General features: G+C 57.4%; 4 protein-coding genes and 2 long non-coding RNA genes across 16 annotated transcripts in view; 2 read left to right on the top strand and 4 right to left on the bottom strand.

The window, feature by feature from the left end:
• The window catches only part of LOC139585711 (proto-oncogene vav-like), a 44,503-nt gene extending 21,023 nt beyond the window's left edge, over positions 1–23,480 (bottom strand). Inside the window, exons 1-11 of the mRNA XM_071418564.1 lie at positions 23,248–23,480; positions 20,529–20,645; positions 20,381–20,439; positions 18,940–19,005; positions 17,271–17,379; positions 15,779–15,868; positions 14,723–14,791; positions 11,410–11,516; positions 7,769–7,865; positions 6,325–6,420; positions 4,161–4,229 (exon numbers count right to left, since the gene is read on the bottom strand). Coding sequence (XP_071274665.1) covers positions 4,161–4,229; positions 6,325–6,420; positions 7,769–7,865; positions 11,410–11,516; positions 14,723–14,791; positions 15,779–15,868; positions 17,271–17,379; positions 18,940–19,005; positions 20,381–20,439; positions 20,529–20,645; positions 23,248–23,451 — 1,083 coding nt within the window. The 5' untranslated portion in view covers positions 23,452–23,480. The remainder of the gene's footprint in view (positions 1–4,160; positions 4,230–6,324; positions 6,421–7,768; positions 7,866–11,409; positions 11,517–14,722; positions 14,792–15,778; positions 15,869–17,270; positions 17,380–18,939; positions 19,006–20,380; positions 20,440–20,528; positions 20,646–23,247) is intronic.
• Positions 23,481–28,417: 4,937 nt separating this feature from the next.
• Positions 28,418–69,353, top strand: LOC139585701 (A.superbus venom factor 1-like). Its single transcript, XM_071418546.1, has 40 exons — positions 28,418–28,658; positions 30,382–30,574; positions 33,419–33,578; positions 34,498–34,568; positions 35,131–35,225; positions 35,320–35,402; positions 35,501–35,591; positions 36,342–36,444; positions 37,171–37,291; positions 38,288–38,403; positions 39,530–39,676; positions 41,826–42,038; positions 42,787–42,981; positions 43,901–44,059; positions 44,673–44,802; positions 45,354–45,425; positions 46,655–46,855; positions 48,410–48,524; positions 48,956–49,041; positions 49,660–49,799; positions 49,881–50,093; positions 50,801–50,867; positions 51,367–51,453; positions 51,547–51,750; positions 54,635–54,710; positions 54,793–54,952; positions 57,108–57,203; positions 57,292–57,442; positions 59,770–59,933; positions 60,584–60,742; positions 61,299–61,449; positions 61,565–61,616; positions 62,290–62,377; positions 62,825–62,911; positions 63,513–63,618; positions 64,832–64,921; positions 65,712–65,798; positions 66,430–66,513; positions 67,366–67,501; positions 68,918–69,353. Exons 1-40 carry the CDS (start codon positions 28,552–28,554, stop codon positions 69,057–69,059), a joined length of 4,998 nt encoding a protein of 1,665 aa, XP_071274647.1. The 5' UTR covers positions 28,418–28,551; the 3' UTR covers positions 69,060–69,353.
• A 1,995-nt stretch (positions 69,354–71,348) lies between these two features.
• Positions 71,349–85,376, bottom strand: GIPC1 (GIPC PDZ domain containing family member 1). Of its 6 annotated transcripts, XM_071418628.1 has the most exons (8): positions 85,220–85,376; positions 83,860–84,944; positions 81,951–82,136; positions 78,634–78,814; positions 77,073–77,188; positions 76,169–76,250; positions 73,344–73,593; positions 71,349–73,228 (listed from the first exon to the last, which is right to left on the bottom strand). In XM_071418628.1, exons 2-7 carry the CDS (start codon positions 84,127–84,129, stop codon positions 73,442–73,444), a joined length of 987 nt encoding a protein of 328 aa, XP_071274729.1. In that variant the 5' UTR covers positions 84,130–84,944; positions 85,220–85,376; the 3' UTR covers positions 71,349–73,228; positions 73,344–73,441. The 6 variants fall into 6 exon arrangements, with proteins under 6 accessions (XP_071274729.1, XP_071274731.1, XP_071274730.1 ...); XM_071418630.1 differs by lacking the exons at positions 83,860–84,944; positions 85,220–85,376 and adding an exon at positions 83,549–83,632; XM_071418629.1 differs by lacking the exons at positions 83,860–84,944; positions 85,220–85,376 and adding an exon at positions 83,336–83,419.
• Positions 85,377–86,692: 1,316 nt separating this feature from the next.
• On the bottom strand, positions 86,693–87,400 carry LOC139585720 (uncharacterized). The gene is made up of 2 exons (XR_011677221.1): positions 87,262–87,400; positions 86,693–86,993 (listed from the first exon to the last, which is right to left on the bottom strand). It is a non-coding gene; the product is annotated as an uncharacterized lncRNA (long non-coding RNA).
• Positions 86,992–89,423, top strand: LOC139585719 (uncharacterized). The gene is made up of 4 exons (XR_011677220.1): positions 86,992–88,218; positions 88,355–88,831; positions 88,972–89,205; positions 89,309–89,423. It is a non-coding gene; the product is annotated as an uncharacterized lncRNA (long non-coding RNA).
• A 523-nt stretch (positions 89,424–89,946) lies between these two features.
• EVI5L (ecotropic viral integration site 5 like) lies at positions 89,947–137,199 on the bottom strand. 6 transcript variants are annotated; one of them, XM_071418570.1, is made up of 22 exons: positions 136,852–137,199; positions 131,303–131,444; positions 126,074–126,263; positions 121,679–121,903; positions 120,187–120,261; positions 118,275–118,400; positions 116,591–116,734; positions 111,397–111,486; positions 109,396–109,493; positions 108,185–108,245; positions 107,630–107,683; positions 105,340–105,372; positions 101,428–101,559; positions 101,173–101,259; positions 100,795–100,977; positions 97,332–97,460; positions 96,232–96,351; positions 94,992–95,120; positions 93,822–93,968; positions 92,179–92,274; positions 90,917–91,012; positions 89,947–90,144 (listed from the first exon to the last, which is right to left on the bottom strand). In XM_071418570.1, exons 2-22 carry the CDS (start codon positions 131,434–131,436, stop codon positions 89,947–89,949), a joined length of 2,547 nt encoding a protein of 848 aa, XP_071274671.1. In that variant the 5' UTR covers positions 131,437–131,444; positions 136,852–137,199. The 6 variants fall into 6 exon arrangements, with proteins under 6 accessions (XP_071274671.1, XP_071274672.1, XP_071274673.1 ...); XM_071418571.1 differs by having other exon boundaries at positions 101,242–101,259; XM_071418572.1 differs by lacking the exon at positions 101,173–101,259.
• Between the last annotated feature and the right edge of the window lie 3,970 nt (positions 137,200–141,169).

Genomic DNA, 141,169 nt, shown 5'->3' with positions numbered 1-141,169 from the left:
TGGACCCCAAAATCCCCCCCAGAAATCTCAAAATCCCACCCTGGAACCCCAAAATCCCCCCAGAAACCCCAAAATTCCCCCCCCAGAAATCTCAAAATCCCACCCTGGAACCCCAAAATCCCCCCAGAAACCCCAAAATTCCCCCCTGGAACCCCAAAATCCCTCCCTGGAAACCCCAAACCTCCCCTTGATCCCCAAAATCCCCCCCAGACACCCCAAATCCCCCCCAGACACCCCAAATCCCACTCAGAAACCCCAAAATCCCATCCTGGATTCCCATAATCCCCCCCAGAAACCCCAAAACCCCCCCTGGATCCCAAAATCCCCCCTGGAACCCCCAAAATCACCCCCAGAAACCCCAAAATCCCCCCCAGAAACCCCAAAATCCCACTCAGAAATCCCAAAATCCCCCCAGAAACCCCAAAATCCCCCCCAGAAAGCTCAAAATCCCCCCTGGAACCCCAAACCTGCCTCGAACCCCAAAATCCCCCCCAGAAACCCCAAAATTCCCCCCTGGAACACCAAAATCCCCCCCGGGACCCCAAAATTCCCCCCTGGACCCCAAAATCCCCCCCAGAAACCCCAAAATCCCCCCCAGAAACCCCAAAATTCCCCCCTGGACCCCAAAATCACCCCCAGAAACCCCAAAATCCCCCCCAGAAACCCCAAAATCCTCCCCTGGAAACCCAAATCCCACCCAGAAACCCCAAACCTGCCTCAAACCACAAAATCCCCCCAGAAACCCCAAAATTCCCCCCTGGACCCTAAAATCACCCCCAGAAACCCCAAAATCCCTCAAAAAGGCCCCAAAATCCCACCCTGGAACCCCAAACCTGCCTCGAACACCAAAATCCCCCCAGAAACCCCAAAATCCTCCCCGGAAACCCCAAAATCCTCCCCTGGAAACCCCAAAATCCCCGCCTAGAAACCCCAAATCCCACCCTGAACCCCAAAATCCCCCCAGAAACCCCAAAATCCCACTCAGAAACCCCAAAATCCCATCCTGGACCCCAAAATCCCCCCCAGAAACCCCAAAATCCCCCCAGAAACCCCAAAATCCCCCCCAGAAACCCCAAAATCCCATCCTGGACCCCAAAATCCCCCCCAGAAACCCCAAAATCCCACTCAGAAACCCCAAAATCCCCCCTGGAAACCCCAAAATCCCTCCTGGACCCCAAAATCCCCCCCAGAAACCCCAAAATCTCACCCAGAAACCCCAAAATCCCCCCTGGAAACCCCAAAATCCCTCCTGGACCCCAAAATCCCCCCCAGAAACCCCAAAATCCCCCCCTGAAACCCCAAAATCCCCCCCGAGACCCCAAAATCCCACTCTGGAAACCCAAGCCTCCCCTCGAACCCCCAAATCCCACCCAGAAAACCCAAAATTACCCTTGGAACCCCAAAATCCGCCCTGGAACCCCCAAACCTCCCCCCGATCCTTAAAATCCCCCCCAGACACCCCAAAATCCCACCCTGGAACCCCAAAATTCCCCCTGGACCCCCAAAATCCCCCCCAGAAACCCCAAAATCCCCCCAGAAATCCCAAAATCCCCCCAGAAACCCCAAAATCCCCCCCAGAAAGCTCAAAATCCCCCCTGGAACCCCAAACCTGCCTCGAACCCCAAAATCCCCCCCAGAAACCCCAAAATTCCCCCCTGGAACACCAAAATCCCCCCCGGGACCCCAAAATTCCCCCCTGGACCCCAAAATCCCCCCCAGAAACCCCAAAATCCCCCCCAGAAACCCCAAAATTCCCCCCTGGAACACCAAAATCCCCCCCGGGACCCCAAAATTCCCCCCTGGACCCCAAAATCCCCCCCAGAAACCCCAAAATCACCCCCAGAAACCCCAAAATCCCCCCCAGAAACCCCAAAATCCTCCCCTGGAAACCCAAATCCCACCCAGAAACCCCAAACCTGCCTCAAACCACAAAATCCCCCCAGAAACCCCAAAATTCCCCCCTGGACCCTAAAATCACCCCCAGAAACCCCAAAATCCCTCAAAAAGGCCCCAAAATCCCACCCTGGAACCCCAAACCTGCCTCGAACACCAAAATCCCCCCAGAAACCCCAAAATCCTCCCCGGAAACCCCAAAATCCTCCCCTGGAAACCCCAAAATCCCCGCCTAGAAACCCCAAATCCCACCCTGAACCCCAAAATCCCCCCAGAAACCCCAAAATCCCCCCCTGGATCCCAAAATCCCCCCTGGAACCCCCAAAATCCCCCCAGAAACCCCAAAATCCCACTCAGAAACCCCAAAATCCCATCCTGGACCCCAAAATCCCCCCCAGAAACCCCAAAATCCCCCCAGAAACCCCAAAATCCCCCCAGAAACCCCAAAATCCCCCCCAGAAACCCCAAAATCCCACCCTGGATCCCAAAATCCCCCCTGGAACCCCAAACCTGCCTCGAACCCGAAAATCCACCCCAGAAACCCCAAAATCACCCCCAGAAACCCCAAAATCCCCCCCAGAAACCCCAAAATTCCCCCAGAAACCCCAAAATCCCCCCTGGAACCCCAAAATTCCCCCAGAAACCCCAAAATCCCCCCCTGGAACCCCCAAAATTCCCCCCTGGATCCCAAAATCCCCCCTGGAACCCCCAAAATCCCACTCAGAAATCCCAAAATCCCCCCAGAAACCCCAAAATCCCCCCCTGGAACCCCAAAATCCCCCCAGAAACCCCAAAATTCCCCCCTGGATCCCAAAATCCCCCCCAGAAACCCCAAAATCCCCCCAGAAACCCCAAAATCCCCCCCAGAAACCCCAAAATCCCACTCAGAAATCCCAAAATCCTCCCCTGGAACCCCCAAAATCCCCCCCAAAACCCCAAATCCCACCCTGGAACCCCCAAATTCCCCCCAAGACCCCCCCAAATCTCCCCCAAATTCCCCCAAGGAACCCCCAAATCTCCCTCAAGAGGCCCCAAAACTCCCAAACCTCCCCCCAAAATCCCCCTCAAACCCCTCAGGACCCCCCAGAACCCCCAAATTGGCCCCAAATTGGCCCCAAAATTCCCCCAAATCCCCCCACATCCCCCTCAGGACCCCCAAACTGCCCCCGGATTTCCCCCAAACCTCCCCGGGCCCCCCAAATTCCTTCAGGACCCCCAAAACGCCCCAAAATCCCCCCCAAATCCCCCCTAAATCCCCTCCAGGACCCCAAAATCACCCCCTGACCCCCCAGATTCCTTCAGGCCCCCCAAAAGGCCCCAAAATCCCCCCCCCAAAACGCCCCAAAATCAGCCCCCAAATCCCCCCTAAATCCCCTCCAGGACCCCAAAATCACCCCCAGGCCCCCCAAATTCCTACAGGACCCCCAAAACGCCCCAAAATCCCCCCTAAATCCTCCCCAGGACCCCCAAATCTCCCCAAAATCCCCCCAAAACGCCCCAAAGTCCCCCCCAAATCCCCCCTAAATCCCCTCCAGGACCCCAAAATCACCCCCAGGACCCCCAGATTCCTTCAGGACCCCCAAAACGCCCCCAAAATCTCCCCAAATCCCCCCAAAATGCCCCAAAATCCCCCCTAAATCCCCTCCAGGACCCCCAAAACACCCCCAGGACCCCCAGATTCCTTCAGGACCCCCAAAAGGCCCCAAAATTCCCCCAAAATCCCCCCAAAGTCCCCCCCAAATCCCCCCAAAAATCCCCTCCAGGACCCCAAAATCACCCCCAGGACCCCCAAATTCCTACAGGACCCCCAAAACGCCCCAAAATCCCCCCCAAAATCCCCCCTAAATCCTCCCCAGGACCCCCAAATCCTCCCCAAATCCCCCCAAAATGCCCCCCAAATGCCCCAAATCTCCCCAAATCCCCCCAAATCCTCCCAAAACATCCCCAGGCCCCCCAGATTCCTACAGGACCCCCAAAACACCCCAAAATCAGCCCCAAAATCCCCCCAAAATCCTCCCCAGGACCCCCAAATCCCCCCCAAATCCTCCCAAAATCCCCCCCAAAATGCCCCAAATCCCCCCAAAATCTCCCCAAAATGCCCCAAATCGCCCCAAAATGCCCCCAAATCCCCCCTAAATCCTCCCCAGGACCACCAAATCCTCCCCAAAATGCCCCAAATCCCCCCCAAAATCCCCCCAAAATGCCCCAAATCCCCCCCAAATCTCCCCAAAATGCCCCAAATCCCCCCAAAACGCCCCCAGCCCCACCCTCATGGCGTCCAGGGCCCCCCTCAGCCGCTCCCGCTCGGCCGCGTCCGGGGTCAGCTTCACCAGCTCCTGGGGTCAAAGGTCAGCGTGGGCCCAGCTGTGTGCCCAGGTGTGTCCCCAAATGTCCCCAGGTGTGTCCCCAGGTGTCCCCAGGTGTGTCCCAGGTACCCCCCCCAGGTGTCCCCACGTGTCCCCAGGTGTGTCTCAGGTGTGCCCAGGTGTCCCCATGTCTCTCCAGGTACCCCCCAGGTGTCCCCAGGTGTGTCCCTAGGTACCCCCCATGTGTGCTCAGGTGTGTCTCAGGTGTGCCCCAGGTGTCCCTATGTCCCCCCAGGTGTCCCCAGGTGTATCCCTCCCCCTCCAGGTGTCCCCAGGTGTGTCCAGGTGTGTCCCCAAATGTCCCCAGGTGTGCCCCAGGTCCCCCCACGTGTGTCCCAGGTGTCCCCAGGTGTGTCCCCAGGTGTGTGCCAGGTGTGCCAGGTGTGTAATGGGTGTGTCCCAGATGTCCCCATGTCCCCCCAGGTGTCCCCAGGTGTGTCCCAGGTGTGTCCCAGGTGTGTCCCTGAATGTCCCCAGGTGTGTAATGGGTGTGTAATGGGTGTGCCCCAGGTGTGTCCCCAAATGTCCCCAGGTGTGTCCCAGGTGTCCCCAGGTGTGCCCAGGTGTGTAATGGGTGTGTCCCCAGGTGTCCCCATGTCCCCCCAGGTGTCCCCAGGTCTGTCCCAGGTGTGTCCCCAAATGTCCCCAAATGTCCCCAGGTGTTTCCCAGGTGTGTCTAAGGTGTGCCCAGGTGTGCCCAGGTGTGTAATGGGTGTGTCCCAGGTGTCCCCAAATGTCCCCAGGTGTGTCCCAGGTGTCCTCATGTCCCCCTGGCTGTCCCCAGGTGTGTCCCAGGTGTCCCCAGGTGTCCCCATGTCCCCCCAGGTGTGTCCCCATGTCCCCCAGGTGTCACCTGGAGCAGCAGGTGATATTTCAGCACCCTCTGCATGGGCACCATCAGCAGCTGCTGCTACCAGGTGTGCCCAGGTGTGCCCCAGGTGTGTCCTGGTGTCCCCAGGTGTGCCCAGGTGTGCCCCAGGTGTGTCCTGGTGTCCCCAGGTGTGTCCCCAGGTGTCCCCAGGTGTGTCCCAGGTGTGTCCCAGGTGTGTCCCAGGTGTGTCCCTTCCCCTCCAGGTGTGCCCAGGTGTGTAATGGGTGTGTAATGGGTGTGTCCCAGGTGTGTCCCAGGTGTGTCCCCAGGTGTCCCCAGGTCTGTCCCAGGTGTGTCTAAGGTGTCCCCATGTCCCCCCAGGTGTGCCCAGGTGTGCCCAGGTGTGCCCCAGGTGTGTCCTGGTGTCCCCAGGTCTGTCCCCAGGTGTGCCCAGGTGTGCCCCAGGTGTGTCCCAGGTGTGTCCCTTCCCCTCCAGGTGTGCCCAGGTGTGTAATGGGTGTGTAATGGGTGTGTCCCAGGTGTGTCCCAGGTGTGTCCCAGGTGTGTCCCCAGGTCTGTCCCAGGTGTGTCTAAGGTGTCCCCATGTCCCCCCAGGTGTGCCCAGGTGTGCCCAGGTGTGTCTCAGCTGTCCCCAGGTGTGTCCCAGGTGTCCCCATGTCCCCCCGGCTGTCCCCAGGTGTGTCCCCATGTCCCCCCAGGTGTGTCCCAGGTGTGTCCCACGTGTGTCCCCGAATGTCCCCAGGTGTGTAATGGGTGTGTAATGGGTGTGCCCCAGGTGTCCCCAGGTGTCCCCAGGTGTGTCCCAGGTGTGTCCCAGGTGTCCCCATGTCCCCCCAGGTGTCCCCATGTCCCCCCAGGTGTGTCCCCAAATGTCCCCAGGTGTGTCCCTCCCCCTCCAGGTGTCCCCATGTCCCCCCCAGGTGTCCCCAGGTGTGTCCCAGGTGTGTCCCAGGTGTGTCCCCCTGGCTGTCCCCAGGTGTGTCCCATGTCCCCCCAGGTGTGTCCCAGGTGTCCCCAGGTGTGTCCCAGGTGTCCCCAGGTGTGCCAGGTGTGTAATGCGTGTGTCCCAGGTGTCCCAGGTGTCCCCAGGTGTCCCCAGGTCCCCCCAGGTGTGTCCAGGTGTGTGCCAGGTGTGTAATGGGTGTGTCCCAGGTGTCCCCAGGTGTGTCCCAGGTGTGTCCCATGTCCCCCCAGGTGTCCCCATGTCCCCCCAGGTGTGTCCCCAGGTGTCACCTGGAGCAGCAGGTGATATTTCAGCACCCTCTGCATGGGCACCATCAGCAGGTCCCGTAGGGTGAATCGCCCGTTGGTGGCGCGCTGGGAGCACTCCTGGGGACATCGGGGACATTGGGGGACATCGGGGTCACTTTGGGGACATTTGGGGACATTGGGGACATTTGGGGGCATTTAGGGACAGGTGGGGTCACTTTGGGGGCATTTGGGGACACTGGGGACATTTGGGGACATTTAGAGTCAGTTTGGGGCCATTTAGGGGACATTTGGGGTCACTTTGGGGTCACTTTGGGGCCATTTGGGGCCATTTGGGGGCATTTAAGGGTAATTTGGGGTCACTTTGGGGACATTTGGGGACACTTTGGGGACATTTAGAGTCAGTTTGGAGTCATTTTAGGGTCAATTTGGGGTAATTTGGAGTCACTTTGGGGACATTTGGGGATATTTGGGGACATTTGGGGACACTTTGGGGACATTTGGGGTCATTTAGGGTCAGTTTGGGGCCATTTGGGGACAGGTGGAGTCACTTTGGGGACATTTGGGGCTGTTTTGGGGCTGTTTGGGGTCACTTTGGGGTCATTTGGGGTCACTTTGGGGACATTTAGAGTCAGTTTGGAGTCATTTTAGGGTCAATTTGGGGCCATTTGGGGTCTCTTTGGGGGCATTTAAGGGTAACTTGGGGTCACTTTGGGGACATTTAGGGTCAGTTTGGGGCCATTTGGGGACAGGTGGGGTCACTTTGGGGCTGTTTTGGGTCACTTTGGGGTCACTTTGGGGTAATTTTGGGGACATTTAGGGTCAGTTCAGGGTCATTTTAGGGCAAATTTGGGGTCACTTTGGGGACATTTGAGGACGTTTGGGGCACCTTGGGGCTGTTTTGGGTCACTTTGGGGCCATTTGGGGACAGGTGGGGTCATTTTGGGGACATTTGGGGCTGTTTGGGGCTGTTTTGGGGCTGTTTGGGGTCACTTTGGGGAAATTTTGGGGACATTTAGGGTCAGTTTTGGGTCATTTTAGGGTCAATTTGGCGTCACTTTGGGGACATTTGAGGACGTTTGGGGCACCTTGGGGCTGTTTTGGGTCACTTTGAGGACATTTGGGGACATTTGGGGTCACTTCGGGGTCACTTTGGGGTAATTTTGGGGACATTTAGGGTCAGTTTGGGGTCATTTTAGGTCAATTTGGGGTCACTTTCGGGTCATTTAGGGTCGGTTTGGGGTCATTTGGGGACATTTGGGGTCACTTTGGGGTCACTTGGGGGACATTTGGGGCAGTTTAGGGTCATTTTGGGGCTGTTTGGAGTCACTTTGGGGACATCTGGGGTAATTGGGGTTCATTTAGGATCAGTTTAGGGTTCTTTGGGGTGACTTTGGGGCGGTTTGGGGTCATTTTGGGGTCATTTTGGAGCCACTTTGGGGTCGTTTCGGGGCCTTTCGGGGCTCACCTGGAGCTTCATGCGCAGGTCGGTGCAGGTGGAGAGCTGGTCCAGGCGCCGCGCGGCCGCCTCCACCTGGCTGCAGTAGCGGCCGTAGAGCAGGAACCTGGGTGGGGACACAAAACACAACAAAATTCACCCAAATTCACCCAAAATCCACTTAAAATTTAAAAAAAAACCATCCAAAATCCACCCAAATCCACCCAAAATCCACCCGGCTGCAGTAGCGGCCGTAGAGCAGGAACCTGGGTGGGGACACAAAATACAACAAAATCCAACAAAATTAACCCAAAATCCAAAAAAATCCACCCAAAATCCAAAAAAATTCACTCAAAATCCACCCAAAATCCAAGAAAATTCACTCAAATCCACCCAAAATCCAACAAAATCCATGCAAAAAACAACAAAATCCACCCAAAATCCACCCCAAATCCACCTGGCTGCAGTAGCGGCCGTAGAGCAGGAACCTGGGTGGAAACCCAAAATACAACAAAATACACCCAAAATCCAAAAAAATCCATGCAAAAAACAACAAAATGCACCCAAATTAACCCAAAATCCAACAAAATTGACCCAAAATCCAACAAAATCCACCAAAATCCACCCGGCTGCAGTAGCGGCCGTAGAGCAGGAACCTGGGTGGGGACACAAAATACACCCAAAATACACCCAAAATCCAAAAAAATCCAAAAAAATTCACTCAAAATCCACCCAAAATCCAAAAAAATCCAACAAAATCCACCCCAAATCCACCCGGCTGCAGTAGCGGCCGTAGAGCAGGAACCTGGGTGGGGACACAAAACACAACAAAATACACACAAATTAACCCAAAATCCACTTAAAATTAAAAAAAAAACCATCCAAAATCCAGCAAAATCCACCCAAAATCCAACAAAATCCACCCAAAAAACCAAAATTCACCCCAAAATCCAAAAAAATCCAACAAAATCCAACAAAATTCACCCAAAATCCAACAAAATCCACCCAAAATCCCCCCAAAATCCACCCGGCTGCAGTAGCGGCCGTAGAGGAGGAACCTGGGGTGGAAACCCAAAATACAACAAAATACACCCAAATTAACCCAAAATCCAAGAAAATCCACCTAAAATCCAACAAAATACACCCAAAATCAGCCCAAAATCCACCCCAAATCCACCCAAAATCAACCTGGCTGCAATAGCGGCCGTAGAGCAGGAACCTGGGGTAGAAACACAAAATCCAACAAAATCCACCCAAAATCCAAGAAAATCCACCCCAAATCAACCAAAATCCAACAAAATTCACTCAAAATCCAATAAAATTCACCCAAAATCCAACAAAATCCAAAAAAATCCACCCAAAATCCACCCCAAATCCACCCGGCTGCAGTAGCAGCCGTAGAGCAGGAACCTGGGGTGGAAACACAAAATACAACAAAATCCACCCAAAATCCACCCAAAATCCAAAAAAATTCACTCAAAATCCACCCAAAATCCAAAAAAATCCATGCAAAAAACAACAAAATGCACCAAAATTAACCCAAAATCCAACAAAATTGACCCAAAATCCACCCAAAATCCACCAAAATCCACCCAGCTGCAGTAGCGGCCGTAGAGCAGGAAATTGGGGGGAAACCCAAAATCCAACAAAATACACCCAAAATAAACCAAAATCCAACAAAATCCACCCAAAATCCAACAAAATTGACCCAAAATCCACCCAAAATCCACCAAAATCCACCCGGCTGCAGTAGCGGCCGTAGAGCAGGAACCTGGGGTGGAAACCCAAAATCCAACAAAATCCACCCAAATTAACCCAAAATTCAACAAAATCCATCCAAAAACCAACAAAATCCACCCAAAATCCAACAAAATTCCAAAAAAATCCACTCAAAATCCACCCAAAATCCAATAAAATTCACCCATAAAAAAAAACTGACAAAATTCACGCAAAATCCAACAAAATTCACTCAAAAATTAAACAAAAACCATCCAAAATTCACCCAAATTCACCCAAAATCCAACAAAATTGACCCAAAATCAACCAAAATCCAACAAAATCCACCCAAATTCACCCAAAATCCACCCGGCTGCAGTAGCGGCCGTAGAGCAGGAACCTGGGGTGGAAACCCAAAATCCAACAAAATCCACCCAAATTAACCCAAAATCCAACAAAATCCACTCAAAAATTAAAAAAAAAATCCAAAATCCAACAAAATTCACCCCAAAATCCAACAAAATTTCAGCGAAATCCAACTAAATCCACCCAAAATTAAGAAAAAAATCATGGTAATCTGCTTAAAATCCCCCAATTCCCCTCAGGACGCCCCCAAATCCCCTCAGGACCCCCCAAATCCCCTCAGGACCCCCCCTAAATCCCCTCAAATCCCCCCTAAATCCCCTCAGGACCCCTTTAAATCCCCTCAGGACCCCCCCAAATCCCCTCAGGAGCCCCTAAATCCCCTCAGGACCCCCAAATCCCCTCAGGACCCCCAAATCCCCTCAGGACCCCCCAAATTGTCCCCAAAATCCTTCCAAACCCCCTCAAATCCCCCCAAACCCCCTCAGCACCACCTCAAATCCCCCTAGGACCCCCCAAATCCCGTCAGGAGCCCCTAAATCCACTCAGGCCTCTCCTAAATCCACTCAGGACCCCCCAAATCCCCCCCAAATCCCCTCAGGCCCCCCCAAAATCCACTCAGGACCCCCCAAACTCCCTCAGGCCCCCCAAATTCACCCAAACCCCCTCAGGACCCCCCCCAAATCTCCCTAAATCCCCTCAGCCCCACCCCAAATCCCCTCAGGACGCCCCTAAATCCACTCAGGCCCCCCCAAATTGCCCCCAAAATCCTCCCAAACCCCCTCAAATCCCCCCAAATCCCCTCAGGATGCACCCAAATCCCCCCAAATCCCCTCAGCACCTCCCCTAAATCCCCTCAGGAGCCCCTAAATCCCTTCAGGACCCCCCAGATCCCCTCAGGATGCCCCCTAAATCCCCTCAGGACCCCCCAAACCCCCTCAGGCCCCCCCAAATTGCCCCCAAACTCCTCCCAAACCCCCTCAAATCCCCCCCAAATCCCCCCAGGACCCCCTAAATCCCCTCGGGGCCCCCCCAAATCCCCTCAGGATCCCCTTAAATCCCCTCAGGACCCCCAAGTCCCCGCTAAATCCCCTCAGGTGACCCCAAATCCCCCTCAGGACCCCCCAAACCCCCTCAGGACCCCCCAATCCCCTCAGGACCCCCCTAAACCCCCTCAGGAACCCCCAAATCCCCTCAGGACCCCCCCAAATCCCCCCCAAATCCCCTCAGCTCCCCCCAAATCCCCCCAGGACCCCCCTAAACCCCCTCAGGCCCCCCCAAATCCCCTCAGGACGCCCCCAAACCCCCTCAGCCCCCCCAAATTGCCCCCAAATTCCCCCAAATCCCCCCAGGACCCCCCAAACCCCCCCCAGGACCCCCCTAAACCCCCTCAGGACCCCCCAAATTCCCCCAGGACGCCCCCAAATCCCCTCAGGACCCCCTAAATCCCCCCAAATCCCCTCAGGACCCCCCTAAACCCCCTCAAATCCCCCCCAAATCCCCTCAGGACCCCCCAAATTCCCCCAAATTCCCCCAGGACGCCCCCAAACCCCCTCAGGACCCCCCAAACCCCCTCGCCCCCCCCCCCGTACCTCTCCTTGTACTGCAGGAACAGGGGGGGCAGCGCCCGCCCCCCCCCGGGCCCCCCCAGCGCCCCCCGCAGCTCCCCCAGGAACCGGCGGTGGAGGCAGAGCAGCTCCTGAGACACGGGAGATGATACTGGGAACACTGGGAATACTGGGATGTACTGGGAGTGCTGGGAGTGCTCCAGCAGCTCCTGAGACACGGGAGATGATACTGGGGTGTACTGGGAGATACTGGGAGATACTGGGAGACACGGGAGATGATACTGGGAACACTGGGAATACTGGGAGATACTGGGAGATACTGGGAATGGGGACTGGGAGTGCTCCAGCAGCTCCTGAGACACGGGAGATGATACTGGGGTGTACTGGGAGATACTGGGAGATACTGGGAATGGGGACTGGGAGTGTCCCAGCAGCTCCTGAGACACGGGAGATGATACTGGGGTGTACTGGGAATACTGGGATGTACTGGGAATGGGGACTGGGAGTGCCCCAGCAGCTCCTGAGACAGGGGAGATAATACTGGGATGTACTGGGAGATACTGGGAGTGCTGGGAATGGGGACTGGGAGATACTGGGAATACTGGGAATACTGGGAGTGCTGGGAATACTGGGAATACTGGGAGTGTCCCAGCAGCTCCTGAGACATGGGAGATAATACTGGGATGTACTGGGAGATACTGGGAGATACTGGGAGATACTGGGAATACTGGGAATGCTGGGAGCGCTGGGAATGGGGACTGGGAGATACTGGGAATACTGGGAATGCTGGGAATACTGGGAATGCTGGGAATGGGGACTGGGAGTGCTCCAGCAGCTCCTGAGGAACGGGAGATACTGGGAATACTGGGAACACTGGGAGATACTGGGAGTGCTGGGAATACTGGGAATACTGGGAGTGCTGGGAATACTGGGAATACTGGGAATACTGGGAGCGCTGGGAGTGCTCCAGCAGCTCCTGAGAAACGGGAGCGCTGGGAGTGCTGGGAGTGCTGGGAATACTGGGAATACTGGGACCGGGAGCACTGGGAATACTGGGAACACTGGGAATACTGGGAATACTGGGAATACTGGGAATACTGGGAGTGCTCCAGCAGCTCCTGAGAAACGGGAGCACTGGGAACGCTGGGAATACTGGGAGCGCTGGGAGTGCTGGGAGTGCTGGGAATACTGGGAACACTGGGAGCACTGGGAATACTGGGAATACTGGGAGCACTGGGAATACTGGGAATACTGGGAATTCTGGGAATGCTGGGAGTGCTGGGAATACTGGGAGTGCTGGGAATGGGGACTGGGAGCACTGGGAGCACTGGGAGCCGGGACTGGGAATGGGGACTGGGAGTGCTCCAGCAGCTCCTGCGAACCGGGAGCACTGGGAATACTGGGAATACTGGGAGTGCTGGGAGGGCTGGGAATACTGGGAATGGGGACTGGGAGCACTGGGAACGGGGACTGGGAGCACTGGGAGTGCTGGGAATGGGGACCGGGAGCACTGGGAACACTGGGAGTGCTGGGAATACTGGGAATACTGGGAGTGCTGGGAATACTGGGAATACTGGGAATACTGGGACCGCTGGGAATACTGGGAATACTGGGAATACTGGGAATACTGGAAACGCTGGGTGCGCTGGGAATACTGGGAATGGGGGAACTGGGAGCACTGGGACAGGACTGGGAGCACTGGGAGTGCTGGGAGCACTGGGAATACTGGGACGGGACTGGGAATGGGGACTGGGAGCACTGGGAGTGCTGGGAACACTGGGAATACTGGGAATACTGGGAGAGCTGGGAATGGGGACTGGGAGTGCTCCAGCAGCTCCTGCGAACCGGGGTCACTGGGAGCACTGGGACGGGACTGGGAGCACTGGGAACAGGGACTGGGAGTGCTGGGAATGAGGACTGGGATCACTGGGAGGGCTGGGAATGGGGACTGGGAGCGCTGGGAGCACTGGGAGAGCTGGGAATGGGGACTGGGAACACTGGGAACACTGGGAATGGGGACTGGGAGCACTGGGAGCACTGGGAGTGCTGGGAATGGGGACTGGGAGTGCTCCAGCAGCTCCTGCGAACCGGGGTCACTGGGACGGGACTGGGAATACTGGGAATACTGGGACTGGGAGAGGTAGGAGGGGTTACTGGGAGAACTGGGAGAGCTGGGAGAGCTCAGGGGGTGGTATTGGGAGCACTGGGAGGGGCTGGGAGGGGTCACTGGTGTCCCCCTGTCCCCATTGTCACTGTCACCTCCCAGTCACTGGTGTCACTGGTGTCACTGGTGTCACTGGTGTTACTGGTGTCACTGGTGTCCCCCTGTCCCATGTCCCCCTGTCCCCATTGTCACTGTCACCTCCCGGTCACTGGTGTCACTGGTCAGTGTCCCCTGTCCCCCTGTCCCCATTGTCACTGTCACCTCCACGTCACTGGTGTCACTGGTGTCACTGGTGTCACTGGTGTCACTGGTATCACTGGTGTCACTGGTCAGTGTCCCCCTGTCCCCATGGTCCCCAGTGTCACTGTCACCTCCCGGTCACTGGTGTCACCGGTCAGTGTCCCCATGTCCCCATGTCCCCCTGTCCCCCTGTCCCCATGTCCCCCTGTCCCCATGTCCCCATTGTCACTGTCACCTCCCGGTCACTGGTGTCACTGGTCAGTGTCCCCTGTCCCCCTGTCCCCATTGTCACTGTCACTGGTGTCACTGGTGTCACTGGTGTCACTGGTCAGTGTCCCCATGTCCTCATGTCCCCATTGTCACTGTCACCTCCCTGTCACTGGTGTCACCGGTCAGTGTCACTGGTCAGTGTCCCCTGTCCCCCTGTCCCCATTGTCACTGTCACTGGTGTCACTGGTGTCACTGGTGTCACTGGTGTCACTGGTCAGTGTCCCCATGTCCCCATGTCCCCCTGTCCTCCTGTCCCCATGTCCCCTGTCCCCATGTCCCCATTGTCACCTCCACATTGATGAAGATGCTCTCCATGTCCCCATGTCCCTCTGTCCCCCTGATTGTCACTGTCACCTCCACGTCACTGGTGTCACCGGTCAGTGTCCCCCTGTCCCCATTGTCACCTCCACGTTGATGAAGACGCTCTCCATGTCCCCATGTCCCCCTGTCCCCATGTCCCCATGTCCCCATTGTCACTGGTCAGTGTCACCGGTCAGTGTCCCCATGTCCCCATTGTCACTGTCACTGGTCAGTGTCACCGGTCAGTGTCCCCATGTCCCCATTGTCACTGTCACTGGTGTCACCGGTCAGTGTCCCCCTATCCCCATTGTCACTGTCACTGGTCAGTGTCACCGGTCAGTGTCCCCATGTCCCCATTGTCACCTCCACGTTGATGAAGACGCTCTCCATGTCCCGGGGGCTCAGGAAGTGCCGCAGTGGCCGCAGGAAGTGCTGGGGACATCAGGGGACAGCAGGTGACACCGAGTGACACCGGGGGACATCGGGTGACACCAGGGGACACCGAGCCTTGCTGGGAGCACTGGGAGGCCCCGTGAGGCCACCTCTGTCCCCAGTGTCCCCAAGGTGTCCCCGATGTCCCCAAGGTGTCCCCAACGTCCCCAATGTCCCCAATGTCCCCAAGGTGTCCCCACCTGGCAGATGGACTCCAGGGTCTCCGTGTCCCCATTGTCCCCATTGTCCCCAGTGTCCCCAATGTCCCCATTGTCCCCAAGGTGTCCCCAAGGTGTCCCCAATGTCCCCATCTGGCAGATGGACTCCAGGGTCTCTGTGTACGCAATGTCCCCATTTTCCCTATTGTCCCCAATGTCCCCAAGGTGTCCCCAAGGTGTCCCCACCTGGCAGATGGACTCCAGGGTCTCCGTGTCCCCAGTGTCCCCATTGTCCTCATTGTCCCCATTGTCCCCAAGGTGTCCCCAAGGTGTCCCCACCTGGCAGATGGACTCCAGGGTCTCCATGTCCCCAGTGTCCCCATTGTCCCCAATGTCCCCAAGGTGTCCCCAGGGTGTCCCCACCTGGCAGATGGACTGCAGGGATTTCCATGTCTCCACTGTCCCCATTGTCCCCAAGGTGTCCCCAAGGTGTCCCCACCTGGCAGATGGACTCCAGGGTCTCCGTGTACCCAATGTCCCCAATGTCCCCAAGGTGTCCCCACCTGGCAGATGGACTCCAGGGTCTCCGTGTACCCAATGTCCCCATTGTCCCCAAGGTGTCCCCATTGTCCCCAAGGTGTCCCCACCTGGCAGATGGACTCCAGGGTCTCTGTGTACCCAATGTCCCCATTGTCCCCAATGTCCCCAATGTCCCCAAGGTGTCCCCACCTGGCAGATGGACTCCAGGGTCTCCGTGTCCCCATTGTCCCCATTGTCCCCAGTGTCCCCAATGTCCCCATTGTCCCCAAGGTGTCCCCAATGTCCCCACCTGGCAGATGGACTCCAGGGTCTCCGTGTATCTCTCCTCCGTCTGCCGCAGCTCCTGGAGGCAGCAGAGCCGCCGGTCCACGGCTCCCTTCTGTGGGGACATTGGGGACATCAGGGACATTGGGGACAATGGGGACAATGGGGACAATCAATCAATCAATCAGTCAACCTCCGAAAAACACCTGGGACAACCCCCAAAATCACCTGGAACCACCCCAAAAAACACCTGGGACTCCACCAAAGATCTGGGAGTCTCCAAAACACCTGGGACCACCCCAAAACCACCAGGAACCACCCCAAAAGCACCTGCAACACCACCAAAGATCTGGGGGTCTCCAAAACCCTTGGAACCACCCCAAAAAACACCTGGGAGTCCCCAAAAAACACCTGGGACCACCCCAAAAATCACCTGGGACCACCCCAAAAACACCTGGGACCCCCTAAAAAACACCTGGGACACCACCAAACATCTGGGAGTCTCCAAAAACACCTGGGAGTCCCCAGAAACACCTGGGACCCCCCAAAAACACCTGGGACACCACCAAACATCTGGGAGTCTCCAAAACCCCTGGGACCACCCCAAAAAACACCTGGGACCACCTAAAAAACACCTGGGACCCCCTAAAAAACACCTGGGGCCACCCCAAAACCACCTGCAACACCACCAAAGATCTGGGAGTCTCCAAAACCCTTGGAACCACCCCAAAAACACCTGGGACCACCCCAAAAACACCTGGGACACCACCCAGGTGTTTTTGGGGGTTCCTTGCTCTCTTTGGGGACTCCCAGCTGTTTTTGGGGGGTCCCAGGTGATTTGGGGGTGGGGGTTCCCAGACATTTTTGGAAGTTCCCAGCTGTTTTTGGGGCGTGTCCCAGCTGTTTTTGGGGTGGGCGTGTCCCAGCTGTTTTTTGGGGCGTGTCCCAGCTGTTTTTGGGGGTTTCCCAGCTGTTTTTGGGGCGTGTCCCAGTTGTTTTTGGGGGCGTGTCCCAGCTGTTTTTGGGGGGTTCCCAGCTGTTTTTGGGGCGTGTCCCAGCTGTTTTTTGGGGTTTCCCATCTGTTTTTGGGGTGGGCGTGTCCCAGCCGTTTTTGGGGGCGTGTCCCAGCCGTTTTTGGGGTTTCCCACTGTTTTTGGGGTGGGGGTTCCCAGCTGTTTTTGGGGCGTGTCCCAGCTGTTTTTTGGGGGGTGTCCCAGCTGTTTTTTTGGGTGGTTTTCCACTGTTTTTGGGTGGTTTTCCACTGTTTTTGGGGGCGTGTCCCAGCCGTTTTTGGGGCGTGTCCCCAGCCGTTTTTGGGGTTTCCCACTGTTTTTGGGGTGGGGGTTCCCAGCTGATTTTGGGGCGTGTCCCAGCTGTTTTTTGGGGTTTCCCATCTGTTTTTTGGGGGCGTGTCCCAGCCGTTTTTGGGGGCGTGTCCCAGCTGATTTTGGGGGCGTGTCCCAGCTGATTTGGGGGCGTGTCCCAGCCGTTTTTTGGGGCTGGGGGGTCCCACCCACCGCGGCCGGGGCGGGCTCGACCCTCATCAGGTCCTCGTAGACGTCGTCGCCGTCGTCGCCCTCGGCCTCCACGCAGTCGTAGAGGTCATCGTCCTCCTCGGCCGTGTCACTGCGGGCGGGGGACACTTGGGGACACCTGGGGACACCTGGGGACACCTGGGGACACCCACCCGGAGCCACCCCCCCAAAATCCCTCGGGGGCCCCTGGTTGTCCCCAAATCCCTCAGGGTCCACAAATGTCCCCCAGTACCCGCCACAGACCCATTAATGTCCCCCAAAATCCCTCGGGGTCCCCAAATGTCCCTGATTGTCCCCAAAAACCCTCAGGGTCCCCAAATGTCCCCCAAATGTCCCCAATGCCCCCCAATGTCCCCAAAATCCCTCGGGGTCACCAAATGTCCCTGATTGTCCCCAAAATCCCCCAATGTCCCCAAATGTCCCTGATTTTCCCCAAAATCCCTCAGGGTCCCCAAATGTCCCTGATTGTGCTCAAAATCCCTCCGGGGTCCACAAATGTCCCCAAATGTCCCCCAGTGCCCCCCACAGACCCATTAATGTCCCCCAAAATCCCACGGGGGTCCCCAAATGTCCCTGATTGTCCCCAAAATCCCTCAGGGTCCCCAAATGTGCCTGATTATCCCCAAAATCCCACAGGGTCCCCGAATGTCCCCCAGTGCCCCCCACAGACCCATTAATGTCCCCCAATGTCCCTCGGGGGCCCCCAAATGTGCCTTTTTGTCCCCAAAATCCCACCAATGTCCCCAAATGTCCCCAATGCCACCCCCAAACCCCCCAGTAGCCCCCAGTATCCCCCAGTAGCCCCTGGCACCCCAATGTCCCCCAATGTCCCCAAATGTCTCTCTTTTTGTTCCCAATGCCACCCCCAATGACCCCGGTGGCCCCCAATGACCCCAGACCTCCCCAGTATCCCCAGTATATCCCAGTATCTCCCAGTATCCCCAGTACATCCCCAGTACATCCCAGTATATCCCAGTATCCCCAGTACATCCCAGTATCCCCAGTATCTCCCAGTACATCCCAGTACATTCCAGTATCCCCCAGTATCTCCCAGTATCCCCAGTATCCCCAGTACCCCCAGTACACCCCAGTACATCCCAGTATATCCCAGTATCCCCAGTACATCCCAGTATCCCCAGTGTATCCCAGTATCTCCCAGTACATCCCAGTATCCCCAGTACATCCCCAGTACATCCCATTATATCCCAGTATCCCCAGTACATCCCAGTATCCCCAGTACATCTCAGTACCCCCAGTACATCCCAGTATCTCCCAGTATCCCCAGTACATCCCAGTATCCCCAGTACATCCCAGTATCTCCCAGTATCTCCCAGTACATCCCAGTATATCCCAGTATCCCCAGTACATCCCAGTATCTCCCAGTATCTCCCAGTATCTCCCAGTATCCCCCAGTACATCCCAGTATCCCCAGTATATCCCAGTATCCCCAGTATCCCCAGTATATCCCAGTCTCCCCAGTATCCCCAGTATCTCCCAGTACATCCCAGTATATACCAGTATCCCCAGTATCTCCCAGTATCTCCCAGTACATCCCAGTATCCCCAGTATCCCCCAGTATCTCCCAGTATCTCCCAGTACATCCCAGTATCCCCCAGTACATCCCAGTATCCCCAGTATCCCCAGTGCTCACTCGATGAGGTCGGAGAGGCCGCTGTAAACGTCATCGTCCCCAACGCTGTCCTCGGACGGGAACGGCCTGGGGGGACACGGCCGGACACTGCTGGACACTGCTGGACACTGGGACTGGACACTGGGAACACTGGGACTGGACACTGCTGGACATTGGGACTGGACACTGGGACTGGACACTGCTGGACACTGGGACTGGACACTGGGGACACTGGGACTGGACACTGGGACTGGACACTGGGGACACTGGGACTGGACACCGCTGGACACTGCTGGACACTGCTGGACACTGGGACTGGACACTGGGAACACTGGGAACACTGGGACTGGACACTGGGAACACTGGGACTGGACACTGGGATGGACACTGGGACTGGACACTGCTGGACACTGCTGGACACTGGGACTGGACATCACTGACCACTGGGATGGACACTGGGAACACTGGGACTGGACACTGCTGGACACTGCTGGACACTGCTGGACACTGGGACTGGACACTGCTGGACACTGCTGGACACTGCTGGACACTGGGACTGGACACTGCTGGACACTGGGATTGGACATTGCTGGACACTGGGATGGACACTGGGACTGGACACTGCTGGACACTGCTGGACACTGCTGGACACTGCTGGACACTGGGACTGGACACTGGGGACATGGGGACTGGACACTGGGACTGGACACTGGGACTGGACACTGGGACTGGACATTGGGACTGGACACTGGGACTGGACACTGCTGGACATTGGGACTGGACACTGCTGGACACTGCTGGACACTGGGACTGGACATTGGGAATGGACACTGGGACTGGACACTGGGACTGGACATTGGGACTGGACAGTGCTGGACACTGGGACTGGACACTGGGAACACTGGGAACACTGGGACTGGACACCGGGACTGGACACTGGGACTGGACACTGGGACTGGACAGGAGTGACCCCTGGGGACTGGACACTGGGACTGGACACAGGGCCTGGACACTGCTGGACACTGGGACTGGACACTGGGACTGGACACTGGGAACACTGGGAACACTGGGAACACTGGGACTGGACACTGGGACTGGACACTGCTGGACACTGGGACTGGACACTGAGGTCCCTCAGAGAGGGGACTGAACACTGGGACTGGACAGGAGTGACCCCTGGGGACTGGACACCAGGGACTGGACACTGGAGTCCCTCAGGGACTGGACACCAGGGACTGGACACTGGGACTGGACATTGGGACTGGACACTGCTGGACACTGCTGGACACTGGGACTGGACACTGGGGTCCCTCAGGGACTGGACACCAGGGACTGGACATTTGGGACCCTTAGGGACTGGACACCAGGGACCGGACACCAGGGACTGGACCCTGGGGTCCCTCGGACCGGGCCCTGGACACCTGGACCCTCCGGGATGGCCGCCCGTGTCCCGCCCACTCACGTGAATCCTTTGCTCTGCGCGATGGGCGTCCAGGAGAGCGTGGAGAGCGTCTCGATCACCTGGGGACACCGAGGTGACACCGGGGCCCTGAGGGGTGACCCGGACCCCCAGGTCCCACCCCCCAGCACAGCCGGACCCCTGCGCCCACCTTGCCGAAGTCCTGGACGTCGAAGAGGTCGAAGGCGCCGAAGAGCCGGTGCTTGGGGAGCCCGAATTTGTCGGCGCAGGCGGTCAGGAAGGTGCGGATGTTCCTCAGGCACAGGAACTGCGGTGGCACCGGTGGCACCAGTGTCACCAGTGTCACCGGTGTCACCTCTGTCATCACCGGCACCCCCCCCCCGTGATCGCCATCAAAATCAGGGTCTCTGTCTCGCCACGGTTGTGACCACCGTTGTCACCGATGGTGGCATCATCTCCGCCATTGATGTCGTCATGGTCGCTGTCAACCCCGTGAGCATTGCCACCACCACCATCATCATCATCATCATCATCATCATCATCATTGTCATCGTCGTCATCGTCATCGTCATCGTCATTGTCATCGTCATCGTCATTGTCATTGTCATCATCACCCCAGGTCTCTCAATCATGCCAGTCCTGTCATTGTCACCATCAATGTCACCATCACCAACAACCCCAATGTCCTCATCGTCGTCATCATCATCATCGTCATCGTCATTGTCATTGTCATCATCACCCCAGGTCTCTCAATCACGCCAGTCCTGTCATTGTCACCATCAATGTCACCATCACCAACAACCCCAATGTCCTCATCGTCGTCATCATCATCATCGTCATCGTCATCATCATCATCGTCATCATCATCATCATCATCATCCCCACTGTCCCCATCACGGTCTCCACTCTCATCCACACCCATCTTTGACACCATCAATGTCACCATCACCAACAACCCCAATGTCCTCATCATCATCATCATCATCATCGTCATGATCATCGTCATCATCGTCATTGTCATCATCATCATCACCCCAGGTCTCTCAATCACGCCAGTCCTGTCATTGTCACCATCAATGTCACCATCACCAACAACCCCAATGTCCTCATTGTCATCGTCATCGTCATCATCACCCCAGGTCTCTCAATCACGCCAGTCCTGTCATTGACACCATCAATGTCCCCATCCCCATTGTCCCCACCACCCACCATTGTCACTGCCATTGTCACCCCCAGTGTCCCCATCGGGGCTCTCACCTGTGACATCTGTGGCTGGGGACAGATGTCCCGTGGTGGCACAGCGTGGGGCAGGAGGACATTGTCCCCACCATTGTCACCATCAATGTCCCCATCCCCATTGTCCCCACCACCCACCATTGTCACCCCTCTGTCCCTTCTGGGGCTCTCACCTGTGACATCTGTGGCCGGGGACAGATGTCCCATGGTGGCATGGTGTGGAGCAGGAGGACATTGTCCCCATCATTGTCACCATCATTGTCCCCATCCCCATTGTCCCCACCACCCACCATTGTCCCCATGGGGCTCTCACCTGTGACATCTGTGACCGGGGACAGATGTCCCGCATTGGCACGGCGTGGAGCAGGAGGACATTGTCACCATCATTGTCCCCATCCCCATTGTCCCCACCACCCATCATTGTCCCCATCAATGTCACCAACCCATTGTCCCCTCTGGGGCTCTCACCTGTGACATCTGTGGCTGGGGACAGATGTCCCTTGATGTCACGGCGCAGAGCAGGACATTGTCACCACCATTGTCCCCATCAATGTCCCCATCATTGTCCCCATCAATGTCCCCACCCATTGGGGCTCTCACCTGTGACATCTGTGGCCGGGGACAGATGTCCCGTGGTGGCACGGCATGGAGAAGGACATTGTCACCACCATTGTCCCCATCAATGTCCCCATTGGGGCTCTCACCTGTGACATCTGTGGCCGGGGACAGATGTCCCGTGGTGGCACGGCATGGAGAAGGACATTGTCCCCATCATTGTCCCCATCCCCATTGTCCCCATTGGGGCTCTCACCTGTGACATCTGTGGCTGGGGGCAGATGTCCCTTGGTGGCACGGCATGGAGCAGGACATTGTCCCCACCATTGTCCCCATCATTGTCCCCATCCCCATTGTCCCCACCATTGTCCCCACCATTGTCCCCATGGGGCTCTCACCTGTGACATCTGTGGCCGGGGGCAGATGTCCCTTGGTGGCACGGTGTGGAGCAGGACATTGTCCCCACCATTGTCCCCATGGGGCTCTCACCTGTGACATCTGTGACTGGGGACAGATGTCCCGCATTGGCACGGCGTGGAGCAGGAGGACATTGTCCCCATCAATCCCCCATTGTCCCCATCCCCATTGTCCCCACCACCCACCATTGTCCCCATCAATGTCACCAACCCATTGTCCCCTCTGGGGCTCTCACCTGTGACATCTGTGGCCGGGGACAGATGTCCCTTGGTGTCACGGCGCGGAGCAGGACATTGTCACCACCATTGTCCCCATCAATGTCCCCATCATTGTCCCCATCAATGTCCCCACCCATTGGGGCTCTCACCTGCGACATCTGTGGCCGGGGACAGATGTCCCTCGGTGGCACAGCATGGAGCAGGACATTGTCCCCATCATTGTCCCCATCCCCATTGTCCCCATTGGGGCTCTCACCTGTGACATCTGTGGCTGGGGGCAGATGTCCCGTGGTGGCACGGCATGAGGCAGGAGGACATTGTCCCCACCATTGTCCCCACCATTGTCCCCACCATTGTCCCCATGGGGCTCTCACCTGTGACATCTGTGGCCGGGGGCAGATGTCCCGTGGTGGCACGGCATGGAGCAGGAGGACATTGTCACCATCATTGTCCCCATCCCCATTGTCCCCACGGGGCTCTCACCTGTGACATCTGTGGCCGGGGGCAGATGTCCCTCGGTGGCACGGCGCGGGGCAGGAGCGCGTTGAGCAGGTGGCACAGCAGGACCCCATCGCGCAGCGCCTGCGCCAGGTCCCACACCTGTCCCCCGGGGCTGCTGGCCCGGTGTCCCGCGGGCAGGACGCGCGCGGCCACCAGCCAGTGGGCGCACTGCCGCCACACCTCCATGGGGACACCACGGGGACACCGCGGGCAGGCGGCTCCTGGCGGGGTGAACTGCTGGGGAGGGGCGTCCTGGTGGGGTGAACTTCAGTGGAGAACTTCAATGGTGGCAGGTTCAGGTGGGGTGAACTTCAATGGAGGTGGGTCCTGGTGGGACGAACTTCAATGGAGAACTTCAATGGAGGCAGGTTCTGGTGGGATGAATTTCAGTGGAAGAACTTCAGTGAAGGTGGGTCCTGGTGGGTGAACTTCAATGGAGAACTTCAGTGGAGGTGGGTCCTGGTGGGATGAACTTCAGTGGAGAACTTCAATGGAGGTGGGTCCTGGTGGGTGAACTTCAATGGAGAACTTCAGTGGAGGTGGGCCCTGGCGGGTGAACTTCAGTGGAGAACTTCAATGGTGGCAGGTTCAGGTGGGGTGAACTTCAATGGAGGTGGGTCCTGGTGGGACGAACTTCAATGGAGAACTTCAATGGAGGTGGGTCCTGGTGGGACGAACTTCAATGGAGAACTTCAGTGGAGGTGGGTCCTGGTGGGATGAATTTCAGTGGAGGTGGGTCCTGGCAGGATGAACTTCCATGGAAGTGGGTTCTGGTGGGATGAACTTCAATAGAAGAACTTCAATGGAGGTCGGTCCTGGTGGGATGAACTTCAATGGAGGTGGGTCTTGGTGGGATGAACTTCTATGGAGGTGGGTCTTGGTGGGATGAGCTCCAGTGGAGGAACTGGTGGAGGTGGGTCCTGGCAGGATGAACTTCAGTGAAGGAGTCGAAGGAAGAGGGTCCAACCATCAACTTCTGGCCAGGAGCTGATGGAGATGGGATCCTGGTGGAGATGAAATCCCAATGGAGACGAGATCCTGATGGAGACGAGATCCTGATGGAGATGGGATCCTGGTGGAGGTGAGATCCTGCTGGAGATGAGATCCCGGTGGAGGTGAGATCCTGATGTGGGTGAGATCCTGATGGAGATGAGATCCTGATGGAGGTGAGACCCTGGTGGAGATGGGATCCTGGTGGAGATGAGATCCTGATGTGGGTGAGATCCTGCTGGAGATGAGATCCTGATGGAGATGAGATCCTGATGGAGATGGGATCCTGGTGGAGGTGAGACCCTGATGTGGGTGAGATCCTGGTGGAGATGAGATCCTGGTGGAGGTAAGATCCTGGAGGAGGTGAGGTCCTGATGGAAATAAGATCCTGATGGAGATGGGATCCTGGTGGAGATGAGATCCTGATGTGGGTGAGATCCTGATGGAGATGACACCCTGGTGGAGATGAGACCCTGGTGGAGGTGAGATCCTGGTGTCACCACTCCTGTCCAGACCAGCACCAGCTGAGGCCTTGCCTTGTGTGGCCAGGTCCTGGATGACCCCTGGATGACCCCTGGATGACCCCTGGATGACCCCTGCACCAACCTCAGCCCCTCCAAGCGCTCCTGGGCCACCTCCCCCGGCTCAGGAGGTCCCTTCCCCCCAGGAAAGGGAGGAACCGGAGGCGCTGGGGCCCCGTGGGGCCACCACCGGTGACAAGTGACAAACGCCGCTCCCGCTGCCACGGCCACCTCCGGATGGCCCCGATGGGCTCCTCCTCCTCCTCCTCCTCCTCCTCCTGCTGCTGGAGAAGCTCCGGTGGCCTGGAGGAGCTGCTGGGCTGGCCCGGTGGCCTGGTGGCCCGAGGCAGAAGTGTCACACCCCGGAGGTGACACGGAGGACAACGGCGGTGGCGCCTGCGCCCCGGAGGTGACACAGGGTGACTTCCTGTCCCAGCGGTGGCACCGGGGAGGAGCTGCCACCAAGGGGGTGGTGGCCACGAGGGGACAACGGGGGGGACGTGGGACACGGTGGGGGGGGGGATCTGGGCTCCGGGGGCTTGGAGAGGGGACAAGGTCACAGGAGGGGCCCAGGTGGGCTGGGCATGGTGGCCCAGAGGGTCCAAGAAGGGTCCAGGTGGTCTGGATGTGGTGGCCCAAGGGGACCAGATGGTCTGGATGTGGTGGTCTCAGAGGGGTCCAGGTGACCTGGACATGGTGGAGGTGGGTCCAGGTGGGCTGGACATGGTAGAGGTGGGTCCAGGTGGGGTGGACATGGTGGACCAGAGGGTCCAGATGGCCTGGATGTGGTGGCCCAGAGGGTCCAAGAAGGGTCCAGGTGGTCTGGATGTGGAGGTCTCAGAGGGGTCCAGGTGACCTGGACATGGTGGCCCAGGAGATCCAGGAGGGTCCAGGTGGGGTGGACATGGTGGCCCAGGAGGGTCCAGGTGGGGTGGATGTGGTGGCCCAGGAAAGGTCCAGGAAAGATCTGGGTGGTCTGGACATGGTGGACCAAGGGCTCCAGGTGGTCTGGACATGGTGGAGGTGGGTCCCGGTGGGGTGGACATGGTGGACCAGAGGGTCCAGGTGGCCCGGACATGGTGGAGGTGGGTCCAGGTGGTCTGGACATGGTGGACCAAAGGATCCAGGTGGCCTGGATGTGGTGGCCCAGAGGGTCCAAGAAGGGTCCAGGTGGTCTGGATGTGGTGGCCCAAGGGGACCCGGTGTTCTGGACTTGGTGGCCCAGGAGGGTCCAGGTGGGCTGGACATGGTGGAGGTGGGTCCAGGTGACCTGGACATGGTGGTCTCAGAGGGGTCCAGGCGACCTGGACATGGTGGAGGTGGGTCCAGGTGGTCTGGACATGGTGGCCCAGGTGGGTCCAGGTGGGTTGGACATGGTGGCCCAAGGGGTCCAGGTGGGGTGGACGTGGTGGAGGTGGGCCCAGGTGGGGTGGACATGGTGGCCCACGAGGGTCCAGGTGGGCTGGACATGGTGGCTCAGGAAAGGTCCAGGAAAGATCCAGGTGGGCTGGACATGGTGGAGGTGGGCCCAGGTGGGGTGGACATGGTGGAGGTGAGTCCAGATGGTTTGGACATGGTGGTCCTGGAGAGGTCCAGGTGGGGTGGACATGGTGGCCCAGGAAAGGTCCAGGAAGGATCCGGGTGGTCTGGACATGGTGGACCAGGAGATCCAGGAAGGGTCCAGGTGGTCTGGACATGGTGGCCTAAGGGCTCCAGGTGACCTGGACATGGTGGAGGTGGGTCCAGGTGGGGTGGACATGGTGGCCCAGAGGGTCCAAGAAGGGTCCAGGTGGTCTGGATGTGGTGGCCCAAGGGGACCAGGTGACCTGGACATGGTGGCCCAGGAGATCCAGGAGGGGTCCAGGTGTTCTGGACATGGTGGCCCAGGAGGGTCCAGGTGTTCTGGACATGGTGGAGGTGGGTCCAGGTGTTCTGGACGTGGTGGCCCAGGTGGGTCCAGATGTTCTGGACATGGTGGCCCAGGGTGTCCAGGAGGGACCCAGGACCTGTCAAGGTCTCAGGATGGACCCAGGTGTCCATGCCCAGGAGGTGACGCCGTTCTCCAGGTGCCACCAAAGCTCCAGGAGGTCACCCAGGACCTTCCAGGGGTCACCAGGGTCACCCAGCTGTCCATGACCCCTTGAGGGGGGGGTCAAGGAGGACCCTCCTCACCCCCCACTGTCCCCAATGTCCCCAATGTCCCCAATGTCCCCCACTGTCCCCTCTGTCCCTTGCTGTCCCCCACTGTCCCCTGATGTCCCTGCTGTCCCCAATGTCCCCCACTGTCCCCTGATGTCCCTGCTGTCCCCAATGTCCCCACTGTCCCCTCATGTCCCCTGATGTCCCCTACTGTCCCCAATGTCCCTGCTGTCCCCCACTGTCCCCTGATGTCCCTGCTGTCCCCTAATGTCCCCACTGTCCTCCACTGTCCCCGCTGTCCTCTCTGTCCCCCACTGTCCCCACTGTCCCCACTGTCCCCACTGTCCCTGCTGTCCCCTGTTGTCCACCCCTGTGCCCGCTGTCCCCTCCTGTCCCTTGTGTCTCCTCCTGTCCCTCACTGTCCCCCACTGTCCCTGCTGTCCCTCGCTGTCCCCTTGTGTCCCCTGTTGTCCCCCGCTGTCCCCACTGGTCCCTCCTGTCCCTCACTGTCCCCTCCTGTCCCCACTGTCCCCGCTGTCCCCACATCCCCTTCTGTCCCTCACTGTCCCTCACTGTCCCCTGATGTCCCTGCTGTCCCCACATCCCCCGCTGTCCCCTCCTGTCCCCTCCTGTCCCTGTGTCCCCCACATCCCCCACTGTCCCCACCGTCCCCGCGCTGTCCCTCCTGTCCCCTTCTGTCCCCCACTGTCCCCTCTGTCCCCTTGTGTCCCCTCTGTCCCCCCGCTGTCCCCGCGCTGTCCCCGCGGTGTCGCAAGCCCCGCGCTGGCCCCGCGCCCGCTCCTTCCCCGAAATGAGGAGCGGCCGCCCCGCCCCTCCCCCACCGCGCCCCGCCCCTCCCCCACCCCAACCGCTGCCACCTCCCCCACCCCCCCCAACCCCCCCCTTTGTCACCGGGGTCCCCAAGGTGTCACCCCCAGACCCACACAGGCGGCCGCAGGTGACAGAAAGTGACCAAAGGTGGCCGGGAGTGACCAAAGGTGGCCGCAGGTGGCCGGGGGTGGCCGGAGGTGACCAAAGTGGCCGAAAGTGACCAAAAGTGACCAAAGGTGACCAAAGGTGGCCGGAGGTGGCCGAAGCCACCCCCACTCCCCCTTTGTCACCGGGGTCCCCAAGGTGTCACCCCCAGACCCACACAGGTGACCAAAGGTGACCAAAGGTGACCGGGGGTGACCGAAAGTGACCAAAGGTGGCCGCAGGTGACCAAAGGTGGCCGGGAGTGGCCGCAGTGGCCGAAGGTGGCCGGAACCCCCCCCACTCCCCCTTTGTCACCGGGGTCCCCAAGTGTCACCCCCAGACCTACACAGGTGACCAAAGGTGACCAAAGGTGGCCGCAGGTGACCGGGGGTGACCGGGGGTGGCCGGAGCGCCCCGCCCCCACCCATGGGGGAGGGGTCAGGGTGGGGGCGGGGCTCGGGTTACCCAATAACCCCCCCGGGGCCGCCCCCATAAAGGGACAAGGGACCCCCCCCCCCACACCCCCCCCCGTCCCCGTCCCTGTCGCTGTCCCTGTCGCCGTCGCTGTCGCCGTCCCTGTCGCTGTCGCCGTCCCTGTCGCTGTCGCCGTCCCTGTCCCTGTCGCTGTCGCCGCCGCTGTCGCCGCCCCCTCCCTGCGGCCATGGGGGCTCCGGCGCTGCCCCCTCCTCACCCTCCTCATCCTCGTCCTCTCCTCTTCCTCCTCCTCGGATTCCTGGCGCTGCTCGGGACCCCCGCCCGCGCTCAGCTGTGAGACACTGGGGACCCCCACCCATGGGACCCCCACCCATGGGACCCTCACCCAAACCCACCCATGGGACCCCACCCAACCCAAACCCACCCATGGGACCCCCACCCAAACCCACCCATGGGACCCCCACTCATGGGACCCCCACTCCAACCAAACCCCACCCATGAGACCCCCACCCCAACCCAACCCATGGGACCCTCATTGGGAACCCCACCCATGGGACCCCCACCCAAACCCACCCATGGGACCCCCACCCATGGGACCCCCACCCATGGGACCCCCACCCAAACCCACCCATGGGACCCTCATTGGGACCTCCACCCATGGGACCCCCACCCAAACCCACCCATGGGACCCCCACCCAACCCAACCCCACCCATGGGACCCAAACCCAAACCCACCCATGGGACCCCCACCCCAACCCCACCCATGGGACCCCCACCCCAACCCCACCCATGGGACCCTCATTGGGACCCCCACCCATGGGACCCTCATTGGGACCCCCACCCATGGGACCCCCACCCCACCCCAAACCCACCCATGGGACCCCACCCCAACCCCATCCCCACCCATGGGACCCCCACCCCAACCAAACCCCACCCATGGGACCCCCACCCCCGTTCAAGGGACCCCCATGGAATCCCCTTTTTTGGGACCCCCCCCCCCCCACCCATGGGTGCTGTGGGAACAGATTTTGGGGTTTCTGGGTGCTCTGAGGCCCCCAAAGCTTTGTGAGGTCCCCAAGGTGGTTTTGGGACAGATTTTGGGGTTTCTGGGTGCTCTGAGGTCACCAAAGGTTTATGGGGTCCCCAAGCTAATTTTGGGACAGATTTTGGGATTTCTGAGGTCCCCAAGGTGTTTTGGAGCAGATTTTGGGGTTTTTGGGGCAGATTTTGGTGTTTCTGAGGTGCCCGAGGTGTTTTGGGACAGATTTTGGGGTTTTGGGGGCAGATTTTGGGGTTTTGTGGGAACAGATTTTGGTGTTTCTGAGGTGCCCAAGGTGTTTCTGGGGCAGATTTTGGGGGTTTCGGGGCAGATTTTGATGTTTCTGAGGTCCCCAAGGTGTTTTGGGACAGATTTTGGTGTTTCTGAGGTGCCCGAGGTGTTTTGGGACAGATTTTGGTGTTTCTGAGGTTCCCAAGGTTTTTTGGGACAGATTTTGGTGTTTCTGAGGTCCCCAAGGTGTTTTGGGGCAGATTTTGGGGTTTTTGGGGCAGATTTTGGTGTTTCTGAGGTCCCCTAGGTGTTTCGGGGCAGATTTTGGGGTTTTCGGGGCAGATTTTGGTTTCTGAGGTGCCCAAGGTGTTTTGGGACAGATTTTGGTGTTTCTGAGGTCCCCTAGGTGTTTTGGGGCAGATTTTGGGGTTTTCGGGGCAGATTTTGGGGTTTTTGGGGCAGATTTTGGGGTTTTCGGGGCAGATTTTGGGGGTTTTCGGGGCGGATTTTGGGTGTTTTGGGGCAGATTTTGGGGTTTTAGGGGCAGATTTTGGGGTTTCGGGGCAGATTTTGGGTGTTTCGGGGCAGATTTTGGGTGTTTTTGGGGCAGATTTTGGGGTTTTGGGGCAGATTTTGGGGGTTTTGGGGCAGATTTTGGGGGTTTCGGGGCAGATTTTGGGTGTTTTTGGGGCGGATTTTGGGGATTTCGGGGCGGATTTTGGGGTTTCGGGGCAGGTCCCTGTGCCCCGTGCCCCCCCAGCCCCGGCCAGCCCCGGCTGTCCCCAGGGTGACCATGGTGACCCCGGCCGTGCTGCGGCTGGAGACGGACGAGCGGCTGCTCCTGGAGGCCCCCGGGGTGACCGCGGCCACCCAGGCCCTGCTGCTGGTCCAGGACTTCCCCCAGAAGCGCCAGGTCCTGTTCCGGAGCCACGTGGAGCTGAGCCCGGAGCAGGGCATGATGGCCACGGCCACCATCAAGGTACGGTCACTGTCACCGTGTCCTGGTCACTGTCACCATCATGGTACGGTCACTGTCACCATGCCCTGGTCACTGTCACCATGTCCTGGTCAGTGCCACCATCCCCTGGTCACTGTCACCGTGTCCTGGTCAGTGTCACCATGTCCTGGTCAGTGCCACCATGTCCTGGTCAGTGTCACCACCCCCTGGTCAGTGTCACCATCCCCCCCTGGTCAGTGCCACCATGTCCTGGTCACTGTCACCATGTCCTGGTCAGTGTCACCATCCCCTGGTCAGTGCCACCATCAAGGTACGGTCACTGCCACCATGTCCTGGTCAGTGTCACCATGCCCTGGTCACTGTCACCATGTCCTGGTCAGTGTCACCACCCCCTGGTCAGTGTCACCATCCCCCCCTGGTCAGTGCCACCATGTCCTGGTCACTGTCACCATGTCCTGGTCACTGTCACCATCCCCTGGCCATGGCCACCATCAAGGTACGGTCACTGTCACCGTGTCCTGGTCACTGTCACCATCATGGTACGGTCACTGTCACTGTGTCCTGGTCAGTGCCACCATCAAGGTACGGGGTCACCTCCCTCTGGCCACTGTCACCATGCCCTGGTCACTGTCACCATCCCCTGGCCACGGCCACCATCAAGGTACGGGGTCACCCCCCCACCCTGGTCACTGTCACCATGTCCTGGTCAGTGTCACCATGTCCTGGTCAGTGCCACCATGTCCTGGTCAGTGCCACCATCAAGGTACGGGGTCACCTCCCTCTGGTCAGTGCCACCATCCCCTGGTCAGTGTCACCACCCCCTGGCCACGGCCACCATCAAGGTACGGTCACTGTCACCATGTCCTGGTCACTGTCACCGTGTCCTGGTCAGTGCCACCATGTCCTGGTCAGTGCCACCATGTCCTGGTCACTGTCACCATCATGGTACGGTCACTGTCACCATGTCCTGGTCAGTGCCACCGTGTCCTGGTCACTGTCACCATCATGGTACGGTCACTGTCACCGTGTCCTGGTCACTGTCACCATGCCCTGGTCAGTGTCACCATGCCCTGGTCAGTGCCACCATCAAGGTACGGTCACTGTCACCATCAGGGTACGGTCACTGTCACCGTGTCCTGGTCACTGTCACCATCCCCCCCGGTCACTGTCACCATCCCCTGGCCACGGCCACCATCAAGGTACGGTCACTGTCACCATCATGGTACAGTCACTGTCACCGTGTCCTGGTCAGTGCCACCATGTCCTGGTCAGTGCCACCATCCCCTGGTCATTGTCACCTCCCTCTGGTCAGTGCCACCATCAAGGTACGGGGTCACCTCCCCCTGGTCACTGTCACCATCCCCTGGTCACTGTCACCATGCCCTGGTCACTGTCACCATGCCCTGGTCAGTGCCACCATCAAGGTACAGTGTCACCTCCCCCGGTCAGTGTCACCATCCCCTTCTGGTAACTGCCACCACCCCCTCCGGTCAGTGCCACCTCCCCTGGTCACTGTCACCACGCCCCTCTGGTCACCGTCACCTCCCCCTGGTCACTGTCACCGCTTCCTTCTGGTAACTGCCACCACCCCCTTCCGGTCAGTGTCACCTCCCCGGTCAGTGCCACCACCCTGTGGTCACTGCCACCACCCCCTTCTGGTAACTGTCACCTCCCCCTGGTCACTGCCACCCCCTCTGGTCAGTGTCACCATCCCCCAGTCACTGCCACCTCCTGGTCACTGTCACCCCCCTGGTCACTGTCACCCCCCTGGTCAATGTCACCACCCCCGTCTGGTCAGTGTCACCCCCTGGTGACCAGCACGGGTCACTGTCCCCTCTCTGGTCAGTGTCACCCCCTGGTGGCCAGCACGGGTCACTGTCCCCTCTCTGGTCAGTGTCACCCCCTGGTGGCCAGCACGGGTCACTGTCCCCTCTCTGGTCAGTGTCACCCCCTGGTGACCAGCACCGGTCACTGTCCCTGCGGTCACTGCCCAGGACGGGAAACGGGAACTGACCCTGAGCGGGGGTGGGGAATGGCCGGGGGAGGGGACAGTGGTCACTGCTGGGGACAGAGGGCACTGCTGGGGACAGTGGTCACTGCTGGGGACAGAGGGCACTGCTGGGGACAGTGGTCACTGCTGGGGACAGCAGGGTGGTCACTCCTGGTTTCCATGGGGATGGCCACCTCCAAGTGTCCCCACAGATGTCCCCAATGTCCCTGTGGATATCCCCAATGTCCCCAGTGCTCCTGTCCCCGTGGATGTCCCCTGTCCCCACAGATGTCCCCAATGTCCCTGCCCCTCTGGATGTCCCCAGTATCCCCACTGTCCCCAATGTTGCCAATGTCCCCTGTCCCCAATGCCCCCTGTCCCCAATGTCCCCAATACCTCCTGTCCCACACATGTCCCCAGTGTCCCCAGTGTCCCCCTGTCCCCCTGTCCCCAGTGTCCCGAATCCCCCCACTGTCCCCACTGTCCCCAGTGTCCCCCGTGTCCCCATGTCCCCCCTGTCCCCAGTGTCCCCACTGTGTCCCCTGTCCCCCATGTCCCCACTGTCCCCATGTCCCTACTGTCCCCAATGTCCCCAGTGTCCCCATGTCCCCAATGTCCCCACTGTCCCCCCTGTCCCCAGTGTCCCCATGTTCCCCATGTCCCCCCGTCCCCACTGTCCCCAGTGTCCCCAGTGTCCCCATGTCCCCAATGTCCCCAGTGTCCCCCTGTCCCCATATCCCCAGTGTCCCCAGTGTCCCCATGTCCCCTGTCCCCCATATCCCCATATCCCCATGTCCCCTGTCCCCCCTGTCCCCAGTGTCCCCATGTCCCCACTGTCCCCATGTCCCCACATCCCCAATGTCCCCTGTCCCCAGGTGCCAGCCAAGGCGCTGCCGCAGGCGCCAGGGAAGCCGTTTGTGGCGGTGACAGCGCGGGTGGGCGCGGTGACACTGGAGAAGGTGCTGCTGGTGTCCCTGCAGAGCGGCCACATCTTCGTGCAGACCGACAAACCCATCTACACCCCGGGCAGCACCGGTGAGGGGACACCTGGGGACACCTGGGGACACTGCGGGGACACTGCGGGGACAGCTGGGGACACCCTGGGGGCAGCTGGGACACCTGGGGACACTGTGGGGACACTGCAGGGACACCTGGGGACACCTGGGGACAGCTGGGGACAGCTGGGGACACTGCGGGGACACCCTGGGGACACTGCGGGGACAGCCTGGGGACACTGCGGGGACACTGCGGGGACAGCCTGGGGACAGCTGGGGACACTGCGGGGACACTGCAGGGACAGCTGGGGACACCTGGGGACACTGCGGGGACACTGCGGGGACACCCTGGGGACAGCTGGGGACACTGTGGGGACAGCCTGGGGACACTGCGGGGACACTGCGGGGACAGCTGGGGACAGCTGGGGACACTGCGGGGACACTGCAGGGACAGCTGGGGACACCCTGGGGACAGCTGGGGACACTGCGGGGACACTTCGGGGACAGCTGGGGACACTGCGGGGACAGCTGGGGACAGCCTGGGGACATTGGAGGGGATGGGGACACCGAAGGGATTGGGACACTCTGGGGACACCTCATGTTGTCACCTCACCTTATCCCCTGTGTCCCCTCATGTTGTCCCCCTTGTCCCCTCTCCCCTTGTCCCTTGTCCCTTGTGTCCCCTCCCTTGTCCCTCAGGTCCTCCTCTGCTCCCCTTAGTCCCCTGTGTCCCCCCCAGTGCTGGCTGTCCCCACGTGTCCCCTGTGTCCCCCCTCACCTTGTCCCCTGTGTCCCTTCACGTTGTCCCCTCACCTTGTCCCCCTTGTCCCTTTTCTGCCCACCCTGTCCTTGTCCCCTCACCTTGTCCCCTTCCAGTCCCCTGTGTCCCCTCCAGTGCTGGCTGTCCCCTCTCAGTCCCCTGTGTCCCCCCTGACCTTGTCCCCTGTGTCCCCTCCCAGTGCTCTGCCGCCTCTTCACCGTGAACCACCTCATGCAGCCGGTGGCCAAGACGGTCACCGTGGAGATCAAGGTGGGTGACACAGAGGTGACACGGGTGGGTGACACGGGTGGGTGACACGGGTGTGACACGGGTGTGACACGGGTGGGTGACACAGAGGTGACACGGGTGTGACACAGGTATGACATGGGTGTGACACGGGTGGGTGACACAGAGGTGACACGAGTGTGACACGGGTGTGACACGGGTGGGTGACACAGGTGTGACACGGGTGTGACACGGGTGGGTGACACAGGTGGATGACACGGGTGTGACACGGGTGTGACACAGGTGGGTGACACAGAGGTGACACGGGTGTGACACAGAGGTGACATGGGTGTGACACAGGTGTGACACGGGTGGGTGACACAGGGGTGACACGGGTGTGACACGGATGGGTGACACAGGTGGGTGACACAGAGGTGACACAGAGGTGACACGGGTGGGTGACACAGGTGTGACACGGGTGGGTGACACGGGTGTGACACGGGTGGGTGACACAGGTGTGACACGGGTGGGTGACACGGGTGTGACACGGGTGGGTGACACGGGTGTGACACGGGTGTGACACGGTGCCACCCACGTGTCCCCTCAGACGCCCGACAACGTCATCATCAAACAAATCCCGGTGTCGTCCCCGACCAAAAACGGGATCCTGTCCCTCACCCACAACCTGCCCGAGGTCATCAGGTGGGTGTCACCGTCCCCCGCGGTGGCCTGGGGACACCCCCGGCACTGTCACCTCCCTGTCACCTCCCTGTCACCTCCCTGTCACCTCCCCCAGCTTGGGCATGTGGACGATTTCGGCCAAATTCGAGGATTCTCCGGATCAGGATTTCAGCACCAAATTCGAGGTCAAGGAATACGGTGGGTGAGGGGTGAGGGTGGCCTTGGGGACATCGGGGGCTGTCCCCAGGGGGTGGCGGTGTCACCGTGTCACCGATGTCACCAATGTCACCCTGCAGTGCTGCCCAGCTTCGAGGTGTCCGTGATTCCTGAGGAGAAATTTCTCTACATCGACAGCCAGGAGGACTTCAAGGTGTCCATCCTGGCCAGGTGACACCAAAATGTCCCTTTTTGGGGACAACAGTGTCCCCTCGGGGGTCACAGCTGTGTGGGGGGACAGGGGACAGCTGGGCTTGGCTGGTGGCCCTGGGGGTGGCACGATGGGGACACGGCGTGGCTTGGGGACATCGGTGGTGGTGGCAGGGATGGGGTGGCAGCATGGGGACATGGGGTGACATTGGTGATGGTGACAGGGATGGGGTGACAGGGACAGGGAGGGGACATGGGGACATTGTTGGTGGCAGGATGGGGACATGGGGGGACATGGGGACATGGGGTGACATTGGTGATGGTGACAGGGATGGGGTGACAGGGACAGGGTGGGGACATGGGGACATTGTTGGTGGCAGGGATGGGGTGACAGAGATGGGGTGGCAGCATGGGGACATGGGGTGACATTGGTGATGGTGACAGGGATGGGGTGACAGAGACAGGGAGGGGACATGGGGACATTGTTGGTGGCAGGGATGGGATGGCAGGGACAGGGGTGGCAGCCTGGGGACATGGGGGGACATGGGGACATTGGTGGTGGTGGCAGGGATGGGATGACAGAGATGGGGTGGCAGCATGGGGACATGGGGACAGTGACACAGTGACAGGGTGGCACAGTGGCACAGTGGCGTGGTGTCTGTCCCCAGGTACCTGTGGGGACAGGAATGGCTGTAATGGGGATGTGCAGGGGACACAGTGACACAGTGACACAGTGACATGGTGACACGGTGGCACGGTGGCTGTCCCCAGGTACCTGTACGGGAAGCGCGTGGACGGGATGGCCTTTGTCCTGTTTGGGGTCATGGTGGACGATGAGAGGAAGAGCATCCCCCAGTCCCTGCGGCGCGTCCCGGTGAGCCTGGCACTGCCACTGTCCCTGTCCCCAGCGCTGCCACTGTCCCTGTCCCCAGCGCTGTCCCGGTGAGCCTGGCACTGCCACTGTCCCTGTCCCCAGCCCTGTCCCCAACCCTGTCCCGGTGAGCCTGGCACTGCCACTGTCCCTGTCCCCAGCCCTGTCCCGGTGAGCCTGGCACTGCCACTGTCCCTGTCCCCAGCGCTGCCACTGTCCCTGTCCCCAGCCCTGTCCCGGTGAGCCTGGCACTGCCACTGTCCCTGTCCCCAACGCTGCCACTGTCCCTGTCCCCAACCCTGTCCTAACCCTGTCCCCAACCCTGTCCCCATGTCCCCAACCCTGTCCCCAGGTTCAGGACAGTGACACCGAGGCCATGCTGTCCCCCTGCTGTCCCTAACCCTGTCCCCAATGTGTCCCCAATGTGTCCCCAGGTGCAGGACGGTGACGCTGACGTCCTGCTGTCCCTAACCCTGTCCCCAATGTGTCCCCAATGTGTCCCCAATGTGTCCCCAGGTGCAGGACGGTGACGCTGACGTCCTGCTGTCCCTAACCCTGTCCCCAATGTGTCCCCAATGTGTCCCCAGGTGCAGGATGGTGACGCTGACGTCCTGCTGTCCCTAACCCTGTCCCCAATGTGTCCCCAATGTGTCCCCAGGTGCGGGACGGTGACGCTGACGTCCTGCTGTCCCTAACCCTGTCCCCAATGTGTCCCCAATGTGTCCCCAGGTGCAGGATGGTGACGCTGACGTCCTGCTGTCCATGGCTCAGCTGCGCGAGCGCTTCCCCAAGCCCCGGGAGCTGGTGGGACACTCCCTCTATGTCACTGTCACCGTCATCACCGAGTCGGGTCTGTGCGGGGACACGGGGGGACACGGGGGGACATGGGGGGACACGGGGGAATATGGGGAGACAGGGACAGTGAGGGGACATGGGGGGACACGGGGGGACATGAGGGGACAGGTACAGCAGGGGGACCCAGGGGACAGGGACAACGAGGGGACAGGGACATCAGGGGGACATGGGGGGACACGGGGGGACAGGGGGGGATAGGGACAGCAGGAGGACACAGGGGACAGGGACAACGAGGGGACAGGGACAGCAGGGGGACATGGGGGGACACAAGGGGATACAGGGAGACAGGGACAGTGAGGGGACACGGCGGGGACATGGGGGACATGGGGAGACATGGGGGGACACGGGGGGACAGGGACAGCAGGGGGACACGGGGGACAGGGACAACGAGGGGACAGGGACATCAGGGGGACATCAGGGGGACATGGAGGACACGGGGGGACATGGGGAGACAGGGACAGTGAGGGGACACGGGGGGACACGGGGGGACATGAGGGGACAGGTACAGCAGGGGGACCCAGGGGACAGGGACAACGAGGGGACAGGGACAGCTGGGGGACATGGGGGGACACAGGGGGACATGGAGGGACATGAACAGCAGGGGGATATGGGGGGACATGAGGGGACACGGGAGACAGGGACAGTGAGGGGACACAGGGGGACATGGGGGGACAGGGACATCAGGGGGACACAGGGGACAGGGACAGCAGGGGGACATGGGGGGACACGGGGGACAGGGACAGTGAGGGGACATGGGGGGACATGGAGGACACGGGGGGACAGGGACAGCAGGAGGACATGGGGAGACATGGGGGGACAGGGACAGTGAGGATGGAGGGACACCTGGTGACATGGCCACCATGGTGTCCCCACAGGCAGTGAGGATGGAGGGTGGCAGGGGGACATGGGGGGACAGGGACAGTGAGGATGGGGGACACCTGGGGTGGGGACAGGGCCCGGAGGTGACACGGCCGCCGCGGTGTCCCCACAGGCAGTGACATGGTGGAGGCCCAGCTTGGTGACATCAAGATCGTGACGTCCCCCTACAGCATCCACTTCACCCGCACCCCCAAGTACTTCAAGCCGGGGATGCCCTTTGACCTCATGGTTGGTGACGTCTTGGGGACAGCGGTGGCCCAGGGTGGTGGCACGGGGACCCACGGGGTGTCCTGGGGCGGGGACAGGGCACAGCTGGGGCTGGAGGAGGAGTCGGTGCCTGGGTGATGTCCCCGTGTCACCTGAGAGGGGCTGGGGACCAAGAGCTGTCCCCGTGTCCCTGGGGTGGCACTTGCTGGTGCCAGTGTCCCTTTGCAGTGCCACCGCCCCTTCCCGGTGTCACCGCCCCTTCCCGGTGTCACCGCCCCTTCCCGGTGTCCCTTTGCAGTGCCACCGCCCCTTCTCAGTGTCACCACCCCTTCCCAGTGTCATTGTCCCCGGTGTCACCACCCCTTCCCGGTGTCATTGTCCCCGGTGTCACCACCCCTTCCCAGTGTCCCTTTGCAGTGTCACCACCCCTTCGCAGTGTCCCCTCCCAGTGCCACCACCCCTTCCCGGTGTCATTGTCCCTTCCCACTGTCCCCTCCCAGTGCCACCACCCCTTCCCAGTGTCCCTTCCCAGTGTCACTGCCCCTTCCCAGTGTCATTGTCCCCAGTGCCACCACCCCTTCCCAGTGTCCCTTCCCTCACTCCCACGTCCCCCCATCCCTCAGTGTCCCCTCCAGGTTTATGTCACCAATCCCGGTGTCCCCTCCAGGTTTATGTCACCACCCTCAGTGTCCCCTCCAGGTTTATGTCACCAACCCTCAGTGTCCCCTCCAGGTTTATGTCACCCTCTCAGTGTCCCCTCCAGGTTTATGTCACCAATCCCAGTGTCCCCTCCATGTTTATGTCACCACCCCCGGTGTCCCCTCCAGGTTTATGTCACCACCCTCAGTGTCCCCTCAGGTTTATGTCACCCTCTCAGTGTCCCCTCCAGGTTTATGTCACCAATCCTGGTGTCCCCTCCAGGTTTATGTCACCAATCCCCGTGTCCCCTCCAGGTTTATGTCACCAATCCCGGTGTCCCCTCCAGGTTTATGTCACCAATCCCCAGTGTCCCCTCCAGGTTTATGTCACCACCCCCGGTGTCCCCTCCATGTTTATGTCACCAATCCTCAGTGTCCCCTCCAGGTTTATGTCACCAATCCCCGTGTCCCCTCCAGGTTTATGTCACCAATCCCGGTGTCCCCTCCAGGTTTATGTCACCAACCCTGACGGGTCCCCAGCGCCGCGTGTCACCGTCGAGGCCGATGGCTTCCAGGGCCAGGTGTCCACGCGGGGCGATGGCACGGCCAGGCTGGTCCTCAACATGCCGGCCACCAGGGACAGCGTCCCCATCACCGTGAGTGGGGACACCGCTGTCACCTCACCAGGGTGGCCCAGGGCTGGGGAGGTGACCGGGGCTTGAGGTGGCTGAGGTGGTGATGACCACGGCTCAGGACAGCAGGACTGGACATTGGTGATGGTCAGTGCACTGTGGTGGTCAAGATGTCCAGAGACCTCCATAGTGGCCAAAATCTCCATAGTGGCCAAAATCTCCATGATAACCAACACACTTCCATGATGGCCAAGACCTCTATGGAACCTCTGTGGTGGCCATGCCCTCCATGATGGCCAAGCCCTTTGTGGTGGCCAAGACCTCTATGGAACCTCTATGGTGGCCAAGTCCTCCATGATGGCCAAGCCCTCCATGATGGCCAAGTCCTCCATGATGGCTCCTCTATGGAACCTCTCTGGTGGCCAAGCCCTCTATGATGGCCAAGCCCTCCATGATGGTTCCTCTATGGAACCTCTCTGGTGGCCAAGCCCTCCATGATGGCCAAGGCCTCTATGGTAGACAAGACCTTTATGGAGCCCCTATGGTGGCCAAGATCTCCATGATGGCCAAGATCTCTATGGTGGCCAAGTCCTCCATGATATCCAAGACCTCTATGGTGACCAAGACTGTTATGGAGCTCCTATGGTGGCCAAGCCCTCCATGATGGCCAAGACCTCTGTGGTGGCTACAACCTCAATGGAACCTCAATGGTGGCCAAATCCTCCATGATGGTGGCCAAAGCCTCTCTGGTGGCCAAGACCTTTATGGAACCTCTGTGGTGGCCAAGCCCCCCATGATGGTTCCTCCATGGAACCTCTCTGGTGGCCAAGACGTCCATGATGGCCAAATCCTCCATGATGGCCAAGGCCTCTATGGAACCTCTGTGGTGGCCAAGGCCTCCATGATGGCCTAGCCCTCCATGATGGCCAAGGCCTCTATGGAACCTCTCTGGTGGCCTAGACCTCCATGATGGCCAAGCCCTTTGTGGTGGCCAAGACCTCTATGGAACCTCTCTGGTGGCCAAGTCCTCCATGATGGCCAAGCCTTCCATGATAGCCAAGCTCTCCATGCCGGCCAAGACTGCCATGATGGCCAAGGCCTTTATGGTGGCCAAGACTTATGGAGCCCCTATGGTGGCCAAGATCTCTATGGTGGCCAAGACTGCCATGATGGCCAAGCCTTCTATGGTGGCCAAGCCCTTTATGGTGGCCAAGCCCTCCATGATGGTTCCTCCATGGAACCCCTATGGTGGCCAAGCCCTCCATGATGGCCAAGCCCTCCATGATGGCCAAGACCTCTATGGAACCTTTATGGTGGCCAAGACCTCTATGGAACCTCTCTGGTGGCCAAGCCCCCCCATGATGGCCAAGCCCTCCATGATGGTTCCTCTATGGAACCTCTCTGGTGGCCAAACCCTCCAGGATGGCCAAGGCCTCTATGGAGCCCCTATGGTGGCCAAGCCCCCCCATGATGGTTCCTCTATGGAACCTCCATGATGGCCAAGCCCTCCATGATGGCCAAACACTCCATGATGGCCAAGGCCTCTATGGAGCCTCTCTGGTGGCCAAGGCCCCCCCATGATGGTTCCTCTATGGAGCCTCTCTGGCGGCCAAGGCCTCTATGGAGCCCCTCTGGTAGCCAAGGCCTCTATGGAGCCTCTCTGGCGGCCAAGGCCTCCATGATGGCCAAGCCCTCCATGATGGTTCCTCTATGGAACCTCTCTGGTGGCCAAGGCCTCTATGGAGCCTCTCTGGCGGCCAAGGCCTCTATGGAACCTCTCTGGTGGCCAAGGCCTCTATGGAGCCTCTCTGGCGGCCAAGGCCTCCATGGAGCCTCTCTGGCGGCCAAGGCCTCCATGATGGCCAAGCCCTCCATGATGGTTCCTCTATGGAACCTCTGTGGTGGCCAAGGCCTCTATGGAACTTCTCTGGTGACCAAGCTCTCCATGATGGTTCCTCTATGGAGCCTCTCTGGTGGCCAAGGCCTCTCTGGAGCCTCTCTGGCGGCCAAGGCCTCCATGATGGCCAAGCTCTCCATGATGGTTCCTCTATGGAGCCTCTCTGGTGGCCAAGGCCTCTATGGAGCCTCTCTGGTGGCCAAGGCCTCCCCGCTGCCCCCAGCCCGGCCCGTGTCCCTCCCCGCTGACCGAGTGCCCCCGTGTCCCCTGTGCCAGGTGCGGACGGCGCAGGAGGGGCTGCCCCCGGAGCGCCAGGCCTCGCGGCAGATGACGGCCCAGGCCTATCGCAGCCAGGCCGGCTCGGGCAACTTCCTGCACCTGGCGGTGGCCACCACCGAGGTCCAGACCGGGGAGAACCTGGCCGTCAACTTCCACCTCAAGACCAGCGACAACAACGTCCGCAACTCCGTCCCGTTCTTCACCTACCTGGTGGGTACCCGCGGTTGATCGGTGGTGCCCCCACCTTGGCCATCTGGACGTCCAGGGACCTGGAGGAAATTTGGATGAGCATGGGGGGCCCTTGAGGGACTTGGGAGGTCCTTGAGGGGTTTGGGGGGTCCTTGAGGGGTTTGGGAGATCCTTGAGAGGTTTGGGAGGTTCTTGAGGGTTTTTGGAGGTTCTTGAGGGGTGTGGGGGGTCCTTGAGGGGTTTGGGGTTTGGAAGGTCCTTGAAGGAACTGAGAGGTCCTTGAGGGACCTGGGAGGTTTCACCTACCTGGTGGGTACCCGCGGTTGATCGGTGGTGCCTCCACCTTGGTGACCACCTGGACATCCAGGGACCTGGAGGACATTTGGATGAGCCTGGGGGGACCTGGGAGATCCTTGAGGGGTTTGGGAGGCCCTTGAGGGGTCTGGGAGGTCCTTGAGGGGTTTGGGAGGCCTTGGAGGTGTTTGGGAGGTCCTTGAGGGGTTTGGGAGGTCCTTGAGGGGTTTGGGAGGTTCTTGATGGAACTGAGAGATCCTTGAGGGGTTTGGGAGGTCCTTGGAGGTGTTTGGGAGGTCCTTGAGGGAACTGAGAGGTCCTTGGAGGTGTTTGGAAGGTTCTTGAGGGGTCTGGGAGGTCCTTGAGGGGTTTGGGAGATCCTTGAAGGACCTGGGAGGTTCTTGAGGGACCTGGGAGGTCCTTGAGGGGACACTGAGGGGCGTCCAGGTGGTCACCAAGCCTGGGTTCCTGGCAGATCATGACCAAGGGCCGCATCCTCCGAGCCGGCCGGCAGCGGCACGAGCCCGGCCAGAGCTTGGTGACCATGACCCTGCCGGTGACGCCCGAGCTCATCCCGTCCTTCCGCATCGTGGCCTTCTACTACGTCCTGCCCGGCGAGATCGTGGCCGACTCCGTCTGGGTGGACGTCAAGGACACCTGCATGGGCTCCGTCAGTGTCCCCTGGTGGTCCCAGGGGGCTCCCAGGGGGTCTTGGAGACGTTGGATGGGCCTTGGTGGTGGTGGAGTGGTCCTTGGGGTGGCCCTGGAGGCACCTGGGAGGTCTTGGAGCTGTTTGGGGGGTCCTTGAGGCACCTGGGAAGTTCTTGAGGGGTTTGGGAGGTTCTTGAGGGGTTTGGGAGGCTCTTGAGGGAACTGAGAGGTCCTTGAGGTGTTTGAGAGGTCCTTGAGGTGTTTGAGAGGTCCTTGAGGGATCTGGGAGGTCCTTGAGGGACCTGGATGGCCTTGAGGTCCTTGAAGTGGCCCTTGAGGGATCTGGGAGGATTTGGAGATGTTTGGGGGGGCCTTTGAGGGGTTTGGGAGGTTCTTGAGGGGTCTGGGAGATTCTTGAGGGGTTTGGGGGGTCCTTGAGGTGTTTGGGGGGTCCTTGAGGGGTTTGGGAGGTTCTTGAAGGAACTGAGAGATCCTTGAGGGGTTTGGGAGGTCCTTGAGGGAGCTGGGAGGTTCTTGAGGGGTTTGGAAGGTTCTTGAGGGAACTGAGAGGTCCTTGAGGTGTTTAGGGGCCCTTGAGGGATCTGGAGAACCTTTGGAAGGGTTTGGGTGGCCTTGAGGGACCCTTGAGGGATCCGGGGGATCTTTGGAAGGGTTTGGGAGGACCCTGAGATCCTTGGGGACCTTTGGAAGAACTCGAGGGGACATTGAGGGACCTGAGTGGCCCCCGGTGGGGATTTGGTGTCACTTGTGCGGTTTTGGACACTCCACGAGGAGCTTGGACATCTCCAGGGTGACCCAGGTGGCCCTGGTGGCCCTGGTGGCCCAGACATGAAGCCCATGTCCAAATGTGGTGTCTCCTGTGACAAAAGTGTCTTTTGGGGACATCCTGGGGACGTCACCTCCTGTGTCTGTGGCAGCTGGTGGTGAAGGGGGCGACAGAAGGTGACAACCGTGTCCAAGAGCCGGGGTCAGGGATGAGGCTGCACATCGAGGGCGACCACAAGGCCTACGTGGGGCTGGTGGCCGTGGACAAGGGGGTCTACGTCCTCAACAAGAACAAGTTCACCCAGGCCAAGGTGGGTGGCCCTGTCCTCCATGTCCCCTGGTGGTGGCCACCATGGTTGTGCCTGTCCCCATTGGTCCTTGGTGGTGGCCACCATGGTTGTGCCTGATGTCCCCTGGTGGTGGCCACCATGGTTGTGCCTGATGTCCCCTGGTGGTGGCCACCATGGTTGTCCTTGTCCTCATCATCTCCTTGTGGTGGCCACCATGGTTGTCCATGACCCTGATGTCCCCTGGCGGTGGCCACCATGGTTGTCCCCATTGTCCCTGCTGTCCCTGGGTGGTGGCCACCATGATTGTCCCTGTCCCTGCTGTCCCCTGGTGGTGGCCACCATGGTTGTCCCTGTCCCCATCATCCCCTCCTGGTGGCCATCATGGTTGTCCCTGCCATCCCTGCATGGTGGCCGTGGCCGTCACGGGTGTCCCCATTGTCCCCAGGGTGGGGTGGTGGCCATCACAGCTGTCCTCTCACCTCTGGGTGGTGGCAGTGTCACAGCTGTCCTGTGACCTCTGGGTGGTGGCAGTGTCACGGCTGTCCTGTCACCCCTGGGTGGTGGTGGCAGTGTCACGGCTGTCCTGTCACCCCTGGGTGGTGGCACTGGTCACAGCTGTCCCCTGTGGGCGCAGGTTTGGGACACGGTGGAGAAAAGTGACATCGGCTGCACCGCGGGCAGTGGCCGGGACAACGTCGGCGTCTTCGCGGACGCCGGCCTGAGCCTGGCCACCAGCGTCAAGGTCACCACGCCCCAGCGGTCAGGTGGGGACAGCTGTGGTGGCACCGCGGGGACAGGCGGGTGGCACCTCAGGGAGGTGGCATCTTACAGAGGTGGCACCTTGGGGATGGAGCAGGGGACGGGGATGGTGGAGGAGGTGGCACCTTGGGGATGGTGGAGGAGGTGACACCTCAGGGATGGTGGAGGTGGCACCTCAGGGATGGGGTAGGTGACATCTCCGGGATGGTGGAGGTGGTGGCACCTTGGGGATAGGAGAGGTGACATCTTGGGGATGGAGGAGGTGGCACCTTGGGGATGGAGGAGGTGGCACCTTGGGGATGGTGGAGGTGGCATCTCAGGGATGGTGGAGGTGGCACCATGGGGATAGTGGAGGTGGCACTTCAAGCATGTGGCACCTCAGAGACAGGAGAGGTGACACCTTGGGGATGGTGGAGGTGACACCTCAGGGATGAGGGAGGTGACACCTCAGGGATGAGGGAGGTGACACCTCGGGGATGGTGGAGGTGACGCTGAGCTTTGGGATGTGACACCTGGGACACCTTGGGGTCCTGACCAGTGTCCCCTCTGTCCCCAGAGCTCCTGTGTCCCCAGCCTGCCAAACGCAAGCGGCGCTCGCTGGCACTCGCCGAGTACAAGGGCACCAAGGGTGGGTGGCACTGGGGTGTCCCTTGTCCCCAAGGTCACCAGGGTGTCCCTTGTCCCCAGGGGTCCCCAGGGTGTCCCTGGTCCCCGAGGTCCCCAGGGTGTCCCTTGTCCCCGAGGTCACCAGGGTGTCCCTGGTCCCCAAGGTCCCCAGGGTGTCCCTGGTCCCCAAGGTCCCCAGGGTGTCCCTTGTCCCCGAGGTCACCAGGGTGTCCCTGGTCCCCAAGGTCCCCAGGGTGTCCCTGGTCCCCGAGGTCCCCAGGGTGTCCCTTGTCCCCGAGGTCACCAGGGTGTCCCTTGTCCCTGAGGCTGCCAAAGTGTCCCAGACCCTGAGGGTCACCAGTGTCCCATGTGCCACAGCAACCCCTGTCCCAAAGGCCACCAGAGTGTCCCATGTCCCAGATGCCACCAGAGGAGCGTCCCATGTCCCTGAGGGCCACCAGAGTGTCCCGTGTCCCAAAGGCCACCACAGTGTCCCATGTCCTAAAGAACCACCAGAATGTCCCACACTCCAAGGTTCTATTCCCAAGAGTCACCAGAATGTCCCACACCCCTGAGAACTACCAGTGTCCCATGTCCCTGAGGACCACCAGAGTGTCCCATGTCCTAAAGAGCCACCAGAGTGTCCCACACCCCGAGGTCCCCATGTCCCTGAGGGCCACCAGAATGTCCCACACCCCGAGGTCCCCATTCCAGAGCCACCAGAATGTCCCACACCCCTGATGTCCCCATCCCCAAAGGCCACCAGAATGTCCCACACCCCGAGATCCCCATTCCAGAGCCACCAGAGTGTCCCACACCCCACGGTCCCCATGTCCCTGAGGGCCACCAGAGTGTCCCACACCCCTGATGTCCCCATGTCCTAAAGAGCCACCAGAATGTCCCACACCCCTGATGTCCCCATCCCCAAAGGCCACCAGAATGTCCCACACCCCGAGGTCCCCATGTCCTAAAGAGCCACCAGAATGTCCCACACCCTGAGGGCTACCAGAGTGTCCCACACCCCGAGGTCCCCATGTCCCAAAGGCCACCAGAATGTCCCACACCCCGAGATCCCCATTCCAGAGCCACCAGAATGTCCCACACCCCGAGATCCCCATTCCAGAGCCACCAGAGTGTCCCACACCCCGAGGTCCCCATGTCCCTGAGGGCCACCAGAGTGTCCCACACCCCGAGGTCCCCACTCCCTCGAGCCACCAGGGCCTGTCCCATCCCACTCCTGGTGTCCACCAGCGGCCGAGTACTCGGACAAGCTGGAGAGGAGGTGCTGCGAGGACGGGATGAAGGACAACCCGATGGGACACGGCTGCGAGCAGAGGAGCGAGTACATCCTGGAGGGCGACGCCTGCGTCCGCGCCTTCCTCGACTGCTGCAGATACATCAAGGCCAAGCGGGACCAGCAGAACCTCTCGCCCAGCGCCGGCCTGGCCAGAAGCAAGTGTTGGGTCACGGAGGGTGGGAGAAGGTTGGGAGCTTGGAGGAACCTCGGGTGGAGGTTGGTGGAGTGTCCTGGGTGGGTTTTGGGTGTTCCTTGGTGGAACTCAGGTGAAGGTGAGCTTGAGCAGAGCTTGGGTGAAGGTTGGGTGTTCCTTGGTGAAGGTCAGGTGGATCTTGGGTGTTCCTTGGGTGTTCCTTGGTGAAGGTGAGGCGAAGCTTGGGTGTTCTTTGGGTGTTCCTTGGATGTTCCTTGAGTGTTCCTTGGTGAAGGTCAGGTGAACGTTTGGTGTTCCTTGGGTGTTCCTTGGATGTTCCTTGGGTGTTCTTTGGGTGTTCTTTGGAATTGCCCTGGGGGAAGTTCAGGTGCTCCTCAGGTGCAGCTCGGGTGAAGGTTGGGAGGGTCTTGGCTGGGTTTTGGGTGTTCCTTGGTGGAACTCAGGTGAAGGTGAGCTTGAGCAGAGCTTGGGTGAAGGTTGGGTGTTGCTTAGTGAAGGTCAGGTGGATCTTGGGTATTCCTTGGTGAAGGTCAGGTTTGGGGTGTTCCTTGGTGGATCTCAGGTGAAGGTGAGCTTGAGCAAAGCTTGGGTGTTCCTTTGGTGTGCTTTGGTGAAGGTCAGGTGTTCCTTGGGTGTTCCTTGGGTGTTCCTTGGTGAAGGTCAGGTGGACCTTGGGTTTTCCTTCAGTGTTCCTTGGTGAAGGTGAGGCGAAGCTTGGGTGTTCTTGAGTGTTCCTTGGATGTTCCTTGGATGTTCTTTGGATTTTCCTTGGGTGTTCCTTGGATGTTCCTTGGATGTTCCTTGGGCGTTCTTTGGAATTGCCCTGGGGGAAGTTCAGGTGCTCCTCAGGTGGAGCTTGGGTGAAGGTTGGGAGGGTCTTGGCTGGGTTTTGGGTGTTCCTTGGTGGAACTCAGGTGAAGGTGAGCTTGAGCAGAGCTTGGGTGAAGGTCGGGTGTTCCTTAGTGAAGGTCAGGTGGACCTTGGGTGTTCCTTGGGTGTTCCTTGGGTGTTCCTTGGTGAAGGTCAGGCAAACCTTGAGTGTTCCTTGGATGTTCTTTGGGTCTTCTTTGGATGTTCTTTGGATGTTCCTTGAATGTTCCTTGGGTTTTCCTTGGGTGTTCCTTGGGCATTCTTTGGACTTTCCCTGGTGGAAGGTCAGGAGAACCTTGAGTGTTCCTTGAGTGTTCTTCGGGTGTTCCTTGGACTTCCCCTGGTGGAAGGTCAGGAGAACCTTGGGTGTTCCTTGGGTGCTCCTCAGGTGGAGCTTGGGTGAAGGTTGGGAGGGTCTTGAGTGGGTTTGGGGCATTCCTTGGGTGAAGGTCAAGTGGCCCTTGGACAACCCATTGGGCAACACTTGGGTGGCAGTTGGGTGACCTTGGGCAAGACAAAGGGTGACACTGGGTGACACTGGGTGACACTGGGTTGAGACTGGGTGACACTGGGTGGCACTGGGTGACACTGGGTGACACTGGGGTGGTGCTGGGGTGATACCGGCTCCACCCAGGGGTCTCAGCCCTGAGGCCACGTTTGAGAGGTCCGATGCCACCACCCCCAGGCCATGAGGACGAGGATCCCTTCTTGGAGGACTCGGACATCGTCTCGCGGACCCTCTTCCCCGAGAGCTGGCTGTGGCAGGTGGAGCAGCTGACGGAGCCACCCAACAAGCTGGGGTGAGCCTGGACCTCCTGTGCCACCACCCTCCTGTCCCACCACCCTCCTGTGCCACCACCCTCCTGTGCCACCACCCTCCTGTGCCACCACCCTCCCACCCCACAGCCCAGCCTGGGCACCCTGTCCCCATCCAGCTTGGACATCTCTGGAGAGCAGTTATGGTCACCCCAAAGCCACACAAAGGTCCCTGATAAACTCCCGGTCCAGCTCAGGGGTTCTTGGTCCTCTCAGGGGTCATCTCCAAGCTCCTGGTCCTGCTTGGGGGTCCGTGGGGTGGGGACATCTCTGGGGACCAGGGAGGTCCCACAGTGGGTTTGGGACATCTTTGGGGACCATGGAAGTCCAGCTGTGGGGCTGGGACATCTTTGGGGACCAGAGAAGTCCCATGGGGACACCCCCTGACCCTCTTGGTCACTCCTGTCCTCTCCAGGATCTCGGCCAAGACGTTGCCCGTGTACCTGCAGGACTCCATCACCACCTGGGAGATCCTGGCCGTCAGCCTCTCCCCCACCAAAGGTATGGGGCCATGGAGGACAAGGGGGTTCCTGGGGCCAGCAGAACGTCCCCAAACCTCGTGGGGGGTCCCTGAGACCTGAAGGGTCCCCTAAAGCCTGGAGGGGTTCACCAGGATTTGAGGGATCTCCAAAATCTGAGGGGGAGATGCCCCAAAGCCTGGTGGCCATCCTTGGGATTTGAGGGATCTCCATGGAGCTTGAGGGATCTCCTAAACTTTGGGATTCAAGGGGTCTCCTAAACCTTGGGAGGACTCTGTGGGTCTTGATGGATCTCCCAAACCTTGGGAAGACTCTATGGGTCTTGATGGATCTCCCAAACCTTTTGAGGGCTCTGTGGGTTTTGATGGATCTCCCAAACCTTGGGAAGACTCTATGGGTCTTGATGGATCTCCTAAACCTTAGGAGGATCCCATAGTTCTTGATGGATCTCCCAAACCTTTGGAGGATCCCACAGTTCTTGATGGATCTCCCAAACCTTTTGAGGGCTCTGTGGGTCTTGATGGATCTCCCAAACCTTTTGAGGACTCCCTGGCCTTCCAGGGACCTCTGAAGACCTCGGGGCTGCCTTGGGGACATGAGGTGTCCCCAGCCCCAAGCCCTCACGTGTCCCCAACCCCAGGGCTGTGCGTGGCCACCCCCTACGAGGTCACGGTGATGAAGCAGTTCTTCATCGACCTCCGCCTGCCCTACTCGGTGGTGAGGAACGAGCAGGTGGAGATCCGCGCCATCCTCTACAACTACTGGCTCCACGACATCACGGTCAGCTGGGGACATTTTTTTTGGGGACGCCAAAGGTCACCCTGTCCAGACCTCAGGTGTGACCTCCTTGTCACCGTCCAGGTGCGCGTGGAGCTGATCTACAACCCCGACCTGTGCAGCCCCTCCACGGCCAAGCGGCGCTTCCAGCAGGTGCTGCGGGTGAAGGCCGAGTCCTCGCGCGCCGTGCCCTTCGTCATCGTCCCCCTCAAGCTCGGCCAGCTGGACGTCGAGGTCAAGGCGTCCGTCCGCGACCGATACGTGGGCGACGGGGTCAAGAAGAAGCTCCGGGTGGTGGTGAGTGGCCAAGAGTGGTGGCATCTACGTTCTTGAGATGTTCCCAGCATGGTGGCATCCATGGTGTTCTCCTTCAGTGGTTGGGCGGCCACCATGGGTGGGCCAGGTCCACCACGGCAGAGGTGGGGGGTGGGTGGTGGCACGTCCAGTCAGCCGTGGTGGCACCAAGGGGTCAGCGTGTGTGGCCAGTTTGGTTTGGTTGCATCATTGATTTGGTGTTTTCAATCAATATCTTCATTGATCACCTGGATGGGGTCAGGCTGACCATGGGACTTGATGCTTGTAATCAATATCTTCATTGGTGATCTGGATGGGGTCACCAGGGCCAGGCTGACCATGGGACTTGATGTTTTTAATCAATATCTTCATTGATGAGATCACCAAGGCCAGGATGACCATGGCACTTGATGCCCTCATTGATTTGATATTTTCAATCAATATCTTCATTGATGATCTGGGTGGGGTCACCAAGCTCAGGCTGACCATGGTGGCCACACAATGAAGTTGACCAAGACACAAGAGTGACCTTGGGGTCTCCAGGACCTCAGCGACCTGTGTGACCCGGTGTGGCCTCCTGGGGCTGTCCCCATGTGTCGCTGGGGGTACTGGTTTATACTGGGAGGCCTCTCCCAGTGGTCCAGAGGGGTTGGGACGGGGAGGACCCCAGAGCCAAGCCCACCTTCAGTGCCGGACTCTGCCCTGGACAGCCCGAGGGGATGCGGCTGGAGAAGACGGTGAAGATCGTGGAGCTGGACCCGCAGAAGAAGGGAGTCAGTGAGTGACATCTCTGGGCAGGTCCCATGGTGGGTTTGGGACATCTCTGGGGACCAAGGAGGTCCCACGGTGGCTTTGGGACATCTTTGGGGTCCATGGAGGTCCCACTGTGGGTCTGGGACGTCTTTGGGGACCAAGGAGGTCCCGTGGTGGGTTTGGGACATCTTTGGTGACCAGGAAGGTCCCACTGTGGGTTTGGGGCATCTTTTGGAGACCAGGGAAGTCCCACCGTGGGTTTGGGACATCTTTGGTGACCAGGAAGGTCCCACTGTGGGTTTGGGGCATCTTTTGGAGACCAGGGAAGTCCCACCGTGGGTTTGGGACATCTGGAGGGATCAAGGAGGAACCTCCAAGCTCAGGTTTGGGACAGCTTGGAGGACAGGGGACATCCCACCAGAGAACTGGGGCATCTCAAGGGACAAGGGACACCCTGATGTGGGGTGGGGCTGGGTCACCTCAGGGGAGGTTTTGGGGTCACCACGGCCACCCCACCCCACAGACGGCGTGCAGGAGGAGCGGGTGAAGGCCACTGACCTCTCGGACATCGTCCCCAACACCGAGTCGGAGACCAAAGTCAGCATCCAGGGTGAGCACCACGGAGAAGACACGTGGGGACAAGCTGGCTGGGGAGGGGGACAGGTGGGACATCTTGGGCGTGACACGTCCTCTCCTGGCGCAGGCAACCCCGTGTCCATCATCGTGGAGAAGGCCATCGATGGGGCCAAGCTGAAGCACCTGATCGTGACCCCGTCGGGCTGTGGGGAGCAGAACATGATCGGCATGACGCCCACGGTCATCGCCGTCCACTACCTGGACAACACCATGCAGTGGGAGACCTTCGGCGTCGACCGCCGGGCCGGCGCCATCGAGCTGATCAAGAAAGGTGGGAACGGCCCCAGAAGGGAGGGGATGTCCTCAAAATGGTGGGAACGTCCTCAAAATGGTGGGAAAGGCAACGAAAGTGGTGGGAATCTCCTCAAAATGGTGGGAATGGCAACAAAAGTGGTGGGAAAGTCCTCAAAATTGTGAGAATGTCATCAAAATAGCGGGAACATCCTCAAAATGGTGGGAACTGCAATGAAAGTGGTGGGAATGTCCTCAAAATGGTGGGAACAGCAACAAAATGGTGGGAAAGTCCTCAAAATGGTGGGAACTGCAATGAAAGTGGTGGGAATGTCCTCAAAATGGAGGGAACATCCTCAAAATGGTGGGAATGTCCTCAAATGCTGGGAATGTCATCAAAATGGTGGGAGCGCCTCCAAAATGGTGGGAACGTCCTCAAAATGGTGGGAATGTCCTCAAAATGGTGGAATGTCCTCAAAATGGTGGGAATGTCATCAAAGTAGTGGGAACGGCAACAAAATGGTGGGAATGGCACCAAAAGTGAGGAGAATGTCCTCAAAATGGTGGGAACGGCCCCAGAATGGTGGGATGTCCTTAAAATGGTAGGAACGGCACCAAAAGTGGGAATGCCATCAAAAGTGCTGGGAAAGTCCTCAAAATGGTGGGAATATTCTCAAAATGGTGGGAACGGCAACAAAATGGTGGGAACGGCAACAAAATGGTGGGAATGTCACCAGAAGTGAGGAGAATGTCCTCAAAATGGGGGGAACGGCACCAAAGTGGTGAGAATGTCCTCAAAATGGCGGGAACGGCACCGACGTGGTGGGAACATCCTCAAAATGGTGGCAATGTCTTCAAAATGGTGGGAACGTCCTCAAAATGGTGGGAACGGCAATGAAAATGGTGGGAATGTCCTCAAAATCCTGGGAATGTCATCAAAGTGGTGGGAACAGCAACAAAATGGTGGAATGTCCTCAAAATGGTGGGAATGGCACCAAAAGTGAGGAGAATGTCCTCAAAATGGTGGGAATGTCCTCAAAATGGTGGGAAAGGCAACAAAAGTGGTGGGAATGTCCTCAAAATGGTGGGAATGTCATCAAAGTGGTGGGAACAGCAACAAAATGGTGGGAATGGCACCAAAAGTGAGGAGAATGTCCTCAAAATGGTGGGAACAGCAACAAAATGGTGGGAACGGCACCAGAAGTGAGGAGAATGTCCTCAAAATGGGGGGAACGACTCCAAAATGGTGAGAATGTCCTCAAAATGGTGGGAACGGCACCAAAGTGGTGGGAACATCCTCAAAATGGTGGCAATGTCTTCAAAATGGTGGGAACGTCCTCAAAATGGTGGGAACGGCACCAAAAATGGTGGGGCTGGCAACAGAAGTGGTGGGAACGGTCCTCAAAAGAGGTGGGAATGTCCACAAAATGGTGGGAGTGTCCCTCGGTGTCCTCTCTTGGGTCGCAGGAGGTCCCTATCATCCGAGGTGGTGCAGAAGGTCGCTCCTCTGGAGGTGACCTGGGTTGGGTGACGCCAGTTTGGGGTTTCCAGAGTTACTGGTGTGCACTGGGACGGGCTCCAGAGCAGGTTGGCGGCCCGAGGGTTCCTCAGTTTAGGTGGGTGCTCTTTGTGTTGGCCAACGGTTGGAGGACCTTGGTGGCCTGAGACCACCACCAGCCATCCCTCACATTGACCAATGGCTGGAGGACACCCATGGCCTGAGGCCACCACTGGCCACCCCTGGCGTTGACCAACAGCTGGAGGCCATTGGTGGCCTGAAGCCCACCCAGGCCACCCCTCATGTTGACCAAAGGTTGGAGGACATTGATGGCCTGAGGCCACCCCTCCTGTTGACCAACAGTTGGAGGCCATTGGTGGCCTGAAGCCCACCCAGGCCACCCCTCATGTTGACCAACGGCTGGAGGCCATTGGTGGCCTGAGGCCACCCCTTGCATTGACCAACAGTTGGAGGCCATTGGTGGCCTGAGACCACCACCAGCCACCCCTCCTGTTGACCAACAGTTGGAGGCCATTGGTGGCCTGAAGCCCACCCAGGCCACCCCTCATGTTGACCAATGGTTGGAGGCCATTGGTGGCCTGAGACCACCCCTTGCGTTGACCAACAGTTGGAGGCCATTGGTGGCCTGAGACCGCCACCAGCCACCCCTCATGTTGACCAAAGGTTGGAGGACCTTGGTGGCCTGAGACCACCCCTTGCGTTGACCAACAGTTGGAGGCCATTGGTGGCCTGAAGCCCACCCAAGCCACCCCTCATGTTGACCAATGGCTGGAGAACATTGATGGCCTGAGGCCACCCCTCCTGTTGATCAACAGTTGGAGGCCATTGGTGGCCTGAGACCACCACCAGCCACCCCTCATGTTGACCAATGGCTGGAGGACATTGATGGCCTGAGGCCACCCCTCCTGTTGACCAACAGTTGGAGGACATTGGTGGCCTGAGACCACCACCAGCCACCCCTCACGTTGACCAATGGCTGGAGGACATTGATGGCCTGAAGCCACCCCTCCTGTTGACCAACAGTTGGAGGCCATTGGTGGCCTGAAGCCCACCCAGGCCACCCCTCATGTTGACCAACAGCTGGAGGACATTGATGGCCTGAGGCCACCCCTCCTGTTGACCAACAGTTGGAGGACATTGGTGGCCTGAGACCACCACCAGCCACCCCTCACGTTGACCAATGGCTGGAGGACATTGATGGCCTGAAGCCACCCCTCCTGTTGACCAACAGTTGGAGGCCATTGGTGGCCTGAAGCCCACCCAAGCCATCCTTCATGTTGACCAATGGCTGGAGAACATTGATGGCCTGAGGCCACCCCTCCTGTTGATCAACAGTTGGAGGCCATTGGTGGCCTGAGACCACCACCAGCCACCCCTCATGTTGACCAATGCCATCTCCTCGCAGGTTACACCCAACAGTTGGCCTACCGCAAGTCCGACAGCTCCTACGCCGCCTTCCTCAAGCGCCCCTCCAGCACCTGGTGAGGGACCTGCTGCCACCACCACTGCCACCCAGCCCAGGTGACAGGGCCAGGTGTGACCCTCAGGTGTCCCCATGCCCAGGCTGACCGCCTACGTGGTGAAGGTGTTCGCCATGGCCAGGAAGCTGACGGACATCGAGCACAGCGAGATCTGCGGCCCCATGAAGTGGCTCATCCTCAACAAGCAGAAGCCGGACGGGGTCTTCCAGGAGGACGCGCCCGTCCTCCAAAAGGAGATGATGGTAGGGGGACACCTCAACCCTGTCACTGCTGGTGGCCGAAGCTCGGGGGACCTCGGGTGGAGGGTGGGAGGTTTTGGGTGAAGGTCTGGTGAACTTTGAGTGTTCCTTGGGCGTTCCTTGGGTGAAGGTCCCGTGTTCCTTGGGTGCTTTTTGGGCGTTCCTTGAGTGAAGGTCAGGTGAACCTCAGGAATTCTTTGAGTGTTCCTTGGTTGAAGTTCAGGTGGTTTTTGGGTGTTCCTTGGACATTCCCTGGGTGAAGGTCAGGTGAACCTCAGGAATTCTTCGAGTGTTCCTTGGTTGAAGTTCAGGTGGGTTTTGGGTGCTCCTTGGGTGGTTTTTGGGTGTTCCTTGGGCGTTCCTTCGGTGAAGGTCAGGTGAGCGTCAGTAATTCATTGAGTGTTCCTTGGTTGAAGTTCGGGTGGGTTTTGGGTGTTCCTTGCCTGAAGGTCAAGTGTTCCTTAGATGGTTTTTGGGTACGTTCCTTGGGTGAAGGTCAGGTGTTCCTTGGGTGGTTTTTGGGCGTTCCTTGGGCGTTCCTTGGGTGAAGGTCAGGTGAGCATCAGGAGTTCATTGAGTGTTCCTTGGTTGAAGTTTGGGTGGGTTTTGGGTGTTCCTTGCCTGAAGGTTTTGGGTGTTCCTTGCCTGAAGGTCAGGTCTAAGTTCCTTAGATGGTTTTTGGGTAAGTTCCTTGGGTGCAGATCAGGTGAACCTCAGGAATTCTTTGAGTGTTCCTTGGTTGAAGTTCAGGTGGGTTTTGGGTGTTCCTTGGGTGCTTTTTGGGTGTTCCTTGGACATTCCTTGGGTGAAGGTCAGGTGAACCTCAGGAATTCTTTGAGTGTTCCTTGGTTGAAGTTCAGGTGGGTTTTGGGTGTTCCTTGGGTGCTTTTTGGGTGTTCCTTGGACGTTCCTTGGGTGAAGGTCAGGTGAACCTCAGGAATTCTTTGAGTGTTCCTTGGTTGAAGTTCAGGTGGGTTTTGGGCGCTCCTTGGGTGGTTTTTGGGTGTTCCCTGGAGTTTCCTGGGGTGAAGGTCAGGTGAAGGTCAAACATTCCTTGGGTCTTCCTTGGGTGCCTCTTGGGTATTTTTTGGGTGTCTCTTGGGCAAAGTTGGGGTGTCCATTGGGTGTCCCTTGGGTGTCCCTTGGGTGTTCCTCATGTGAAGGTAGGTGAAGGTCAGATACCCTTTGGATGTCCCTTGGGTGACGTTTGAGTGTCCACTGGGTGTCCCTTGAGTGTCCCTTGGGTATTCCTCACCTGAAGGTCAGGTGAAGGTCAGATATGCTTTGGATGTCCCTTGGGTGACGTTTGAGTGTCCACTGGGTGTCCCTTGATTGTCCCTTGGGTGTTCCTCACCTGAAGGTCACGTTAAGTTTAGATACCCTTTGGATGTCCCTTGGGTGTCCCTTGGGTGTCCCTTGGATGTTCCTCGCATGAAGGTCAGATATTCTTTGGGTGTTCCTCACGTGAAGGTCAGATATTCTTTGGGTGTCCCTTGGGTGTCCTTTGGGTGTCCCTTGGGTGTTCTTTGGATGTTCCTTGGATGTTCCTCACATGAAGGTCAGGTGAAGGTCAGATATGCTTTAGATGTCCCTTGGCTGTCCCTTGAGTGTTCCTCACCTGAAGGTCAGGTGAAGGTCAGATATCCTTTGGACACCCCTTGGGTGAAGTTTGGGTGTCCCTTGGGTGTCCCTTGATTGTCCCTTGAGTGTTCCTCATTTGAAGGTCAGGTAAAGGTCAGGTGAAGGTCAGGTATCCTTTGGATGTCCCTCGGGTGACATTCGAGTGTCCCTTGATTGTCCCTTGGGTGTTCCTCACCTGAAGGTCACATGAAGGTCAAATATTCTTTGGGTGTCCCTTGGGTGTTCCTTGGATGTTCCTTGGGTGTTCCTCACCTGAAGGTCACATGAAGGTCAGATGTTCTTTGGGTGTCCTTTGGGTGAAGTTTTGGTGTCCATTGGGTGTCCCTTGATTGTCCCTTGGGTGTTCCTCACATGAAGGTCACAGACCCTTTGGATGTCCCTTGGGTGAAGTTTGGCTGACCCTTGGGTGTCCCCTTGGACCAGTCAAGGACACATCTTTGGAATGAGCTGCTGGTGGACCACTGAGCTCCTGGAAAACCCCAATCCCGAGGTTTTTTCCCTCTTTTTCATCCCGCAGGGAGGCTACGCCGGCGCCGAGCCCGAGGTGTCCCTCACCGCCTTCGTGCTCATCGCCCTGCAGGAGGCACGGGACATCTGCAAGGACCACATCAACGTGAGTGACCCCACAGGTGACATTCCTGAGCTTCCAGACCGTCGTGGAAGCCACCTGAGATGCCAAATTCTCCATCCTTGGTTCCCAGAGCTTGGACGACAGCATCAACAAGGCCGCTGGGTTCCTGGCGCGGCGCTACGAGCAGCTGGCCCGGCCCTACACGGTGGCCCTGGCGTCCTACGCGCTGGCCCTGGCCGGGAAGCTCAAGAGCGAGAGGGTCCTCATGAAGTTCTCCAAAGGTGACGTCTCAAGAGGGGTCAAACTGGGGTGAAGGAGGTGGGTTTGGGTCCTCATGAGGTTCTCCAAAGGTGACACCAAACCTGGGGTGGAAATTGGTCAAAATTAGGGTGAAAGGAGGTGGGTTTGGGTCCTCATGAGGTTCTTGAAAGGTGAGACCTCGACAGGGGTCAAAATTGAGGTTAAAGGAGGTGGGTTTGGGTCCTCATGGGGTTCTTCAAAGATGACACCAAAACTGGGGTGGAAATTGGTCAAAATTAGGGTGAAATGAGGTGGGATTGGGTTCCAATGAGGTTCTTCAAAGGTGACGTCTCAAGAGGGGGCAAAATTGGGGTGAAAGGAGGTGGGATTGGGTTCTAATGAGGTTCTTCAAAGGTGACATCTCAAGAAGGGTTAAAATAGGGGTGAAAGGAGGTGGGATTGGGTTCTCATGAGGTTCTCCAAAGGTGACATCTCAAGAGTGGTCAAAATTGGGGTGAAAGGAGGTGGGTTTGGGTTCTCATGAGGTTCTGCAAAGATGACACCAAACCTGGGGTGGAAATTGGTCAAAATTGAGGTGAAATGAGGTGGGATTGGGTTCTCATGAGGTTCTCCAAGGGTGATGCCTCAACGGCTCAAAATTGGTGCCAGGAAAATTGGCTTTGGGTTCTCATGAGGTTCTCCAAAGATGACACCAAACCTGGGGTGGAAATTGGTCAAAATTAGGGTGAAAGGAGGCGGGTTTGGGTCTTCAGGAGGTTCTTGAAAGGTGAGACCTCAACAGGGGTCAAAATTGAGGTTAAAGGAGGTGGGTTTGGGTCCTCATGAGGTTCTTCAAAGATGACACCAAAACTGGGGTGGAAATTGGTCAAAATTAGGGTGAAAGGACGTGGGTTTGGGTTCTCATGAGGTTCTGCAAAGGTGAGACCTCAAGAGCGGTCAAACTGGGGTGAAAGGAGGTGGGATTGGGTTCTCATGAGGTTCTCCAAAGGTGACACCAAAACTGGGGTGGAAATTGGTCAAAATTGAGGTGAAATGAGGTGGGATTGGGTTCTCATGAGGTTCTCCAAGGGTGATGCCTCGATGGCTCAAAATTGGCGCCAGGAAAATTGGCTTTGGGTCTTCGTGAGGTTCTCCAAAGATGACACCAAACCTGGGGTGGAAATTGGTCAAAATTAGGGTGAAAGGAGGTGGGTTTGGGTCTTCAGGAGGTTCTTGAAAGGTGAGACCTCAACAGGGATCAAAATTGGGGTGAAATGAGGTGGGTTTGGGTTCTCATGAGGTTCTGCAAAGGTGAGACCTCAAGAGGGGTCAAAATGGGGGTGAAAGGAGGTGGGTTTGGGTCCTCATGAGGTTCTCCAAAGGTGACACCAAACCTGGGGTGGAAATTGGTCAAAATTGAGGTGAAAGGAGGTGGGATTGGGTTCCAATGAGGTTCTTCAAAGGTGACGTCTCAAGAGGGGGCAAAATTGGGGTGAAAGGAGGTGGGATTGGGTTCTAATGAGGTTCTTCAAAGGTGACATCTCAAGAGTGGTCAAAATTGGGGTGAAAGGAGGTGGGATTGGGTTCTCATGAGGTTCTCCAAGGGTGACACCAAAACTGGGGTGGAAATTGGTAAAATTGAGGTGGAAGGAGGTGGGTTTGGGTCCTCATGAGGTTCTCCAAAGGTGAGACCTCAAGAGGGGTCAAATTGGGGTGAAAGGAGGTGGGTTTGGGTTCTAATGAGGTTCTCCAAAGGTTACATCTCAAGAGGGGTCAAACTGGGGTGAAAGGAGGTGGGTTTGGGTCCTCCTGAGGTTCTCCAAAACTGTATCCTCACCCAGGGTTGGAATTTGGGGCCAGGGGAGGTGGTTTTAGGTCCTCCTGAGCTTCTCCAGAACTGATCCTCACCCAGGGTTGAGATCTGGGGTCAGAGGAGGTGGTTTTGGGTTCTCATGAGGTTCTCCAGAACTGAATCCTCACCCAGGGTTGGAATTTGGGGTCAGGGGAGGTGGTTTTGGGTCCTCCTGAGGTTCTCCAGAACTGAATCCTCACCCAGGGTTGGAATTTGGGGTCAGGGGAGGTGGTTTTGGGTCCTCCTGAGGTTCTCCAGAACTGAATCCTCACCCAGGGTTGGAATTTGGGGTCAGAGGAGGTGGTTTTGGGTTCTCATGAGGTTCTCCAGAACTGAATCCTCACCCAGGGTTGGAATTTGGGGTCAGGGGAGGTGGTTTTGGGTCCTCCTGAGCTTCTCCAGAAGTGCTTTAGGACCCTCCTGAGATAACGCCTCACCCGGGGCCATCATTTGAGGCCGGGCTGAGGTGGCCGTGGGGGTCCCTGGTGGCCGAAGGTGTCCCCGGTGTCCCCGCAGGCGGGGCCAGCTGGGAGGAGAGCAACGCCCGCACCTACAACATCGAGGGCACGTCCTACGCGCTGCTGGCCCTGGTGCAGATGGAGAAGGCCCAGCTGGCCGGGCCCGTGGTCCGGTGGCTGGCCCAGCAGAACTACTACGGAGGGGGCTACGGCTCCACCCAGGTGGGACACGGGACAGCCCCGGCCACCGCGGGGACAGCCCCGGGACCCCCGGCGGCGCTGGGGGTGACAGGGAGGGGCGTGGTCGTTTTGGGGACGTCCTGGGTGGCGCAGGAGCCAAAGGGCGCTCGGAAGAGTTTGGGGAGCTCCAGGTGATGTCACCAAGGCCTGGTGACACTGGTGTCCCCTCAGGCCACCCCGGAGCCCTTGTGGGTTCTCCAGCAGTGTCCCCAAGCCCTGGTGACCCCAGTGTCCCCTCAGGCCACCATCCTGGTGTTCCAACCCTGGCCCAGTACACAGAGCTGGTGTCCCCAAGCCCTGGTGACCCCGGTGTCCCCTCAGGCCTCCAAGCCCACCCATGAGCCCTTGTGGGTTCTCCATCGGTGTCCTCAAGCCCTGGTGACATCAAAGTCCCCTCAGGCCACCCCAGAGACCTTGTGGGTTCTCCATCAGTGTCCCCAAGCCCTGGTGACCCCAATGTCCCCTCAGGCCACCATCCTGGTGTTCCAAGCGCTGGCCCAGCACACACAGGTGGTGTCCCCAAACCCTGGTGACCCCGGTGTCCCCTCAGGCCACCATCCTGGTGTTCCAAGCGCTGGCCCAGCACACACAGGTGGTGTCCCCAAGCCCTGGTGACCCCAATGTCCCCTCAGGCCACCATCCTGGTGTTCCAAGCGCTGGCCCAGTACCAGGTGGCCGCGCAGGCCCAGGAGCAGCTGGAGCTGGACGTGTCGGTGCTGCTGCCGCGCCGCGCCAGCCCCATCAAGTACCGCATCGAGAACCGCAACGCGCTGGTGGCGCGCTCCGCCGAGGTAACGCCCCTGGCACCTGTCCCTGGCACCTGTCCCTGGCACCTGTCCCTGGCACCTGTCCCTGTCCCTGTCCTTAGCACCTGTCCTTGGCACCTGTCCTCGTCACCTGTCCTCGTCACCTGTCCTTGGCACTGTCCTTGGCACCTGTCCCTGTCCTCGTCACCTGTCCTTGGCACCTGTCCTTGGTACTGTCCTTGGCACCTGTCCTTGGCACCTGTCCCTGTCCTTGGCACCTGTCCCTGTCCTTGGCACTGTCCTTGGCACCTGTCCCCTCCCAATGTCACCTGTCCCTTCCCAATGCCAACATCCCCTGTTCCTCCTGGGGATGTCCCCTGTCCCCTCCCAATGTCCCCTGTCCCCTCCCAATGTCCCCTCCTGATGTCCCCTGTCCTTTCCCAACATCCCCTGTCCCTTCCCAATGTCCCCAATGTCCCTGTCCCTTCCCAATGTCCCCTCCCAATGTCCCCTCCTGATGTCCCCAATGTCCCCTCCCGATGTCCCCTCCCGATGTCCCCAATGTCCCCTCCGATGTCCCCACCGTCCCCTGTCCCCTCAGACCAAGCACAACGAAGACTTCACGGTCAAGGCCGAGGGCGTGGGCAAGGGGACAATGACAGTGGTGACCGTGTACCACGCCAAGGTCCCCGAGAGGGAGGACAAGTGTGACAAGTTCCACCTGAGCGTGGACGTGGAGGAGGTCAACAAGGGTGGGTCCCCAAATGTCCCCTCCCTGTCCTGGCGGTGTCACCGCCAGCCCCTCCCCGCGTCCCCTCTGTGAGCGCCCCGTGTCACCTTCGATGTCACCTCGGTGTCCCCACCCAGGCAGGGAAGAGGAGGATATCATCAGGACGGTCAAGATCAACATCTGCACCAGGTGGGGACACTGGGGACACTGGGGACACTGGGGACACTGGGGACAGGGAGGAGAAGGGGAGGAAGGGACATCGGGGACAGGGAGGAAAATGGGGACGTTGGGGACAGTGGGGACACTGGGGACAGTGGGGACAGGGAGAAGGGGAGGAAGGGACACTGGGGACAAGGAGGAAAATGGGGACATTGGGGACATCAGGGACGGGGTGAGGACATTGGGGAGAGGGAGGAAAATGGGGACACTGGGGACAGGGACAGCCGAGAAAGTATGGGGACACTGGGGACATTGGGGACACTGGGGACAACGGAGACAGAGAGGGGATGTTGGGGACAGGGACATCGGGGAGAGGATGGGGACATTGGGAACATTGGGGACATTGAGGACATTGGGGACCATGGGACAGGGACATCAGGGAAAGGATGGGGACACTGGGGACACTGAGGACTTCAGGGACACTGGGGACATTGGGGACACTGGGGACACTGAGGACTTTGGGGACACTGGGGACAGGGTGGGGAATGGGATGGAGGGACACAGGGGACATTGGGGACAGCGGGGACAGGGATGGTGACACTGGGGACAAAAAGCACTCACCTTGTCCCATGGGGGCGTTGGGGACATCGGGAGGGACAGGGGGGTGGGGACAGGCGGGGTGGCCTCAGCTGTGTCCCCACAGGTACCTGGACACCGTGGATGCCACCATGTCCATCCTGGACGTGTCCATGCTCACGGGATTCACACCGGACGTGCAGGACCTCAGGAGGGTCAGTGAGGGGACATGGGGACACCACAGGGGACATGGGGACACCACAGGGGGACATGGGGACACTGCGGGGACATGGGGACACCACAGGGGGACATGGGGACACCACAGGGGACATGGGGACACCACAGGGGGACATGGGGACACCACGGGGACATGGGGACACCACGGGGACACTGGGGGGACATGGGGACACCACAGGGGACACGGGGACACCATAGGGGGACATGGGGACACTGCGGGGACACTGGGGGGACATGGGGACAAAGACAAGGGACCCCAAGTCTTTGTGCCATCATGTGCCACCATGTCCCCTCGTTGCCACACGTGCGTCCTTGTGTCCCCACATCCTTGTTGTCCCCATGTGTCCCCACGGTCCTGGTGTCACGCTGTCCCCAGTGTCACACTGTCCCCACTGTCCCCAATGTCACCGTGTCCCTGTCCCCAGCTGTCCGAGGGTGTGGACAGGTACATCTCCAAGTTCGAGCTGGACCAGGACAAAGAGCGGAGCAACGTCGTCATTTACCTGGACAAGGTGGGGACACTGGGGACACTGGGGACACTGGGGATACTGGGGACACTGGGGACACTGGGGTGGGGATGGGACTGGGATGGTGACAGGGACAAAGTGGGACAATGACAAGGTGGGACAGGGATAGGACGGATGGGGACACAGGGGTGGGGACATGATGGGACAGGAACAGGGACAGGGATGGGGACATGATGGGACAGGGACAGGGACAAGGGGGGACAGGGATGGGGACAGGGGCAGGGACAGGGACGGGATGGCACAGGGGTCAGGATGGAGTTGGGGACATGAGCAGGGACAGGAGGGGGACAGGGCTGGGGACAGGGGTGGTGACAGCAACAGTGTCAAGGTGGTGACAAGGACAGGGATGGCTGGGGACAGCACGGGGACATGGCTGGGGACAGGACCGGGTGCGCTGGGGAGGTGGCTCGCAGCCTGTCTGAGTGCCACCCCCCTGTCCCTGTCCCTGTCCCCTGTCCCTGTTCCCTGCCTGTGTCCCCTGCCTGTGTCACCTGTCTCCCGTCCCTGTTCTCATCCCCATGGCTGTCCCTGTCCCCATCAATGTCCCCGTTCCCTGTCCCCGTCCCTGTCCCCGCGCTGTCCCCAGGTGTCACACAGGGCCCAGGAGTGTTTCGCCTTCAAGGCCCACCAGAGGTTCCAGGTGGGGCTGATCCAGCCCGCGGCCGTCAGCGTCTACAGCTACTACAGCATCGGTGTGTGACTGTCACTGTCATTGTCATTGTCACTGTCACTGTCTACAGCTACTACAGCATCGGTGTGTGACTGTCACTGTCACTGTCACTGTCACTGTCATTGTCACTGTCTACAGCTACTACAGCATCGGTGTGTGACTGTCATTGTCATTGTCATTGTCACTGTCATTGTCACTGTCTACAGCTACTACAGCATCGGTGTGTGACTGTCATTGTCATTGTCATTGTCACTGTCCCTGTCCCTGTCACTGTCACTGTCTACAGCTACTACAGCATTGGTGTGTGACTGTCATTGTCACTGTCACTGTCACTGTCACTGTCCCTGTCCCTGTCCCTGTCACTGTCTACAGCTACTACAGCATCGGTGTGTGACTGTCCCTGTCACTGTCACTGTCCCTGTCCCTGTCCCTGTCACTGTCTACAGCTACTACAGCATCGGTGTGTGACTGTCATTGTCACTGTCACTGTCCCTGTCCCTGTCCCTGTCACTGTCTACAGCTACTACAGCATCGGTGTGTGACTGTCATTGTCATTGTCATTGTCACTGTCCCTGTCACTGTCACTGTCACTGTCACTGTCCCTGTCCCTGTCACTGTCTACAGCTACTACAGCATCGGTGTGTGACTGTCCCTGTCACTGTCCCTGTCACTGTCCCTGTCACTGTCACTGTCCCTGTCACTGTCACTGTCACTGTCTACAGCTACTACAGCATCGGTGTGTGACTGTCCCTGTCACTGTCACTGTCACTGTCCCTGTCACTGTCTACAGCTACTACAGCATCGGTGTGTGACTGTCACTGTCACTGTCACTGTCCTTGTCACTGTCACTGTCACTGTCACTGTCCCTGTCCCTGTCACTGTCCCTGTCCCTGTCACTGTCACTGTCTACAGCTACTACAGCATCGGTGTGTCCTTGTCACTGTCACTGTCCCTGTCCCTGTCCCTGTCATTGTCATTGTCACTGTCACTGTCACTGTCCCTGTCACTGTCCCTGTCACTGTCCCCACCCTGTCCCTGTGCCTGTTCCCTCTGTCCCCATCCCTGTCCCATCCTTGTCCCTGTTCCCTCTGTCCCCAGCTGTCCCTGTTGTCCCCCACTGTCCCCAGCCGTCCCCTGATGTCCCCAGCTGTCCCCCGCTGTCCCTGCTGTCCCCCCCTGTCCCCTGCTGTCCCTGCTGTCCCCCGCTGTCCCCTGATGTCCCCGTGTCCCCGCAGACGATCGCTGCACCCGGTTCTACCACCCGGACAAGGAGGGAGGGAAACTGAACAAGATCTGCCAGGGGGACGTTTGTCGCTGCGCCGAAGGTGACACGGGGACACGGGGACAGGGTGGGACACGTCATGGCCATGGTGGGGACGTGTCACGGTCATGGTGGGACATGGGGACAGGGTGGGACACGTCATGGCCATGGTGGGGACGTGTCACGGTCATGGTGGGACACGGGGACAGGGTGGGACACGTCATGGCCATGGTGGGGACGTGTCACGGTCATGGTGGGACACATTGATGTGATGGGGATGTGTCATGGCCATGGTGGGACACGATGTGATGGGACACACCATGGCCATGCTGGGGACATGTCATTGTGGGACATGGTCATAGTGGGACACATCAATGATGAGATGTCACATGCCACCATGATGGGGACATGCCACTGCCATGGTGGAGACATGTCACAGCCATGGTGGGACATGTTGTGATGGGACACTACATAACCATGGTGGGGACAAGTCATGGTCATGGTGGGACACGTTGGTGTGATGGGACACATCATGGTCATGGTGGGACACATCAATGATGAGATGTCACATGTCACCACAATGGGGACATGTCCTGGCCAAGATGGGACACGTTGATGTGATGGAACACGTCATGGCCATGGTGGGACACGCCCCTGAGGAACTGTCACAGGTTACGACCATGATGGGGACACGTCCCTGCTGTGGTGGGACACGTCATGACCCTGGTGGGGACACGCCATTGATGAGACGTCACATGTCATGACTGTGATGGGGACACGTCCCTGCCACAGCTGACCTTGTCATGGCTGTGTCCCCGTGATGTCCCCACAATGTCCCCACGGTGTCCCCACAGAGAGCTGCTTCAAGCGCCAGGAGGAGCCCAGGGACATCACGGTCAACCAACGCATCGAGAAGGCCTGCGAGCCCGGGGTGGACTTCGGTGGGACATGGGGACAGTGGGGACAATGGGGATGTTGGGGTCAATGGAGACATTGGGGACATCAGGGATGTTGGGGACAATGGGGATACTGGAGGGCATTGGGGGACAGTGGGGACATTGGGGGACAATGGGGACAATGGGGACATTGGGGGACAATGGGGACAATGGGGACAATGGGGACATTGGGGGACAATGGGGACATTGGGGACAATGGGGATGTTGGGGACAATGGAGACATTGGGGGACACTGGGGACGTTGGGGGATTGGGACATCGGGGACATTGGGGACAATGGGGACAATGGGGGCATTGGGGACATTGGGGTCCATTGGGAGGACTGGGGACATCGGGGACATCAGGGACATTAGGAGTGGTCATTGGGGGCACTGGGGACATTGGGGGACACTGGGGACATCAGGGGCATTGGGGACATTGGGGGACAATGGGGACGTTGGGGGATTGGGACACTGGGGACATGGGGTGATAAGGGATCATGGCGGGTGACGTTAGGGACATCGGGGACATTGGGGACATGGTGGGACCAGAGAGGGACACGGTGGGGACAGGGGACACGGAAGGGCCACCCTGGCGGGGGTGACTGTCCCCATTGTCCCCAATGTGTCCCCTGGCAGTGTACAAGGTGAGGGTGCTGGCACAGGAGGAGACCCCGGCCTACGACAATTACGTCATGGAGGTGCTGTCGGTCATCAAGATGGGTACGGCCACCACGGGGGGGACAAGGCCACCATGGGGGGGACAAGGCCACCATGGGCTGGGGACAAGGCCACCATGGGGGGGGGGGGGACAAGGCCACCTCGGGGGGAGGACAAGGCCACCATGGGCTGGGGACAAGGACACCATGGGCGGGGACAAGGCCACCATGGGCTGGGGACAAGGCCACCATGGGGGAGGGGACAAGGCCACCATGGGGGGGGGACAAGGCCACCATGGGCTGGGGACAAGGCCACCATGGGGGGGACAAGGCCACCATGGGCTGGGGACAAGGCCACCATGGGGGAGGGGACAAGGCCACCATGGGCTGGGGACAAGGCCACCACAGGGGGGGGGGGACAAGGCCACCACAGGGGGAGGGGACAAGGCCACCATGGGCTGGGGACAAGGCCACCACGGGGGGGGGGACAAGGCCACCATGAGGGGGACAAGGCCACCATGGGCTGGGGACAAGGCCACCATGAGTGGGACAAGGTCACCATGGGCTGGGGACAAGGCCACCATGGGCTGGGGACAAGGCCACCATGGGGGGGGACGACAAGGCCACCATGGGTGAACATGGCCACCATGGGGGGACAAGGCCGTCATGGGTGCCCATGGAAGGAGGACAAGGTCACCTCAACAAGGTGACATGGTCACCTCGGGGGGTGGACAAGGCCACTACGGTGGGGACAAGGCCACCACAGGGTGGACAAGGCCACCATGGGCGGGAACATGGCCATCATGGGGGGACACGGCCACCTTGGGAGCGACAAGGCCACCACAGGGGTGGACATGGTGACACGGTGCCATCACGGTGACACCACGGTGACACCACGGTGACATCGTGGTGACAGGCACGGACGAGAACCCGGCCGGCAGCAACAGGACCTTCATGAGCCACCAGCAGTGCAGGGACAGCCTGAGGCTGCAGAGGGGACAGGACTACCTGGTCTGGGGACAGGCCAGCGACCTCTGGGCCAGCGGCAGACAGTAGGACACGGGCACAATGTCCCCAATGTCCCCTGGGTCCCCACTGTCCCCATTGCCCCCACTGTCCCCACTGTCCCCACTGTCCCCATTGTCCCCACTGTCCCCATTGTCCTCTATATCCCCATTGTCCCCATTGTCCCCATTGTCCCCTGGGTCCCCACTGACCCCATTGTCCCCTGGGTCCCCACTGTCCCCACTGACCCCATTGTCCCCACTGACCCCATTGTCCTCTATATCCCCATGGTCCCCATTGTCCCCTGAATTCCCAATGTCCCCATTGTCCCCATTGTCCCAATTGTCCCCTGTCTTCTATATCCCCATTGTCCCCATTGTCCTCTAAATTCCCAATGTCCCCACTGACCCCATTGTCCCCACTGTCCCCATTGCCCCTCTATCCCCATGGTCCCCATGTCCCCACTGTCCCTGGAGTCCCCATTGTCCTCTATATCCCCATTGTCCCCATTGTCCCCTGAATTCCCATTGTCCCCATTGTCCCTCTATCGTCATTGGAGCAGTGGCCCTTGGAGGCCACCCCTATATCCCCACTGTCCCCATTGTCCCCTGTGTCCCCTGTCCTCTATATCCCCATGGTCCCCATTGTCCCCTGAATTCTTATTGTCCCCAATGTCCCAACTGTCCCCTTTATCCCCATTGCCCCATTGTCCCCTGAGTTCCAGATGTCCCCATTGCCCCACTGTCCCCATTGCCCCTCCATCCCCTTTATCCCCACTGTCTCCACTGTCCCCATGGCTGTCCTTGTGTCCCCATGGCTGTCCCCACTGTCCCCATAGTCCCTATATCCCCATTGCCCCCATTGCCCCCATTGATGCCATTGTCCCTGCTGTCCCCATGGCTGTCCCCTGTGTCCCCATTGTCCCCTCTATCCCCTTTATCCCCATTGTCCCCACTGTCCCCATGTCCCCCTGTCTGTCCCCATTGTCTCCACTGTTCCCATGGCCCCAGGGCTGTCCCCTGTGTCCCCATTGCCTGTGTATCCCCATTGTCCCCGTGTCCCCCTGTCTGTCCCATTGTCCCCAGCTGTCCCCGTGTCCCCAGGTACAGGTACCTGATTGGGAAGGACACCTGGCTGGAGCAGTGGCCCTCGGAGGCCGCCCCTCTATCCCCACTGTCCCCATTGTCCCCATTGTCCCCACTGTCCCCATTGTCCCTATTATCCTCTCCGTCCCCATGTCCCCCTGTCTGTCCCGTGTCCCCCTGTCTGTCCCCGTGTCCCCCTGTCTGTCCCCATTGTTCCCATTGTTCCCATTGTCCCCACTGTCCCCATTGTCCCCATTGTCCCCATGTCCCCATGTCCCCATTGTCCCCACTGTCCCCATTGTCCCCATTGCCTGTGTATCCCCATTGTCCCTGTGTCCCCAGCTGTCCCCGTGTCCCCAGCTGTCCCCGTGTCCCCAGGTACAGGTACCTGATTGGGAAGGACACCTGGCTGGAGCAGTGGCCCTCGGAGGCCGCGTGCCAGGACCCGCTGCTCCAGCGCCGCTGCCAGGACTTCGTCGAGTTCTCCGAGAACATGGCGTTCTTCGGCTGTCCCACCTGAGTCCCCGAGGTGCCACCACCCTGGGTGCCACCAACCTGGGGTGTCACCAACCCTGGGGTGCCACCAACCCTGGGTGTCACTATCTTGGGGTGTCACCACACTGGGTGCCACCAACCCTGGGGTGTCACCACACTGGGTGCCACCAACCCTGGGGTGCCACCAACCCTGGGGTGTCACCACCCTGCTGGTGGCACCCGGTTCTGGGGTGTCACCGCTCTTGTCCGGTCACTTTTTGTCCCCTCCCCGCCTTTGTTTGTTTGTTTGTTTTTGGTTAAAAAAGTCATTTCTGAGCAATTGGCTTTGGTGTGTCCTTGAAGGGGGGGACATGGCAGGGGACATGGGGACACCAAGGGGACATGGGGACACCATGAGGGACATGGGGACACCAGAGGGGACGTGGGGACATCACAGGGGACATGGGGACACCATAAGGGTCACCAGGACACCACAGGGTCAAGGGACCCCAATCCCCACACCCCAAAATCTGCACTCCACATTTCCCACCCCAAATTTCGCACCCCAAACCCTGCACTCCAAACTCCGCACCCCAAATTCCGCACCCCAAACCCTGCACCTCAAATTCTGCTCCCCACATTTCACACCCCAGATTTTGCACCCCAAATCCCACCCCCCAAACTCCGCCCCTCCAAACCCTGAACCCCACATTTCACACCCCAAATTTTGCACCCTAAACCCCACACCCCAAATTCTGCACCCCACACTCAGCACCCCAAATTCTGCCCCTCCAAACCCCACACCCCAAATTCTGCACCCCACATTTCCCACCCCAAACTCCACACCCCACATTTCTGCACCCCACATTTCCCACCCCAAGGCCTGCACCCCTCATTTCTCATCCCAAACTCTGCCCCCCGCATTTCCCACCCCCAAACCCCGCACCTGGGGCAGTTTTGGGGGGGGCTCTGGGGCATTTCTACGCTGCTGCCCTCACCTGCCCCTGCCTCCACCTTGGCGCAAGAGAGAACAGGTGTGCCCAGGTGTGCCCAGGTGTGCCATGGGTGTGCCCAGGTGTGTCCAAGATGTCCCAGGTGTGTCTGAGATGTCCCAGGTGTGCCCCAAGTGTGTCCAAGATGTTCCAGGTGTGCCCAGGTGTGCCCCAAGTGCCCCCAGGTGTACCCAGGTGTGTCCCCAGGTGTGTCCTATGTGTAGCCCAGGTGTGTCCTATATGTATCCCAGGTGTGTCCAGGTGTGCCCCGGTGTACCCTAAGTGTGTCTGAGATGTCCCAGGTGTGTCCCAGGTGCCCCCAGGTGTGTCCCAGGTGTGCAATGGGTGTGCCCAGGTGTGTCTGAGATGTCCCAGGTGTGCAAGGTGTGTCTCAGGTGTGCCCCAAGTGCCCCCAGGTGTGTCCCAGGTGTCCCCAGGTGTGTCCAAGATGCCCCAGGTCTGTCCCAGGTGTGCCCAGGTGTATCTCAGATGTTCCCAGGTGTGCCCCAAGTGTGTCCAAGATGTTCCAGGTGTGTCCAGGTGTGTAATGGGTGTGCCCATGTGTGTCCAAGATGTCCTAGGTGTGTCCCAGGTGTCCAGCTGTATCCAGGTGTACCCCAGGTGTACCCAGGTGTCCCCGAGATGTCCCAGGTGTACCCGTGGTGTCTCAGGTGTGGCCAGGTTTGTAATGGGTGTATCCCAGGTGTGCCCCAGCTGTATCCAGGTGTACCCCAGGTGTGCCCAGGTGTGTTTGAGATGTCCCAGGTGTGTCCTAGGTGTGTCTCAGGTGTGTAATGGGTGTGCCCAGGTGTACGCCAGGTGTATCCCAGGTGTGCCCGGGTGTATCCCAGATGTTCCCAAAGTGTGTCCAAGATGTTCCAGGTGTGCCCAGGTGTATTCCAGGTGTATCCAGGTGTGTCTGAGATGTCCCAGGTGTGTCCCACCTGTCCCCAGGTGCCCCCAGCTGTCCCCAGGTGTGTAATGGGTGTGTCCCCAGGTGTGTAATGGGTGTGTAATGGGTGTGTCCCCAGGTGTGTAATGGGTGTGTAATGGGTGTGTCCCCAGGTGTGTCTCCAGGTGTGTAATGGGTGTGTAATGGGTGTGTCCCCAGGTGTGTAATGGGTGTGTCCCCAGGTGTGTAATGGGTGTGTAATGGGTGTGTCCCCAGGTGTGTAATGGGTGTGTCCCCAGGTGTGTAATGGGTGTGTAATGGGTGTGTCCCCAGGTGTGTAATGGGTGTGTCCCCAGGTGTGTAATGGGTGTGTAATGGGTGTGTAATGGGTGTGTCCCCAGGTGTGTAATGGGTGTGTCCCCAGGTGTGTCCCTCCCCTCCCCCACAGCCGTTCCCGTTTCTCTGTTTTTTTATCTCCAAATCTTTTCCACGAAAATACAAAAAATATCCCGGGGGGGGAGGGGCCAGCAGGTGACACCGGGGGGGGGAGGGGGGGGGCTGGGGGTGTGACAGCGCCAGGTGACACCAGGTGGGGGTGACTGACAGTGTGCGACAGGTGACACTGTGTGACAGTGTGTGACAGGTGTGTGACAGGTGACAGTGTGTGACAGGTGTGTGACAGGTGTGTGACAGTGACAGTGTGTGACAGGTGTGTGACAGGTGTGTGACAGTGACAGGTGTGTGACAGTAACAGGTGTGTGACAGGTGTGTGACAGTGACAGTGTGTGACAGGTGTGTGACAGGTGTGTGACAGTGACAGTGTGTGACAGGTGAGTGACAGTGTGTGACAGTGACAGGTGTGTGACAGTAACAGGTGTGTGACAGGTGTGTGACAGTGTGTGACAGGTGTGTGACAGGTGTGTGACAGGTGTGTGACAGGTGTCAGTGTGTGACAGTGACAGGTGTGTGACAGTGTGTGACAGTGACAGGTGTGTGACAGTAACAGGTGTGTGACAGGTGTGTGACAGTGACAGGTGTGTGACAGGTGTGTGACAGGTGTGTGACAGGTGTCAGTGTGTGACAGTGACAGGTGTGTGACAGTGTGTGACAGGTGTGTGACAGTGACAGTGACAGTGACGGTGACTGGCTCAGGTGGCACTGGGTGGGGGGGGACACACAAAGGATTTGGGGGTCCCCAGGGAATTTTGGGGGGGGCTCAGGGCACTTTGGGGGTCCAGCAGATTTTGGGGGGGGGGGTTCCAGCTTTTGGGGGGTTCCCCCCTAATTATGGGGGGCCCCAATCCCTTGGGGGGGCCCGAGAGGTTTTGGGGGGTCCCCAATCCCACAGGCCCTGGGGGGGTTTTGGGGTGTCCCGGGGTTTTGAGGGTCCTGGGATTTTGGGGTCCCCATCAAGAGGGGTCCCAGTGGTTTTTGGGGTGTCCCAGAGTTTTGGGGTCCCCAATCCCGGGGAGTTTTGGGGTCCCTGTTCAAGACAGTCCCGGGATTTTTGGGGTCCCAGCGGTTTTTGGGGTGTCCCAGGGAGTTTTGGGGTGTCCTGATTCAGGGGAGCCCCTGGGAGTCTTGGGGGTGTCCCAGGGTTTTGGGGTCCCCAGTCCTGAGGGGTTTTGGGGTCCCCATTCGGGGGGCACCCAGGGGTTTTTAGGGTCCCAGCGGTTTTTGGGGTTTCCCGGGGTTTTGAGGGTCCTGGGATTTTGGGGTCCCAGTGGTTTTTGGGGTGTCCCAGAGTTTTGGGGTCCCCATTCGGGAGGGTCCCAGGATTTTTGGGGTCCCAGCAGTTTTTTGGGTCCCAGGGTTTTGGGGTCCCCATTCAGGGGGGTGTCCTGGGGTTTTTGGGGTGTCCCAGGGAGTTTCGTAGTGTCCTGCGGTTTTTGGGGTCCCAGTGGTTTTTGAGGATCCCGGGGTTTTGGGGTCCCCATTTGGGGGTGTCCCAGGGTTTTGGGGTCCCAGTGGTTTTGTGGTCCCGGGTTTTGGGGTCCCCATTTGGGAGCGTCTCGGGGTTTTGGGGTCTCCATTTGGAGGTGTCTCAGGGTTTTTGGGTGTCCTGGGTTTTGGGGTCCCAGTGGTTTTTGGGTTCACAGTGGTTTTTGGGGTGTCCTGGAGTTTTGGGGTCCCGGTTTTTATGGGTTCCCGGTGGTTTTTGGGGTCCAAGGTTTTGGGGTCCCCATTTGGGGGCGTCCCAGGGTTTTGGGGTCCCAGGGTTTTGGGGTCCCCATTTGGGGGTGTCCCAGTGGTTTTTGGGCTCCCGGTAGTTTTTGGGGTCCCGGGTTTTGGGGTCCCCATTTAGGGGTGTCCCAGGGTTTTGGGGTCCCAGTGGTTTTTGGGCTCCCAGTGGTTTTGGGGTCCCGGGTTTTGGGGTCCCCATTTAGGGGTGTCTCGGGGTTTTTGGGGTCCCGGGTTTTGGGGTCCCCATTTGGGGGTGTCCCAGGGTTTTGGGGTCCCCGTTTGGGGGTGTCTCGGGGTTTTGGGCTCCCGGCGGTTCTGGGGTCCCCCCCAGGTGTTTTTGGGGTCCCAGTTTCGGGGCTCTCAGCACCGCCCGGCCTTGGCGTCGCCAATGGCGCCCCAGACGTCGAACACGAACTCGTCCGGGAAGGCGAAGTCGCCGAGCTGAGCGTCCAGAGCCTCGGCCAGAGCGTCGGGGTCACGGGCGTCACGGCCCAGCTCCACCATGGTGGCCGCTGTGGGGACATGGGGACATTGGGGACATTGGGGACATTGGGGACATTGGGGACATTGGGGACACTGTCAGGGACATTGGGGACACACTGGGGACACATTGGGGACATTGGGGACATTGGGGACATTGGGGACATTGGGGTCACGGGCGTCACGGCCCAGCTCCACCATGGTGGCCGCTGTGGGGACATGGGGGACATTGGGGACACTGTCAGGGACATTGGGGACACAATGGGGACACAATGGGGACATTGGGGACACGATGGGGACATTGGGGACATTGGGGACACTGTCAGGGACATTGGGGACATTGGGGACATGGGGACATTGGGGACATTGGGGACACTGTCAGGGACATTGGGGACACATTGGGGACATTGGGGACATTGGGGACACGATGGGGACATTGGGGACATTGGGGACATTGGGGACACTGTCAGGGACATTGGGGACATTGGGGACATGGGGACATTGGGGACATTGGGGACACTGTCAGGGACATTGGGGACATTGGGGACACGATGGGGACATTGGGGACACATTGGGGACATTGGGGACATTGGGGACACTGTCAGGGACATTGGGGACATTGGGGACATGGGGACATTGGGGACATTGGGGACACTGTCAGGGACATTGGGGGGACATTGGGGACATTGGGGACACTGTCAGGGACATTGGGGACATGGGGACACTGGGGACATTGGGGACATTGGGGACACATCGGGGTCATGGGTGTCACGGCCCAGCTCCACCATGGTGGCGGCTGTGGGGACATTGGGGACACACTGGGGACATTGGGGGACACATTGGGGACATGGGGACATTGGGGACACTGTCAGGGACATTGGGGACACACTGGGGACACATTGGGGACATTGGGGACATTGGGGACATTGGGGACATTGGGGACACACTGGGGTCACGGGCGTCACGGCCCAGCTCCACCATGGTGGCGGCTGTGGGGACATGGGGACATTGGGGACACTGTCAGGGACATTGGGGACATTGGGGACATTGGGGACACATTGGGGACATTGGGGTCACGGGCGTCACGGCCCAGCTCCACCATGGTGGCCGCTGTGGGGACATGGGGACATCGGGGACACATTGGGGACATCATTGGGGACACATTGGGGACATTGGGGTCATGGGCGTCGCGGCCCAGCTCGACCATGGTGGCCGCTGTGGGGACATGGGGACATTGGGGACACTGTCAGGGACATTGGGGACACAATGGGGACACAATGGGGACATTGGGGACACGATGGGGACATTGGGGACATTGGGGACACTGTCAGGGACATTGGGGACATTGGGGACATGGGGACATTGGGGACATTGGGGACACTGTCAGGGACATTGGGGACACATTGGGGACATTGGGGACATTGGGGACACTGTCAGGGACATTGGGGACATTGGGGACATGGGGACATTGGGGACATTGGGGACACTGTCAGGGACATTGGGGACATTGGGGACACATCGGGGTCATGGGTGTCACGGCCCAGCTCCACCATGGTGGCCGCTGTGGGGACATCATTGGGGACACATTGGGGACACATTGGGGACATTGGGGACACTGTCGGGGACATTGGGGACATTGGGGACATTGGGGTCACATTGGGGTCACATTGGGGACACATTGGGGACATTGGGGTCACGGGCGTCACGGCCCAGCTCCACCATGGTGGCGGCTGTGGGGACATTGGGGACATTGGGGACACTGGGGACACTGGGGACACATTGGGGACATTGGGGGACATTAGGGGACATGGGGACAGAGATGGGGACATGGGGGGACAGTCCAGGGGTCCCAGGGGGTTTTGGGGGGGTCCCCAGGATTTTGGGGTCCCCGGGATTTTGGGGTTCCCAGATTTTGGGGGGCTCACCCAGCTTGTTGTTCCCAACAGAACTCCTCAGCAGAACCCAGAGGGGTCTGGGGTGATCGGGGCAGTTTGGGGTGATCCCAGGGGGTTTTTTTGGGGGTTCCCCCAGGATTTTGGGGTCCCAGATTTTGGGGTCCCTGTGGATTTTGGGGAGCTCCCCCAGCTCGCTGTCCCAGATACCCCTGGAGCTCCCCAGCAGAGCCCGGGGGGTTTGGGGTGATCAGGGCAGTTTGGGGTGATCCCAGGGGGTTTTTTGGGGTTCCCCCAGGATTTTGGGGTCCCAGATTTTTGGGTCCCCCCAGGATTTTGGGGTCCCCCAGGATTTTGGGGGGCTCCCCCAGCTCACTGTCCCAGATGCCCCTGGAGCTCCTCAGCAGAGCCCGGGGGGTTTGGGGTGATCGGGGCAGTTTTGGGGTGATCCCAGGGGGTGTTTTTTAGGAGGTTTCCAGGATTTCGGGGTCCCACAGGATTTGGGGTCCCGGATTTTGGGGTCCCCGGGATTTTGGGGGGCTCCCCCAGCTCGCTGTCCCGGATGCCCTGGAGCTCCCCAGCAGAGCCCAGGGGGTTTGGGGCAATGGGGGCAGTTTGGGGGGGTTTGGGGTAATCCCGGAGGGTTTTTTGGGGGTCCCCCAGGATTTTGGGGTTCCCCAGGATTTTGGGGTGCCCGGGATTTTGGGGGGCTCACCCAGCTCGCTGTCCCGGATGCCCATGTAGCTCTCCAGCAGATCGTCCACCTTGGCCACCGCGCGCTCCTCGAACGCCGACGGCTGCGGGAGTTTGGGGCAGTTTGGGGCAGTTTGGGGCAGTTTGGGGCAGTTTGGGGCAGTTTGGGGGATCCCCGAGGGTCCCAAGGGGATTTTGGGGGTCCCAAAGAGATTTTGGGGGGTCCCAAAGAGATTTCAGGGGTCCCCGAGGGTCCTGGGTGGATTTTGGGAACCCGGAGGGGATTTTGGGGGATCCCTGGGGATCCGGAGGGGATTTTGGGCAGTCCCCAAGGGGATTTGGGGGGTCCCCAAGGGGATTTGGGGGGTCCCCGAGGATCCCAAAGGGATTTTGGGGGTCCCCTGGCAGTTTTGGGGTGGTTCTGGGGTTCGTTTTGGGGTCCGTGCCTGCTCCTGCAGCATGGCCGGTTTTGGGGTGATTTGGGGGTGATTTTGGGGTGTTTTTGGGGTGATTTTGGGGTGTTTTTGGGGTGTTTTTGGGGTGATTTGGGGGTGATTTTGGGGTGTTTTTGGGGTGTTTTTGGGGGTGTTTTTGGGGTGTCTTTGGGGTGATTTTGGGGGTGTTTTTGGGGTGTCTTTGGGGTGATTTTGGGGGTGTTTTTGGGGTGATTTTGGGGTGGTTTGGGGGTGATTTGGGGGTGATTTTGGGGTGTTTTTGGGGTGTTTTTGGGGAGATTTTGGGGTGGTTTTGGGGTGGTTTTGGGGTGATTTTGGGGGTGTTTTTGGGGTGTCTTTGGGGTGATTTTGGGGGTGTTTTTGGGGTGATTTTGGGGTGATTTTGGGGTGATTTTGGGGGTGGTTTTGGGGTGATTTTGGGGTGTTTTTGAGGTGATTTTGGGGTGGTTTTGGGGTGGTTTTGGTCCCTACCTGCTCCTGCAGCGTGGCCGGGCCCCTCGAGCGCAGCCTCAGCGTCCCCCGGCCCGAGAGCACCTGGGGGGGCCCCCCCCGAGCCGAGACCCCCCCGGAGCGGGGCCCGACCCCGTCTGGGGACAGAGAGGGGACACGGGGGTCACACGGGGGTCACACAGGGGACACAGAGGGGTCACAGAGGGGTCACACAGGGGTCACACAGGGACAGAGAGGGGACACACGGGGGTCACAGAGGGGTCACACAGGGGGGACACACAGGGGTCACAGAGGGGACACAGAGGGACAGGGAGGGGACACACGGGGGTCACAGAGGGGTCACACAGGGGTTCCCCATTGCGAGGGCACCTTCAGACCTCCCCAGTACAGCCCAGTTCAATCCCAGTGCTCCCAGTTCAATCCCAGTCCATCCCAGTACCCACCCCAGGCCCTCCTGGGCTCGGTCAGCCTCAGCCTGAAGCGGTGCCCGCGGGGCAGCTCCAGCTCCATTGACCCCAGTCCAATCCCAGTGTTCCCAGTCCAATCCCATTCATTCCCAGTCCAATCCCATTCATTCCCAGTTCATTCCCAGTTCAATCCCAGTGCTCCCAGTCAATCCCAGTGCTCCCAGTTCAATCCCAGTGCTCCCAGTACCCACCCCAGGCCCTCCTGGGCTCGGTCAGCCTCAGCCTGAAGCGGTGCCCACGGGGCAGCTCCAGCTCCATTGACCCCAGTTCTGTTCCCAGTCCAATCCCAGTCATTCCCAGTCCAATCCCATTCGTTCCCAGTCCAATCCCATTGATTCCCAGCCCATCCCAGTCCCTCCCAGTGCTCCCAGTTGCTCACCCCACGGTCTCCGTGGTTCAGTCAGTCTCAGTCTGAAGCGGAGCCCGTGGGGCAGCTCCAGCTCCATTCACCCCAGTCCAATCCCAGTTCAATCCCATTCAGTCCCAGTTCAATCCCAGACCATCCCAGTTCAATCCCAGTCCCTCCCAGTGCTCCCAGTACCCACCCCAGGCCCTCTGTGGCTCAGTCAGTCTCAGTCTGAAGCGGTGCCCGCGGGGCAGCTCCAGCTCAATCCCAGTTCAATCCCATTCATTCCCAGTTCAATCCCAGTCCCTCCCAGTTAATCCCATTCATTCCCAGTCCCTCCCAGTGCTCCCAGTTCAATCCCAGTTCAATCCCAGACCATCCAAGTTCAATCCCAGTCCCTCCCAGTCCATCCCAGTTGCTCACCCCATGCCCTCCTGGGCTCGGTCAGCCTCAGCCTGAAGCAGTGCCCGCAGGGCAGCTCCAGCTCCATCAATCCCAGTTCAATCCCAGTTCAATCCCACTCAATCCCAGTTCAATCCCAGTCCATCCCAGTCCCTCCCAGTTCAATCCCAGTGCTCCCAGTTGCTCACCCCAGGCCCTCCTGGGCTCGGTCAGCCTCAGCCTGAAGCGGTGCCCGCGGGGCAGCTCCAGCTCCATTGACCCCAGTCCAATCCCAGTGTTCCCAGTCCAATCCCATTCATTCCCAGTTCATTCCCAGTTCAATCCCAGTTCATTCCCAGTTCAATCCCAGTTCAATCCCAGTACCCACCCCATGCCCTCCTGGGCTCGGTCAGCCTCAGCCTGAAGCGGTGCCCGCGGGGCAGCTCCTGCAGCAGCCGCGCCACCTCAAAGTGCCGCGTCCCCACCAGGCTGCGCCCGTCCAGCGCCTCCAGCACGTCCCCGACGCCCACCTGGGGCGTGCGCGCCATCACCGAGCCCTCCCGGATCCGCTGGGGGACAGGGAACACACCTGGCTCACACCTGGGGACACCTGGGACACACCTGGGGACACCTGGGTCACACCTGGGTCACACCTGAGCCACCTGGGGACACCTGGATAACCTGTGTAACCTGTGTAACCCGGGTAACCTGGGTCACACCTGGGGCGTGCGCGCCATCACCGAGCCCTCCCGGATCCGCTGGGGGACAGGGAACACACCTGGCTCACACCTGGGGACACCTGGGTCACACCTGGGACACACCTGGGGACACCTGGATAACCTGTGTAACCTGTGTAACCTGGGTCACACCTGGGGCGTTCGTGCCATCACCGAGCCCTCCCAGATCCGCTGGGGGACAGGGAACACACCTGGGTCACACCTGGGGACACCTGGGACACACCTGGGTCACACCTGGGGACACCTGGGGACACCTGGGTCACACCTGGGGACACCTGGGGCGTGCGCGCCATCACCGAGCCCTCCCGGATCCGCTGGGGGACAGGGAACACACCTGGCTCACACCTGGGGACACCTGGGTCACCCTGGGGACACCTGGGACACCTGAGCCACCTGTGTAACCTGGGTAACCCGGGTAACCTGGGTCACACCTGGGGCGTTCGTGCCATCACCGAGCCCTCCCGGATCCGCTGGGGGACACAGACACATCTGGCTCACACCTGGGGACACCTGGGGACACCTGGATAACCTGAGCCACTTGTGTAACCCGGGTAACCTGGGTCACACCTGGGGACACCTGGGGCGTGCGCACCATCACTGAGCCCTCCCAGATCTGCTGGGGGACAGGGAACACACCTGGGGACACCTGGGGACACCTGGGTCACACCTGGGGCGTGCGTGCCATCACTGAGCCCTCCCGGATCCACTGGGGGGCAGGGAACACACCTGGGTCACACCTGGGGACACCTGGGGACACACCTGAGCCACCTGGGGACATCTGGATAACCTGTGTAACCTGTGTAACCTGGGTAACCTGGGTCACACCTGGGGCGTGCGCGCCATCACCAAGCCCTCCCGGATCCGCTGGGGGACACAGACACACCTGGGTCACACCTGGGGACACCTGGGTCACACCTGGGGACACCTGGATAACCTGTGTAACCCGGGTAACCTGTGTAACCTGGGTCACACCTGGGGCGTGCGCGCCATCACCGAGCCCTCCCGGATCCGCTGGGGGACACAGACACACCTGGGTCACACCTGGGGACACCTGAGCCACCTGTGTAACCTGGGTCACACCTGGGTAACCTGGGGTCACCTGAGGTCATCTCAGTCACCTGGGGTCACCTGGGGTCACCTGTTGTTGGTGATGGTGAACCCCAGCACTGTCCCATTGTCCCCACCCGGCTGTCTCCAGGTGCATCTCACCTGTCCCAGGTGTGTCCCCAGGTGTGTCCCACCTGTCCCAGGTGTGTCCCCAGGTGTGTCCCACCTGTCCCAGGTGTGTCCCCAGGTGTGTCCCACCTGTCCCAGCTGTGTCCCCAGGTGTGTCTCACCTTGCCAAAGGTGTGGCCCGTTCTGTTGTTGGTGATGGTGAGCCCCAGCACACACACCCAGGTGTGTCCCCAGCTGTCCCTCAGCTGTGTCTCACCTGTCCCAGGTGTGTCTCACCTTGACGAAGGCACAGCCTGCTCCATTGTGGCTGATGGTGAGCCCCATTGCCCCACCCATGTGTGTCTCACCTGCCCAGGTGTGTCTCACCTGTCCCTGTGTGTCCCCAGGTGCCTCTCACCTGTCTCTAGGTGTGTCCCCAGGTGTGTCTCACTGTCCCTAGGTGTGTCCCCAGGTGTGTCTCACCTATCCCAGGTGTGTCCCCAGGTGTGTCTCACCTATCCCAGGTGTGTCTCACCTTGATGAAGGTGTAGCCTGCTCCATTGTTGCTGATGGTGAGCCCCAGCTGTGTCCCCAGGTGTTCCTACATGCACCCAGGTGTGTCCCTGGATGTGTCCCCAGCTGCCCCCAGGTGTGTCTCACCTGTCCAGGTGTGTCCCCAGGTGTGTCCCCAGGTGTGTCTCACCTTGATGAAGGCGTATCCAGCTCCGTTGTCAGTGATGGTCAGCCCCAGGGCCTCCTCAGATTTCAGCACCTGCACTGTCCCCGTGTGTCCCTGTGTGTCCCCAGGAGTATCTCACCTATCCCAGGTGTGTCCCCAGCTGTGTCTCACCTATCCCAGGTGTGTCTCACCTTGATGAAGGCATATCCAGCTCCATTGTTGGTGATGGTGAGCCTCAGCTGTGTCCCCAGGTGTGTCTCACGTGTCCCAGGTGTGTCCCTGGGTGTGTCTCACCTGTCCCAGGTGTGTCTCACCTGTCCCAGGTGTGTCCCCAGGTGTGTCTCACCTGTCCCAGGGTTGTCTCCAGGTGTGTCTCACCTATCCCAGGTGTGTCCCTGGGTGTGTCCCCAGCTGCCCCCAGGTGTGTCTCACCTATCCCAGGTGTGTCCCAGGTGTGTCTCACCTTGATGAAGGCGTATCCAGCTCCGTTGTCAGTGATGGTCAGCCCCAGGGCCTCCTCAGATTTCAGCACCTGCACTGTCCCCGTGTGTCCCTGTGTGTCCCCAGGTGTGTCTCACCTGTCCCAGGTGTGTCTCCAGCTGTGTCTCACCTATCCCAGGTGTGTCCCAGGTGTGTCTCACCTTGATGAAGGCGTATCCAGCTCCATTGTTGGTGATGGTCAGCCTCATTGCCCCCACCCAGGTGTACCCACGTGTGTCTCACCTGTCTCTAGGTGTGTCCCCAGGTGTGTCCCCAGGAGTATCTCACCTATCCTAGCTGTCTCCAGGTGTATCTCACCTATCCCAGGTGTGTCTCACCTATCCCAGGTGTGTCTCCAGGTGTATCTCACCTGTCCCAGGTGTGTCCCCAGCTGTGTCTCACCTATCCCAGGTGTGTCTCACCTATCCCAGGTGTGTCTCACCTATCCCAGGTGTGTCCCCAGGTGTGTCTCACCTATCCCAGGTGTGTCCCCAGGTGTGTCTCACCTGTCCCAGGTGTGTCTCCAGGTGTGTCTCACCTATCCCAGGTGTGTCCCCAGGTGTGTCTCACCTGTCCCAGGTGTGTCTCCAGGTGTGTCTCACGTGTCCCAGGTGTGTCTCCAGGTGTGTCTCACCTGTCCCAGGTGTGTCTCACCTTGATGAAGGCGTATCCAGCTCCGTTGTCGGTGATGGTCAGCCCCAGGGCCTCCTCAGATTTCAGCACCTGCACGTCCTTCTGGCGGCCCCGCGTGTGCGCGAAGATGAAATCCTCGAGCCCGATCTGCCCCCCCAGCAGCTTCTCCATGTCCACCTGGGGCGTGTTCAGCGTGCAGAACAGCACCTGGGGACAGGTGGGGACATCACCTGGGGCAGGGGACAGCACCTGGGGACACTGGGGACAAACCCTGCAGCCCAATCTGCCCCCCCAGCAGCTTCTCCATGTCCACCTGGGGCATGTTCAGTGTGCAGAACAGCACCTGGGGACAGGTGGGGACATTGGGGACACAGGAGAGCACCTGGGGACAGGTGGGGACATTGGGGACACAGGACAGCACCTGGGGACATCGTCTGGGGACACTGGGACATTGTCTGGGGACACTGGGGACACAGGACAGCACGTGGGGACACTGGGGACATTGTCTGGGGACATTGGGGACAAATCCCCCATCCCAATCTGCCCCCCCAGGAACTTCTCCATGCCCACCTGAGGGTGCTGAGTGTGCAGAACAGCACCTGGGGGGACACTGGGGACACTGGGGACACTGGGGACACTGGCGTGTTCAGTGTGCCATCCCAGTCTATCCTAGCCCCATCCCAGTATAACCCAGTATAACCCAGCCCATTCCCAGTATAACCCAGTATAACCCAGTCCATTCCCAGTATAACCCAGTATAACCCAGTCCATTCCCAGTATAACCCTGTCCATCCCAGTCCATTCCCACTATATCCCAGTCCATCCCAGTATAACCCAGTATAACCCAGCCCATTCCCAGTATAACCCAGTCCATTCCCAGTCTATCCCAGCCCATTCCCAGTCAATCCCAGTATATCCCAGTCCATCCCAGTCCATCCCAGTGCTCCCAGTCTCACCTCACTGGGCGGGATCCCGAAGGCCTCCCCGATCTTCCCGTACAGCTCCCGCACGTTCCCGAACCCCATCCCAGTATAACCCAGTCCATCCCAGCCCATTCCCAGTATATCCCAGTATATCCTAATCCATTCCCAGTCCATTCCCAGTCCATTCCCAGCCCATTCCCAGTCCATCCCAGTCCATCCCAGTCCATCCCAGTCCATGCCAGTCTCACCTCGCTGGGCGGGATCCCGAAGGCCTCCCCTATTTTCCCGTACAGCTCCCGCACGTTCCCGAACCCCATCCCAGTGTAACCCAGTATAACCCAGCCCATTCCCAGTGTAACCCAGTATAACCCAGCCCATTCCCAGTGTAACCCAGTATAACCCAGTCCATTCCCAGTCCATTCCCAGTCCATCCCAGTCCATTCCCAGTCCATCCCAGTCCATCCCAGTCCATCCCAGTCTCACCTCGCTGGGCGGGATCCCGAAGGCCTCTCCTATTTTCCCGTACAGCTCCCGCACGTTCCTGAACCCCATCCCAGTGTAACCCAGTATATCCCAGTATATCCCAGCCCATTCCCAGTGTAACCCAGTATAACCCAGTATAACCCAGCCCATTCCCAGTCCATTCCCAGTCTAACCCAGTCCATCCCAGTCCATCCCAGTCCATGCCAGTCTCACCTCGCTGGGCGGGATCCCGAAGGCCTCTCCTATTTTCCCGTACAGCTCCCGCACGTTCCCGAACCCCATCCCAGTATATCCCAGTATATCCCAGTATATCCCAGCCGATTCCCAGTATAACCCAGTATAACCCAGTCCATCCCAGTCCATCCCAGTCTCACCTCGCTGGGCGGGATCCCGAAGGCCTCTCCTATTTTCCCGTACAGCTCCCGCACGTTCCCGAACCCCATCCCAGTATATCCCAGTATATCCCAGTATATCCCAGCCGATTCCCAGTATAACCCAGTCCATCCCAGTGCTCCCAGTCTCACCTCGCTGGGCGGGATCCCGAAGGCCTCTCCTATTTTCCCGTACAGCTCCCGCACGTTCCCGAACCCCTCCACGCGGCCGGTGGCGCTGCCGTGCGCCAGCTGCGTGTGGAACACCAGGCGGGGCCGCAGCGGCTGCGGAGGGGGCGCCGCCCCCGGGACCCCCCCCGGGGCCCCCCCGGGCTCTCCCGGGGCCCCCCCGCGGCCCCCGGCGCCCTCCTCGTTCTCCACCAGCGGCGGCGGCTTCTTGCGGCGGCCCAGCCCCAGCGGCATCGGGGCTCTGGGGGGCTACAAGGGACGGGGGGGCGCGTCCAGGAGGGGATTTGGGGGCGCTGGAAGGGTCTGGGGGGAGTTTGGGGGTCTGGGGAGGGTCTGGTGCGGAGTTTGGGGGGTTTGGGGGGATCTCGGTGGAGCTGAGGGGGTTTTGGGGGGCTCTAGAAGGGATTGGGGCGGGTCTAGGAGGGGATTTGGGGGGTGGTGGGGGGGTCTGAGGGGGTTTTGGGGGGTCTAGGAAGGGATTTTGGGGGGTTTGGGGGGATCTAGGTGCAGCTGAGGGGATCTGGAGCGGTTTTGGGGGGGTCTAGAGGGGATTTTGGGGGCTCTTAGGGGGCTCTGAGGGGGTTTTGGGGAGTCTGGGGGAGTTTTGGGACACCTAGGAGGGGATTTTGGGGGGTCTTGGGGGGGTCTGGGAGAGTTTGGGGGGGTCTAAGAGGGGATTTTGGGGGGGTCTGGGAGGGTCTGGGGGGGATTAAGGTGGAGCCGAGGGGGTCCGGAGGGGTTTGGGGGGGTCTGGGAGGGTCTGGCGTGGGGTTCAGGGGGGATTTGGGGGGGTTCGGGGCTTTCTGGGGGGCGTTGAGTTGGTTTTGGAGGGTGCCCGGGGGGGGTCCCGGTGTCCCCGGGGGGGGTCCCGGTGTCCCCGGGGTTTCTTTTGAGCTCCCGGTGTTCCCGGGGGGATCCCGGTGTATTCTGAGGGGTTCTGGGGGGGTCCCGGTGTCCCCGGGGTTTCCTTTTGGCTCCCGGTGTCCCCGGGGGTCTCTCGCTGCCCCCACCCCGAGGTCCGGGGGGGTCCCGCTCTGCTCCGCTGGGGGCTGAAAGGCGAGGGGGGAAACTGAGGCACGCGGGGGGGGGTCCCCGAGCCCCGGAACCCCCCGGAACCCCCCGGAACCCTCCCGGTTCCCCCCCGCTCCCCGGGCCCGGCTCCCCCCGGGACCCCCGGCCCGTCCCGGCCCCGGTTCCCACCGACCCCCGGCCCCGCCCCCTCCCGCACGCGGTCCCGGCCCCCCCGAGCTCTGCCTCGGTCCCGGTCCCGGCTCCGTTTCCGGTTCCGGTTTCGGTCCCGGTCCCGGTCCCGGTCCCCCCTCACCGGCCGGGCGCTGCTGCCGGAGCGGCACTTCCGGGAGGGCGTGGCCAAACCCCGCCCGCACCAATCAGCGCCGCCGCCCCGCCCTGCGCGGACCAATCAGCGCGGCCGCCCCGCCCCGCGCGGCCCAATGGGAGGCGGGGGGGGGCAGGAAAAGGCGTGGCCGCTCCATCCCCCCCCCAGCGCCGCCGGCAATGGGCGCGCCCGCGCTCGCAGCCAATGAGGAGCCAGCACGGAGCGTTACGGGGGCGGGGCATGGACGGGGAGGGTGCGAAGGGGCGGGGCCAGAAGAGCAAAGGAGCGGGGGAGGGGCGGAGCAAAAAGGGGCGGGGCTGAGACCCAAAGGGGCGGGACCAGGATCAAAGGGGCGGGGCTCAGAGCCCAAGGGGGGGACTGGTATAGCCCAAGGGGGCGGGGCTCAGACCGCAAAGGGGGCGGGGCGGAGCCCAAAGGGGGAGGGGCAGAGCCCAAAGGGGGCGGGGTGGGAACGGAGTTGGGGAGGGGATTAGGGGTGGGGTCACACAGCTGGTATCAGTTACACAGCCCTTACACACCTGTTACACACCCATTACACACCTGTGCACACCTATTACACACCTGTACATACCCATCACACACCTGTACACACCCGTTACACACCTGTACACACCTGTGCACACCCATTACACACCTGTGCACACCTTTACACACCTGTTACACACCTGTTACACACCTCTGCACACCCATTACACACCTGTACACACATTTACACACCTGTGCACACCTGTACACCCCCATTACACACCTGTACACACGCATTACACCCACTACACCCCTGTGCACACCTGTACACACCTGCTCACACCCATTATACACCCATTACACACCTGTACACACCTGTTTCACACCTGTACACACCCATTACACACCCATTACACACCTGTACACACCCATTACACACCTGCACACACACATTACACCCCATTACACACCTGTGCACACCCATCACACACCTGTGCACACCTGTGCACACCTGTTACACACCTGTACACACCCATTACACACCTGTGCACACCTGGACATACCCATTACACACCTGTACAGACCTGTACACACCTGTGCACACCCATTACACACCTGTGCACACCTGTTCACACCCATTACACACCTGTACACACCTGTGCACACCTGTCACACACCGGCTGAACCCCCCTGTGCTCACTGGGGTCCCCCAGGGGCGTTCTGGGGTCAATCCCGAAGGTTTTGGGGTCGATCTCAGGGATTTGGGAATTCCAGGAGCGTTTGGGGTCAACCCAAAAGATTTTGGGGCCAATCTCGGGGATTTTGGGGATTCCAGGAGTGTTTGGGGTCAACCCCCAAAGGTTTTGGGGCCAATCTCGGCGATTTTGGGGTCCCAGAAATTTTGGGGTGAATCTCTGAGATTTTGGGGTCCCGGCCAGGGTTTTTGGGGTCGCTCCGAGGAATTTTGGGGCGGACTCGAGGCTTTTTGGGATCCTGTATTTCTGTACAGCGGGGGAGGGGCGGGGGGGTCCCCACAATTGTCCCGGTCCGGGATCCACCCGGGGGATCCAGAGGGGTCCGGGATCCATCCATGGATCTGGGATCTGTCCTGTGGGTCCATTTGGGATCCAGGATCTGTCCTGTGGGTCCATTTGGGATCCAGGATCTGTCCAGGGGATCCATTTGGGTTCTGGGATCCATTTGGGATCCAGGATCTGTCCTGTGGGTCCATTTGGGATCCGGGATCTGTCCAGGGGATCCATTTGGGATCCGGGATCTGTCCAGGGGATCCATTTGGGATCCGGGATCCGTCCGGGGGATCCAGATGGGTCTGGGATCCATTTGGGATCCAGGATCCGTCCTGTGGGTCCATTTGGGATCTGGGATCCGTCCAGGGTCCAGAGGGGTCCGGGACCCATTTGGGTGGTCCAGGATCCATTCGAGGGGTCCAGGGGGATCCAGGGGGTCCATTTAGGGTCCAGGATCCATCCAGGGCTCCAGGGGACTCCAGGATCCATCCAGGGGATCCATTTGGGGTCTGGGACCCATTTGGGGATCTGAGATCCATCCAAGGGGCTCCAGAATCCACCCAGGGGATCTGGGATCTGTCTGGGGGATCCATTGGGGATCCAGGATCCATTCGGGGGCTCTGGGGTCCATCCGAGGGGTCCAGGGGGATCTGGGATCCATTTGGGGGCTCCAGGATCCACCCAGAAGATCCAGAGGGGTCCAGGATCTGTTCAAGGGGTCCAGGGGGATCCGGGATCCATCTGGGAAGGGGTTCAGAGTCCGGGATCCATCTGGGTGAGATCCAGAGGGGTCCAGGGTCCATTTGAAGAGTCTGGGATCCATTTGGGGGATCTGGGATCCATCCAGGGAGTCCAGAGGGGTCTGGGATCCATCCAGAGAGGCCCAGGATCCCTTGGGGGGGGTCTGGGATCCATTTGGGGGGATCTGGGATCCCTTTGGGGGGTCCGGGACCCACCCGGGGCTGTCCAGGGGGATCCGCTCGCGTCCGTGCTGGTCCCAGAGCACCCAGGAGGGAACCGAGCCTGGGATCCACCACAGCCGGGATCCGGCCCTGTCCCAGTGTCTGTCCCTGTGTCCCAGTGTCTGTCCCTGTCCCAGTGTCTGTCCCTGTCCCAGTGTCTGTCCCTGTGTCCCAGTGTCTGTCCCTGTCCCAGTGTCTGTCCCTGTGTCCCAGTGTCTGTCCCTGTCCCAGTGTCTGTCCCTGTCCCAGTGTCTGTCCCTGTGTCCCAGTGTCTGTCCTGTCCTGGGATCTGTCCCTGTCCCAGTGTCTGTCCCTGTGTCCCAGTGTCTGTCCCTGTCCCAGTGTCCGGCCATGTCCTGGGATCCGGTTGTGTCCAGTGTCCAGCCATGTCCCAGCAGTGTCCCTGTCATGTCCTGGGCTCTGGCCGTGTCCAGTGTCCCTGTCCCTGTCCCAGCAGTGTCCCTGTCCCTGCTCTGGGATCTGGCTGTGTCCCTGTCCCTGTCCTGGCTGTGTCCAGCTGTGTCCCTGTCCTGTCCTGGGATCTGGCTGTTGTGTCCAGCAGTGTCCCTGTCCCTGTCCCAGCAGTGTCCCTGTCCTGTCCCTGTCCAGCTGTGTCCCTGTCCCTGTCCAGCTGTGTCCCTGTCCAGCTGTGTCCCTGTCCCTGTCCCTGTCCCAGCTGTGTCCCTGTCCCTGTCCAGCTGTGCTGTGTCCAGCAGTGACCTGGCTGTGTCCTGGGCTCTGGCCATGTCCAGTGTCCAGCACTGTCCCTGTCCCTGTCCTGGGAACTGTCCCTGCTGTGCCTGTGGCCCTGTCCCAGGGCCTGGCTGTGTCCCTGTCCCAGCTGTGTCCCTGTCCCTGTCCCTGTTGTGGCACTGTCCCTGTCCCAGGGCCTGGCTGTGTCCCTGTCCCAGCTGTGTCCCTGTCCCTGTCCCAGGGCCTGGCTGTGTCCAGTGTCCGGCTGTGTCCCTGTTCCTGTCCCCACTGTGTCCTGGGCTCTGGCCATGTCCAGTGTCCAGCACTGTCCCTGTCCCTGTTGTGCCACTGTCCCTGTCCCTGTCATGTCCTGGGCTCTGGCCATGTCCAGGGGTGCCCTGGGATTGTCCCCAACCCCGTCCCTGTCCCAGGTGTGTCCCTGTCCCTGTCCCCGTCCCTGTCCCAGGGCCTGGCTGTGTCCCCGTCCCTGTCCCAGGTGTGTCCCCGTCCCTGTCCCCATCCCTGTCCCAGGTGTGTCCCTGTCCCAGGTGTGTCCCCGTCCCTGTCCCAGGTGTGTCCCTGTCCCTGTCCCCATTCCTGTCCCAGGTGTGTCCCTGTTCCTGTCCCAGATCCAGCTGTGCCCTGGGATTGTCCCTGTGCCAGATGTGTCCCCATCCTTGTCCCTGTCCCTGTCCCCATCCCGGGATCCACCCCTGTCCCTGTCCCCATCCCTGTCCTGTCCCTGTCCCTGTGCAGGATCAGCCAGACCAGGGCTGTCCCTCAGTGTCCCCTGGCTGTCCCTCAGGTGTCACAAATGTCCCTCAGTGTCCCCTGAACATCCCTTGGTGTCCCCTGGCTGTCCCTCGGCTGTCACATGTGTCCCTCAGTGTCCCCTGGGTGCCCCTCAGGTGTCACAGATGTCCCTTGGTGTCCCACATGTCCTCTGTCACTCACGGTGCCATGGGTGCCACCTTGGGCTGTCACTGCTGTCCCCAGTGTCCCCGGTGTCCCCTCAGGTCATGGTGCTGCTGGTGCCACCTCAGGCTCAGTTTCACTGCTGTCCCCAATGTCCCCAATGTCCTGTTGGTCACGGTGCCATCGGTGCCACCTCAGGCTTGGTGTCACTGCTGTCCCCAATGTCCCCTGTGTGTCACGGTGCCACCGGTGCCACCTCAGGCTTGGTGTCACTGCTGTCCTCGGTGTCCCCTGGGTGTCACAGTGCTGTGGGTGCCACCTCAGGCTCGCTGTCACTGCTGTCCCCAATGTCCCCAATGTCCCCTGGGTGTCACGGTGCCGTCGGTGCCACCTCGGGCTCGCTGTCACTGCTGTCCCCAATGTCCCCAATGTCCCCTGGGTGTCATGGTGCTGTGGGTGCCACCTCGGGCTTGCTGTCCCCAGTGTCCCCTGGGTGTCACGGTGCCGTCGGTGCCACCTCGGGCTCGCTGTCGCTGCTGTCCCCGGTGTCCCCGGTGTCCCCTGGGTGTCACGGTGCCGTCGGTGCCACCTCGGGCTCGCTGTCCCCGGTGTCCCCAATGTCCCCTGGGTGTCACGGTGCCGTCGGTGGCACCTCGGGCTCGCTGTCGCTGCTGTCCCCGGTGTCCCCGGTGTCCCCGATGTCCCCCGGGGTCAGGGCGAAGGGCGGCGGTGGCAGCTCCTCGTCCGAGGAGCCCAGCGAGTCCTCGTCCCCCAGGCGCGTCCCCAAGGCCACCGCGCCAAAGGACAGCGGCCCCCGCAGCAGCCGGATCTGGGACAGTGGGGACAGAGGGGACAGTGGGGACAGGGACAGGGGACAGGGAGGGGACAGCAGGGAACATGAGACAGGAACAGAGAGGGGACAGTGAGGGGACAGAGGGGGGACAGTGAGGGACAGGAGGACAGGGAACAGCGGGGACAGAGACAGGGGACAGAGAGGGGGCAGCAGGGACAGAGAGGGGAGGGGACAGGGGACAAGAAAGGGACAGGGACAGGGACAGGGACAGGGGAGGTGATGGGGACAGGGACAGGGACAGGGAGGGGACAGGGAGGGGACAAGGACAGGAATGGAGATGGGGACAGGGACAAGGGACAGAAGGGGACAAAGGCCAACAGGGAAGGGCAGGAGGGAGGACACAGGGGGAACGCGCTGTCACCAGCTGTCCCCAGGCCATGTGGCACTGAGGGGACATCGCCGGTGGCACCTGGGGATGTCACCAGTGGCAGTGGGGCCAGACTGGGGGTCCCCCAGGACCTGTGGGTGCCACGTGGGTGTCCCCAACCCCTGTCACCTCCCCCAGCCTCCCTGGATGCCACCTGGGTGTCTCCCTACGTCCCTGGCCCCCAGTGTCCCCAGTGGTGTCCCCAGTGGTGTCCCCAATGTCCCCAGCAGTGTCCCCACCTCGGCCTTGAGCTGCCGGATGTGGCCCTGCAGGTGCCGGATGTACTGCGCCCCCCGTGTCCCCAATGTCCCCAGTGATGTCCCCAGTGATGTCCCCCGATGTCCCCAGTGATGTCCCCAATGTCCCCAGCGGTGTCCCCACCTCAGCCTTGAGCTGCCGGATGTGGCCCTGCAGGTGCCGGATGTACTGCGCCGCGTCCGAGTGCTCCAGCTGGCCCTGCAGCCGCCCCTCCTCCCGCTGGGGACACCGAGGGGACACCGAGGGGACACTGAGGGGACACTGGGGGGACACCGTGGCCACCTGGCCCCTCCTGTGCCCCCCATGTCCCCTGTGTCCACTCCATGTCCCCATGACCTTCATGTCCACCACATCTCCGTGTCCCCCTGTCCCCTCCATGTCCCCTCCATGTCCCCCCTTGTCCCCTCCATGTCCCCCCTTGTCCCCTCCGTGTCCCCCATGTCCCCACATCCCTGTGTCCCCCATCCCCTCCATGTCCCCTGATGTCCCCCTGATGTCCCCAATGTCCCTCATCCCTTCCATCCCCACCATGTCCCCAGTGTCCCCAGTGTCCCCAGGGTCCTCCATCCCCTCCATGTCCCCCCCATTTCCCCTCCATGTCCCCATGTCCCCCATCCCTTCCATGTCCCCCATGTCCCCCATGTCCTACTCATGTCCCTCTGTCCCCTCCATGTCCCCAACCATCCCCATGTCCCCCATCCCCCCCATGTCCCCCTGACATCCCCAATGTCGCTCACCCCCCCGTGTCCCCAAGGTCCCCTTGTCCCCCCATGTCCCCAAGGTCCTCTTGTCCCCCCATGTCCCCATGTCCCTGTGTCCCCCATCCCCTCCATGTCCCACTCATGTCCCCGTGTCCCTGATGTCCCCAGTGTCTCCAAGGTCCCCCATCCCCTCCATGTCCCCATGTCCCCCAATGTCCTCGATGTCCCCGATGTCCCCATCTCCCCCATATCCTCATGTCCCCCTGATGTCCCCAATGTCCCCAGTATCCCCATCCCCTCCATGTCCCCAATGTCCCCATGTCCTGATGTTTCCCTTTCCCCACATCCCCCAGTGTCCCCATTGTCCCTGATGTCCCCATTGTCCCTGATGTCCCCCATCCGCTCCATGTCCCCATGTCCTTGATGTCCCAAATGTCCCCATGTCCCCCCAATGTCCCCAATGTCCCTGCCACATCCCTGATGTCCCCGATGTCCCCATGTCTCCCTGATGTCCCCATGTCCCCCCAGCGTCTCTGATGTCCCCATATCCCCCACATTCCCCAATGTCTCCGATGTCCCCAATGTCTCTGATGTCCCCATATCCCCCACATCCCCCAATGTCCCCAACACCCCCAATGTCCCCAATGTCCCCGATGTCCCCAATGTCCCCCGGTGTCCCCGTACCTGGATCTCCAGCTCGGCCACGCGCTGCCTCATCTCGGCCAGGGCGGCCATGCTGTCGGCCTCGCGCAGCCGCACGGCCATCACCTCCTCCTTGCTCTGGGGACAGCGCTGTCACCGCGGGGCGCCCGGGGACACCGCGGGGACACCCGGGGACAGCACTGGGACACCCGGGGACAGCCCCAGGGACACCCACAGGGACACCCGGGGACAGCACTGGGACACCATGGGGACAGCACTGGGGCACCCGGGGACAGCACTGGGACACCCGGGGACAGCCCCAGGGACACCCACAGGGACACCCGGGGACAGCACTGGGGCACCCGGGGACACCATGGGGACACCGCGGGGACACCATGGGGACAGCACTGGGACACCCGGGGACAGCACTGGGACACCCACAGGGACACCGCGGGGACACCCAGGGACAGCACTGGGACACCCACAGGGACACCGCGGGGACAGCACTGGGACACCCGGGGACAGCCCCAGGGACACCCAGGGACAGCCCCAGGACAGCCCTGCCACTGGGGACAGCATGGGGACACCCAGGGACACCCACAGGGACACCACAGGGACAGCCCCAGGGACACCCAGGGACAGCCCTGCCACTCCCAGGGACACTGTGGGGACACCCAGGGACACTGTGGGGACAGCCCTGGGACACCACAGGGACACCCAGGGACACTGTGAGGACACTCCCTGGGACAGCCCTGCCACTGGGGACAGGGTGGGGACACCCCAGGGACACCATGGGGACACCCAGGGACAGCCCTGCCACCATGGGGACACCCAAGGACACCCACAGGGACATCCCCCCAGGCCAGCCCTGTCACTGGGGACAGTGTGGGGACACCTTGGACACCCCCAGGGACAGCCCTGTCACTGTGGGGACACCCAGGGAACACCCGGGGGACACTTCAGGGGCCCTGGGGACATCCCCGTGTGTGTCCCAAAGGTTCCCAAGAGTGCCCAATGTTCCCAACATCCCCAATGTTCCCAACATCCCTGTTGTCCCCAGAGCCGTCCCCAGTGTCCCCAACAGCCCCAATGATGCTCCCAATGTCCCTGATGTCCCCAATGCCCACAGTGTCCCCAGGGTGTCCCCAATCGCCCCAGTGCCCCCAACATCTCCAAGTGTCCTCAATGTCCCAAATCCCTCAATGTCCTCAGTGATGTCCCCAATGATGTCCCCATTACCACCAATGTCCCCAGTGTCCCTGATGTCTGCGATGATGTCCCCAACATCTCCAGCATCCCTTATGATGTCCCAAATGCCCCCAGTGCCCCCAATGTCCCCAACACCCCCAGGTGTCCCCACTGTCCCCAACATCCCAATGCCCTCAGTGTCCCCAGTACTGTCCCTGATGATGTCCCCAATGTCCTCAATCCCCCCAATGCACCCCCCATCCCCAAGTCCCCCAATGTCCCCAATGTCCCCCAATGTCCCCAATGCTCCCGGCATCCCCGGTGTCCCTGCTGTCCCAATACCCTCAATGTCCCCAATGTCCCCAACATCCCCAAGTGTCCCCAATGTTCCCAACGTCTCAATATGCTCAATGTCCCCAATCCTCCCAACACACTCCTGTCCCTGATGTCCCCGATGCCCCCAGTGTCCCCATTGCTGTCCCCGTTGCTGTCCCCACCTTGCACTGAGCCTCCGCGTGTTTCCGGTGGCTCTCGCTGAGCTGGGCCTGCAGCCCCTGGCTCTGGGCGGCCGCGGCGCGGAGCTGCTCCCTTAGGCCAGCGCAGGCCTGCTCGGCCCGGCCCAGCACCGACCGCTGGATGCGCCCCTAAACCGGGATAAAACCGGGATTAAACCGGGATAGACCCAGCACCAACCCAGCCCTGCTGCTCCCTTAGGCCAGCGCAGGCCTGCTCGGCCCGGCCCAGCACCGACCGCTGGATGCGCCCCTAAACCGGGGTTAAACCGGGATTAAACCTGGGATTAACCCGGGATAAACCCGGGACAGACCCGGCACCAACCCAGCCCTGCTGCTCCCTTAGGCCAGCGCAGGCCTGCTCGGCCCGGCCCAGCACTGACCGCTGGATGCGCCCCTAAACCGGGGTTAAACCGGGATTAAACCGGGATAGACCCAGCACCAACCCAGCCCTGCTGCTCCCTTAGGCCAGCGCAGGCCTGCTCGGCCCGGCCCAGCACCGACCGCTGGATGCGCCCCTAAACCGGGGTTAAACCGGGGTTAAACCGGGATTAAACCGGGATTAACCTGGGATAAACCCCAGGATTAACCCATCAAAATCCTGGGATAAACACAAAGTTAATTTGGGATAAACCTGGGATAAACCCTGGTCCCTGCTCTCCCAGTGCTCCCAGTTCACTTCCCAGTATCCCCAGTTCCTCCCAGTGTCTCCAGGTGCAGCACCCAGTGCTCCCAGTCCCTCCCAGTTTGTCCCAGTCCCTCTCAGTGTCTCACCAGTGTCTCACCTGTGTCTCACCTGTGTCTCCAGGTGCAGCACTCTCTGTCCCAGTCCATCCCAGTTTGTCCCAGTCCTTCCCAGTTTGGTACCTGTGTCTCACCTGTGTCTCCAGGTGCAGCACTCTCTGTCTCAGCGCCCTCAGCCCCATTCCCAGTCCATCCCAGTCCGTCCCAGTCCCTCCCAGTTTGGTACCTGTGTCTCCAGGTGTAGCACCCAGTGCTCCCAGTCCCTCCCAGTCCCTCCCAGTTTGTCCCAGTCCATCCCAGTGTCTCACCTGTGTCTCACCTGTGTCTCCAGGTGCAGCACCCTCTGTCTCAGCGCCCTCAGCCCCATTCCCAGTTTGTCCCAGTTTGTCCCAGTCCCTCCCAGTTTGGTACCTGTGTCTCCAGGTGCAGCACCCTCTGTCTCAGCGCCCTCAGCTCTGCCTGGGCCTGGCTCTCGCGGAGCTGCACCCCCAGCACGGCCTCGTGCAGCGCCCGCGGCTCCTTCCAGCGGCCCCCGCACACCTGGGGACACACCTGGTCAGGGGACACACCTGGGGACACACCTGGGGACACACCTGGGACACACCCGGTCAGGTGACACACCTGGGACACCTGGGGACACACCTGGGGACACACCCGGTCAGGTGACACACCTGGGGACACACCTGGGGACACCTGGGGACACCTGGGGACACACCTGGGGACACCTGGGGACACACCCGGTCAGGGGACACACCTGGGGACACACCTGGGACACACCTGGGGACACACCTGGGACACACCTGGGGACACACCCGGTCAGGGGACACACCTGGGGACACACCTGGGGACACCTGGGGACACACCCGGTCAGGTGACACACCTGGGGACACACCTGGGACATCTGGGACACACCTGGGGACACACCCGGTCAGGTGACACACCTGGGACACACCTGGGACACCTGGGAACACACCTGGGGACACACCTGGGACACCTGGGGACACACCTGGGGACACACCCGGTCAGGTGACACACCTGGGGACACCTGGGGGACACACCCTGGGGACACCTGGTCAGGTGTGGGGACACCTGGGGGACACCTGGTTGGGTATGGGGACACATGGGGACACCTGGGGACCCACCCTGGGAACACCTGGTCAAGTATAGGGACACCTGGGGACACACCCAGTCAGGTGTGGGGACACCTGGGACATCTGGGGACACACCCAGGGGACACCTGGTCAGGCATGGGGACACCTGGGGACCCATTTGGTGAGGTATGGGGACACCTGAGGACACACCTGGTCACACCTGGTCAGGTGAGACACACCTGGGGACACACCTGGGGACAGCTGGTCAGGAATGGGGACACCTGGGGACACCTCTGGTCAGGTGACACGCACCTGGGGATACCTGGGGGACACTTGGGACACACCTGGTCAGGTATGGGGACACACCTGGGGACTCACCTGGGGACAGCTGGGACACCTGCCAGGCATCCCCCAGGTGTCCCAATGTCCCTGTGTCACCTGCCAGGTGTCCCCAGGGTCACGCAGGTGTCCCTGTCTCACCTGCCAGATGTCCCCAATGTCCCCGATGTCACTCAGGTGTCCCCAGGGTCACTCAGGTGTCCCCAGTGTCCGTGTCTCACCTGCCAGGTGTCCCCGATGTCCCCGATGTCCCCGATGTCCCCGATGTCCCTCAGTGCCAGCTCCTGCAGCTCCTCCTGCAGCCGAACCACGCTGGAGTCATCCGGGAGCAGCGGCTGCCGCTGGGGACAGACGGACAGACGGACATCAGGGACAGACAGCAGGACAGACAGACAGCAGGGACATCACGGACAGACGGACAGACGGACATCAGGGACAGATGGACAGCAGGGACAGGGGGACAGGGGGAAAGGGGGACAGCAGGGACAGGGACAGGGACAGAGGGATATCAGGGACAGACGGACAGCAGGGACAGAGGGACAGAGGGACAGCAGGGACAGGGACAGGGGGACAGGGACAGGGACAGACGGACATCAGGGACAGGGGGACAGCAGGGACAGAGGGACATCAGGGACATCAGGGACAGGGACAGACGGACAGCAGGGACAGACGGACAGAGGGACAGGGGGACATCAGGGACAGATGGACAGAGGGACTGCAGGGACAGAGGGACAGGGGGACAGCAGGGACAGGGACAGGGACAGAGGGACAGAGGGACATCAGGGACAGACGGACATCAGGGACAGGGGGACAGACGGACAGAGGGACATCAGGGACAGATGGACAGGGGGACAGCAGGGACAGGGGGACAGAGGGACATCAGGGACAGGGACAGGGGGACAGCAGGGACAGAGGGACAGGGACACAGGGGACAAGGGACATCAGGGGGGACAGACAGAGGGACCTTCACAGGCCACCTGCGACAGCTCCTGTCCCACCCACGGGACCCTCCCTGTCCCCAAGGCCCCTCCCTGTCCCAAAGGCCACTCCTTGTCCCCAGGGCCACCCATGGGGCCCTCCCCACCCCACTGGGACCCTGCCACCCCCAATGCCACCCTGGTGTCACCCTGGTGTCCCCTCGGTGTCACCTTCTGACCTTGCCCTGCATCTCCTGGAACCCTCCCTGTCCCCAAGGCCCCTCCCTAAGGCCACCCATGGGACCCTCCTTGTCCCCAAGGCCCCTCCCTATCCCCAGTGCCACTCCTTGTCCCCAAGGCCCCGATGCCACCCTGCTGTCCCCCCGGTGTCCCCTCGGTGTCACCTTCTCCATGTCCAGGACCTTGTCCTGCATCTCCTTGAGGGCTCCCAGGGTTTCGCTCTCGCGCAGCCGCGACCGCTCCAGCTCCGTCTCCAGGTGCGCCACGAACTCCTCGCTCAGGCGGGGGTTACCCTGTCCCCAATGTCCCCAAATGTCACCAATGTCACCAAATGGCACCAATGTCACCTCCCAACCGCCCCAACCTCGCTCAGGCGGGGGTTACCCTGTCCCCAATGTCCCCAAATGTCACCAAGTGTCACCAATGTCACCAATGTCACCTCCCAACCGCCCCAACCTCGCTCAGGCGGGGGTTACCCTGTCCCCAGTGTCACCAATGTCACCAATGTCACCAATGTCACCTCCCAACCGCCCCAACCTCGCTCAGGCGGGGGTTACCCTGTCCCCAGTGTCACCAATGTCACCAAATGGCACCAAAAGGTCACCAATGGTCACCAATGTCACCTCTCAACTGCCACCAACTCCTCGCTCAGGCGGGGGTTACCCTGTCCCCAGTGTCCCCAAATGTCACCAAGTGTCACCAATGTCACCTCCCCATTGTTCCTGCCCAGCATGAACTCCTCACTCAGGCGGGGATTACCCTGTCCCCAGTGTCACCAATGTCACCTATGTCACCAAAGGTCACCAATGTCACCTCCCAACCGCCACCAACCTTGCTCAGGCGGGGGTTACCCTGTCCCCAATGTCCCCAAATGTCACCAAGTGTCACCAATGTCACCTCCCCATTGTTCCTGCCCACCACGAACTCCTCGCTCAGGTGGGGGTTACCCTGTCCCCAGTGTCACCAATGTCACCAATGTCCCCAATGTCACCTCCCAACCGCCACCAACTCCTCGCTCAGGTGGGGGTTACCCTGTCCCCAGTGTCCCCAAGTGTCACCAATGTCACCTCCCAACCGCCCCAACCTCGCTCAGGCGGGGGTTGCCCTGTCCCCAATGTCACCAAATGTCACCAAGTGTCCCCAATGTCACCAAATGTCACCAAGTGTCACCAATGTCACCTCCCCATTGTTCCTGCCCACCACGAACTCCTCGCTCAGGCGGGGGTTACCCTGTCCCCAGTGTCACCAAAGGTCACCAAAGGTCACCAATGTCACCAATGTCACCTCTCAACTGCCATGAACTCCTTGCTCAGGCGGGGGTTACCCTGTCCCCAATGTCCCCAAGTGTCACCAAAGGTCACCAATGTCACCTTCCCAATGCCCGCCACGAATTCCTCGCTCAGACGGGGGTTACCCTGTTCTCATTGTCACCAAATGTCACCAAATGTCCCCAAATGTCACCAAGTGTCACCTCCCAACTGCCACCAACTCCTCGCTCAGGCGGGGGTTACCCTGTCCCAAATGTCACCAAGTGTCACCAAATGTCACCAAAGGTCACCAATGTCACCTCCCCACGTCCTTGCCCACCATGAACTCCTTGCTCAGGCGGGGGTTACCCTGTCCCCAATGTCCCCAAATGTCACTAATGTCACCTCCCACCCACCACGAACTCCTCACTCAGACCAAGGTTACCCTGTCCCCAATGTCCCCAGTGTCCCCAAATGTCACCAAAGGTCACCTCCCACCTGCCATGAGCCACTCCAAGAGATGGGGTTGCCCTGTGTCCCCAAATGTCCCCAATGTCACCTCCCCATTGTCCCTGCCCACCATGAACTCCTAGCTCAGACCGAGGTTACCCTGTCCCCAATGTCCCCAAATGTCACCAAAGGCCACCACAGGTCACCAAAGGTCACCTCCCACCTGCCAAGTGCTGCTCCAAGAGATGGGATTCACCAAATGTCCCCAAGTGTCACCTCCCCATTGTCCCCACGCACCACAAACTCCTCACTCAGACCGAGGTTACCCTGTCCCCAGTGTCACCAAGTGTCCCCAAGTGTCCCCAAGTGTCCCCAATGTCACCAAATGTCACCTCCCACGAAATCCTTGTTCATGCAGGAGTTACCTGTGCCACCAAATGTCACCTGCAGCATTGTCACCCCGGGCACAGTGACACACGGGTGACACAGTGACACAGTGACACACACCATGACACAGGTGACAATGACACACTCAGGTGACACACTCAGGTGACACACACAGGTGATACAGTGACACATGGGTGACACAGGAGGCGACACACGGGGTGACAATGACACACAGGTGACACACAGGTGACACAGAGATGACACACAGGTGACAGTGACACACAGGTGACACAGAGGTGACACAATGACACAGGTGACAGTGACACACACAGTGACACACACGGTGACACACAGGTGACACAGTGACACACACAGGTGACACAGTGACACACACAGTGACACACACACAGGTGACACAGGTGACACACAGAGGTGACAGTGACACACCTGCAGCTCCCTGATGGTGCTCTGTGCCTGTCTCAGGCTCTCTGTGGCTGAGCTGCAGCATTGGGGCGGTGATGCAATGGCACACAGTGACACACAGTGACACACAGTGACACACACAGTGACACACACAGGTGACACACAGGTGACAATGACACACAGTGACAGTGACACACACAGGTGATACAATGACACACACAGGTGACACAGTGACACACACAGAGGTGACAATGACACACCTGCAGCTCCCTGATGGTGCTCTGTGCCCGCCTCAGGCTCTCTGTGGCTGAGCTGCAGCGTTGGGGCGGTGATGCAGTGACACACAGTGACACACAGGTGACACACAGGTGACACACACAGTGACACACACACAGTGACACACAGGTGACAATGACACACAGTGACACACCTGCAGCTCCCTGATGGTGCTCTGTGCCCGCCTCAGGCTCTCTGTGGCTGAGCTGCAGCGTTGGGGCGGTGATGCAATGGCACACAGTGACACACAGTGACACACACAGTGACACACACAGGTGACAATGACACACACAGGTGACACACAGGTGACAATGACACACCTGCAGCTCCCTGATGGTGCTCTGTGCCCGCCTCAGGCTCTCTGTGGCTGAGCTGCAGCGTTGGGGCAGTGATGCAATGACACACACAGTGACACTCAGGTGACAGTGACACACACAGGTGACAATGACACACACAGGTGACACACACAGGTGACAGTGACACACCTGCAGCTCCCTGATGGTGCTCTGTGCCCGTCTCAGGCTCTCTGTGGCTGAGCTGCAGCGTTGGGGCAGTGATGCAGTGACACACAGTGACAGTGACACACACAGTGACACTCAGGTGACAGTGACACACACAGTGACACACAGGTGACACACAGGTGACAGTGACACACCTGCAGCTCCCTGATGGTGCTCTGTGCCCGCCTCAGGCTCTCTGTGGCTGAGCTGCAGCGTTGGGGCGGTGATGCAATGGCACACAGTGACAGTGACACACACAGTGACACACACAGGTGACACAGTGACACACACACAGGTGACAATGACACACACAGGTGACACACACAGGTGACACAGTGACACACCTGCAGCTCCCTGATGGTGCTCTGTGCCCGCCTCAGGCTCTCTGTGGCTGAGCTGCAGCGTTGCCGCACCAGCGCCAGCTCCCGCCGGATGACGTCGTTCTCCTCGGCCTCCTGCGCCCGCGTCACCTGGCCCTGGGACAGAGGGGACAATGGGGACATTGGGGACAATGGGGACAGTGTCACCTGGCCCTGGGACAGAGGGGACAATGGGGACACCTTGGGGACATTGGGGACAATAGGGACAGAGGGGACACTGGGGACATTGGGGACAGTGGGGACATTGGGGACAGTGTCACCTGCGCCCGCGTCACCTGGCCCTGGGGACATTGGGGACAATGGGGACAGCAGGGACAGTGTCACCTCCTGTGCCCGCGTCACCTGGCCCTGGGGACAGAGGGGACAGCAGGGACACCTTGGGGACATTGGGGACATTGGGGACAGTGTCACCTCCTGCGCCCGCGTCACCTGGCCCTGGGGACATTGGGGACATTGGGGACAGTGACACCTGGCCCTGGGACAATGGGGACATCAGGGACACCTTGGGGACATCTTGGGGACAGTGTCACCTCCTGTGCCCGCGTCACCTGGCCCTGGGGACAGCGGGGACAATGGGGACAATGGGGACAGTGTCACCTGGCCCTGGGGACAGAGGGGACAATGGGGACAGTGACACCTGGCCCTGGGACAATGGGGACAGCAGGGACACCTTGGGGACATTGGGGACAATGGGGACAGTGTCACCTCCTGCGCCCGCGTCACCTGGCCCTGGGGACATTGGGGACAATGGGGACAGTGTCACCTGGCCCTGGGGACAATGGGGACAGTGGGGACAGTGACACCTGGCCCTGGGACAGAGGGGACAATGGGGACAGTGTCACCTGACCCTGGGGACAATGGGGACACCTTGGGGACACCTTGGGGACACCTTAGGGACATTGGGGACAGTGTGACCGCCTGTGCCCGTGTCACCTGGCCCTGGGGACATTGGGGACATTGGGGACAATGGGGACATTGTCACCTGGCCTGTGGACATAGGGGACATCAGGGACAGTGTCACCTGGTCCTAGGGACACTGGGGACAGAGGGGACACCTTGGAGACACCTCGGGGACACTGGGGACAATGGGGACAGCGTCACCTGGCCCTGGGGACACCTTGGGGACATCAGGGACACCTTGGGGACAATGGGGACAGTGTCACCTCCTGGGCCTGTGCCACCTGGCCCTGGGGACATTGGGGACAATGGGGACACCTTGGGGACACCTTGGGGACACTGGGGACGCTGTCACCTGCTGCCACCAGGGCTGTGGTGGCACTGGGGGCACAGTGAGTGACACTGGGGACAGGGAGGTGACACTGGAGGTGCCACCAGCCCCGTTTGTCCCCTCCCCACCCCAAACCCCAAAATTCCCAAATTCCCCCCCAAAATTCCTCAAAATTCACCAGAATTCCCCCCCCAAAATTCCCTGAATTGCCTCAAAATTTCCCCAAAATTCGAAATTCCCCCCAATCCCCCAACATTTCCCCTGAATTCATCAGAATTCCCCCAAAATTCCCCCAAATTTCCCTAAAATTCAAAAAAAATCCCCCAAAATTCCTCCCAAATCCTCCAAATCCCCCAAAATTCCATCAAAATTGCCCCAAATTCCCCCAAAATTCAAAATTCCCCCCAAATTCACCCCCCAAATTCCTCAAATTTTTCCCAAAATTCCCCAGAATTTCCCCTAAAATTTCATCAAAATCCCCAATATTCCCCCAAATCCCCCAACATTCAAAATTCCCCCCAAATTCCCTCAAAATTCACCAAAATTCCCCGAATTTCCCCAAAATTCACCAAAATCTCCCCGAATTTCCCCCAAATTCCCCCCAGGGTGCGTGGGAGCCTCAGAGAAGCAGAAAAAAAAAGGTGGAAAAAAAAGGCAGAAAAAAGGAAAATCCCCCCAAAAGTGGGGCTGGGGAGCGGAGGGAGGAAAAGGAGGAAAATGGGGAAAATTGGGAAAAAATTGGGGAAATAAATCAGGAAAATCAGAGAGGAAAATTAGGAAAAAGAAATCGGGAAAATCTGGAAAACAAATCAGTAAAATGGGGAAGAAAATCGGGAAAATATCAGGAAAATCAATTGGGAAAATTGGGAGGAAAATTAGGAAAATAAATCGGGAAAATCAGGGGGGAAATTGGGGAAAAATAACAGAAAAAAATTGGGGAAAAAATCTGGGAAATCGGGGAAAAATCGGGAAAAATAGGGGGAAAATAAATTGGGAAAATAAATTGGGAAAATTGGGAAAAATTGGGAAAATCAATTGGGAAAATCAGGGAAATTGGGGAAATAAATCAGGAAAATCAGAGAGGAAAATTAGGAAAAAAAAATCGGGAAAATCTGGAAAACAAATCAGTAAAATGGGGAAGAAAATCGGGAAAATCAAATGGGAAAATCAGGGAAATATCAGGGAAAATATCAGGAAAATCAATCGGGGAAATCAGGGGGAAAATTGGGAAAATTGGGGGGAAAATCAGGAAAATAAATTGGGAAAATCAGGGGGAAAATTGGGGGAAAATAACAGAAAAAATCGGGGAAAAAATCTGGGAAATTGGGGGGGAAAATAGGGAAAATAAATCGGGAAAATTGGGAAAAAATTGGGAAAATCAATTGGGAAAATCAGGAAAACATCAGGAAAATCAGTCAGGAAAATTGGGAAAAAATTGGGAAAATCAGGGAAATAAATCAGGAAAATCAGGGGGAAAATTGGGGAAAAATAACAGAAAAAATTGGGGAAAAAAATCTGGGAAATTGGGGAAAAATAGGGGGGAAAATTGGGGGGAAAATAGGGAAAATAAATTGGGAAAATCAATCGGGAAAATTGGGGGAAAATCAATTGGGAAAATCAATTGGGGAAATTGGAGAAATAAATCAGGAAAATCAGAGAGGAAAATTAGGAAAAAAAATCAGGAAAATCTGGAAAACAAATCAGTAAAATGGGGAAGAAAATCGGGAAAATCAATTGGGAAAATCAGGGAAATATCAGGGAAAATATCAGGAAAATCAATCGGGGAAATCAGGGGGAAAATTGGGAAAATTGGGGGAAAAATTGGGGGGGAAATCAGGAAAATAAATCAAGAAAATCAGGGGGAAAATTGGGGGAAAATAACAGAAAAAAATTGTGGAAAAAATCTGGGAAATTGGGAAAAAATTGGGAAAATCAATTGGGAAAATCAGGGAAAAAATCAGGGAAATCGGGAAAATCAATCAGGAAAATTGGGGAAAAAATCAGGAAAATATTGGGATTATTGGGGAAATATTAGGAAAATATCAGGAAAGTATTGGGGAATATCAGGAAAATATTGGGAAAATATCAGGAAAATATCAGGATTATCGAGAAAATATTGGGAAAATATTGGGAAAATCAGGGAAAAATTGGGAAAATCAGGACAATATTGGGAATACTGGGAAAATATTGGGGGAATATCAGGGAAATGATCAGGAAAATATTGGGAAAATTTGGATTATATTGGGATTATATCAGGAAAGTATTGGGAGAATTGGTAAAAAATCCTGAAAATATCGGGAAAATATTGGGATTACAGGGAAAATTGGGAAAATATTTGGATTATATTGGGATTATATTGGGAAAATATCAGGAAAATATTCGGAATATTGGGAATATATTGGGAAAATATTGGGGAAAATATCAGGAAAATATTGGGAAAGTATTGGGAAAATATTGGGAAAGTATTGGGATTATTGGGAAAATATTGGGAAAGCATTGGGAGAACCTTGTGAATATCAGGAAAATTGGGAAAATATCAGGGAAATCAATTGGGAAAATTGAGGGAATTGGGAAAATCAGGGAAATAAACTGGAGAGGGGAAAATTGGGGGAAAAATTGGAAAATAAACTGGAAAAATGGGAAAATCAATTGGGAAATGGGGAAATCAATTGGGAAAATGGGGAAATAGCAGAAAAATGGGAAAATCAATTGGGAAATGGGGAAATCAATTGGGAAAATGGGGAAATCAATTGGGAAAATAGCAGAAAAATGGGGAATTCAATAGGGAAATGGGGGAGTTTGGGGTCTATGGGGGCAATGGGGGAGTTTGGGGTTTATTGGGAGTTTGGGTCTATGGGGGCAATGGGGGAGTTTGGGGTTTATTGGGAGTTTGGGTCTATGGGGGCAATGGGGGAGTTTGGGGTCTATGGGGACGTTTGGGGTCTATGGGGGCAATGGGGGAGTTTGGGGTCTATGGGGACATTTGGGGTCTATGGGCGAGTTTGGGGTCTATGGGGACATTTGGGGTCTATGGGGCAATGGGGGTTTGGGGTCTATGGGGAGTTTGGGGTCTATGGGGACGTTTGGGGTCTATGGGGGCAATGGGGGAGTTTGGGGTCTATGGGGATGTTTGGGGTCTATGGGGAGTTTGGGGTCTATGGGGCAATGGGGGTTTGGGGTTTATGGGGCAATGAGGGTTTGGGGTTTATGGGGTCTCTGGGGATGTTTGGGGTCTCTGGGGTCTATGGGAACTCCAGGATCCCCGCGGGGCCCGGCCGTACCTGGATGAGGCGATCGGCCAGGGCTGCGCTCTCCTGGGGAGGGGACAGAGACAGGGACACGTCAGGGACAGGGACAGGGACAGGACAGGGACAGGGACAGGGACAGGACAGGGACAGGGACACAGCAGGGACAGGGACAGGGACAGGGACAGGGACAGGGACAGGGACAGGGACAGGGACACGTCAGGGACAGGGACAGGGACAGGGACAGGGACAGGGACACGTCAGGGACAGGGACAGGGACAGGGACAGGGACAGGGACAGGGACAGGGACAGGGACAGAGACACGTCAGGGACAGGGACAGGGACAGAGGGACAGAGGGACAGGGACAGTGAGGACAGAGACAGGGACATGACAGGGACAGGGACAGGGACAGGTCAGGGACACGTCAGGGACAGGGACAGGGACAGAGACAGAGACAGGGACAGGGACAGGGACAGAGGGACAGGGACAGGGACAGGGACAGGGACAGGGACAGGGACAGAGACAGGGACAGGGACAGGGACAGGGACAGGGACAGGGACAGGTCAGGGACAGGGACAGGGACAGGGACAGTGACAGATCCAGGTGGCAGCAGTGGCAGCAGTGACAGCAGTGGCAGTGCCAGTGCCAGCAGTGCCAGCAGTGACAGCAGTGGCAGTGAAAAGGACAGTGCCAGTGACAGTGGCAGCAGTGACAGTGACAGATCCAGGTGACAGCAGTGACAGCAGTGGCCGTGCCAGTGGCAGTGCCAGTGACAAGGACAGTGACAGTGCCAATGCCAGCTGTGGCAGCAGTGACAATGCCAGCAGTGCCAGTGCCAGTGCCAGTGCCAGTGCCAATGACAGCAGTGACAGTGACAGTGACAGCAGTGACAGTGACGGGACAGGGACAGTGCCAATGACAGCAGTGACAGTGACAGTGACAGCAGTGACAGTGACAAGGACAGTGGCAGTGACAATGACAGCAGTGACAGTGACAGTGACAGCAGTGACAGTGACGGGACAGGGACAGGGACAGTGACAATGACAGCAGTGACAGTGACAGCAGTGACAATGACAGTGCCAGCAGTGCCAGTGACAATGACAATGCCAGCAGTGCCAGCAGTGCCAGTGACAATGCCAGTGCCAGTGACAGTGCCAGTGACAATGACAATGCCAGCAGTGCCAGTGACAGTGCCAGTGACAGTGACAGTGACAGTGCCAGTGACAATGACAATGCCAGCAGTGCCAGCAGTGCCAGTGACAATGCCAGTGACAGTGCCAGTGCCAGTGACAATGCCAGCAGTGACAGCAGTGACAGTGCCAGTGACAGTGCCAGCAGTGCCAGTGCCAGCAGTGACAATGACAGTGCCAGTGACAATGACAGTGCCAGCAGTGACAGTGACAGTGCCAGTGACAGTGCCAGCAGTGCCAGTGCCAGCAGTGACAATGACAGTGACAGTGACAATGGCAGTGCCAGCAGTGGCAGCAGTGCCAGCGCCATCCCGAGCCCACCCCACACTCTGGGATTCCCCAATTCCCGCGGATTTGGGACCGTTTGGGTGGGGATGAGGCCCCGTGGGTGGGGCTGGATGGGGGCGGGGGGCGTGGTCAAATGGAGGCGGGGCCAAATGGGGCGGGGCCAAACGGGGGCGGGGCCAGCTCAAAATGGCCGCGGGGCTGGGGCCATGAACGATTTTAGGGTTTTCTATGGGGTTTTCTATGGGGTTTTCTATGGGGTTTTTGGGGTGGTTCTGGGGTTCCATGCAGTGTTTGGGGTTTGAGGTTTTTTTTTCTCTGGGTTTTTGGGGTGTTTCTTTTGGGTTCCATGCAGTGTTTTGGGGATTTTGGGGGATTTTGGGGTTTTTTTTAGGTTTTTTGGCTTCCATGCAATGTTTTGGGGTTTTTGAGGGGATTTTGGGGTTCCATGCAGTGTTTTGGGGTTTTGGGGGGTTTTTTTCTGGGTTTTTTGGGTGTTTCTTGGGGGGTATTTGGGTTCCATGCAGTGTTTTGGGATTTTGGGGTTTTTGGGGGAAATTTGGGTTCCATGCTGTGCTTTGGGTTTGTTTTGGGGATTTTGGCATTTTTTGGGTTCCATGTGGTGGTTTAGGGTTTCTTTGGAGGTTTTTGGGGTTTTTTGGGGAGGTTTTTGGGGTTTTCTGGGGAGGTTTTTGGGGTGGTTTTGGGGAGGTTTTTGGGGTTTTCTGGGGAGGTTTTTGGGGTGGTTTTGGGGAGGTTTTTGGGGTTTTCTGGGGAGGTTTTTGGGGTGGTTTTGGGGAGGTTTTTGGGATTTTTTGGGGTTTTTTTGGGATGTTTTTGGGGTGCTCACCTTCTCCAGGGTCTCGATGCGCTGCTTGAGCAGGCGATTCTCAGAGCGGAGCCGCTGAGGGGACACGGAGGGGACACGGAGGGGACAGGGAGGGGACAGGGAGGGGACAAGGAGTGGTGATCCAGGTGTCCCCATGTCCCCCAGGTGTCCCTGTAGTGCCCCCAGGGATGTCCCCAGGTGTGTTCAGGTGTCCCCAGGTGTCCCCATGTCCCATAAATGTCCCCAGCTGTCCCTGCAGTATCCCCATGTGTCCCTGGTGTCCCCAGCTGTCCCCAGGGATGTCCCCCCAGGGATGTCCCCCACGTGTCCCCGTGTGTGTCCCTGCAGTGTCCCCAGGGATGTCCCCAGGTGTGTTCATGTGTCCCCAGGTGTCCTCAGGTCCCAGCAGTGTCCCCATGTCCCCACAGTGTCCCCAGCTGTGTTCAGGTGTCCCTGCAGTGTCCCTGCAGTGTCCCTGCAGTGTCCCTGCAGTGTCCCCCATGTGTCCCTGCAGTGTCCCCAGGTGTCCCCAGGGATGTCCCCCAGGTGTCCCTGCAGTGTCCCCAGCTGGGTCACCTTGATCTCGATCTGCTCCTCCATCTCTTTGCTCTTGAGGGCGGCGTATTCCTTCTCCAGCCTGGGGACACACGGACAGCTGGGGACAGGGGGACAGGGACAGGGACAGGGACAGAGGGACAGGGACACAGGGACAGGGACAGGGACAGAGGGGACACAGGGACAGAGGGACAGGGACAGAGGGACAGGGACAGGGACAGAGGGACAGAGGGACAGGGACAGAGGGACAGGGACAGGGACACAGGGACAGAGGGACAGGGACAGAGGGACAGGGACAGGGACAGAGGGACACAGGGACAGGGACAGGGACAGGGACACAGGGACAGGGACAGAGGGACAGAGACAGGGACACAGGGACAGGGACAGGGGACAGCCAAGGGACAGAGAAGGGACAAAAGGAGAGGGGAAGGGACAGGACAGGGGACAGTGGGGGACAGGGACAGGGATGGGACAGGGACAGAGGGGACAAGGACAGAGATGGGGACAGAGTGGGGACAGGGACAGGGGGGACACAGGGATGGGGACAGAGGGGACAGAGGGACAGAGGGATGGGGACAGGGTGGGGACAGGGATGGGAAAGGGACAGGGACAGAGGGGACAGGGACAAGGACAGAGGGGACAGGGACGAGGACAGAGGGGACAGGGACAAGGACAGAGGGGACAGGGACAAGGAGAGAGGGGACAGGGACAGGGAAAGGGACAGAGGAGACACAAGGACAGAGGGGACAAGGACACAGGGACAGGGATGGGGACACAAGGACACAGGGGCAGGGACAGAGGGGACACAAGGACACAGGGGCAGGGATGGGGACAGGGATGGGGACACAGGGACAGAGGGGACAAGGACAAGGACACAGGGACAGGGATGGGGACAGGGACACAGAGACAGGGACAGAGGGGACACAAGGACAGAGGGACAGGGACAGAGGGGATACAGGGACAGGGCCAGAGGGGACAAGGACAAGGATACAGGGACAGGGATGGGGACAGGGACACAGAGACAGAGGGGACAAGGAGAAGGACACAGGGACAGGGACACAGAGACAGGGCCAGAGGGGACACAGGGCCACAGGGCCAGGGATGGGGACAGGGATGCAGGGCCAGAGGGGACAAGGAGAAGGACACAGGGACAGGGATGGGGACAGGGACACAGGGACAGGGATGGGGACAGGGATGGGGACAGGGACGCGGGGCCAGAGGTGTCCCCTGACCTCTTCATCTTGCGGGGGTTGTATTTGACCTGGCAGGCGCGCAGGATCAGCTTGTCCGGGCACGAGTCGAACTGGTGAGGGATCACCTTCTGGAAATACTGCCAGAAACGGGGAATGAACACCAAAAATGGGCAATGAGCACCAGAAATGGGGAAATTTATACCAAAAATGGGCAATGAACACCAGAAACGGGGAATTTATACCAAAAATGGGCCGTGAGCACCAAAAATGGGGAAATTTATACCAAAAATGGGCAATGAACACCAGAAACGGGGAATGAACACCAAACACGGGCTGTGAACACCAAAAATGGGGAAATTTATACCAAAAACGGGCCATGAGCACCAGAAATGGGGAATTCACACCAAACATGGGCCGTGAGCACCAGAAATGGGGAATTTACACCAAAAACGGGCAATGAACACCAGAAATGGGGAATTTACAGCAAAAACGGGCCATGAACACCAGAAACAGGGAATTCACACCAAACACGGGCCGTGAGCAGCAGAAACGGGGAATTGACCCAAAAATGGGCAATGCACACCAAAAACGGGGGAATTCACCCAAAAACAGGCATTGATCAAACTCACCTCAAAACTCATCCTAAACCCCATCCATTGACCAAATCTGCCCCAAACCCACCCCAAATCCCATCTCATTGGCCAAACCCACCCCAAATCCCACCCCAAATCCCATCCCATTGGCCAAACCTACCCCAAAACTCATCCCCTTGCCCAAGCCCTCCCCACTGACCAAAGCCACCCCAATCCCATCCCATTGACCAACCCTACCCTAAACCCCACCCCAAACCCACCCCAATGACCAAACCCACCCCAAACCCATCCCAACCCCACCCCAACCCCACCCCAACCCCACCCCACTGACCAAACCCACCCCACTGACCCCAAACCCACCCCATTGACCAACCCCACCCCAAACCCACCCCACTGACCAAACCCGCCCCACTGACCCCAAACCCACCCCCTTGACCAAACCCACCCCAAACCCACCCCAAAACCACCCCAAGCCCACCCCATTGACCAAACCCACCCCAATGACCAACCCCACCCCAACCCCACCCCATTGACCAAACCCACCCCAAACCCACCCCAATGACCAAACCCACCCCATTAACCAAGTCCAACCCAAGGCCACCCCAACCCCACCCCACTGACCAAACCAGCCCCATGGCCACCCCATTGACCAAACCCACCCCAAAACCCACCCCATTGACCAAACCCACCCCAAACCCATCCCAAACCCACCCCATTGACCAAACCTGCCCCATGGCCACCCCACTGACCAAGGCCACTCCATACACACCCCACTGACCAACCCTACCCCAAACCCACCCCATTGACCAACCCCACCCCAAAACCCACCCCATTGACCAACCCATTCCAACCCCACCCCACTGACCAAACCTCACCCCAAACCCATCCCAAACCCACCCTACTGACCAAACCAGCCCCATGGCCACCCCACTGATCAAGGCCACTCCATACACACCCCATTGACCAAACCCACCCCAAACCCATCCCAAACCCACCCCATTGACCAAACCTGCCCCATGGCCACCCCACTGACCAAGGCCACTCCATACACACCCCACTGACCAAACCCACCCCAAACCCACCCCAATGACCAACCCCACCCCACTGACCAAACCCATCCCGCCCCACTGACCAAACCAACCCCATTAACCAAGTCCAACCCAAGGCCACCCCAAGGCCACCCCACTGACCAAACCAGCCCCATGGCCACCCCATTGACCAAACCCACCACAAACCCACCCCAAACCCATCCCAACCCCACCCCATTGACCAAACCTGTCCCATGGCCACCCCACTGACCAAGGCCACTCCATACACACCCCATTGACCAAACCCACCCCAACCCCACCCCACTGACCAAACCCACCCCAAACCCATCCCAAACCCACCCCACTGACCAAGCCCACCCCAAGGCCACCCCAGGGTCCCCCCGTTGCGGGGTCGGTACCTGGGACATGCCCTCCATGTCCAGCTGCACCAGCTCGGCCTGGTTGAACTGCAGCAGGGCCATCCCCACGCGGAACACGATCTCCAGACCCTGCCACCAGCCCCACACACGCTCAGCGAGGCCACCACGGGGACACCATGGTCACCAAGGGACACCATGGTCACCATGGGGACACCCCATCCCTGCCACCAGCCCCACACACGGTCAGCAAGGCCACCACGGGGACACCATGGTCACCTCAGGGCCACCATGGCCACCACGGGGCCACCATGGTCACCCTGGGGCCACCCTGAGTCACTGGGGCCACCCCACCCCTGCCACCACCACCATACCCAGTCAGCGCGGCCACCACGGGGACACCACGGCCACCATGGGGACACCATGGTCACCATGAGGGACCACCCTGAGTCATTGGGGCCACCCCACCCCTGCCACCACCATACCCGGTCAGTGTGGCCACCATGGCCACCCTGGGGCCACCATGGCCACCTCAGGGCCACCCTGGGTTATTGGGGCCACCCCATCCCTGCCACCACCCCACCCGGTCAGCGAGGCCACCATGGCCACCCTGGGGCCACCTTGGTCACCCCAGGGCCACCCCGCTCCTGCCACCACCCACGCGGTCAGTGTGGCCATCAGGGCCACCTCGGGGCCACCTTGGTCACCCTTGGGCCACCCTGGGTCACTGGGGCCACCAGATCCCTGCCACCACCCCCACACCCGGTCAGCGTGGCCACCATGGGGCCACCATGGCCACATGGCCCTCCCAGGGCCACCACGGGACCACCATGGCCACCCTGGGGCCACCTTGGTCACCCCGGGGCCACCCCACCCCTGCCACCACCCACCCGGTCAGCGTGGCCACCATGGCCACCACGGGGCCACCATGGCCACCCCAGGGCCACCTTGGGTCATCCCACATCACCATGGCCACCATGGGGCCACCTTGGGCCATCGGGGCCACCCCACAGCCACCCCGGGGCCACCTTGGCTCATCCCTGGGTCACCATGGCCACTCCAGAGCCACCTCTGGTCACCGGGGTCACCCAGTGGCCATGCCAGGGCTGCTCTGGGTCCTCCCAGATGACCACGGCCACCCTGGGGCCACCTCAGAGCATCCAGGGGTCACCACAGCCACCCTGGGGCCACCTCAGAGCATCCCGGGGTCACCCCAAGGCCACCCTGGGGCCACCTCAGATCATCCCAGGTCACCACAGCCACCCCAAGGCCACCCTGGGGCCACCTCAGATCATCCGGGGTCACTGGGGCCACCCCAAGGCCACCCTGGGGCCACCTTGGGTCAGGCAATGGCACCAGAGCCATTCCCAGGCCACCGGGGGGGATTGGTCCCACCCCAAATTCTGAGGGATTTGGTCAAACCCAAACCCAATTTTGAGGAGTTTGATCCACCCCAAACTCGTTTTTGAGGGACTTCATCAAACCAAGCCCATTTTTGGGGGATTTGCTCCACCTGAAATTCATTTTTGAGGGATTTGGTTCCACCCCAAAACCATTTCTGAGGGATTTGGTCAAAATCAAAGCCATTTTTGAGGGATTTGATCCACCCCAAACCCATTCTTGAGGGACATCATCAAACCAAATCCACTCTTGAGGAATTTGGTCAAACCCAAACCCATTTTTGAGGAGTTTGATCCACCCCAAACTCGTTTTTGAGGGATTTCTTCCACCCCAAACTCATTCTTGAGGAACTTCATCAAACCAAAGCCATTCTTGAGGGACTTGGTCAAAACCCAAACCCATTTTTGAGGGATTTGATCCACCCCAAACTCATTCTTGAGGGACTTGGTCAAACCCAAAGCCATTCTTGAGGGATTTGATCCAACCCAAACCCATTCTTGAGGGACTTCATCAAACCCAACCCATTTTTTAAGAGTTTGATCCACCCCAAACCCATTTTTGAGAGACTTGGTCAAACCCAAACCCATTTTTAGAGGATTTGATCCACCCCAAACTCATTTGTGAGGAGTTTGATCAAACCAAACCCATTTTTTAGTGATTTGATCCACCCCAAACCCATTTTTGGGTGATTTGGACAAACCCAACCCATTTTTGAGGAGTTTGGTCAAACCCAAACCCATTTTTGAGGGATTTGATCCATCCTAAACCCATTCTTGAGGGATTTGGCCAACCCTAAACCCATTTTTGAACGATTTGATCCACCCCAAACTCATTCTTGAAGGACTTCACCAAACCAAACCCATTCTTGAGGGATTTGGTCAAACCCAAACCATTTGTGAGGGATTTGGTTCCACCCCAAACTCATTTTTGAGGGACTTGGTGAAACCCAAAGCCATTCTTGAGGGATTTGATCCAACCCAAACTCATTTTTGAGGGATTTGGTGAAACCCAAACCCATTTTTGAGGTGTTTGATCCACCTGAAACTCATTTTTGAGGGATTTGGTTCCACCCCAAACCCATTTCTGAGGGATTTGGTCAAACTCAAAGCCATTTCTGAGGGATTTGGTCCTACCTCAAGTTTTGAGGGATTTGGTCCAACCCAGATTAATTTTTGAGTGATTTGATCAAACCCAAACCCATTTCTGAGGGATTTGGTCAAACCCAAACCCATTTTTAAAGGATTTGATCCACCCCAAACTCATTCTTGAGGGACTTCATCAAACCAAAGCCATTCTTGAGGGACTTGGTCAACCCTAAACCCCTTTTTGAAGATTTGATCAATCCCCGAATTCATTTTTGACTGATTTGGTCAAACCCAAACCCATTTTTAAGAGTTTCATCCACCCCAAACTCATTCTTGAGGGACATCATCAAACCAAAGCCATTCTTGAGGGACTTGGTCAAACCCAAACCCATTTTTAAAGGATTTGATCCACCCCAAACTCATTCTTGAGGGACTTCATCAATCCAAACCCATTTTTGATGGGTTTGATCCACCCCAAACACATTTTTGAGGGATTTGTCAAACCCAAACTCATTTTTGAGGGACTTGGTCAAACCCAAAGCCATTTTTTAAGAGTTTGATCCACCCCAAACCCATTTTTGAGGGATTTGGTCAAACCCAAACCCATTTTTGAAGGATTTGGTCCTACCACAAGTTTTGAGGGATTTGGTCCAACTCAAATTAATTTTTGAGGGATTTGATCAAACCCAAACACATTTTTGAGGAGTTTGATCAAACCAAACCAATTTTTGAAGGATTTGATCCACCCCAAACTCATTCTTGAGGGATTTGGTCAAACCCAAAGCAATTTTTGAGGGATTTGATCAATCCCCAAATTCGTTTTTGACGGATTTGATCAAACCCAAGCCCATTTTTGGGGGATTTGATCCACCCCAAACCCATTCTTGAGGGACACCATCAAACCAAACCCATTCTTGATGGGTTTGATCCACCCCAAACTCATTTTTGAGGGATTTGGTCAAACCTAAATGCATTTTTGAGTGATTTGGTTCCACCCCAAACTCATTTTTGAGGGATTTGTTCCACCCCAAACCCATTCTTGAGGAATTTCTTTAACCCAAGCCCATTTTTGAGGGATTTGGTGAAACCCAAACCCATTTTTGAGGGATTTGATCCATCCTAAACCCATTCTTGAGGGACATTATCAAACCAAACCCATTTTTGAGGGATTTGGTCAAACCCAAACTCATTCTTGAGAGACTTCACCAAACCAAAGCCATTCTTGAGGGACTCGGTGAAACCCAAACCCATTTGTGAGGGATTTGATGAAACCCAAACCCATTTTTGAGTCATTTGGTTCCACCCCAAACTCATTCTTGAGTGATTTGGTCAAACCCAAACCCATTTTTGAGGAGTTTGATCCACCTGAAACTCATTCTTGAGGGATTTGGTTCCACCCCAAAACCATTTCTGAGGGATTTGGTCAAACTCAAAGCCATTTTTGAGGGATTTGGTCCTACCTCAAGTTTTGAGGGATTTGGTCCAACCCAGATTAATTTTTGAGTGATTTGATCAAACCCAAACCCATTTCTGAGGGATTTGGTCAAAACCCAAACCCATTTTCGAGGGATTTGATCCAACCCAAACCCATTCTTGAGGGACTTGGTCAAACCCAAACCCATTCTTGAGGGACTTCATCAAACCCAAACCCATTCTTGAGGGATTTGATCCACCCCAAACTCATTCTTGAGGGACATCATCAAACCAAATCCACTCTTGAGGAATTTGGTCAAACCCAAACGCATTTTTGAGGAGTTTGATCCACCCCAAACTCATTCTTGAGGGACTTGATCCACCCCAATCTCATTTTTGAGTGATTTGGTTCCACCTGAAACTCATTTTTTAGTGATTTGGTCAAACCCAAACCCATTTTTGAGGAGTTTGATCCACCCCAAACCCATTTTTTTTATTATTTAGTCAACCCCAACCCATTTTTTAGTGATTCAGTCCACCCCAAACCCATTTTTTACTGATTTGGTCCAACCCCAACCCATTTTTTACTGATTCAGTCCAACCCCAACCCATTTTTTACTGATTTGGTCCAACCCCAACCCATTTTTTACTGATTCAGTCCAACCCCAACCCATTTTTTGGGATTTTCCCCCCCCAGCCCCAGTTGGGTGGAAGGGGCGGCTCTGGGGTACCTCGTACATGAAGATGTCGAAGACGCGCGTGGCCACGGGCAGGGGGAAGGTGGTGAGGAAGAGGGTGAGGAACCACCCCAAGTCCTGAGGGATTTGGTTCCACCCCAAATTCTGAGGGATTTGGTCAAACCCAAACCCATTTTTGAGGGATTTCTTCCACCCCAATCTCGGTTTTGAGGGACTTCATCAAACCAAAGCCATTCTTGAGGGATTTGATCAAACCCAAACCCATTTTTGAATGATTTAATCCACCCCAATCTCATTCTTGAGGGACTTCACCAAACCAAAGCCATTTCTTGAGGGATTTGGTCAAACCTAAACCCTTTTGTGAGTGATTTGGTTCCACCCCAAACCCATTTTTGATGGGTTTGATCCACCCCAAACCCATTTTTGATGGGTTTGATCCACCCCAAACCCATTTTTGATGGGTTTGATCCACCCCAAACCCATTTTTGAGTGATTCAGTCCAACCCCAACCCATTTTTGAGTGATTCAGTCCAACCCCAACCCATTTTTTTGGGATTCAGTCCAACCCCAACCCATTTTTTTGGGATTTTTTCCCCCCCCCAGCCCCAGTTTTGGTGGGAAGGGGCGGCTCTGGGGTACCTCGTACATGAAGATGTCGAAGACGCGCGTGGCCACGGGCAGGGGGAAGGTGGTGAGGAAGAGGGTGAGGAACCAGGAGGAGGCGTACATGGAGGTGAGGAAGCTCTGGGAGCGGAAATGCACGTTCAGCTCCGGCAGCTGCTCCTGGGGACAACGGCCGCGGTCGGGGCGGATTCGGGGGGAAAATGGGATTGGGAGGGGGAAAATGGGAATTGGGGGGAAAATGGGAATTGGGGGGGAAAGGGGGATTGGGGGGGAAATGGGAATTGGGGGGGAAAATGGGGAATTGGGGGGGAAAATGGGAATTGGGGGGGAAATGGGAATTGGGGGAGAGAAAATGGGATTGGGGGGGGGGAATGGGAATTGGGGGGGAAAAGGAGATTGGGGGGGAAATGGGAATTGGGGGGAAAAATGGGAATTGGGGAGAAAAATGGAAATTGGGGGTCAGAAAAAATCGGGAATTTGGGGTCGGACAAAAATGGGAATTCGGGGTTGGACAAAAAAATGGGAATTTGGGGAGAAAAGGGGGAATTGGGGAGAAAAATGGGAATTGGGGGGGAAAAACGGGAATTGGGGGGGGAAGTGGGAATTGGGGAGAAAAATGGGAATTGGGGAGAAAAACGGGAATTGGGGGTCAGACAAAATTGGGAATTTGGGGTTGGATTTGGGGAGAAAAATGGGAATTGGGGGGAAAAATGGGAAGTGGGGGGGGGGAAATGGGAATTGGGGGGGAAAAGGGGAATTGGGGGGGCGGGGGAAATGGGAATTGGGGGGCGGGGAAATGGGAATTTGGGGGGGAAGAGGGGAATTGGGGGGGGGGGGGAAATGGGAATTTGGGGTCAGACAAAATTGGGAATTTGGGGTTGGACAAAAATGGGAATTTGGGGTTGGATTTGGGGAGAAAAATGGGAATTGGGGAGGAAAATGGGAATTGGGGGGAGGAAAATGGGAATTGGGGGGGAAAAATGGGAATTTGGGGTCAGAAAAAATCGGGAATTTGGGGTCGGACAAAAATGGGAATTTGGGGTTGGATTTGGGGAGAAAAATGGGAATTGGAGAAAAATGGGAATTGGGGGAGAGAAATGGGAATTGGGGGTCAGACAAAACCAGGAATTTTAGGTTGGACAAAAATGGGAATTTGGGGTTGGATTTGGGGACAAAAATGGGAACTTGGGGCCAGATAAAAACAGGAATTCAGGGTTGGATTTGGGGACAAAAATGGGAATTTGGGGTTGGATTTAGTGAGAAGAACGGGAATTTGGGGTCGGACAAAAATGGGGAATTCAGGGTCAGATTTGGGGAGAGAATCGGGAATTCAGGGTCAGGTAAAAACAGGAATTTGGGGTTGGATTCGGGGAGAAAAATGGGAATTTGGGGTCCGACAAAAATGGGAATTTGGGGTTGGACAAAAATGGGAATTCGGGATCGGACAAAAACTGGAATTTGGGGTTGGATTTGGGGAGAAAAACGGGAATTTGGGGTCAGATAAAAATGGGAATTTGGGGTTGGATTCGGGGAGAAAAATGGGAAATTGGGGTTGGTTTTGGGGAGAAAAATGGGAATTTGGAGTCAGACAAAAACGGGAATTTGGGGTCCGACAAAAATGGGAATTTAGGGTCGGACAAAAATGGGAATTTGGGATGTGGACACGGGGACAAGGGTGGGAATTTGGGGCTGTCCCCACCTGCAGCAGGAACTCGAACTGGTAAATGCAGAGCCCCAGCTCGGCCATGCTGGGCTTGAAGAGCTCCCGCAGGCGATACTCCTGCATCAGGCGCACGAAGACGCTGAACGCCTCCTCCTCCGGCATCTGCATCCGGGAAAAACACGGGAATTCCCATCAGAATCACGGAATTCCCAGCAAAATCCCAGGAATTCCCATCAAAATCCCAGGAATTCCCATCAAAATCCCAGGAATTCCCAGCAAAATCCCTGGAGTTTCCAGCAAACCCCACTAAATTCCCATCAGAATTCACATCAAACGCTGAACGCCTCCTCCTCCGGCATCTGCATCCAAAAAAATCCTGGGAATTCCCAGCAGAATCATGGAATTCCCAGCAAAATCACGGGAATTTCCATCAGAATCCCGGGAATTTCCATCAGAATCACGGGAATTCCCAGCAAAACCCACTAAATTCCCATCAGAATTCACATCAAACACTGAATGCCTCCTCCTCTGGCATCTGAATCTGAAAAAATCCCGGGAATTCCCATCAGAATCCCGGGAATTCCCAAAAAAACCCCAGGAATTCCCATCCAAAACCCCTGGAGTTCCCAAAAAACCTCTCAGAATTCCCACAGAATCCCTGGAATTCCCACAAAAACCCCCAGGAATTCCCATTAAAATCCCAGGAATCCTCATCAAAATCCTGGGAATTCCCATCAAAATCCCCGGAATTCCCATCAGAATCCCTGGAATTCCCATGGAACGCTGAACGCCTCCTCCTCCGGCATCTGCAGGGAACAGCCTGGAAGTCGCAGGAAAAAATCCCGGGAATTCCCATCAGAATCCTGGAATTCCCATCAAAATCATGGGAATTCCCGTCAGAATCCTGGAATTCCCAGCAGAATCCTGGAATTCCCATCAAAATCAGGGGAATTCCCATCAGAATCCCGGAATTCCCAGCAAAATCTGGGAATTCCCAGCAGAATCACGGGAATTTCCACCAGAATCCCGGGAATTCCCAGCAAAACCCACTAAATTCCCATCAGAATTCCCATGGAACGCTGAACGCCTCCTCCTCCGGTGGGAAAAGCATGGGATGCCCAAAAAAACCCCAGGAATTCCCATCAAAATCCCCAAATTCCCATCAAAATCTGGAATTCCCATCAAAAACCCTGGAATTCCCATCAAAATCCCTGGAATTCTCATCAAAATCCCCACAATTCCCCTGGAACTGATGGAATTCCCATGAAAACCCTGGAATTCCCACGGAACGCTGAACGCCTCCTCCTCCAGCATCTGCGGTGGGAAAAGCCCAGAATTCCCAAAAAAACCCCAGGAATTCCCATCCAAAACCCCTGGCGTTCCCAAAAAACCTCTCAGAATTCCCAAAAAACCCCTGGAATTCCCACAGAATCCCGGAATTTCCACAGAATCCTGGAACTCCCAAAAAATCCCCGGAATTCCCACAGAATCCTGGAACTCCCATCCAAAACCCCTGGAATTCCCAAAAAACCTCTCAGAATTCCACAGAATCCCTGGAATTCCCACAGAATTCCCAGAATTCCCACAGAATCCCCAGAATCCCCAAAAAGTCTCCGGAATTCCCACAAAACCCCGGAATTCCCGCAAAATCCCTGAATTCCCACAGAATCCCAGAATTCCCAAAAAATCCCGGAATTGCCACAAAATCCCTGGAATTCCCACAGAAACACCTCAGAATTCCCAAAAAATCCCCAGAATTCCCAAAAAATCCCGGAATTCCCACAGAAACACCTCAGAATTCCCAAAAAATCCCCGGAATTCCCATCCAAAACCCCCAGAATTCCCACAGAATCCCTGAAATTCCCACAGAATCCCCGGAATTCCCAAAAAACCTCTCAGAATTCCCACAAAACCCCCAGAATTCCCAAAAAACCCCCGGCATTCCCACCTGCATGAGCAGCAGTCCCACGATGAAGGCGCTGCCCTGGCAGTAACCGACCTCGCGATCCACCAGGGAATAGGCCTGGAAAATGTCCCCAGGGTCACCTCGGGGACACCTCGGGGACACCCCGGGGACACATCGGGGACACCTCAGGGACACCTCGGGGACACCTCGGGGACACCTCGGGGACACCTCGGGGACATCTCGGGGACACCACAGGGACAGCTCAGGGACACCTCGGGGACACCTCGGGGACAGCTCAGGGACACCTCAGGGACACCTCGGGGACACCTCGGGGGGACCTCAGGGACACCTCGGGGACACCTCGGGGACACCTCGGGGGGACCTCAGGGACACCTCGGGGACACCTCGGGGACACCTCGGGGACACCTCAGGGACACATCGGGGACACCTCGGGGGGACCTCAGGGACACCTCGGGGACACCTCGGGGACACCTCGGGGACACCTCAGGGACACATCGGGGACACCTCGGGGACACATCGGGGACACCTCGGGGGGACACATTGGGGACACCTCGGGGACACCTCGGGGACACCTCAGGGACACCTCGGGGACACCTCAGGGACACATCGGGGACACCTCCTGTCCCTGTGCCACCCCTGTGTCCCCAGTGCCACCCCAGTGCCACCTCCCGTGCCACCTTCTGTCCCTGTGTCCCCAGTGTCACCCCCTGTGTCCCCAGGGTCACCTCTGGGCCACCTCTGTGCCACCTCCTGTCCCTGTGTCCCCAATGTCACCTCCAGGTCGCTGAGGAGACCCTCCTGTCCCAGTGCCACCCCAGATCCATGTCCCAGGTGTCCCCAGCGGTGTCACCTTCATGACATTGAAGAGCACCTCCTGTCCCTGTCCCTGTCCCTGTCCCTGTCCCTGTCCCTGTCCCTGTGTCAGTGCCACCCCAGCAGTGTCCCCATGTCCCCAGTGTCACCTTCATGACATTGAAGAGCACCTCCTGGCCCAGGCTGTCCTGTCCCTGTGTCAGTGCCACCCCAGCAGTGTCCCCATGTCCCCAGTGTCACCTTCATGACATTGAAGAGCACCTCCTGGCCCAGGCTGTCCTGGCCCTGTGTCAGTGCCACCCCAGCAATGTCCCCATGTCCCCAAGTGTCCCCAAGTGTCCCCAGTGTCACCTTCATGACATTGAAGAGCACCTCCTGGCCCTGTCCCTGTCCCTGTCCCACCCCAGGGATGTCCCCAGCAGTGTCCCCAGTGTCACCTTCATGACATTGAAGAGCACCTCCTGGCCCTGTCCCTGTGTCAGTCCCACCCCAGCAGTGTCCCCAAGTGTCCCCAGCAGTGTCACCTTCATGACATTGAAGAGCACCTCCTGGCCCTGTCCCTGTCCCAGTGCCACCCCAGCAATGTCCCCAAGTGTCCCCAGCAGTGTCACCTTCATGACATTGAAGAGCACCTCCTGGCCCTGTCCCTGTCCCTGTCCCACCCCAGCAGCGTCCCCAGCAGTGTCCCCAGCAGTGTCACCTTCATGACATTGAAGAGCACCTCCTGGCCCAGGCTGTCCTGGCCCTTGAAGAAGTCGTGCTCGGGGTAGGTGCGGGCGATGTCGCGGCGGATCAGGCGCTCGCAGGGGGAGCTCATGCGCAGCAGCTCCGAGTACTGGGCCTTGAGCGGCAGCTCGGCCGCGCTGCACAGCAGCTGCCACACGATGGCGCGGAAATGGTGCGGGATCCCCTTCCGGATCAGCTCCTGGGGGGACAGAAACCCCAAATGTGACCCCAAAAACCCCAAATGTGATCCTAAACATGATCCCATTGACCCCAGGTCTGTGCTCAGGGCACAGCAGCTGCCACACGATGGCGCAGAAATGGTGCGGGATCCCCTTGCGGATCAGCTCCTGGGGACACAGAGACCCTAAATGTGACCCTAAAGGTGACCCCAAACCCTAAATGTGACCCCAGAGTCATCCCATTGTCCCCAAAAGTGTCCCCAGTTCTGCTGCTCAGGGCACAGCAGCTGCCACACGATGGCGCAGAAATGGTGCGGGATCCCCTTGTGGATCAGCTCCTGGGGACATGGAAAAATCCCAAATGTGACCCTAAATGTGACCCCAGAGTCATCCCATTGACCCCAGGTCTGTGCTCAGGGCTCAGCAGCTGCCACACGATGGCGCGGAAATGGTGCGGGATCCCCTTCCGGATCAGCTCCTGGGGACACAGAGACCCTAAATGTGACCCTAAATGTGACCCCAAACCCTAAATGTGACCCCAAACCCTAAATGTGACCCTAAATGTGACCCCAAACCCTAAATGTGACCCCAAACCCTAAATGTGACCCTAAATGTGACCCCAGAGTCATCCCATTGACCCCAGGTCTGTGCTCAGGGCTCAGCAGCTGCCACACGATGGCGCGGAAATGGTGCAGGATCCTGTTCTGGATCAGCTCCTGGGGGGACAGAAACCCCAAATGTGACCCCAAAAACCCCAAATGTGATCCTAAACATGATCCCATTGACCCCAGGTCTGTGCTCAGGGCACAGCAGCTGCCACACGATGGCGCGGAAATGGTGCGGGATCCCCTTCCGGATCAGCTCCTGGGGACACAGAGACCCTAAATGTGACCCTAAATGTGACACCAAACCCTAAATGTGACCCCAAACCCTAAATGTGACCCCAGAGTCATCCCATTGTCCCCAAAAGTGTCCCCAGTTCTGCTGCTCAGGGCTCAGCAGCTGCCACACGATGGCACGGAAATGGTGCGGGATCCCCTTCCGGATCAGCTCCTGGGGACAATGGGGACAATGGGGACAGTGGGGACAGTGGGGACATGGGGACAGTGGGGACAATGAGGACAATGAGGAAAATGAGGACAATGGGGACAATGGGCAATGGGGACAATGGGGACAATGGGGACAGTGGGGTCAGTGGGGACAATGGGGACAATGGGGACAGAGGGGACAATGGGGACAATGGGGACAATGGGGACAATGGGGGACAATGGGAACAATGGGGACAATGGGGACAATGGGGACAATGGGGACAATGGGAACAATGGGGACAATGGGGACAATGGGGATAATGAGGACAATGGGGACAATGGGGACAGTGGGGTCAGTGGGGACAATGGGGACAATGGGGACAGAGGGGACAATGGGGACAATGGGGACAATGGGGACAATGGGGGACAATGGGGACAATGGGGACAATGGGGACAATGAGGACAATGGGGACAATGGGGACACTGGGGACAATGGGGGACAATGGGGACAATGGGGACAATGGGGACAATGGGGACAATGGGGTCAGTGGGGACAATGGGGACAATGGGGACAATGAGGACAATGGGGACAATGAGGACAGTGGGGACAGTGGGGACAATGGGGACAGTGGGGACAGTGGGGTCAGGGCGACCCCAAACGTGCTCCGAACGTGGCGTGGTCAGAGCAGGACCCAAGCTGTGACCTCCTGCTGGACAAATCCACCCCAAAACCCAACAAATTGGACAAATCCACCCCAAAATGGAACAAACTGGACAAATTCACCCCAAAACGTGTCCAGGTGACCAAATTGGCCCCAAAATGTGACCCAAGGGAACAAATCCACCCCAAAACTGAACAAACGGGACAAATCCATCCCAAAACTCATCCCATTGGACAAACCCACCCCAAAACCCAACAAATTGGGTAAATCCACCCCAAAACCCAACAAATTGAGGCAATTTCACCCCAAAACATGACAAGTGGGACAAATCCACCCCAAAACTCTTCCCATTGGACAAACCCATCCCAAAACACCACAAAATTGGACAATTTAACCCCAAAACTCAACAAACTGGAGAAACCCACCCCAAAACTCCTCCCCATTGGAAAAACCCATCCAAAAACCCAAGGAATTGGAGAATTCCAGCCCAAAACCCAAGGAATTGGACAATTTCAGCCCAAAACCCAAGAAATTGAGGCAATTTCACCCCAAAACCCAGGGAATTGGACAATTTCAGCCCAAAACCCAAGGAATTGGAGAATTTCACCCCAAAACCCAAGGAATTGGAGAATTTCACCCCAAAACCCAAGGAACTGGTTAAATCAACCCCAAAACCCAAGAAATTGAGGCAATTTCACCCCAAAACATGACAAGTGGGAAAAACCCACCCCAAAACTCCTCCCATTGGATAAACCCATCCCAAAACCCAAGGAATTGGAGAATTCCAGCCCAAAACCCAAGGAATTGGACAATTCCAGCCCAAAACCCAAGGATTTGGAGAATTCCAGCCCAAAACCCAAGGAATTGGACAATTCCACCCCAAATCCCAAGGAATTGGAGAATTCCACGCTAAAACCCAAGGAATTTGAGAATTCCAGCCCAAAACCCAAGGAATTGGACAATTCCACCCCAAATCCCAAGGAATTGGAGAATTCCACGCTAAAACCCAAGGAATTTGAGAATTCCAACCCAAAACCCAAGGAATTGGACAATTCCACCCCAAAACCCAAGGAACTGGAGAATTCCAGCCCAAAACCGAACAAACAGGACAAATCCATCCCAAAACTCATCCCACTCGATAAACCCACCCCAAAACCCAAGGAATTGAGGCAATTTCACCCCAAAACATGACAAGTGGGACAAACCCACCCCAAAACTCCTCCCATTGGATAAATCCATCCCAAAACACCACAAAATTGGACAATTTAAACCCAAAATTCAACAAACTGGAGAAACCCAACCCAAAACTGCTCCCATTGGAAAAACCATTCCAAAAACCCAAGGAATTGGACAAATCTACCCCAAAACCCAAGGAACTGGACAATTCCACCCCAAAACCCAAGGAATTGGACAATCCACCCTAAAACCCAAGGAATTGGAGAATTTCACCCCAAATCCCAAGGAATTGGAGAATTCCACCCCAAAACCCAACAAACAGGACAAATCCATCCCAAAACTCATCCCATTAGATAAACCCATCCCAAAACACCACAAAATTGGACGATTTAACCCCAAAACTCAACAAACTGGACAAACCCACGCCAAAACTCCTCCCATTGGAAAAACCCATCCCAAAACCCAAGGAATTGGAGAATTCCACCCCAAAACCCAAGGAATTGGAGAATTTCACCCCAAAACCCAAGGAATTGGAGAATTCCAGCCCAAAACCCAAGGAATTGGAGAATTCCACCCCAAAACCCAAGGAATTGGAGAATTTCACCCCAAAACCCAAGGAATTGGAGAATTCCACCCCAAAACCCAAGGAATTGGACAATTCCACCCCAAAACCCAAGGAATTGGAGAATTCCAACCCAAAACCCAAGGAATTGGAGAATCCCACCCCAAAACCCAAAAAAGGAATTCCAAAAAAGGAATTGGACAATTCCAGCCTAAATCCCAAGGAATTGGACAATTTCCACCCCAAAACCCAAGGAATTGGACAATTCCACCCCAAAACCGAACAAATTGGACAATTTAACCCCAAAACTCAAGGAACTGGAGAATTCCACCCCAAAACCCAAGGAATTGGAGAATTCCACCCCAAAACCCAAAGAATTTGAGAATTTTCACCCCAAATCCCAAGGAATTGGAGAATTCCAGCCCAAAACCCAAGGAATTGGAGAATTCCACGCTAAAACCCAAGGAATTTGAGAATTCCACCCCAAAACCCAAGGAATTGGACAATTCCACCCCAAAACCCAAGGAATTGGAGAATTCCACCCCAAAACCCAAGGAATTGGACAATTCCACCCCAAAACCCAAGGAATTGGAGAATTCCAACCCAAAACCCAAGGAATTGGAGAATCCCACCCCAAAACCTAAGGAATTGGACAATTCCAGCCCAAAACCCAAGGAATTGGACAATTTCACCCCAAATCCCAAGGAATTGGACAATTTCATCCCAAATCCCAAGGAATTGGAGCATTCCAGCCCCACCCACCTTGAGCAGCTTCTCCTTCTTCCTCCTCCACTCGTCCCACTCGTTGACGATGCGGCCCCAGAGGATCCAGGTGTCCTCCTCCAGGTGGCTCAGGTTGGACGAGGCCGAGGAGCTGGAGACCAGCGAGGAGCCGCTGTTGCGCCGGGAGCCGTTCACCGAGCGCATCGACTTGGAGTCGGCCTCCAGCAGCCTGGGGGGGATAAATCGGGCAGAAATCACCAAAAACAGGCACAAAATGGGCACAAAATGGGCACAAAATGGGCACAGAACAGGTGGGAGTGACACAAGGAGGAGGAGCCGCTGTTGCGCCGGGAGCCGTTCACCGAGCGCATCGACTTGGAGTCGGCCTCCAGCAGCCTGGGAGAGACAATTCGGGCAGAAATCACCAAAAACGGGCACAAAATGGGCACAAAATGGGTACAAAATGGGTACAAAATGGGTACAAAATGGGCACAAAATGGGCACAGAGCAGGTGGGAGTGACACAAGGAGCTGGAGACCAGCGAGGAGCCACCGAGAGCCGTTCACAGAGCGCATGGACTTGGAGTCGGCCTCCAGCAGCCTGGGGGGATAAATCAGCCCAGAAATCACCAAAATCGGGCACAAAATGGTCACAAAATGGGCACAAAATGGGCACAAAATGGGCACAGAGGAGGTGGGAGTGACACAAGGAGCTGGACACTATCAAGGAGCCGCTGTTGCGCCGGGAGCCGTTCACCGAGCGCATCGACTTGGAGTCGGCCTCCAGCAGCCTGGGGGGAAAAATTGGGCAGAAATCACCAAAAACGGGCACAAGATGGGCACAAAATGGGTAAAAAACGGGCACAAAATGGGCACAAGATGGGCACAGAGCAGGTGGGAGTGACACAAGGAGCTGGAGACCAGCGAGGAGCCACTGAGAGCCGTTCACAGAGCGCATGGACTTGGAGTCGGCCTCCAGCAGCCTGGGGGGATAAATCAGCCCAGAAATCACCAAAAATGGGCACAAAATGGTCACAAAATGGGCAAAAAATGGGCACAGACAAGGTGGGAGTGACACAAGGAGCTGGACACCATTGAGGAGCCGCTCCTGCGCCAGGAGCCGTTCACAGAATGCATTGACTTGGAGTCGGCCTCCAGCAGCCTGGGGGGTAAAAACAGCCCAGAAATGACCAAAAATGGGCACAAAATGGGCAAAAAATGGGCACAAAATGGGCACAGAGCAGGTGGGAGTGACACAAGGAGGAGGAGCCGCTGAGAGCCGTTCACCGAGCGCATCGACCTGGAGTCGGCCTCCCGCAGCCTGGGGGGAAAAAACAGCCCAGAAATCACCAAAAATGGGCACAAAATGGGTAAAAAACGGGCACAAAATGGGCAAAAAATGGGCACAAGATGGGCACAAAATGGGCACAGAGGAGGTGGGAGTGGCACAAGGAGGAGGAGCCGCTGTTGCGCCGGGAGCCGTTCACAGAATGCATTGACTTGGAGTCAGCCTCCAGCAGCCTGGGGGGAAAAACCGGGCAGAAATCACCAAAAACGGGCACAAAATGGGCACAAAATGGGCAAAAAATGGGCACAAAATGGGGCCCAGAGGAGGTGGGAGTGACAAAAGGAGGAGGAGCCGCTCCTGCGCCGGGAGCCGTTCACCGAGCGCATCGACTTGGAGTCGGCCTCCAGCAGCCTGGGGGGTAAAAACAGCCCAGAAATCACCAAAAATGGGCAGAAAACGGGCAGAAAATGGGCACAAAATGGGCAAAAAATGGGCACAAGATGGGCATAAAATGGGCACAGAGCAGGTGGGAGAGACACAAGGAGCGAGGAGCCGCTGAGAGCCATTCACAGAATGCATGGACTTGGAGTTGGCCTCCAGCAGCCTGGGGGGAAAAACCGGGCAGAAATCACCAAAAACGGGCAGAAAATGGGCAAAAAACGGGCAAAAAATGGGAACAAAATGGGCACAAGATGGGCACAAAATGGGCACAAAATGGGCAAAAAATGGGCACAAAGGAGGTGGGAGTTACACAAAACGTCCTCAGAGCAGATGGGAGTGACCCAAAACTGACCCAAAATGGGCCCAAAGGAGGTGGGAGTGACCCAAAGCTGACCTGGAAAGAGTGACCCAAAAGTGACCCAAAAGTGACCCAAAAGTGACCCAAAATGTGCTCAGGGCAGGTGGGAGTGACACAAAATGTGCTCAGAGAGGGTGGAATTGGCCCAAACCTAACCTGGAGTGACCCAAAACTGACCCAAAATGGGCCCAAAATGGACCCAAAAATGTCTCCAAAGAAGTTGGGAGTGACCCAGAACTGACCCAAAATGGGCCCAGAGAGGGTGGGATTGGCCCAAAGCTCACTTGGATGGAGTTGCCCAAAATTGACCCAAAACTGACCCAAAATGGGCCCAAAGGAGGGGGAAGTGACCCAAATTTACCCAAAATTGACCCAAAACTGACCCAAAATGGGCCCAAAGGAGGGGGAAGTGACCCAAATTTACCCAAAATGGGCCCAGAGAGGGTGGGATTGGACCAAACCTGATGTGGAGAGAATGACCCCCAAATTGACCCAAAATTGACCCAAAACTGACCCAAAATGTGTCCACAGCAGGTGGGAGTGACCCAAAATTGACCCAAAATGTGCCCAAAGGAGGTGGGAATGACCCAAAGCTGACCTGGAGAGAGTGACCCAAAATTGACCCAAAAGTGACCCAAAAGTGACCCAAAATGTGCTCAGGGCAGGTGGGAGTGACACAAAATGTGCTCAGAGAGGGTGGAATTGGCCCAAACTTATACTGGAATGACCCAAAATTGACCCAAAATGGGCCCAAAATGGACCCAAAAATGTCTCCAAAGAAGGTGGGAGTGACCCAAAACTGACCCAAAATGGGCCCAGAGAGGGTGGGATTGGCCCAAACCTGATGTGGAGAGAGTGACCCCAAAAGTGACCCAAAATTGACCCCAAACTGACCCAAAATGTGTCCACAGCAGGTGGGAGTGACCCAAAATTGACCCAAAATGTGCCCAAAGGAGGGAGGAGTGAGGCAGAACTGACCCAAAAGTGACCCCAAAAGTGACCCAAAAATGACCCAAAATGTGCCCAAAGGAGGGAGGAGTGAGGCAGAACTGACCCAAAACGGGCCCAGAGGAGGCGGGAGGGACCCAGAACTGACCCAAAATTGACCCAAAATGTGCCCAGGGCAGGTGGGAGTGACACAAAACACCCTCAGAGGAGGTGGGAGGGACCCAAAAGTGACCCCAAAAGTGACCCCAAAAGTGACCCCAAAAGTGACCCAAAACTGACCCAAAAGTGACCCCAAAAGTGACCCCAAAAGTGACCCAAAAGTGACCCCAAAAGTGACCCAAAAGTGACCCCAAAAGTGACCCCAAAAGTGACCCAAAAGTGACCCCAAAAGTGACCCCAAAACTGACCCAAAACTGACCCAAAAGTGACCCCAAAAGTGACCCCAAAAGTGACCCAAAAGTGACCCCAAAAGTGACCCAAAAGGTGCCCAAAGGAGGTGGGGGTGACCCAAAACTGACCTGGAGAGAGTGACCCAAAATTGACCCCAAAAGTGACCCCAAAAGTGACCCAAAATGGGCCCAGAGAGGGTGGGATTGGCCCAAAGCTGACCTGGAGAGAGTGACCCAAAACTGACCCAAAATTGACCCAAAACTGACCTAAACTGACCCAAAACTGACCCAAAATTGACCCCAAACTGACCCAAAATTGACCCCAAACTGACCCAAAAGTGACCCCAAACTGACCCAAACTGACCCAAAATTGACCCAAAATGTGCCCAGAGAGGGCAGAGTTGGCTCAAACCTGACCTGGAGAGAGTGACCCCAAACTGACCCAAAATTGACCCAAAAAATTGACCCCAACTGACCCAAAACTGACCCCAAACTGACCCAAAATGTGCCCAGAGGATGTGAAAAATGACTCAAAAAATGGAGATATTGTCCCCAAAATGACCCCAAAAAATGGAGCTATTACTCCAAAAAATGGAGATATTTCCCCCAAAAATGGAGATATTGTCCCCAAAATGACCCCAAAAATGGAGATATTTGCCCCAAAAATGGAGATATTTTCCTCAAAATTACTCCAAAAATGGGAATATTTTCCCCAAAATGACCCCAAAAATGGGAATATTGTTCCAAAAAATGGAGCTATTTTCCTCAAAATGACTCCAAAAATGGGAATATTTCCCCCCAAATGCCCCCAAAAATGGGAATATTTCCCCAAAATGACTCCAAAAATGGGGATATTTCCCCCAAAATGACCCCAAAACTGGAGCTATTTTCCCTAACCATGAAGATTTTCACCAATTGGGTTTTAATCCCATTTTTGCCCCAATCCAGACCAGAACGGATCCAATCCCGGTCATTCCTCACCGGTTCTGCTCCTCCAGCTTGGCCAGAACTCCAATAGCCCAGAAATGGAGATATTACCCCAAAAATGGAGATATTGCCCCAAAAATGGAGATATTACCCCAAAAAATGGAAATATTATCCCAAAAATTGAGATATTACCCCAAAAATGGAGACATTATCCCAAAATGACCCCAAAAATGGAGACATTGTCCTCAAAATGACCCCAAAAATGGGTATATTTTCCCCAAAATGACCCCAAAAATGGAGATATTGTCCCCAAAATGACCCCAAAAATGGGAATATTTTCCCCAAAATGGCCCCAAAAATGGAGATATTTCCCCCAAAAATGGAGATATTGCCCCAAACCCACATGAGATCGATTTTAATCCCATTTTTTCCCCAATCCAGACCAGAACCCATCCAATCCCGTTCCTTGCTCACCGGTTCTGCTCCTCCAGCTTGGCCAGAACTCCAATAGCCCAAACATGGAGATATTACCCCAAAAATGACCCCAAAAATGGAGATATTTCCCCCAAAAATGGAGATACTAGCCCCAAAATGACCCCAAAAATGGAGATATTTCCCCCAAAAATGGAGATATTGTCCCAAACCCACATGAGATCGATTTTAATCCCATTTTTGCCCCAATCCAGACCAGAACGGATCCAATCCCGGTCATTCCTCACCGGTTCTGCTCCTCCAGCTTGGCCAGAACTCCAATAGCCCAAAAATGGAGATATTACCCCAAAAATGGAGATATTACCCCAAAAATGGAGATATTACCCCAAAAATGGAGATATTGTCCCAAACCCCCATGAGATCGATTTTAATCCCATTTTTGCCCCAATCCAGACCAGAACCGATCCAATCCCGTTCCTTGCTCACCGGTTCTGCTCCTCCAGCTTGGCCAGCAGCTCCTGCTCGTCCGGGCTCAGCGTCTCGGGCTCCGCCCCCGGGGACCCCGCGGGGCCCTCCCGGGACGGCTCCGGCTGCGGCTGCGGCCCCTGCGGGGACGCCATGGCCCTACCTGGGCAAGAAGGAACGGAGAGGGGGAATTCATACTGGGGTGGGAATAATGCACAGGGGGGAGGGGAATAACGCACAGGGGGGAGGGGATAATGAACAGAGAGGGGGAAATTCATATTGGGGATGGGAATAATGAACAGTGAGGGGAATAATGCACAGAGAGGGGGGAAATTCATATTGGGGATGGGAATAATGCACAGGGGGGAGGGGAATAACACACAGAGAGGGGGGAAATTCATATTGGGGATGGGAATAATGCACAGGGGGATGGGAATAATGCACAGTGAGGGGGGAATCGTATTGGGGATGGGAATAATGCACAGGGGGGAGGGGAATAATTCATATTGGGGATGGGAATAATGCACAGGGGGGAAATAATGCACAGAGAGGGGGGAAATTCATATTGGGGATGGGAATAATGAACAGAGAGGGGAATAACGCACAGGGGGGAGGGGATAATGAACAGAGAGGGGGAAAATTCATATTGGGGATGGGAATAATGCACAGGGGGGATGGAATAATTCATATTGGGGATGGGAATAATGAACGGGGGGGAGGGGAATAACGCACAGGGGGGAGGGAATAATGCACAGAGAGGGGGGAAAATTCATATTGGGGATGGGAATAATGAACAGAGAGGGGAATAATGAACAGGGGGAAGGGGATAATGAACAGAGAGGGGGAAAATTCATATTGGGGATGGGAATAATGCACAGTGGGGATGGGAATAATTCATATTGGGGATGGGAATAATGCACAGTGGGGATGGGAATAATTCATATTGGGGATGGGAATAATGCACAGGGGGGAGGGGAATAACGCACAGAGAGGGGGGAAATTCATATTGGGGATGGGAATAATGAACGGGGGGGAAATAATGCACAGTGAGGGGGAAATTCATATTGGGGATGGGAATAATGAACAGAGAGGGGAATAACGCACAGGGGGGAGGGGATAATGAACAGAGAGGGGGAAAATTCATATTGGGGATGGGAATAATGAACAGGGGGGAGGGGAATAATGCACAGGGGGGAGGGGAATAATGCACAGGGGGGATGGAATAATTCATATTAGGGATGGGAATAATGCACAGGGGGGAGGGGAATAATGCACAGGGGGGATGGGAATAATGCACAGAGAGGGGGGAAATTCATATTGGGGATGGGAATAATGCACAGTGAGGGGAATAATGCACAGTGAGGGCGGAAATTCATATTGGGGATGGGAATAATGAACAGGGGGGATGGAATAATTCATATTGGGGATGGGAATAATGCACAGGGGGGAGGGGAATAATGCACAGTGAGGGGGAAAATTCATATCGGGGATGGGAATAATGCACAGAGAGGGGAATAATGCACAGAGAGGGGAATAATGCACAGAGAGGGGGGAATAATTCATATTGGGGAATGGAAATAATGCACAGTGAGGGGGGAAATTGGGGATGGGAATAATGCACAGTGGGGATGGAATAATGAACAGTGGGGATGGAATAATGAACAGTGGGGAAGGGAAATAATTCATATTGGGGAATGGAAATAATGCAGTGAGGGGGGGAAATAACGCACAGTGAGGGAGGGGAATAATGCACAGTGAGGGAGGGAAATAATGCACTGTGAGGGACGGGAATAATGCACAGTGAGGGGGGAAATGAACAGTGGGGATGGGAATAATGCACAGTGGGGAGGGGAATAATGAACAGTGGGGATGGGAATAATGAACATTGGGGATGGGAATAATTCATATTGGGGAATGCAAATAATTCATATTGGGGATGGGAATAATTCATATTGGGGAATGGGAATAATGAACAGTGGGGATGGGAATAATGCACAGTGAGGGATGGAAATAATGCACAGGGGGAATGGGATAATGCACAGTGGGGATGGGAATAATTCATATTGGGGATGGGAATAATGCACAGTGAGGGGGGAATGCACATTGGGGATGGGAATAATGCACAGTGAGGGGAATGAACAGTGGGGATGGGAATAATGAACATTGGGGAAGGGAAATAATGCACAGTGAGGGAGGGAAATGAACGGTGGGGATGGGAATAATGCACAGAGAGGGGGGAAATAATGCACAGTGAGGGAGGGGAATAATGCACAGAGAGGGGGGAAATAATGCACAGTGAGGGAGGGGAATAATGCACAGAGAGGGGGGAAATAATGCACAGTGAGGCAGGGGAATAATGCACAGAGAGGGGAATAATGCACAGCGAGGAAGGGAATTCATATTGGGGATGGAAATAATGCACAGAGAGGGGGGAAATGAACATTGGGGAATGGAAATAATGCACAGTGAGGGAGGGAAATAATGCACAGTGAGGGATTGGAATAATGCACAGTGAGGGATGGGAATAATGCACAGTGAGGAGGGAAATGCACATTGAGGGAGGGAAATTCATATTGAGCAAGCAAAATTCACATTGAGGAAGGGAAATTCACAGTGAGGAACAAAAATTCACAGTGCAGCAGCAGTAATTCACATTTAGGAACGAAAATTCACATTGCAGAACCCAAAATTCACATTTGATATCAGAAGTTCCCATTTGATATCAGAAATTCCCATTTGATATCAGAAATTCCCATTCAGTATCAGAAATTCCCATTTGATATCAGAAATTCCCATTCGGTATCAGGAATTCCCATGCGGTACCAGGAATTCAGATTTACAGCAGCGAAAAATTCACATTTCAGAAACAAAAATTCAAATTTTGGCAGCAAAAAATTCCCATTCGGTATCAGGAATTCAGATTGCAGCAGCAAAATTCACATTTAGGAACAAAAATTCCCATTGCAGCCTTGAAAATCCTCAATTTTGGCAGCAAAAAATTCACACTTGCTATCAGAAATTTACATTCAGTGTCAGAAATTCCCATTTTGGCAGCAAAAATTCCCATTGCAGCAGCAAAAATTCAAATTTCAGAAGGAAAAATTCAAATTTTGGCATTGAAAATTCCCATTTCGGCACCAAAATTTCACATTGCAGCCTTAAAATCTCACATTTCACCCCAGATCCCTCATTTCACCCCAAAATTCCTCATGTCAGCCCCAAAGCACCAGATTTAATCCCACATTGCAGCCCCAAAATCCCAAAATCCCAAGTTTTGGCCCCAAAATCCTCTGGTTCAGCCCAAAATTCACATTTCAGCACAAAATCCTCTGGTTTAGCCCTAAAATTCACAATTTGGTATCAAAAATTCCCATTCAGCAGCAAAAATTCCCATTTCAGCATTGAAAATTCCCATTTCAGCATCGAAAATTCCCATTTCAGCCCCAAAAATTCCCATTTTGGCATCAAAAATTCCCATTCATTATCAGAAATTCCCATTCATTATCAGAAATTCACATTGCAGCCCCAAAAATTCACATTTCAGCACCAAAATCCTCTGGTTCACCTCAAAAATTTCCATTGCAGCACCAAAAATTCACATTCAGCAGCAAAAATTCCCATTGTTGCACTGAAAATTCACATTTTGGCATCAACAATCCCCATTGTGCCTCCAAAAATTTGCATTTCAGCACCAAAATTCCCATTTTGGCACCAAAATCCCACATTTCACCCCAAAATCCCAGATTTAATTGGACATTTCAGTACCAAAAATTCACATTTTGGCATCAAAAATTCCCATTGTGACAGCAAAAATTCCCATTCATTATCAGAAATTCACATTTCAGCCCCAAAAATTCACATTCATAATCAAAAATTCACATTTTGGCCCCAAAACTTCACACTGTGCCTCTAAAAATTCCCATTGCAGCCCCAAAATCCCAGATTTCAGCCTCAAAATCTCAGATTTAATTGGACATTTCTGTACCAAAAATTCATATTTTGGCCCCAAAAATTCCCATTCATTATCAGAAATTCCCATTTCAACAGCAAAAATTCCCATTTCAGCCCCAAAATTCCCATTGTGACTCCAAAAATTCCCATTTCAGCCCCAAAATCCTCTGGTTCACCTCCAAAATTCCCATTTCAGCACAAAAATCCAGCATTATTTCACATTTCAGCCCAAACTCCTGCATTTTATCCCCAAAATCTCCCGTTTGATACCAAAAATTTGACATTTGGTCTGGAAATTTCACATTTCACCCCCAAAATTCAACTTTGGAGCCCCCAAATCCCAAATTTCACATGGAAATCCCACATTTTACCCAAAATTGGACATTTTGCCCCTAAAATCCCACATTTCATTCCCCCAAATGCCAAATTTTGGTGCCAAAATTTCCCATTTCATGCCCCAAATTTGACATTTCAGCCCCAAAATTTCCCGTTTCACCCTAAAATGCCCCATTTCAGCCCCAAAATCCCACATTTTGTCCCAAAAATTTCTGCATTTCGGTGCCAAAATTTGATATTTTGGCCCCAAAATCTCACATTGCTCCAAATCCCACATTTTACCCCCAAAATTCCACATTTCATTTCCAAAATTTGATTTTTTGGCCCCAAAACGCCACATTTGAGACCCAAATTTGCACATTTCACCCCCAAAATTGCACATTTCCAAATCTCATATCCAAAATTTCCAACATTTGACTTTTTGGAGGCAAAATTTGCTATTTTGACCCCAAAATCCTCACATTTTAGACCCAAAATGTTCCATTTTTCCCTCACAATTTCACATTTCACCCTCACAAAAAAACCCAAAACCCCCCAAAAACCCAGAAAAGGGAGAATTTGACCCAAAAGCCCCAAAAATGGGGGGGTCAGACCAAAAGTTCCCCAAAATTGGGGTGAGCCCAAATCCCCTAAAATTGGGTTGATCTGGAAACCCCCCTAAAAAGGGAGGGGTGAATCCAAACCCCTCAAAAATGGGGGGAGCCCAAACCACCCCCAAAAATGGGGTGACCCAAAACCCCCTCACAAAGGAGGGTGACCCCAAATCCCCTAAAATGGGGATGACCCCAAACCCCCCCCTCCCAAAAATGGGGTGACCCCAAACCCCCCTCGAAAATGGGGTGAGCCCAAAGCCCCTAAAATGGGGGTGACCCCAAAGCCCCTCACAAAGGGGAGTGACCCCAAACCTCCCCACCAAGGGGGGTGACCCCAAACCCCCACATAAAGGGGGTGACCCCAAAGCCCCTCACAAAGGGGGGTGACCCCAAAGCCCTCAAAATTGGGGTGACCCCAAACCCCCCTCAGGAGGTATCACCCCAATCCCCCCCTCACAAAGGGGGGTGACCCCAAACCCCCTCACAAAGGGGGGTGACCCCAAAGGCCCCTCAGGGCTGTCACCCCCTCACACAAAAAAGGCGGGAACCCCCTCACCCCACTGAGGGGGGGGCGCCTCCATTTTCCCTTCAGGGGGGCGATGCCCCGCCCCCCATCGCCCTCATCCCTGAGGGGGGAACTCCTCCATTGTTCGCTGACAGCTCCCTCACGGCCCCCCCGGCCCCTCCTACCTGCGGTCCGTGGCCATGGCGACCCCCGGCCGCCCTCCCGGGGGCGCTCGGCGCCGTTCGCCCCTCACCGGGAGCCCCGCGCCCGCCGCCATCGCGGAGCCGCCGCCGCCGCCCCGGCCGGCACTGACTGACAGCGGGCAAGCACCGCGTCCAATCAGCGCTCGAGTTCCGCGTCTGCGACCGCCCACCTGCAGCGTCTTCGCCAATCACGAGAGGGAGCTGCAATGACAAGCCCTGCCCGCCGCTCCTCTAACCAATGAGATTGCGCATTAGAGTTGATGGCCAGGGGGGTTATCCAATGAAAGCCAAGGAGGGGCTCGGCGCCCACACCCCTCTGAGAAGCGGTGGGAAGAGGTGTGGAAGCGACGAATGGAAGGCTCCGGTGCGGAGCGCTGGGAAGCGATGTGAGAACTGAGGCTCAGGTGCGGATGATTGATGGGTAAAACAGCCAATCAACTGCCGCGTCTCGCTTGGAGTGGCACCTGGCTGAGAGGAGAGGACAACAGACCCCGCCGCAGCACCTGAACGCTTGGATGTGATTGACAGGAGCCTCAGCCAATTGCGCGGCAGAAGCTGCTGAGACAGCCAATGGAAGCGCGGATACGAGGCGGAGTCCCGCCCTCCAACGCTCAGCGCTGGTCCCGCCCTCCTAGGGAGAGTCGTGACTTCTATTGGTCGATGGCGATGATTGACAGGCGTCTGCTCCAATGGGGCGTCGAGGATCCGTGTGTGGAGGGGGAGCGGCGCCATTGGAGACCTCAGGGATGGGGGAGAGCGGTGAGGGATCAGTCGGGATGGAGCGAAGATCGCTCCTTCCCTCAGGGATCTGGAATGAGGTGAGGGCATGCTTCATTCCATCTGGGATCTAAGGTGAGGGGATCCCTCATGCCCTCAGAGATCTGAGGTGAGGGGATCCCTCAATCCCTCAGGGATCAGGAATGGGGTGAGGGGATCCCTCATTCCCTCAGGGATCGACATATGGCAATGTCCAGGGTTGAGGTGAGGGGATCCCTCATTCCCTCAGGGATCAGGAATGGGCTGAGGGGATCCCTCATTCCCTCAGGGATCTCGTGTTATGAATAAGCAGCTTGACTAGGCCAATATTCAAGCAGCAATCAATTTATTAATTAATATGGTAAAGTATGAGCAATACAGCGCTGGGTACAGTGGGGGAAGTTTTCCCTCCAACTGCACACCGATAGTTGAGGCTTACAGGTATTTATAGGGGTACTCATCAGCTTTTTCAGCAGTTTTTATTTCTAATTTTTACTCATCAGCAATTTTTATTCTAAATTATTACATCACAATCCTATACACTATTGTGATTTTAGTTTTTTTTTTCAGGATGTATCTCAAAAGGAGTATTTTACATGGTGGTGGTTCAGTTTCCGAAAGAAGAAAGACAAATCCCACCTGGTGGAGTCCAGCTCCCCAGATGTGGGTCTATTTTTTAATTATAGAGACTATAAATTAACAACAGTGATGTCCAGCTTCCCTTTGGTCGAAACCATAAATCCTTCAGGTGGTGTTCATCTTCCTTTCTCAAACTGTTTTTCTCTGCTTCCATAAGGTGTGAGATAAGCATATTTCCTATATATATATTCTAAAGCTATAGTTTCAAGGATACAAGTAATATTCTAAAATTATACTTCAAAAGGTTATTATTGCAGAGCTCTTTATGGATTAACTGCAAGCAAAAAGCAACATCCTTAACACCTTAATTCCAGTGCTCCTAAACCAACCAGGGCTACTTGCAAACAAAAGATAGGTTCAAAGGCCTTTTTCCATGCTTTATTTTCATCAGTTATTATTGGAATTCACAGCTCTCCCATTGCTGGACTGCACACATTTCACATTCACAGATACACACGTGGCCTGTTTGTACCTGACACCAACCACAGCTTTGGATTCCACCCTGGCAATGCCCAGGGATGGGGTTTGGGGATCCCTGTTCTCACAGAATGGTAATTTTCCTCCAAATGTCAGGAATTTCACCACCTTTCCGTGTTCTTCACAGGAAAACTTCCCTTTTCTGTCCAGCATATGGCACATCCCAGCTCTTCCCAGCTGATTTTCCAGACTCCATTCCCTTCATCTTCTGATTCTTCTTTATTTTGCTTTCTTTTCAGAAATTTCCAGGAATTTCCAGAAATTCCTGGCAAACCACATCCTGGAGCGCTGAATATTCTGGACAAGCACAGGGATGGCGACTGGAAGGTGCCTTAGTGCCTCATTTTTGGGATAAAATACTCCCAAAAATACAAAATTTAGGGGTTTTTTGTTAAATTACCCCTCAAAATCAGCTTTTTGCTCATCCAGCCCTGTCTTTTCTGCCCAAAGAAGGCTCAAAATCCTCATCCATGGGCTCTGGGTTGGTGCTTAAAATCTACCCAGGCACTGGAAAATTCCTGCCTTTTCCCCCTCGTGTTTCCTGCACTTTCCCCCTCACATTTCCCAACTTCTCCCCCTCACATTTCCAGCTCTTTTCCCCCTCACATTTCCCAACTTTTTCCCCTCACATTTCCTGCCCTTTCCCCCTCACATTTCCCACCCTTCCCCCTCACATTTCCCAACTTTTCCCTGTCACATTTCTCACCTTTTCCCCCTCACGCTTCCCACCATTTTCCCCTTTTTCCCCCTCACATTTCCCAACCTTTTCCCCTCATGTTTCCTGCCCTTTCCCCCTCGTATTTCCCTTTTTCCCCTCATGTTTCTTAGCTTTTCCCCATCACATTTCCCAACTTTTTCCCCTCACATTTCCCACCCTTTTCCCCTTCATGTTTCCTGCCCTTTCCCCCACATATTTCCCTTTTTTCCCCTCATGTTTCTCGCCTTTTCCCCCTCACATTTTCCACCCTTTTCCCCCTCACATTTCCTGCCCTTCTCCCCCTCACATTTCCCTTTTTCCCCTCACATTTCCTGCCCTTTTCCCCTTCATATTTCCCAACTTTTTCACCTCACCTTTCCCACCCTTTCCCCTTCAGCTTTCCGCTCATTTCCCCTCACATTTTCCGCCCTTTTTCCCCTCATGTCTCCCACCCTTTCCCCTTCACGTTTCCTACCATTTTCCCTCACATTTCCTGCCCTTTCCCCCTCACATTTCCCTTTTCCCCCTCACATTTCCCACCCTTTCCCCCTTCATATTTCCCTTTTTTCCCCTCACGTTTCTCACCTTTTCCCCCTCACATTTCCCACCCTTTTCCCCCCCATATTTTCCACCATTTCCCCCTCACATTTCCCAAACTTTCCCCCTCACATTTTCCACCCTTTTCCCCCTCATATTTCCCACCCTTTTTCCCCTCATATTTCCCACCCTTTTTCCCCTCACATTTCCCGCCCTTTTCCCCCTCACGTTTCCTGCCCTTTCCCCCTCATGTTTCCCACCCTTTTCCCCCCTCACATTTCCCAAATTTTCCCCCTCACATTTTGCCCCGATCCCTTTAAAAACCCGGATTTTTTTACACCAATCCCTTTAAAAAACCCGGATCTTTTGCCTCGATCCCTTTAAGGAAACCCGGATGTTCTGCCCCAATCCCGCTGTCAGCAGCGATTCCGTCTCTGGCACACCCAGCGCCGCGGCTCCGAGGATTTTTTACCCCGATCCCTTTAATAAAATCCCGATTTTTTACACCAATCCCTTTAATAAAATCCCGATTTTTGCCCCAAATCCCGGTTTCAGCAGCGATTGGGTCTCTGGCACACCCAGCGCAGCGGCTCCAAGGATTTTTGCCCCGATCCCTTTAAACCCCGGATCTTTTGCACATTTCCCACCCTTTCCCCCTTCATATTTCCCTTTTTTCCCCTCATGTTTCTCACCTTTTCCTCCTCACATTTCCCACCCTTTTCCCCCCTCATATTTTCCACCATTTCCCCCTTCATATTTCCCTTTTATCCCCTCACGTTTTCCACCCTTTTCCCCTCACATTTTCCACCCTTTTCCCCCTCATGTTTTCCACCATTTCCCCCTCACATTTCCCACCCTTTTCCGCCCTCACATTTCCCAAATTTTCCCCCTCACATTTTGCCCCGATCCCTTTAAAAACCCGGATTTTTTTACACCAATCCCTTTAAAAAACCCGGATCTTTTGCCTCGATCCCTTTAAGGAAACCCGGATGTTTTCCCCCAATCCCGCTGTCAGCAGCGATTCCGTCTCTGGCACACCCAGCGCCGCGGCTCCGAGGATTTTTACCCCGATCCCTTTAATAAAATCCCGATTTTTTACACAAATCCCTTTAATAAAATCCCGATTTTTGCCCCAATCCCTTTAATAAAATCCCGATTTTTTGCCCCAATCCCTTTAATAAAATCCCGATTTCT

The sequence above is a fragment of the Agelaius tricolor genome, unplaced genomic scaffold (assembly GCF_023055355.1).
Source record: "Agelaius tricolor isolate 1412-34295 unplaced genomic scaffold, bAgeTri1.0.p SCAF_88, whole genome shotgun sequence".
In the NCBI taxonomy this organism is placed as follows: domain Eukaryota; kingdom Metazoa; phylum Chordata; class Aves; order Passeriformes; family Icteridae; genus Agelaius; species Agelaius tricolor.
This window is presented reverse-complemented; position numbering and strand designations above follow the sequence as displayed.

Coding starts and splice junctions, on each gene's coding strand:
- LOC139585701 (XM_071418546.1), top strand. CDS start 28,552: ATGGGGGCTCCGGCGCTGCCCCCTCCTCACCCTCCTCATCCTCGTCCT. Junction 38,404..39,529: donor GGATGCCCTTTGACCTCATG/GTTGGTGACGTC, acceptor TGTCCCCTCCAG/GTTTATGTCACCAACCCTGA. Junction 44,803..45,353: donor CACCACGCCCCAGCGGTCAG/GTGGGGACAGCT, acceptor CTCTGTCCCCAG/AGCTCCTGTGTCCCCAGCCT.
- GIPC1 (XM_071418628.1), bottom strand. CDS start 84,129: ATGCCGCTGGGGCTGGGCCGCCGCAAGAAGCCGCCGCCGCTGGTGGAG. Junction 82,137..83,859: donor TCGGGATCCCGCCCAGCGAG/GTGAGACTGGGA, acceptor ACCTGTCCCCAG/GTGCTGTTCTGCACGCTGAA. Junction 77,189..78,633: donor CGAGCCCAGGAGGGCATGGG/GTGGGTACTGGG, acceptor CTCTGTCCCCAG/ACGGGGTCGGGCCCCGCTCC.
- EVI5L (XM_071418570.1), bottom strand. CDS start 131,436: ATGGCGTCCCCGCAGGGGCCGCAGCCGCAGCCGGAGCCGTCCCGGGAG. Junction 111,487..116,590: donor TCGACATCTTCATGTACGAG/GTACCCCAGAGC, acceptor GGCTGGTGGCAG/GGTCTGGAGATCGTGTTCCG. Junction 108,246..109,395: donor AACCCCCGCAAGATGAAGAG/GTCAGGGGACAC, acceptor GTGTGTCCCCAG/GCTGGAGAAGGAATACGCCG.